We start from the raw sequence: 137,741 nt of genomic DNA on the forward strand, positions 1-137,741 counted from the left end.
GAGAATGAGCTCGCCTGTCAATACGGCGTCTGTGTCATATGAAGCACCTAGGAGGGCTCAGGTTTTGCACAGGGTGACGCCTCTCTGTCCATTCAGTAGTTCTGGCCAAGCCCCTTGAATGACCCTGGTCTATTCAGAGAGTTAGCTGTTGCCCTGCACTTGTTTCGTTGCCATCCCAACATCAGGTGATATTGACCCACCCTCTAGCATGTCACGTAGTAGAACCTCACAGCAGATCTCTGATGAAGCTTCGACCGCCAACCCCCAACAGGCTGCAGTGCAGTCTCCTCCACCGTCACTGGAGGAGCATCTTCATTCAGCTGGTCTGCAGGTCTGCACCCAAACCTGCGTCAACAGCATTAGACCTTGAGCCTGACCGCTGCAACCTTCACTGACTCCATCTTCAGTCTCCCTTGACCTGTGTCATTCCTGAATCAGCTGCAGATCTGTGGCTTTCACGGCTCAAGACTCCCCTTGTATTATACAAACACACACTCTCTCTTTCATATACATTCATGCTCTGGCCACACAAAGCACTAGAAAAGGCCTGCAGGGCACAATCCTGCGGTAACCAGGAGAGAGATGGGCTGCATGGGGCAGGGGAGGGTCTTTTCCCCCTTTAATTTCTATGCTTGTATAAAATTTCACTTTATCTATAACAATAATACTAATACCTAGCGCTTATATAGTGCTTTTCATCTGTAGATCTCAAAGCACTTTATAAAGGAGGTCAGTAGCAGTATCTCCATTTTATTTTACGATCAGAAACAGAGCAGACAAACACGGTGGAAGTGAAAGTCTTACACACAGTCACGTGAGTACGTTTCCCCCTGCCACCAGAGATGGGGAGAGTTTATTCTGAGGGTAATGGATGCTTGTTGAGTTAATAAATAAATGCTCGTTCTTGGGTCAGAAGAACACCGAAAAGAAAGCGGCAGCTTTTAAGACAAAGTGTAGGTCTACAATCCTGGATGGGTTGTAGAATAATTCTCTCCTGCCCTGTTTTATTGTATTAATGCAGAATTCTCACCTCCATCATCAGCCTTATTACCACCAGAGGTGAGCGAAATCCACCCTTCCTGGCTCCTTTTGGAGCTGGAGCTCTGGGTTGTTCCACATCTGGACCCAGATCTGAATTTTGGGTCTGAATTCTGCTCTAGCTACACCCGTACAGTTCCTGATCACTCGCCAAGCTAACCCGTTTTAGGACATGTCTAGATGCAGAGTTGCACCAGTCTAACTAAAGACGTGACTTTTAAAGTGACTTAGTTCAAAGGCTGTGTGGACACTCATTGGGTTTTAACCAGGCTTACTTTGGTTTAGCTTAAATTGATGAGGGTGAGATCAAAATAAGCCACTTTCCAACTGAAATAAGAGTGTCTACACAGCCTTGTGAACCAGCTTCACAGTGCCGGGTTAAAATGACATCTGAAGTTAAGGCACCTTTCTCATGGCTGTGTAGTTTCTTTATGGCTGCTGTACTCCTTCGTGACCCCTAGAGGCCACTCTTTGTTCACTAAGCATGCTGTGCAATGGTGCTGTTGATCTGGTGGGCGAAAGGAAAGAGGTGTGCATGGCGCAGTGTGGGTGCTATGGGGAAGGAAGTTTCATTTGTTAGCTGCAATATTGCTCTTGTCAGAGGTCATAGAGTTAAACACACAAAAGGGCTGGATAATTTTGTGGCCAAGGTTAGCATTTTAGTTCTGTGAGCTCAGCCAGATGGAAACAAACCTCATGCTCCAGGGCACAAGCTGTTTGCTGCTGGGGTCAGGAAGCAATTTCTCCCCAACTGCAGTAACTGGATTGGTGCATTATTTGTTCAGTTTACTTTCCACTGAAACATCAGTTCTTAGTCACTACATGGGCCAGGATCGAAAGGCCAATGACCTTGTCTGATGTGCAGACCCTCAGCTGGTGTAAATCAGCGTAGCTCAGTACAGCTGTGCTGTTTACACCAGTTGAAGGCTGGCCCTAAACTCTGAGGCGTGTGAATGGACTTGAGTGCACAGCCCAGCATCCAGCTGAGCAGCAGAACTCATTTAAATCCTTGAGTTGATGAGCTAACAGGTTCCTAAAGGCCTGCTTCACTGTTTCACTGGAGATGGGTGGCTCCATCTTGCGAGGAGCTGGGACTCTCAGCGGTCAGTGAGGTGATCCTGGGTCACTGTTCAGTCCCTAGCTTATGCTAGATTTCGAGTGAGCTGCGAATTGATTTGAATAGTTTGGAAACTCAACGGAGCAGCAAGCTTCTGCCGGGTGTGCGGGGCTCAGCCCATCCTCTGCAAGTGCAAACACGGTGCCCCAGCCACCTGCCATTTGGTGGGGGCCTCTCCTAACCACACGCCATATGCAGATACCAGGGGGAGCCCCATGATCGGAGGACCTAGGCAGATACAGCTCCTTGTGCACCCAAACCCTCAGCAACTAAACCAGGGGGGGAAATGCTTTTAAAACGTCCATGAGGTAAAGTTGGCTTTGATGAATGGCTTGAGAACATCACACATTTACCCTCCCTCCCACACACACTCCCAGTGTGCTGAGCCCTGGGATGACAGAGCCATTGTTACACTTTGCAACCCGGAAACCCCGCTCTATTTTTGTGGCCTGAGGCCGCTCAAGCGGTGCTGCAGCTTTTCACACGTGCCTGCATGCAGTCGTTACAAAGGAAATGGTATATTTAGGAGGGCGGTGGGTGTCAGCACCATCCTGTTTCAAACTAAAGATGAGCCCATGCTGCAGACGGCTGATGGAAAGCCAGGGCCGAACTGTCCTCACAGTCAGGGGCGTTTGGAGGTGGGTTTTTGTCGGGCCCGCCTGCAAGGCAGGCAGCGTCCCAGTCCACGTTTCTGCAGTCCAGGCTGGGATTTCGGGCTGATTTACATACAAAACGTGTCCTGCTTTAACTAAACCGCCTTGAAAAGCTCTCTTTTGGCCATGGCTGGGTGAGACGGTTGGGCTGGTTTCCCTAAAGGTATGGGGTTTAAACCGATTCGCTGAACTGGGACAGCCCCGGGGTGGACGCGCTTCTTTCACCGAGACGAGTGGCTTGGTTCGGCTTAGCGTACGTCGATTAGGAATCGAACTGAAGCTAAACCACAACAAGTCATTCTTAAAGCAATTTAGTGAGGGACACGCGGGGGTGGAGCTGGATGGAAGCAGCTGAACTAAACGTTAGGCAGGCTGGCCTAACGGATTAAAGCACGGGCCTTGGACATAGGAGCTGGGGAATATTAATGTGGTGCAGGTTGTGTGTAGACAAGCTTTGAATGTTTCCTTAGCCCACCAGTCCAACGTCCCTTTCCCCTCTCATGTGATCTTCAGTCCAAGTTGCTTTCTCAGTGTTCTCTGTTCCAAAGGGCCGGGAGAGGAGCAACAATGTGTTTGTGCCAAGGCCTGGCCGTCACACAAAGGCACAAGTTTAACTAAAGGTGTGATTTTAAACCCATTTAGTTACATGAGTCCAAGCCCTGTGTGGACAGTTCATTTAAGTCTGGCTCGTATTGCGCTAGCTTGCATCAGTAAAGGTACAGGGGCCAGCTTTACACTGATACGTGTGGCCGTAGAAGGGGCTGTCTCTGTTTAACTAGCTCCGTTTTTAAACTGATTTTAAGTAGATTGGTGCAGGGTTATGTGTAGATAAGGTTTTAGCCTCTCTGGCTGGGTCTGCACTGTCACCGTGTCCAGAGGGGATTTATGTGAGGGTGAAATGGGCAACTGAACACTCAGGCCAAATTCATGCCTGCTGTAATTTCCCTGAACTCAGAGTGACCTCACGACATCTCTGGCCCCGTGTGTCTAGAGCAGTGGTTTCCAAACTGGGGTACACAGACTCCTTGGGGTACATGAGCTCTTGCCAGGGGGTATGCGAGAAAAATCCTGTAACGGTGGACAATGCATTTTATTTAGGAAGACTTGGCAATCTAACCATAGGAACAGTACGACCCTATCTCAGATGTGGGGCTATGTGGGAGACAACATTATTTGGAAAGGGGAACGCAGCGTAAAAGTTTGAAACCCCACTCGTCTAGAGGGATTTGATTCAGCTAAAAGAAGATGACGACACACACTCGGCAGTAAGGAAGTTTGTCTTTCATTTTATTAGGTTGAGCTGGCTGCCACTCGGTAGGGATCAGAAAGACCCCAAAGAATTTATATTCACATTAATTTCTCAAAGCATCAGAACTTGTTTTCATGGAATGGGGATCTGTCTTCCAATGGCTAGGCCTGGGGAACTTCAGATTAGTGCAATACATACACAAGCATGCAACAAAATACACCCTTTGCTGCAATCTTGGTCTCTTTTCCTTGGGGAGGCCCATTCTGCACAGGAGCTGCTCAATCAATGGCAAGGCTCCTCGGGTGTTGCGGTGAGACATGCATCTGCCTCTCCAATGTGATCCTAATGGGAATCTCCGTGCGAAGCTGGACTCTGCTGCCGGGATTCCGTCGCAGTTGGTGGAATGAATGGCTCTGATGGGAAACGAGGAAAGAAACCGATGGCGGCGAAGAGAAGGGCGCGGTGGGTGTGTTGCGGGAAGACGTCAACTGGAGCGGTTATGCTAGCTGGGTTCCGCGGATTGGCAGGCTGCAGCGGGGTGCCCAGCAGGAGAGGCTGAGATGGTGGCAGGCAGAAGGCAGCGTTGGCATCTCTCTGAGGAGTGAAGTGCGGGAGCTCATTTTGCTCGGAGGAGGTAAATTGCTGCCAAGGCAAACGCCAGCAAAAGAGAAGCTGGGACGCAGCAGGGTGTGCCCAGGCTATGTTGGGCGTTAACTGGCGAGGTTGTCTGGAAGAACAACCAGAAAGATTATTAGAGTAAGGCAGTGGCTCTGTGTCATTCCCAGGCAGCCCCATGCTGACTAGCTGTGAGGATACTTGGACCTTCCTCATTCAGATCAAGATAGAAATGTGGGATCTGCCATAATGGCGCTAACCAACTGGTCCATATAACCCAGTATCCTGCCTCTGGCCCTGAGCAGTGCCTGACACTTCAGAGGCAGGTACAAAGAACCTTAATGAATGTGAGCAATTGTGCAGTGCTGCGTAGGCAGTGGTGGGAGCTCCTTCCTGACCCCACCGGGCAATCAGCTTACGTCTTGAAGCATGAGGGTCATTTATCCCGATCTCAGCTTGCACATGTTGTTAATGGTCATAACAGGATCTGTCCCATTTTAAAATCCAGCCCCAGGTTGTGACTCTGGGACCCTGCCCAGCCAAGAGGGACGGGAATTTTAAATGTAGCAGAGACATGCAGTTCCCTTGGTGGGGGATGTAGTCTGAGGCTGTGGGCAGAGTACCACCATCCTCAGCTCCCACCCTGCCCTGAGGGACAGTGTTCAAGAATCCTCAGTATCTTCCTCTCCCCATTCTGCTGCTTTACAAACTGTAACCAATCAGTCCTCACCATAGGTACATAAGTGTCATTATCCCTGTATCACAGAGGAGGGAATTAAGGCACATCTCAATGCTACCAAGTGGCTGTGAGGGGCTCAGACACCCCCTCCCCCCATCCTAGCCACCATGTGCTCAGGCTACTAAGCTGTGCTGCCTAGACCCACCCTGCTCTCTTTGCGGCTAGAGTATGTCCCAGCAGAATTCTAGTTGGGCCAGTTTGGCTCGAGAAGGGTCGTCTGTTCCAACCAGCGGAGCAGATATCTTTCTGAGGACCTGCAAGCCTCCCCCACTGTGCAGCCAAGACCTCAAGGCTGTGGTTTCCAGTGCATGCATGACATTGTGTGAACAAAACAATTCCAGCCCTGAAACCAGCTTCCTGTTATGTAGCAGCTCTCCTTTGCAGACCAGTGCACTGACTGAGGAGGAAATCCAGAGAGACAGAGAAGACCGAGCTATAGAAAGGAGAAACAGACGAGACCTGCTGGGTCACTCAGGAGCTTTGCACAATCTACTCAGCGGTGACTCGATTGTAGGAACTTCTGCCACTTCCCTGTCAGACCAGCCCACTCTATGGGAGCCTCACCTGTCTTTTCTGAGCCAGTTTTGCCTTTTGGTTACATTGGTGCAAACCTGGGGCAAGCCAGTGGACATCGTCTCTGGAGCCACTCTAGATTTGCACCAGTGCAACTGGAAAAGAATTTAGTTCTTTCTTCATTTTGTCCAATTATTTTTATTTATGATTTTCTACAGGTTCTTATTCCATGTGTGCCTGAGCGCCTCCCAGCAGTGCAGTAAATGACATGATTACCATCGGTCACGTGTTGTTTGTTCTCATACCTCATCTAGCAAAACACTCTTGGAAAGTGTGTGTGGGGGGGGGTGGATGAGGAACTCATTTATCTGCCACTCAGAGGTCAGTGGGGACTCTGGCAACAGCAGTGGCTGTGGAACTAGACTGTGACACAGGTGGAGACCCAGTGATCATAGAAAAGCGGGGCTGGAAGAACCTTAAGAGGCCATCTAGTCCAGCCTCCCCTAGTCCCACCCCACTGAGACAAGCAGGCTGGGAACACTGAGCTCAGCGGCAGAGAAAAATGGTTGGGGAAAAAATCACAGCGAGCAGAACCTGAGCATTGGGAAAACAATGGAAAAGGAAGGGCCTGCTTTTCCAAAAGAGGAACATCAAACTCTATCAGACTAGGGGCAATTTAGCCAAGGCTCCTGTCTCTAACCCTGGCCAGTCCCAGCTGCTTCAGAGGAAGGTGCAAGGAACCCTGCAGTAGGCAGCTATAGAATGACCTGGCCATAGAGAAAGTTTCTTCTGAACCCCCATTAGTTAATGGTTAACTTATGGCCTGAAGAATGAATTCTGTCTAGCTTAGGTACTCATCTAGTTCCATTACCAGAGTGTTTAACACAGGGGTGGGCAAATTTTTTGGCCGAGGGCCACATCAGGGAATAGAAATTGTATGGCGGGCCATGAATGCTCACAGATTTGGAGTTGGGTGCAGGAGGGGGTGTGGATTCTGGGGTGGGGCTGGGGATGAGGAATTTGGGGTGTAGGAGGGTGCTGTGGGCTGGGACCGAAGGGTTCGGAGGATGGGAGGGAGATCAGGGCTGGGGCAGGGGTGCGGGAAGGGGTGCAGGTTCCGGCTGGGGGTGCGGGCTCTGGGACTGGGCTAGGGATGAGAGGTTTGGGATGCAGGAGGGCGCTATGCGCTGGGATCGAGGGGCTTGGAAATTGGGAGGGGGATCACGGCTGGGGTAGGGGGCTGGGGCATGGGGAGCGGCTCAGGAGGTGCAGGCTCCGAGCAGCACTTACCTCAAGCGGGTCCCGGAAGCAGTGGCATGTGCCTTCTCCAGCTCCCATTTGAGCGCATAGGAGCCGGAGCAGGGCCATGCCGCAGCTTCCGGGAGCCACGTGGTGCAGCCCCCGACCCTGCGCCCTGGCTGGAGTGCTGGAGCAGGGCCTGAGCCACGTGGCTCATGGGCTGCCTTAAAACCGAATCCCGACCGAATCCCGCCCGTGGGCCGTAGTTTGCCCTCCCCTAACCTACACGCATAGACACTAGGGCTCAAAGCCTGTACCCACGGTGAGAACCGGTGAAGTCAGCAGGGCTCTGGGCGGCTGCAGGAAAACTGCAACGTGCGAAAAACTACAGGATTGGGGGGGTCTTAGACGAAATGAGCAGCCGAGCCCGAGTCCTTATAATTATCTTCGATTACTTGCTGTCTACACCTGCAAATACAGGGATCTGCGCTTGCAGCCTATTAATTTATTCAGTTTATCCACCACCTAGTCACCCCAATAGGCACCTCTCAGCATTTTAAACTCATTGTTAAATATCTCACATGGAGCCCTACAGTATTTCATTTGAAATTTCCAATAACTCAAATACCACTGAGAGAATCTCCCACCAAAGAAAATCACCAATTCTTTTATTCAGCCGTAACATGAGCCCCTGCTCTGCAGCCCCTCTGCCTATAACCCCCCAACCTCCTTAGCAGCCTACAAGAAGACATGGGCTTCGCAGCATGCCTGAAAAATTAATAGTTCCAGGCTCTGGGAGGCCACAGTTTAACATAGATACTAGTGATCTGGAGAAGGGATTGAGTAAGGAGGTGGCAAAATTGGTGGGTGACACCAAATTATTTAGGCGAGACTGGCAAAATCTGTGTGGAACTCCAGGGGCACCGAGCCAAGTTACGGGAATGGGCAGCAGGATGGCAGATTACAAATGCGAGGTAGCGCACTTTGAAAGGAACAACTTCAGACACTGGGTTCCACATAACCAGACAGGAAAAAAAACCCGAGCCTTGCTGGGGACAGCTCAACTGAAACAGCTGCTATGCACACACAGCAGCGATCGGCAGGGGAGAAAACAACAAAAATCCAAACAAAGCCCAGGGTGTTTAAAGAATGAAATAGACAGTAACCCTCAAAATGATAACAGACTTGAAATATTCAGTGGAACAGCCTCAGCTGGAGAGCACTCCCGGCATGCAGGGTGGATCACCCTGTCTCTAGAAAGATACGTGAACAGAGTGGGTCTGGAGCCCTCCCTCCATGTGAGGAGAGATTGAAAGGCCTGGGACTGTTTAGTTTACAGATGCAGGGGACCGGCAAAGGGAGAGATTGGGGATCAATATGGGGATAATAGCACCTGCCTCTCTCACAGGGGTGTTGTGAGGATAAATACGTTAAAGATGGTGAGACGCTCAGATGCTACGGTAATGAGGGACAGAGACGTACCAAAGACAGACGATTGTTTGTACCGCACCTAGCACAATGGGCATTGCATGAAGTGCTGTGGTAAGACAAATAATAAATAACATCTGTGGGTGGGGCTGGAGGGAGAGAAATTAAGATATAAACAACATTGGTAAATAAATTGTCTTTTTAAAACTCATGTGATGCTCATATACTATGGGGGTGAGCGTGGTATAAAAACCAGATTGGATTAGATTAAGGTAAACTATAGATTAGAAAGATACAATAAAATAGGATGACAGAGACAAATAGATCCAGATCAGTTGCCCCAGAATCCAGTCCCATTTTGCTGATTAGGGTTCAGCTGACCCAAATGTGGTTTTGGTGGAATTTGGTCTCCACCTGGACCATTTGGGCTGGTCTTACCGTTTTAGTCGAACCGTCACAGATTACAGTCATCAAATTCATCAGGAGAAGAGCAGTGATGAGCAGGACAGTCTTCATGTTAAACCTCTGTGAGTGAGATGCAACTTGTGCAAGGAAGTGTCCTCTTCTGCCCCCACCAGAACAGAAACAGAAGCTTTAATTTTGCCTGTTGAAAAGCAGAGAGCTCTCACCAATCAAATCCCTCCAGCCTCCATGCCACGCCTTACTTGGGGTGCTGGTCAGAGAGGATTTACTGTCACAGTGAAGTAGTCCTAAAAATGTACAACATTCATTCTGATGATGACACCCCCAAGGTCCCCCCCATTCCCAAAAAACCCAGGACAGTAGCATTGATAAAATCACAGCTGCTCAGCATGGGCAATTCATCAACCACCATCAAAACTAGCCTTGGGGTTCATGTACCAGAGGCTCAAACAGACATTGCTAACCTGCACATCTGGATTTGGAGAGGCCAGTGGCAGCTGGTTGGGTTTGTTCCTGGGGAGCGTGGTGATGGTGCTTATCAGGGGGGTGGTTAAGAGGCTTTTGGCATCTGGAGGGCTTGGGTTGACTCTCCTGCCGATATGCCAAACCCTTGAAAAAAACACAGAAATCGGGCTTGTTCTTGGCTTAATTGGCTTGTGAATTGCTTGTTGACTAGTTTTTGGCTTGTAGCTTGTAGCTTCTTTTTTTTGGCAAGCAGGGGCGGGGGGGCAAACAGGGGAAAGTGGGGCAGAGCGTTAGGGGTGCACAGCAGGCCCACCACAGTCCCAGACTTCACGCTGTGGGGATCTAGACACATAGAGTGTTGGGGTTCTTAGAGACTGGATTGTTTTGGCCTTGTTTTGAAATGGGATTAGCTTGATCTTTGCCTTTTATTGTGAAAGTCGGGGGGCTTAGTTATCGTGTTAAAGTTGGCAACTGTGCTCTCTTGATACGGCAAGAAGGAGCAGCAGAGGAGTTTGGCATCTGGGATGGGGGTTCTGCAGGGATCCCAGATCACAGGGCTCTTCAGGCCAGTTTGTCAGTCTTCTCTTTTCCCTACATTCCAAGAAGGGCATGGTCCCCAAAGCACAGGGCCACATGGGGCTGACAACTCAGCCATTATGGCTTGGAGAGGACGGGGGTGAATCTATACTGAAGTGTTGGTTCCCTCACTCTCATGCTCAAGTTTTTCTAGAAACCTCAAAACACTCAAAACTGCCACATATCTCCTAGGCCTCGGGTGACAAAATCATAAATCAGCTCAGGCTCACTGGGATGTTTGCAAACATCAGCCAAACTTTCAGCTAAGCTGGCCTGAATTTCAGGTTTGTTAACTAGCCCTCTTATTTTTCAACCGAAAGGTGGAAAATTCAGATGTAGATAGTGAGCCCACAAAGTTCAGCGGCGCTTTGATCTGGGGTGAAGGACAGTTCAGCCCCATCTCTCTTAAAAACATTTAAAAATATATTTTGAATCTTGCTCACGATTAAAAGCATTTCCTACCTCATGAATTTGGACTGTTGTACTGAGCCACAGATACCACGGGAAGGGGCATCATATCTAGAATGGTGATAGATCAGATTAGACAGAGCATAGTGACATTTCCTTTTAAACTTCAGTAATATCTAGTCAAAGCCGATGACCTTCATCCTGAGTTTACACCAGTTTCACACCGGGGTAACTCCACTGCCTTAAGTGGATTTACTCCCCATTCACACTGGTGTCCGTGAAAGAAGAATTAGGCCCAGCCTAAGGCAGTTTGAAAAAAGTAATTGACCAAAATATTTTTGATAAAATGGACCCATTGGATTTCTTTGTGCGTATGAAATGTATCAGATTCTGGAAAGGGAAAGATTTAACATACAATATTTGAAAGAAACAGAAAATGCTGAAGCTTCTGCTTAGCTGTTTTACATCTTTCTTGCCGGTTTCGGTAAGCAGAAGAGTAGAAATGAAAGTTTGTCGATGGAGGCTAGCAGACCGTGAAAGAAGCGTGTGGTAATTTTCAGCATATATTTCAAATTCAGCAGGCCAGATCCTTAGCTGTTGTCAATTGTTGGCATAGCTTCAATGGAAGATCTTTCTCTAAAAAATACATGAGGGTTCCCCAGAAATGGCATGATTACAACCAAATAGCCATCTTGGATATTTCAAACATTTTGTTTATAGAGTTTTTTCTAATGTTACACAGACAAAACAAGCTGGGTGGTACCAGAGATCAGAGAAGGGACACAGGAAGAAAGAAACAGTCACAAAAAAAGAAGTGAGAGGGGAAAAAAATTATGAAAATACAACTAAAAAGATATCTTCATGACCCTCACGGATCTGTTTATGGGTAAGGGTGGGAGTGCAAATCCATTGACATAAACCTTAAATGATCAGTTCATAAAGTTGAAAACTGTCAGCAGTGTTTTTTTTTTAACAGATTCTAAAAAAGAATAGTATCAGAGGGGTAGCCGTGTTAGTCTGGTTCTGTAAAAGCAGCAAAGAATCCTGTGGCACCTTATAGACTAACAGACGTTTTGCAGCATGAGCTTTCGTGGGTGAATATAAGGTGCCACAGGATTCTTTGCTGCTTTTACAGAACCAGACTAACACGGCTACCCCTCTGATACTTGACACCATGCAAGGCACTGCATTTAGCCGTATGGAGTGGAAATCTTTGTATCCGAAGAAGTGGGTATTCACCCACGAAAGCTCATGCTGCAAAACGTCTGTTAGTCTATAAGGTGCCACAGGATTCTTTGCTGCTTTTAAAAAAGAATAATTTCTTAGTTAAAGCTCATGAGTAAAATCTGACCCTTCTGCTGGTAGATGTGGGGAAATGGAACAATAGCAACAAAAAAGCATTGTTAACCCCTACATTCATAAATCATGAGGCAGGCCACCCAAAATCATGAGACTGACTTAAAAAATCATGGGAGTTTTAGGACAATAAATTTTGCATCCTTTTTATTTGCATTCTGGTTTTGTAGCTTTTTAGGGTTCACCTTTTCTCCACAATCACAAGGTCTGGAATCTCTATATTTTGTTTAAATGAACATTGAGATTCTCATGTAATAACATTACTCCAGGAGCTGAGGCTTTAAAAAAAATACTGAAATTGTGAGACTTCCAAGAACAGTGCAAGAGTTGATAATTCTGAATCTTGTGGCTAAAGCACAGGACCAGACCAGAGGTGATCTGGGTTCTGACGTGCGGCGTGACCTTGGGCAAGTTGCTTTCCCTCTCAGTGCCTCGGTTTCATCATCTGTACAGTGGAGAAAGTATTGCTTCCCTGCCTCAGGGTGGATTGTGAAGATTAACCCACTGACATACTTGAGGCTCAGATACTACGCGGTGAGGGAAAGCCTCTCCACAGAACAGCATGCAGCTGTCCCATGAGCCATCGTGTGGGCACAGGGTGAGTGTAGGGGGTGGGAAGGAACGCCTGGTGGAGCAGTGCATGTCCTGGGCTAGCACATGCTGCAGGCCGCAGCCCATAGGGTGACGAGGGAATAGCCAGGAGCCCGGGGCCGGTTGTGGGGAGTCACAGCAGGCACACAAGTGGGGGTCCTCTCAGGGTTTCCAGGTGGGGACCTGCCACAGTCCTTGGGGATGGGGATCCCTGGGCTTGGCCTCATTAACATGGGGGGTTAATGCCTCGTCCATTCCCCTATAACCCATCAGGGGATCTCTCAGGGGTTGCTCCTTTAAGGGGGGTTAAGCCCCCTAACTCCTCTTCTGTCCCCCGGGGGGGGCATTCCCATTTAGGGGAGTAACCCCCCCAGCCCCACCTCTCTCCTGGGGCGGGAGATCCCTCAGCTATTGCCCTTTAAGGGGGGGGGCCAGCCCCCAGTCCCTGTCTTGTCCCTTTAAGGTTGGGAGGGGTCAATTCCCTGCCTCTCTCCCCACCCCTTGCTCAGACCCACGAGGATGCGGGGGAGGGTGCAGAACCCCGAGCGTTGCATGCTGGGACTCGTAGTCTTTTCAGACGGGGTCGAGCCACGGGACCTTCGCGGAGCCAATCGTCTCGCCCGGTCGTAACCGGGGCAACCGGCACAAACAAGATGGCGTCGCGTGGGTCGAGCCCGACGGGGGGAGGGTGAGTCCGTTGCAAGCCCGAGGCGGCCTCTCCCCCAGGCCGGGCCGGGCCTCGGCCCCTCTCGCCCGTGGGGGCTGGGAGCCTGAGGGGCCCTCCTGAGGCCGGGCTGGGCCCACCACGGCGGCTCCGCGAGGCCCTCAGTGGCGGGGGCGCGACGTCGGGCCGGTTGTGGGGCTGTCGCCTTGCCCAGGGAGGGGCCCACAGCCATTGGGTTGCGTGGTGACGCCTGATGAGGTCACTCGGTGGCACCTTGTGAGGTCACCCTGTTGCACGGCGACGCCTTGTGAGGTCACCCTGTTGCACGGCGACGCTTTTTGATGTCGCTGTGTTTACAGGCCAGCACCGTGTGAGGTCACCCTGTTGCACGGCGATGCCTCCTGAAGTCATCGCATTGCACTGTGGCCGTCTGTGATGTCATTGTGCTTACAGAAGTATGTGTTGTGATGTCATAGCATTGCATGAGGCTGCCTCCTGGCATCATTGCATTGCACTGTGGTGACTGGTGATGTTATCGCGGGGCACAGTGATGCCTCATGACATCACTTTCCGTTATGACATGAGGGTGGCTTGACACGGTGAACCGACTTTTTGAGGCAAAATCAGTATGTCCCTTTGTGCTGCGCTGGTGCAGTGACAGAAGGTCGCGATGCTTGTGTTTGTCCCACCAGAGCAACCCAAGGAAAGCGGCAGCCTTTGCCTGAGGGCTGCACCCAACTGGCATGAAACGGAGCAGATTGTGGTTTTTCACCTGGAGGCCACAGGGCCCACAATGAAATGCTTGACGTCATTTCTGTGGGTTTGTCTAAGCAGCAAAGAAAAACCTGCTGCTGGCCCGTGCCAGCCAGCTTGGGCTTGCAGGGCTGGGGCTTGGGCTGGAGCCTGGGTTGTAGGACCCTGTAGGGTGGGAGGGTCCCCGAGCTTGGCCTCCAGCCTGAGGTCAGAAGTCTACACAGCAACGAAGAAGCCCCGCAGCCCAAGCCTCATGAGCCCGAGTCAACTGGTACAGGCCAGCGGTGGTTTTTTCTATGCTGTATAGACATATCCTATGGGACCCCACAGGCAAAAAAGACTCCAGCATGAAATGCACCTTTGCTCCAAGCAGCATGGCTGGACCTGAATTCTCTGCGAGGCTCCCTGCTCTGTATGAAAGATGAAGGGTCATGCTTTTAACTCCGTGGTCTGCCCTAAGACCAGCCTGCTCTGAGGGAAACCTCTACAATGTGTGATGATAAAATACATCCTGGGGTCGGTCATCTGCTTTTCACAGTGCGCCTCCATCTTGTGTTCCAAGGCATTTCACTCCGTTTCATCCTGCAGCCTGGAATTGTAATGCTGTCTTTGTTCCCTAGGATCTAGAGCTGTCTTAAGGTATAAACCATGAGTTCTCCTCTTTCCTCCCTGGGAAAGCACCGCAGAGTCCCACTGCAGCTCCAGAGGCCAGGGTAAATGAGACATGAGGGCTCTTCCTTGCTTTGTCCTGTTGCCATCCTTGCTTATTGATACCAGCTGCTTCTCCTAACATTATAACCAAGGCATAAATGACAAATGGCTCACAACCAGCAAACTCTCACCCTACACTATATACTTCCCAGCTGTGGGTGCTGCCTGGTGTAAACTGGGAGGGTCCTTCTTTGGTCTTGATTTTTCAAGCTGCTGGGTCCCTTCAGCTCCCCCGGAAGTCAGTAGGATTTAAGGGTGGTCAGAACCACACTCTGGAGTCACTCAGCGCCTTGCAGAACTGGGCCCTAAAATCTAGTATTGTGCCATCCCAAATCCAGCTGTGAGCCACCGTTCCATGGTGGGGCCCTATGTGTATCAGAACAGTCTGTGCAGTTATACTCACAAGAATAACCTTGCTGGGGCTCTTGGTTCTATGGCAGGGGTGGGCAAACTACAGCCCTCGGGCCGGATCTGGCCTGTGGGATTGCCAGGCCTGTGGCCCAGCAGGACTAAGGCAGGCTCCCTGCCTGCCCTGGCCCTGCGCCGCTCCGAGAAGTGGCCAGCACCATGTCCCGGCAGCCCCTAGGAGAACTGGTGAGGTAGAGGGCTCCCCACGTTTCCATTGGCCAGGAATAGAGAACCACAGCCAATGGGAGCTTCGGGGAGGTACCCGCAGGCAAGGTCAGCATGCAGAGCCCTCTGCCCCCCCTCTCCCCCAGGGCCTGCAGGGATGTGGTGCTGGCCGCTTCTGGGAGCGGAGTGGGGCCATGGCAGGCAGGGAGCCTGTCTTAGTCCTGCTGCATGCTGCTGCCATCCTGGAGCCACTCAAGGTAAGCAGTGCCGGGCTGGAGCCTGCACTCAGAACCCCTCCTGCACCCCAACCCTCTGCCCTGAGACCCTTCTAGCACCCTGCACCCGTCCTGCACCCCAACCCCTTGCCCTGAGCCCTCTCCTGCACACTGCACCCCCTCCCACACTCTGCACTCCCTCCTGTACCCCAACCCCCTGCCCCGAGCCCCCTGCCGCACCCCACACCCCTCCTGCACCCCAACCCCCTGCCTTGAGCCCCCTGCCCTGAACCCCCTGCCGCACCCCACACCCCTCCTGCACCCCAACCCCCTGCCTTGAGCCCCCTGCCGCACCCCACACCCCTCCTGCATCCCCAACCCCCTGCCCTGAGCCCCCTCCTGCACCCCAACCCCTGCCCCAGCCCTACATTCATGGCCCTGCTTGCAATTTCCCCACCTAGATGTGGCCCTCGAGCCAAAAAGTTTGCCCACCCCTGTTCTATGGGTTTGCCATGCAAGCTGATCCCCAGCTGGGGCCAGAATATTGTACAATTCCACATAGCTGGGTTGGCCAGGTTTGTTTGTCTTTCTTGTGCTTTCCCCTAGTGTGAAGCAGCTAACACTAGTTGTGGCTTCATGTGATCTTAATTGCTGCTAGGCTGCTCTGAATTTGTTGCTTATGTGTGAGCTCACTCACCACACAAAGCAAGAGGGACCTTGTTTGGTTTGTATCTGTGTGATGAACTGGCCAGAAAGTAGAGGTAGTTGTATTTTAAGAACATTTTTGTTGTAATTTACAAGTCCCTAAAACAAATTACCCAGGCCAGCCAGCAGATAATTAATCTGTCTGCTGTTTGTTTTCTGTATTCCCTATTCTTATGTGTAGGAAAAGGACAGTGCCATTTAAACTGAGTGCCTACAATGGTGAGTAAGGCCTTTCTCTTCCCTTTATGTGTGTTTGCGTTGAAGTGTTACATGCTAGCCATTTTCTTGTCCTTGGTTTCTCTCTCCTTTCCACATGTGTGTCTGATATCAGATTAGTAGGAAGTAGTTTTCCCATCCCCAGGATTCATTAGAACATGTAAATAATTTTAGAGAGTTTAACAGTTCCAAATCAAGCTGGTTCCCTCATTCTTCCATGCTGTCACCTATGCTCAGAAGGCCCTCTCTATCGCAGAGCAAACTGCTTCTTCCAAATCCCTCTTGAAAGTCCCTTCTTCTGTGAGGCTCACAAACACTAATCCTGGACAGTATTATGCTGTCGTCACCTTTTTTCTAAAGCAAACTCAATCCCATCACTCACCTCTCTCACCCCCAGAGAAAGATACTCTAAATTAGCACCATGGTCTCTGTCTCCCAGTACAGTTTTTGTCTGTCTGTTTAAAGTGTAAGCTTCTCAGGGTATGGACTGTACTGTCCTTTGAGTATCGTATTGTGCCGAGCACACTCTTGATGCTTAATAATCATCACTTCAGAAGCCTCTGGGTGGGTGGGATTGTGTCACACCTCTTTCCCCAACCCTCTCCTTCCCTAGGTTTACACCCCAGCATATTCTTCACAAGATTTTGGTGAGGCTTCATCTAAAAAGTGGACCTGGCCCTGCCTCTGATGCTTTTTTGCCTCTTCGATTCACAGAGGATGAAGCTGAGCTGCTGAATGACATCCTGTCTCCTAGAACAAAGTTTCCAGTGCAAGACATTTCCCCTTCCTGCTCAAAAGGAACAGCAACAAAAACAAGTACCCATGGTAATGTCTCTGAAAGGACATGAGCTGCTGAGCCAGACACAGTGCTGGCATCAGGGACTATAACCTTAATGATCCACAGATGGTGCTTGATTAGTGAATCCAGCTACAGAGTCTGGTGCTCATTTCACATCCCTGAACACTTACACAGTGTGCCTGTTGGTGATCCAGGGATGCATACACAGTGTCTGCCGCAAGGTCCATATCTACCCCAGTCACTTCGGCCAGGGACCTGCGGGATTTATACACGGTGCCCTCAGGGCATCCATTCATGCTGTCTGCGATGGCTAATCCAGGATTCCTACACGATGCCTTCCACCCATGTAATATGGCACTGGATGATCATAAGCGTTCCCCTTGGTCAAATTAAGCTTGTCATTCTGAAGGTGCTTTTTTGGGTGATGTGTTGTGCTTGTGCTTATAGGGGCAGCTCCGACTGACATGGAGCTCATGTCCTCCATGATGCAAAAAATTGCTTTGTTGGAACAAAAAGCAAAGAGCCAAGCACAAGAAATCCAGCTGAAGGTAAAAATGCCAGCCTCCTTTGGGCCCTGTCTGCACGGTTCTGGCCACGTTAGCCCGAACCACGATCACACCTAGTTTGGGCTAAAACGGTGTAATTGTTCTTTAGACAAGGCAACTACTAGGCCTGTATCTTACTAATTACAGAGACAACCCACTGTAGAGGCCCAGTTGCTGTTACCACACTGCAGTAAGGGACAGTCCCTGCAGTGCGGAGGCTGCAGTGATCCTAGGGAAAAATGAGCCCTAACACCTAATGCCATTGACTCTTCTGCTTTGGATGTTTCTTTTCTTCTTTCCATTTTGATTGGAAGACCAGAGGTTTCTCTGAAGCGCACACGTGATAGAAATGGGGATGGATAGTACCCTGTCTATAACACCGACACTTTAGGGTAAATAGTGTTCTAGTGGCTAGTAGATCAGGACTCCTGAGTTCTAACCCCAGATTTGCCATGTACTCACCACTGGCTTCACTTTGAGCTGCACCCTCAGGGTGGGTAAGAGAGCATGAACACAACCTGCGTGCGAGCGGAGGAGCTGTCATTATGGGGTCACTACTCCCCATCTCATGCAGGTGGGAAATGGATGGGCAGGCAGGGTGACTTGGTCCTGGCCTACTCCTGGGACTGTGCAGTTATGTCAGGGCCTGTGGTAATGCCACAGTTTAGCCCTATGTGATCTTGGGACAGGTCACACCCTTTCTAGACCTTACTTTGCCCATCCATAAAATGGGTGTAGTTAACCTACCTGGCTTCTGGGAGCAGAGTGACTAAATCAGTTGGTATGTGGAAAGTGCTTTGAGATCCTCAGAGGAACGCAACCAAGTGGAATCATTATTTTGTCTTTTTTTCAGGCTAGAAAGATTGCTGAGCTTGAGAAGCAGGTGCAGATCCTCCAGAAAGGAAAAGGTAAATTGTTCTGTCCTTGGCACCCTTCTGCTTCCTGTGTGTGGCTTACATTCTCTTAGGGTATGTTTACATTACCCATGTTATAGTGCGGCCGCGGCAGCGCTGTGACGTGGGCAGTGTAGTCACATTTTATCATGCGGGAGAGATCTCCCGGCGATTAAAAAATCCCCACCCTGAACGGGGTGGGGGGTAGTTTTTGTTGCCGGGAGTGCAGCTCCTGGTGATAAAGTGCTGTCTATACTGACGCTTTTCAGCGCTAAAACTTTTGTCGCTCAGGGTGGTGTTTTTTCACACCCCTGAATGACTAAAGTTTTAGTGCTGAAAATGGCAGTGTAGACACAGCCTTAAGCTCAGACTGTGCTCTTTTCCAGTACTGGGAGGTGCTGCTGGGGACTTCAGTACAGTCCTTTCCTTGGGAAAGCCCAGTTCCAGTACTCCCCCAAGGACAACTGAATTACACACTCACTGCTTCACTTGCCAGCAGGTTTTCAGTTCATGCATGCACCTGCGGCTGACTTTTAAGCTGCTGGTTTCCGGTGCAGCACTCAAATGCCACACTCTGACCTGCTTTCACTGTGCTAAAGTGTTCCCACAAGACTGAAAACCCAAGCAGAAGATGGCCACATAACCACGTGGTTCTTAGGAGTGGTGAGAAGCAGCAAGTCTGGGAGGAGAGCAATAGTTCCCTCAAGCTGAGCACAGACACACTGGGTGGGATCCACAAAGGTAGGTAGGGACCTACACCCCAAATGAAGGCACCCACATCTGGAGTTTAAGCACCTAAGTCCTGGTTTAGCTCCACTGTAATTCACAAAATTCCTACTTAACCCTGTAGGGGCCTAAACTCACTCGGCACCTAAGTTTTTCAGAGTAGAAGTTCCCTAGGCGTCTGTTTTCCTGCCTATGGCCACGTGCACTGCTGCCTTCCCCCAGTCATTGTGGTGGTTTCTTTACTCAGGGAGTAGGGTGTATCCACCTTGTCAAACCACAGACAGGGTTTATATACCCCATCGTGTGGTGTTCAGTCTATCCAGCACAGCAGAGTAGATCCAAATTCACCAGGTTGCTGACTTTTGAATAGATTCATAGATATGAACTGGGTCAGCCGAGTCACTCTCACTGTATCACTGCAAACAGCACCATTTACACATCAGCCCCTTCTGTGCAGCATAGAAATTGACCAGTGTTGCCCATAAGTAACTGCCAAAGGTGTCTCTTCATGTTCAGCTTCTGTGCCAACTCGAGTGCAGTTATTTGTAGACAGGGTGCTGAGGACTCTTGTGCTCCCTGGCACTGGTTATCTCAGCTCTGGTCTGAAGCTTTTTAGAGCAAAAATAAAACACCTCATGTCTCTATCTTTCCTCTGCAGATTCCCCGGAGTCGAGCAGAATAGAGGAGCTGGAGGTGAAGTGTCTTCAGCTGCAGAATCAGGTCTGGGAAATGGAGGTGAGATTCATGGATGGACCCCCTTGGCCTCACCCTGCCCTCCCCTGGAATTGGCTTCCTGTTCATTCAGTCCATGAATGTTTGGTTCTTACTAAGCTGCCAGTTTCAATATCACTGCCTGTTATCACAGCCTCAGTACAGAAGGAACAGGTTAAATGGCAGATGAGGGACATTCCCTAATCCCCTTCCCACTCCTTTTCCTTTCTCCCCTTTTGAATCTGTTTTGATATATGATGTAACCCTCAATAATAATTAGCAGCTTGCTAATCGTAGCACCGCTCATTCTGAAGAAACCCAGGGAACTGTACATAGATTCTTAGATTGTAAGGCCAGAAGGGACTATTAGATCATCTAGTCTTTCTGACCTTCTGTATACCATCAGCCATTACATTTTACCCAGCTATTCCTGTAAGGAGCTCAATAACTCGTTTGGCTAAAGCATATCTTCCAGAAAGATATCTAGTCTTGATCTGAAGACCTCAAGTGTTGGAGCATCCATCACTCTGTGGAGCACTTCACTCACCTGTGATCTGCAGTCATCTCTAGGGTGGAATACAGTAGCCTTCAAACAGCTCACAGCAACACTACACAAGATTGCAGGACAGGAAGTGAAGAATTATTTATCCAAATTGCACTGTGTGGAACATTCATTAATACTATTACTACCTTGCATTTTAACTCATTTCATCCAAGGATCCCAAAGCTGCTCTATTACTTTCCCCATTTTACAGACAGGAAAGCTGTGTCACAGAGAGGTTAAGTGACCTGCCCAAGCCTAGCATCAGTGGCTCTTGATACATGCTCAGCTGTTTGAGATGGAACCTCAACACTTTCCTCTATAACGCAGAATTGATATGACTGAAACTTTAACCTGGTGATTAGAGCAGGGAACTGGGAGTGGGGGCTTCTGGGTTCTCCTCCCAGTGCTGCCACTAATTTCACTGTGTGGCCTTGAACAAGTTTTCTAACCTCTCTGTTGTTTCTGTTTTCCAGTGTGTAAAATGCGGGTAGTTGTCCTGCCTTAACTCACATTTAGTTGTGGGGCTTAATAAATTAATGTTTGCGATGTACTTTGAGATCCTTGGGAGAAAAGTGCTAAGTAAATATAGCACCTCATTATTATTGACACCTGGCTAGATTGCAGGCATTTTTAATAGCTCTTATACTCAAACACTTAGGCCTCCTCCTCCTTTTGATCTGTATGGCTTTAGTTTTGTTTCAGTCCCTCTGTTTGCTGTTCCAATTAACTGGCTGACTCAGTAGAATTGAAGTCTTTGCAGTGATCAAAGACATGATAGACTGAGTACTGAATGATTGATCACTGTGGATAGGTTCATACAACTTTTGGAGTCCATGACTTGCTACTGTTCCTGCTCAGTGAGTTTTCTCACCCCCGCACCTTGTAACAAGGTCAAACTTGTTCAAGGCAACACACATTTTACAGCTCCAATTCCTGGCCTTTTATAGTCCCGTGCTTCTCAAGCTAGTTCTTCCTCTTCTCCCCTTTCCCCATGCAGCGGTTTCTGAATGATTATGGATTGATCTGGGTTGGAGAGAGGAATGAACAGCTGGAAGAATTGAAATCATTGAAGAAGCAGGAAGATCAGCCATCAAGAGGTCTCTGGAAACCAGGTAAAGCAGCAATGCCCTTTGCTGAGGCAGACAGTCTGCCCCTCAGGGGTTTTTAAAAAAGGCATACTATTCTCCAGATTGGAAAAACAGATAATTAGGGATTTATTAATCAGATTCTTGGCACGATAGGCCTTTGTGACTCCGCTTGAACTGCTCCATCATGCCAGGACTTGTGCAGAAACCTCCTAGCCCGTAGGTCATTTATTCAATTCTTATTATTTACATAACATCTTTCCAGGGTCACACCCAGCTAAGATGCACCTTTCCATCTGAAATGCCTGGTCCAAAAACCTGTTTGATTCACGTGTTTGGCTTTTTAGTTTGTGTTTAGAGGTGAGTTTTTAGTGCCCTTTACATAAACTTGGGAGATAGGCACCTAACACCCTTTGACTTCAGTCACCTAACTGCCCTTTGAAAACCGCCCCTCTGTTATCTGTGGAACAGGCACTGCGTGGGCAGCAGCATGTCAGGCTTACCCCAGGCTGCACTCCCCTCCCAATGTGCTTCAGCTCTGACCTGGAGAGACCTCCCCTAGGGCTAAGAGGGGAGCTTGGTGTCATTGACATGCAGCCCTTGGCCTCTCTGCTGAGACTGTTGAGAAGGGGGCCTGGCCTCCCCAAACAGCCAGGCGTGTCCCCACCCATGCTGTGCTGCCAGGCCCCCTCCTGCCAGTTCCCCATCCCTGTGATGTGGCCCCGGCTCAGATTGGGGCTGGGGCTGTGCCGCCCACACGGTGCTCCGGGGCTGGGGACTGCAGGGGGTGGGGGGGGAAGCTCTGGTGGGGGGGGCAGAAGGGGTGGGGCTAGCCTACCCCAGCTGGCGGTCCACATGCCGCCCATGGAAGGGGGCCTGTTAGGAATGATGGCTTCTGGGATCTGAACCCCCAAATCAACCTCTTTGCTTTAGAGAGAGACAAAAAACTGTAGTGTGGGATTTTCCAAAGCTCATAAGTGTCATAGGTGCACAGGTATTGCAAATCAGTGGGATTGGAAACCCCTATCCTTAAATGATAGAAAATGAAGTGAGGGGGAGGATTTTGTGTGGCCAGAGCACAGTGTGGAAGCAGCTTACAGCAGGGGTGACGATACCCAGTGAAAATTAGTACAGCTTGATGCGGGGATGAAAGGGTCTCATGTTTTACAGATAGCTCTGGATGTGGGTTGGGTATGATAGGTCCTGCAGACTATCAAATGCTAAGATCCTTCCCTGTTATGATTTCCTCATGGTGAACCTGGGGTCTACATCCTAACCCATTTCAGTAGAAAGGAGACTTGCAATGTAACACAAGCGGCACCAGGAACATAGTTTAGTAACTGTGTATATTTTATAAAGCCCATTTCTTTTGGGGAGCTGATGGGCCAGCTGTCAGGGGGAAAATCTTCAGAAGCAGGCCCCATACTTTGAATGTTTGGAGCCTGATTCCAATCTCAGGCATAAAATGGGTGTGAGATCAAAATCTGGCCCTTTCCGTATGTATTAGGTGCATTGATTTGCCCCTATTGCCTGACCCCATCAAAACACACTATTGTTCCCTTCCTCCAGCAGCCAAGTGAGTGGTTTTGTTGGGAGCCGGTTGCATTGTGTTGAATCCTATAGTATTTAGTGATGGCCTCCTGTTAAGTGGTAAGAGAGAATTATGAGAATATACCTGGGACTTGTAGCAGCCTCACCTTCAAAGTGCTGTGAAAAACACCAGCTGATTAATTTTCACCACCCCTTGAAGTAGGAAAGGGAGATGATCTCTGAATAGCAGTGGGCGTAAGGCACAGAGGCTAGCGTGTCAGTTCACTTGGCCTTATTTGCGGATTGATGCCATTTTTATCCTTTGAAGGATGTGTCAAAAGCAGAATTGAAAATAGGAAAGGCCTCATCCCAGTCAACATCTCTGCATGCACTTCCTTTCCTCATATACTTCTCCCACTGTCATCTGCACATCTCTCCTGCTTTACCCCATAAACCTGGCATCCCTTTCTCAAGCACCCAAAAGACCTCCCTCTCGCCAATAATCCACCAGCAGGCAAAGGGGTTGTTTAGAAAGAGCAATCTGCCTGCCTCTGAGGTCAGTCAGTCAGCTGGCGTCCCATCTGTGTTCCCTGCAGGAGCCTGTGCGGAAGTCAACTGCTGGTCTAACCTAGGTTGTAAGCTTTTTGGGACAGGCACCTCACCTCCCTCTTTGTATCGTACAGCACCAAGCAAGGAACGAGGCTAAGGACATTATAACCATCAAAATAATCAGGGCCTCCAAGGAGTGCAGGCATTGTGTGGCATTGGCTGATGATGCAGTTTCATAAGTTGGTAACAAGGGAACTGGTTCTCCACTGTGGTGTTCTATTCCCCTGCGCAGTGTGGAAGTGAAACAGTGCCATTCTGACGTGATAGCATTTCACACTCCCTTCCCTAAGGAGTAAATGCCACAAAGTGAAGGCAGGCCCCAAATGGTAGGGTTTGGGCAGCACCTTTAACGTGCTCATGCAGGGAGACGTGTGGATTCAACCCTCCTGGCTGCAGGCTCCTCCCCCACGGTAACTCTGCTTTCCTTGCTATAGGTGACTCAGCTGTTTCCAAGAACCCGATCGATTTTGATTTAATTTTGGAAAACCTGAAAGATTTAAACATGCTGGCTGGGGAAGGTGTGTCTCAAATTGAGCGCACAGCAGGAGGTGCTAGACTGAGGCAGCCCCAATCGATAGCCCTCACTTTTTATCAGAATGGGATAGTCATGTTCAATGGACCCTTCCGGTCGTACGAGGAGCCGTCCACGCAGGTATGGACCAATTCCTGGAGGAAGTCAAATTATTGCCATCTAACTATTCCCTCAGTAAAGGCCGAGGGTGGGAACGGGGAGAGGCTGAGGCTTGTGGGGTCACTCTAGTCCCATCTGCCCCCCCACAGGGCTTCGTGAGGAATGATGGTTGTTAGAGGATCTCCCCGTCAGAGATCCTGTGGTGCCTTCGTAGGTCTCCAGGTCTGATGCGGGTGGAGTGTATCAGCAGTGAGGTACTATGGAGCCTGAGGCCTGGTTTTTAAGCATTCATGCTTTGTTTCAGCAATGTCTTCAGGATATCATGGATGGCTATTTTCCCTCAGAGCTACAGACGCGCTACCCGGATGGCGTTCCTTTTCAGGTAAGCAATGCAAAGCCCCTGCCGTCTTCCTTTTAGGAGAAATCCCTCTCTCTCCATGCAAACTGCTTCTATCTGATTGTTTGCACCACTCTGCAGGCCTTTCTTGATGCAAAACATAGTTTGATGTTTCTAAACCCAGCCCATGTGCAGCTAGACTTTTGAGGTGGGGCATGCACCTGCAACAGCCGTTACAGGAAATGGCTAGGCCTTTGTGCACTGGGACTGAACCGTTTGTCTGCTTCAGTGAATCTTGGGTTAGAGTGAGACAGTGAGGGCAACATTTCTGCGTCACTAGAAAGCCGTCAAAGGGGGTGTGATGGTTGAACCCCCTGGGGTGTCACTTGATGGGCTGGGTCAGATTATTCTGCCAGCCTGGGACCCTTTTTACCTGGTCTTGCTGAGCTGGCTCCCCAGCCTTTTCCAGCCAAGCGCACAGCCAGGGCCACACCCAGCAGCACAGGGAGACACAGATCTGCTCTGAGAAGGCTCAGCTTAAGGGGCTTGCCACAGCACCCACCTGTCCACCCCCCCTTGGAGTACAACCCCCAAATTATATGACATTCACCTCTTCCCTCAGTGTGGAGGAGGGTGTGTGCAACTTCTCAAACTCCACACACCCCCCTTAGAAATCACATAAACTGGGTTATATTATAAACCAGAAATAAATGTATTAACTATAAAGGGTGTATTTTAAGTAGTTAAGGAGGTAGCAGACAGAACAAGGCAGATTACTAAGAAAATAAAACAGAGCACGCAAACTAAGCTTAATACACTAAAGAAACTGGTTGCATGTAAGTTCTCACCCTAAACGTGGTTCTAATAATCTTCACAGGCCAGATGCCCTTCCAGCCTGGGTCCAGTTCTTTCCCCCAGTTCAATCGTAGTTGTTTCCAGCAGTCATCTTGGGTAGGGTAGCAGGGGAGAACTGAGGACCTGGATTACCTCACCCCCCACCTTTAAATAGGATTTGCCTAAGGACGGAGTCCTTTGTTTCCTTGTTTGACACCCCTCCCCCACCCCCACCCCAGCTCCTCATGGAAAAGTACAGAATTCAAGATGGCTTCCAGTATCAGGTGACATGGTCACATGCCTCTGTTGGGCCCTTGTAGCCATTCTTCACAGACTGACCCACAGGTTCACAGGAAGACTAAACTCTTTTACAGTCCATTGTCCATGTTGATGACCCATCAGCACTGTCTACCTTTTCCATTGTTGTACCTGAAGTGTAGCAGTGGGCGTCACCCGTAGTTGAAATACCGATACGTAGTCAATATTCCTAATTTCAGATACAGAAATGAGGAAGGCATACAAATAGGATAATCGCATTCAGTAAATCATAACCTTTCCAATGATCCCTCACATGAGCCGTCTTGCATAAAGTATATCTCTGTTCTGTCATATTCATATCATAAGCATATTTTCATAAAGAATATGGAATGACACGCCACAGGAGGCAGCTGCAGAGGAAATTATAATCCAGATCTTCAAATATAGGGGCCTGAAATTAGGCACACAAATTCCATGGAGCCGTATGTGCCCCGCCCACCCTTGGAAATCAGGCCACTTCTGTGTAGGTGCCTGACTTTAGGCACTCAATGTGAAAATGTTGGGCCTATCGCTGTGGGGGTTAGCGAGTCATGGGGGAATGGAAGACACCCAGTCAGGACTTAGAGTACATCTGCACTGCAGTAAAACACCCGTGGCTGGTCTGTCCCCGCTCACTCGGGCTCGCAGGCCTCAGGTTATGGTGCAGACGTTCAGGGACCATCCCCCCCTCACAGGGTCCTAGACCCTGGGCCCCAGACCAAGTCCAAACATCTACACAGAGTTTTATAGCCCTGCAGCCTGAGGCCCATGAGCCCACAGGGGTTTCATTGCAGTGTGGACGTACCAAAGTGGCCATGTGCTTCCCTGACAATTGTGTTTTGCTGAGCTGCGTGGGACTGGGGACCGTGGGGGGGCTGATTATGGTGCTTTTGCTTCTTTGGTTTCAGAGAGAGATCTGGTGGTCCCGGCTGCTTGCACATCCCTTCTTCTGTTAGCACAGATCCAGGCAAACCCCTAGGTGTGCCTATCGATTTAAAAAATAATACTTTGCAATTTCACATCACCTCTCATCTGAGGATCAATTTTCATAGATGGGGAAACTGAGGCACAAAGCAGGCTCAAAGCACTGTACTAATGTGTGCAAGGCTGGAGTGATCATCTGTCTTATTTTAGGGTCTGGATGTGACATTGGACTGCTAACTAGAAGGGTTTTCGACTTGAAGGGACACAGGCGTGGGTTTATTTTTCTGGAGGGTCTAAAAGGATCTTCAGACAGCTTCCTTTATCGGGGTTTCTATATTAGAACCCCCCTCAGGAGGAACTTAGCTGTCTCTGTTAGTTGTTTGTTCTTGTTTTGTTCTTGCTGCTTACCCTTTAGTGTGCTGTGGTGCAGTGAGAGCTGGGTCCTGCAGGCAGACAGGCTTGCTAATGGCAGCTAGCCTTAATTTAACAGGTCACTGACAGGAGAGACGTTTTCTTTCGGGAGAGGCAGCTACCAGAGAACTTTCCTGGCCAGGGGCAGGTAGTTGGCCATTCGAGGTCAAGTGAGGTAAAGGAAACCAGTGAGATCCCAGGTGAGTCTTTTGCCATTCCCGCTAATCCCTGGCGGTCCCCTACTTAGCCCCAAAATAGAGCATAAATAAAGCCCCGGTGAAGCCTGGCAACAGTCCTCCAGTTACCAAGGAGTTAATTCTGAGAGTCTCTGAGTTGCCTGGTGACATTTCTGAGATGAGTGTTATGTATGTGCTTCATGTGCTGCTGCAGTAGCTGAGAGCCAGCTGTCACAATAGTCAGTTTCACGGTGATCACAGAAGCAAACAGTCCTGAGACTTGCCATTCATAAAATACCACAGTTTGGGCAGTTTTCCCAGAATGTGCATGAAACCCACCCACTTTCCACATGAAACCCAGAGCTCATTCTCAGCAGAGGTCTTTCCAACATCGCCCACTTGAGACATTCAGAAGAATGGTGTGGGTGACGGCCTTCGCAGACTGGGCCTTCAAACAAACAATCGTTCTACCGCAAGTTACTTATGTAAGTGGACATCTTCCCCCACAAGATGCCAGCCTCATCTTCTCCATCTCCGACATGTCACAACACATCTCCAAGCCATGGGGGAAAGACGCATTATATAGGAACAGCTCACAGGTTCCTTGTTTGCCTTCTGCATTCCAGAAATCTGCTCCAACAGTTGCCAATAATTACTCCCACAGATGGAAAATTAAACTGCTCTGACTAGATCTTGGAAGGTTTGGTCACATATGTTCTGACATGTAGTTGTATAGTGGGAGTAGTCATATATGGTTATGTATGTTCCTGGACAGCCATATATGGCAATATATAATTATCTATGCGTATGCATTTCCTATCAGCAGTTGTATATCACCCTGTTATTTATTAGCTGTGAAGATTTGGATCACATGCCTTATGGGTGGTTCTAATAACCCGTTCCTAAAAGGGAACTGTCCAAAGTCTAATTCTGATGAGCCCAAGGAAGTGGAACATTCTAGTATTTGTATAATTGCTTGGTGTGATGTGATGTGATACATATAGGATTCCGCTTCCCCTCCCTGTCCCTGTCTCTCCTCCCCGCCCTTCACCCTCTCGTGGCAGGTCCCAGGCTCTCACTGGAGCAGTTTCTGAACAAACTTCCTAAATCCTTGATCCGGGAGGGACAAGTGATTGATATCCGAGGGCCAATCAAAGAAACTCTGCAGGTATGACAGAGCCCCTGACCACACTGAGCCTAACAGCTAGGCTATGCTTAAAATTTCGGTCAATCTAACTACATCTCTTAGGGGTGTGAAGAACACCTCTGAGCTCAGTAGTTAAGCTGATCTAACCCCCGGTGCAGACACAGTTTGGTTGATGGAAGAACACACGGCTCAGGAGGGTGGATTACCTACAGTGATGGGAAAAACTCTTTCCGTCGCTGTAGGAAGTGTCTACGCTACGATGCTACAACGGAATAGCTACAGTGCTGTAGTTGAGCTGTTCGTAGTATAGACATTTCCTGAGTCTGCAGTTACACTGGCATGAATCAGCAGTAACTCTGTGGGAGCCAACAACCTTACGTAGGTGCAAATAAAATCAGATTGGGCCCTTTCTCTCCAAAAATCTTCAGCCTCCTGGATTCAGAAAAGACTCCAGCAGAAAGCATTAGATGTGTTTTCACCAGGCCCTTTCACCCCTTTCTGGAACTGTTTCTCCCGGGCGGGGTTGGGGGGAATCATTATTAACCCCTCTGATGATTGAGTAAATATTTAAGTTAAGTTACTGTCTCGGGTGTTAGATCTAGACCTGTCATTTTGCTTGAAAGGGAGCAAGTACTTTCCTCAGATAGGTTTACTTATGATAATTAAACTTTGTGCCCATACAGAACATTTACAAGGAAATAGACCAATCTAGTTTCATTGTCTTAAAACAAACGAATCAATTAATGTGGAAGTCAGTTGTTAGATTAGAAGAAGCCACACCCAACACCAGAACCAGTGTAGGCAGATTATTTTTTTAAATAAATAGTTTAACTAAGTACAAAGTTTAGAAGCCATATTTACCATTTGCTGGAGAAACCTGCCTGCCTGGCACTGTGCCAAGCCGGCTGCAGCCTGCTGGGAGCAGCAGCAGGTGAGAGGTTTTGTGATGCTGTGCGGGAATGAGAGGTAGGATGGAGAAGCCGTTGGCCTGGTAGCTGGTGGGCTCAGGAAGAGGGCTCAGGAGGAGGGTCAGAAAACAGGGGGACTGTCCCCCATGTATTAATCCAGGAAAGCTGGGCAGATAGTATCTGAGGTTTCCCTGTTTGGTTTCAGGGCTCTGATGGGACACGTAGCAATGAAGTGATCCTGGTGGAGACGCCCAGCCTGAAAGCAATGAAGGAGAGGTAAAGGGCAGTGGTCCCTCGGCCAATGCGTGGTCAGTCTCTCCTGTCCGTCCACTAGCCGTCAGAGGCAACCTGCAAAGATTTGTTTAATGGTTTTGCCCATTTTTGCTGCTTTCTGATGGCTAAAGAGGGCCTGGAAAAGGGAGGGTTCATTTGTGTGTGTTAAAGCAAAACCACTAGTGTTTTTCTGCTGGGGTTTTTACCTTAGAAATAGTAGGAAGGCCAGGTTTGATCTTTCCTGGTTTTGGGAGCCCTCTGAGATGTTTATGGTGAGTCCTGACATCTTCAGCAAAGGCTTCCTTTATTCAAAATATTAGCCAGCAGCCCCTGGTATTAAAGGGGTGGTCACAAGAACAAGCAAAACCCAAGGAGTTTGAACCAGCCTCGCTATAAATTCCTCCTTCTCTCAATTTTCACCCTCTGGATGGGAAAGTGCCTCCAGAGAAGAGATGAGCAAATGGGGTCACCATTTCACTAGTTCTCCCGTAGCCAGAGAGTCTTCCAGGCTAGACAAGACCTGAATTTCTAATGTCACCATAAACCAAGCGGAATTTTGTATTTAAAAAAGCAAATAAACAGCCCTACCAGGCAGCCTTGATCCACGATAAGGAACAAAAAAGGGGCACCAGCTTACCTCAAAGTGAAAGAGCAGCCATGCAGGATCAGATAGGCCACAACCTCTTCCTCATGCAAACGGATAGGCGGGTGGGGCTGTCTTTCCACATGCAGCTATTTCAAAGGCAAGTAGCACTTTGTAGGCCATTTTGGCCTATTTGTCCACAATCAGTCAGGGTTCAGGGACCTGCTAAGGGCACATCACACTGCAGAGCTGAAGCTGCACCCCTGTAAGGTCTCCTGTAGAGCCACTCTATGCCGACGGGAGGGAGCTCTCCCGTCGGTATAATGAAACCACCCCCAATGTGCAACGGGAGAGCATCTCCCATCGATGTAGCACTGTCCACACCGGCGCTTCTGTCTGTGAAACTTATGTCGAGTCAGGGGGATGGGTTTTTTCACACCCCAGACTGACAATAGGTTTACCAGCTTGTGTAGACATTTCAGTAGATTTTTAAGAGACCAGCACTTTTCTTTTCTCCTGAGGTCCTGTCCAGTCTAGTACTGACTGATCCATCTCTCTATGAAATTGCTGTTTCTTGTCTAACTGGCTTTTATGGCCTTCAGGTTGAAGGCAGACGAACAGGACCAGCCTCCAGCCCCCAACATCTCCACTCTCCGGATAAAATCTGAGAATGGGGAGCAGACGTACATTGTAAAAATGCTCTTCACAGAGACCATCGGAGACCTGCGCCAGCACCTCGCCCAGAGCAGGTAGATATAGGGAGAGGGAAGAGGGGTTTCTGCGAGCCAGTTCAACTCCTCCACTCCACTGAGTCAGGCCACAGTGAAAACTGGACCAGTGGCATTTCCAAATCCCACTTGATCCCTGGAATTGAGCTGCCTGAAGAATACTCTACAATGTAAGTCCGGCAGGTACAGGATCACAGTGCCTCTGCCTGCCAGGTGCTGAGCCCCCTCAGTATACAGTGATGTTAGTGGGGGGTCGAAGGTGCTTGTCACACTCAGCACCTCCAGAGAGGAATCAGGATCAGGCCCATGGTTTGGGAATTGTGTATAGATTTAAAATCCCACCTCCTGCAGGGAGCTGACATCTCCATAGTCTTCCACATTTCTGGCTCTTCTGTTTCAGTAGTTCCCATCTTCTCCTTACCTCCTGCAGCAGTACCTGGGCATGTCATTGTTTGCCTCTGCTCCGCACACCCACTCCTCAGCACCCCTCACCTTGATTATTGTCACGCCCTTCTCACGATCCACTTCAAAACTGTCCTTGTTCTTAACATCCTGGAAGCAACTCTGGCCTACCAGAGGCACCTTCTCTCTCCTGTCCCTGCTCCCTTCACAGGATGTAGCCCTGCCTGGCCTAAGCTCGGTGTGTGCCTGGTGATCTCACCACTATTGAGTTGTGAGAGCTTTCCCCTCTGGGGCTGCTGCAGTCCGGAACAGCCTTCTACGGGCTGGGCTTTCCAGCTCAGCTGGAAACAGCTCTGTCCCTCTTAAATGCTCTAGCCCTCTGCTCTTGTGTAACTCTGAAACTGGCTGATTTTCAGCAGCTCTGTGGAATCTTTTGGAGCACGGCTCACAGGAAAGATTGTACTGTTCTTTCCTAGGGGTGGAGAACCACAGCCGTATGAGATCATCAGCACCTTTCCCCAGAGAGTGTATGCGGACAACTTCATGACCCTGCAGGAGTGTGGACTGATTCCCAACGCCTCCCTTCTACTGCGGGAAAAGCTCTCTTTGGCCAAGGAGGGACAGGGCCACAGATAGTTTAACAGCTTCAAATGAGCCAGTTGGCCTTGCAACTGCTACTTCACATGTGAAGTAATTTGCTTTCCTCCCCACCCATCCGCTTCTCCATCATGGGCTCTACGATAAGGCACGAGGAAGGAACAGCCTTGCACAATCTGATAAGCTGCAACCTCTCCCTTACTCAAGGGGGAAGGAGGGTGGGGTGGTCTTTCCAGATTCAGTTGAACTGCATTGTTACCTGGGCCTACCACCTCCCGTAGGCAAAGCAAGGGGGAGAAATAGCCCTGGAGATCTCGCCCCTCCCTGCACTGTGATGAGACAAGGCCACACACCCTGCCAGTCTGGATCCTAGCAGCCTACCTGTGTAAATATTACCCTGGGGGACGTGTAGCCAAGCTGGGTTTCTCTCCACCTTTGCTGAAGGTCACATGAGCTTTTTGCTCCTCAGAGGTTGCAGTGAGTTCAGTTCAACACCTGTGTCCTCATCTGCAGGTCCCTTATGTCTACACTGCAATAAAAAAACTGGCACCAGTCTCAGAGCCCACATCAACTGAGTTGGGGTCAGGATGTGGGGCTGCAACTAGCAGCATAGATGATCAAGTGTGGCCTGGAGCTGGGGCACTGAGACCCCCACCCGTTTGTGGGGGTTCCAGAGCCCAGGCTCCAGCCCAAGCCTGAATGTCTACACTGCACTCTTCAGTCAGCTGAGCCAGGCCAGATGGGGCCATACCCTGGTCTTTTATTGCGGAGTAGACAGCCTTCAAGAAGTAAGTGTATATACAGCATAGGTGAAATGCTGTAAGGGCCCTCCCAGCTCGGTTACGGTGCAGTTTCCACATGCATCTGCTCTCTTGGTTAGGGCTAGATTCTGATCTCCCGCTGGTGTACAAATGAGCTGAACTATTAAAGTCCATAGGGTTACGCTGGACTGAGTGGAATCAGGCTCTGAGTCATTTGCAGCACTGAGACGCAGCCAGAGCCACTCCAGCGAGGAGGTGCCAATCCTTACCTATCCTCTACATGAACCACTTCTGCCTTTAAACAGACCCCACGTGTCCAGTGTTAACAGCCTACAAATCTGTATGGCTGAGCCTGATCACCATAGTGCCAACCTCTGCCTTCCCCCCAGTTGTCGGCCCTGTGGCAAACAAGTGCTGTCACATGAGACCTAGCACCCCATTTCTGTCCTGGGTTAGGGCCCAGGTCTCGGGCTTTGTACCCTGTTGTCATTTATCCCCTGGGCAAAGTACTATCCAGTCAGCTGAGGAGCGCTGTTCTTCACGTGGCGTGTCATTTCCATGTGTGCAAAGTACAAGCTGGGAGGGGTGCAGGCCTTGAGAGTTAAGGCCCCAAGCCCCCTTCTGTATCAGCCTAGTTCACTAAAGGACAGAGGACACAATCTCTGGGACTGGTTTACAGGGCTGCCCGGGGAGGGGGGCAAGTGGGGCAGTTTGCCCTGCAGGGGCCCCGTGAGCCCTGGCCCAGCATCCCTTCCCTGGCTAGAGGCGCCTTTTTAATTTTCACTCACCCGGCGGAGGGCTGGGTCTTCGGCACTTTGGCGGCGGGGGGCCCTTCAGTGGCTCCAGGTCTTCAGCAGCATTTTGGCAGTGGATCCTTCAGTGCTGCTGAAGACGCGGAGTGAATGAACGACCTGCCACAGACTTGGGGCACCGCCCGCTGAGTACAAGCGCCGCAGCAGCTGGCGCATTTTTTTATGTCTGCTCGGTTATGCGCACACCCCACCTTTCCCTAATCCATGTTCATATGATAGCCTCACCCCCTCCTGTCCTGGAAAGCCTTCGAACCAGGGTGCTGGAGCAGAGACTGGAGCTGGTGCACAGAGCAGCAGGTTTTTGCCTGGAGCAGAGCCGGAGCACAGCTCCAAAGCCCTGCTTCTGACCATTCAATGTGAGAACATGACAAAGCTGCCGCTGATTTGTGGCTGAAGAAGCTGCACCCTTTGGGCAACTTCCCCTTTTACTAGGCTCTGCTGAGCACGCAGCATTCCCTCGGGTTCAAACACTTCTAAGCTGTGCAGCTCCTCATCCATCAACTTTCAATTGACTGTTTAGGGAAGTGCTAAAGCCTTGGTCAGCCAACAGTGCGCTGGAAAGGTAAAAGGCTGACACCAGAGAATCCTGCATCAAAACGTCTCTTAGCTGCACTCACCCCACCCAGCTCATTTCTTGCATGGTCCTGAACTACAGGAAGTTCAGTGAGAGGATGGAAACAAGTCCTCTCCCCCTTGCACAGATAGGAAGGATCCCCTGTAACTTTTAAGGCCTTTGCTCATCTAATTAGACAAGTGTTTTCCTCACTAGCAGCTTGCCATCCTCCATGCACGTTCTTTAAGCCCGTGCTGGCATTCTAGAGTTCAGATCTTTGTGCCAGGCCAAAGCAATGAGCACAACCTGACTAAGCTGCTCTGAACTGGGACGTCACTCAGAATTGGTAAGTAGGATTATGCCCAATCTAGTATCAAAATAAAGAAACCAATTTAAAAAAAAAAACCACACCAAAGCCAGCAGGAAAGGCTTAGTAACATTTAATAGCATCTCTGAAGACAACAGTGGTTAGAAAGATGCTTTTTGGCAGGAAAACAAAATGCACTTGGTCCAGGTTGCAGAAAGCCAGCTCAAAAAGGAAAGACAGGAAGGCTGGAGCGTCAGACATTCTGGAGCAGCCCCTGAGCCCTCCTAAAGGGAGCGTTCACATCACAGCAGTACAGGAATGTGCTAATGGAACTGTCTGGGTCCCCTAATAGCAGATCTGCCCTCACCACCCACCCCTCAGAGCCTCTTCAAGAGAGCTCTGCACTCTACTGAAGTCGTTTTGTGCATTTCCTCCTCCCTCTCTCTGGCTGATGAAGGAATTCAAACCCTATTCTTGTGCAGTGCTTCTGCATGGAGTTTAAACCACAACCCCCCCTTAGCCGTCAGCATGTCTACAGTCAGAATGAGAGGCAGGAAGCGCAGGCTGCTGTGTTCGCACAGAACCGCACCTGGTGCTAGGACAAGAGAGGAAGCACACAATCCCACACCCTTCCCTTCTACAGCACAAGACTCGTTCAGAGGAGAGGGGCGCAGAAATAGCTAACGGCCTTACTTCAGGTGACTTCCCTTCTACAGAGGCACTGGCAGCTGCATTGGGAGCCAGGCCCGGCAGTGTTCGAAGGACCGTGCAGTGATATCAGAGCTGCTCTGGGGCCCTGTCAGACCATATCGGGGTTAGGCAGGAAGAAATCGCAGGCAGCTGCAAAGAGGAGAGGTTTTTGGTCATGGATTTCCCTGTGGCAGGAGATAGATCATGATGCCGGGATGGCACCGACAGCCTAGGAGTTAAGGTGATCAGAGAGGCAGTTGGTTGGGAATGCAGAGTTCAAGTCCCACATGGGAAAGGAAAGCTCAGGCTAACTTGAGGAACTCCTGCAGGGTTTTCTGTTCCACGGCCTCCACAAACAACTCATAGTCCTGCAGGTAGAAAATGCAACAAAACAAGCTCAGAACAGGGAAGGGAACAAAACCAGGGGCACCCAGCTCAGGCGGGCACCCCTGCTCCGCCACAGCCAGGTGCCGGGAGGGAGAAAGTCACAGCTCAGTTGCTTTTCCCTTCTGGTTCAGGGCAAGCAAGTAGGGTGGGTTCAACTCAGTACCCAACGGAATCAGTTTCACCTCACAAACGCCTATAGAACGTGTTGCGCAATAGCAAATGCATTGGCAGTTATCAGAACTGATGACTGCAGACAACGGTGCAGTGACAGGACCATATGCAGGCTTCCGCAAGGCAATGGTAAGGTTCAGCAGTACCCCCCCCATAACGCCAGGTCCCCTTATGACACCCACACAATGCTGTTTGCTTGTTAGCCTTCTCTCATCTCCATGTGCCCTTTAAACTGGCCTGCAGCGCCATGTCGACATCTCTTCCCAGAGAAAGCCTTTTAAATGCACTTCGTCATTTGCACACCCAGGCTGGGAGATCAAGGTGAATCCCAGGGGGTCTCAAACTGGGGGTCGGGACCCCTCAGGCAGTCTTGAGGTTATTACATGGGGGATCATGAGCTGTCAACTTCCACCCCAAACCCCACTTTGCCTCCAGCATTTATAATGGTGTTAAATATATATAAAAAAGTGTTTTTAATTTATAAGGGGGGGGTCGCACTCAGAGGCTTGCTATGTGACAGGGGTCACCAGTACAAAAGTTTGAGAGACACTGGTCAATACCAACCCCCTGGGTTCTGAGGTCCCTATAGCCCATCTACATGATTCTGAGCCTTACTCCACAGTAATGGTCTCCGTTGAATATCTGGGGTGGAATGGCTTTGGGATTGCCCGACCTGGTCCTCATTTCCTCCCGCAGGGCATTATCCTGGGAGATATCCACCAGTTCATACTTGATATTCTTCCCATCCAGGATCCTGGTCACTTCACTCTGCTGGGACTTGATCTGAATGGAGAAGGCAGGTTACACTTTCCCCTGTGTCTGACAGGCTAAAGGTTTGAAGATTTTTAAGTTTCCAGAAGCACATACACAAACCGGGTGGGTGCAGAATAGTGACTCGGGGCAGGAATTGTGAGAGAGACTGAGTCATGGCTGGATATGGACCACACCCCACAGGAAACAGGGCATCTAGGGAAGAAGTCAGTCACCCCTGGACAGGGATAGCAATGACTGAGCCCTATTGGGAGTGGCAGGGAGGGGAATGAATCCCAGCTGGAGACACCTGGCCCATGGGTTTGGGAGGAGAGAATCACAGCTGGATCAGGTAGAAGGACCCAGCCCCATGGGAAACCACAGCAGAATATGGGAGCGGGACCCGGCCCCATAAGGTGTATAATGGGGTGAGGTGGGGTGCAGCAATCACAGCAGGAGCTGGGAGAGGGACCCGGCCCCATGGGAAGTTTGGGTGTATAATGTGGGGGTGCAGTGATCATAGCAGGGTGTGGGAGGAGTGGGGGTTAGGGTGTATAATAGAGGAGTACAGGGATCACAGCAGGATCTGGGAGGGGGATGCAGGGATCATGGCAGGATCTGGGAGATGGACCCGGCCCCATAGGTAATTAGGGTGTATAATGGGGGGGTTTACAATGGGGGGTGTAGAGCTGGGGTGTGCAATAGGGGGTGCGCAATAGGGGGTGCAGATATCACAGCAGGGTGTGGGGGGTTAGGGTGTGCAATAGGGGGGTGCAGAGTTGGGGTGTACAATGGGAGGGATGCAGATATCACAGTGACATGGGGGTGTAGAGTTGGGGTGTGCAATAGGGGGTGCAGATTTCACAGCAGGGTGGGGGGGCTAGGGGGTGCAATAGGGGGTGCAGAGTTGGGGTGTGCAGTAGGGGGTGCAGATATCACAGCGGGCTGGGGGAGGTTAGGGTGTGCAATGGGGGGTGCAGAGTTGGGGGTCTATGATGAGGGATGTAGATATCACAGCAGGAGAGGTTACAATGGGGGTGTAGCGTTGGGGTGTGCAATAGGGGATGCAGATATCAGCGGGGGGATTAGGGTGTGCAATGGGGGGTGCAGAGTTGGAGTCTATGATGAGGGATGCAGATATCACAGCGGGGTGGGGGGTTACAATGGGGGGGTGTAGCGTTGGGGTGGGCAATGGGGGTGCAGATATCACAGCGGGGTGGGGGGGGTACGGGGGGTGCAATGGGGGGATGCAGATATCACAGCGGGGTGGGGGGGTTACAGGGGGGGGTGTAGCGTTGGGGGGTGCAATGGGGGCGGGAGGAGCGCGAGTCCCGGCCCCCCGGAACAAAAGCCGGAGCGTGTCCGCTCCAGGGGAAGGGGAAGTGGAAGGTGCCGCAGCCCCGCCCCGCGGTGCGAGCCCCTCTGCGGCGGGGCCGGGCAGCCCCGGGGGAGGCGCTGCAGCCGGGCCCCTCCCCGCTCACCTCCCTGGAGCCGGTCACCGAGGTGCTGTAGACTTTGAGGCCGGACATGGTGCTGGACTCGCGGCCGCTCCTTCTCCGCGTCTCCGCTCCGCCGCTGGGAGCTGCCTCCGCCCAGCATGTGACTGCGGGGACCAATGGGGCGGGCGGCGGCGTTTCCCCTCCCTCCTGCCCGGGCCCGGGCCCGATCCGAGCAGCGGGGCCCGGCTCCCCGCCGACGGGCGGCCCCAGCCCTGGCCGCGTGTCCCGGGCGCCGCCCGAGGCGGCCCCTCGCCCCGCTGCCCCGATCCCTGCCCCGCTGCTCGCCCAGGGACAGGAGCCCGCAGAGCGGCGCTGCGCAGAGGCCCGCGCCCCCGAGGCTGCTGTTGGCGGATCCCAGTTCCACAGTCCCGGGCCAAAATCCTCCCCCCGTGTATCCGCGAGAGGGGACGTGTTCAGAAAGGGCATCAGCTGAATGGGCAGGACCGGGCTCCACCTTGACACGACTCGTTCCTTGTGAGCGGGGTTCTGCGTGTGGACGTGGCAAAATAAGCCCTGCCCCCCCCCCCCAGGTGGCACGGCCCTGTGACCGCAAAGAGAACCGGAGTACTCGTGCCCATCACATTTCTGAAGACTCATAGAAAGGAGGGGCTGGCACAGACTTGAAGGGTCATCAAATCCATCCCCCCACCCAAACACACACTGAGACAGGACCGAGCCGACCGTAACCATCCCAGACAGGGGTTTGCCTAACCTGGTCTTAAAAACCTCCAGTGACAGAGATTTCACAACCTCCTGCTAACCAGTACTAGTCCAGTACCTAACTCGCCTTTAGAAAGTATTTTATAATATTTATTCACAAATCATCTCCCTTGCTGCAGATTAAGCTGGTTACTTCTCATCCTTTCAGGGAGAACAGTTGCTCCCCCTCCTCTTTGTAACAGCCCTGAACATATTTGAAGACTTATCAGCTCCCCTCCTTAATCTTCCTTGCTCCTGACTGAACATGCCCGGTTTTTTTAACCTGGCCTCATAGATCAGGTTTTATAAACCTTTTATAACATGTGTTACTCTCCTCTGACCTCTTTCCCATTTGTCCCCATCTTTCTTAAAGTGCAGCACACCTAATTGGACTCAGTACATTAGATGAGGCCTCAGCCACGCCCAGCAGAGAGGAATATTTACCTCCTCTGTCTTACATACAACACACCTGTTAATACACCCCAGAACGATATTTGCCTTTTTTATACCTGCATCATCTTGTTGGCTCATATTAATTTGTGATCAACTATAATCCCAACTCCTTTTCTGCAGTACCACCGGCTAGCCAGTTATTCCCCAGTTTCTAATTGTGCATTTGATTTTTCCTTTGTAAGTAACATCCTTTGCACTTGTCTTTATTGAATTTTATCTTATGAAATCCAGACCAATTCTCCAATCGGTCAAGGTCATTTTGAATGTCCTCTAAAAGTACTTGCAACCTCTCCCAGTTTGGCATCATCTGCAAATGTTATGTATGTACACTCCACTCCATTATCCAAGTCATTAATGAAGCGGACAAGCCTCTGAACCTGAGCTCCCAGGGTGATGTTGCAGCAACAAGGACTAATGTAATCCTAGGGGGTATAAACAAGAAAAATGAATAGGAGGAGGGAGGTAATTTTGCCTCTGTTTAAGGCCCTGGTGAGGTGGATATTGCATCTAGTTCTGGTGTCTATGTTTTAAAAAGGATGTTGAAAAATTGGAGAAGGCACAGAGAAGAGCTACAAAAATTATTCAAAAGACTGACAAAAATGCTGGCCCCATGCGGAGCTGAAGCTGTTTAGCTTATCAGAAAGAACACGGAGGTGTGACTTGATTATGGTGTGCAGATACCTTCAAGGGGAGAAACCAGTGGGTATTTATGAGCTCTTTAAGTTAGCAGAAAAAGGCAGACCAAGAACCAGTGGCTGGAAGCTGAAGCCAGACAAATTCAAATTAAAAAACAAACCAACAGTGCCTAATTTTTTAACAGTGAAGTTGATTAACCCTTGGAACAAACTCCTAAGGGAAGGGGTGGATACTCCTTCTCTTGCTGTCTTCAAATCAAGAGCAGATGCCATTCGAGATGTATTTTAGTCAAACAAGTTGTTGCTGGGCTCAGTACGTGGGTAACTGGATGCAATTCTATAGTGGTATAGAAGAAGTCAGACTACGTGATCCAGTGGTTCCCTCTGAATCTGTGAAACCCTTTTAGTGGCCCAGCTACACATGCACCTTTATCAAGGTTTCCCCCTCCACATGGGAATTCGGCGCAGTAGTTGCTTACGCTAAGATTTACAGACCATAAGAACCTCTGTATGGAGAGAGACAACACCAAATTACATAGCAAGTCGATGCACAGAAGGGAAGTTTCTTCATGACATTCTGCAGAAGCAATACAAATCCTGAGGGTGCTTAAATCTATGTGGCACTAGCGATCAGCACTACGCACAACAGCCCCAAATGCTCAATTCATATTTTTGTTACAATGGTAACTTCTCTTACAATTTCAGAGTCAAAGTGAACCAGGGCAAAGGATCACGTCAACTGAGTACATGGTGACTCTTACTCATCACATGTGTAGCTAAGTCCAAGCACTGAAAGATTCAAAAATTTGACCCTCAGCTATTTCCGTCAGATTTCTGTGCACAAGTAATTTGAAAGAAAACAAGATGCATTTGGGTGGATGCATCTCAAAGTGGTGATCTACATCTTTTCACATACCATTCACTGACTATTCAGCCAACAATTAAATGCCCCTATGCCAGAAAAGTTGCCCTCACTGTAGTCCTTTTCCATGTAACTTGAGTATAGTATTAATATTTAAAATTTCAAATATTGATCAGGTCAATAGAAGTCATCAAAATTATTTGCACAAACAGCTCAGTGGTTTGTGCATTGGCCTGCTAAACCCAGGGTTGTGAGCTCAATCCTTGAGGGGCCACTTAGGACCAAGTACTGATTTTGCCCCAGATCCCTGCTAGTGAAGGCAGGGGCTAGACTCCATGACCTTTCAAGGTCCCTTTCAGTTCTAGGAGATTGGTATCTCTCAAAATTATATATAATAGGTTGTCATTCTACTACAAGGCTGTTGAGATACAACACTGGGAACCATTTTATAGGTGTCCATAACCTTGATCAAACTGCAAAGAATCCTGTGGCACCTTATAGACTAACAGACATTTTGCAGCATGAGCTTTTGTGGGTGAATACCCACTTCTTCGGATTTCACCCACGAAAGCTCATGCTGCAAAACGTCTGATAGTCTATAAGGTGCCACAGGATTCTTTGCTGCTTTTACAGATCCAGACTAACACGGCTACCCCTCTGATACTTGATCAAACTGAGAGCTGGCATTTGGTAATGGAAGCTTGGAAGCAAAAAAAGAAAGGAGAGGGAGATACTGTAGCCACAGGTCAAGTTCTCCAGATTCCACTGAAGTGCCCAAAACCAAGCTGCTGCTGTTTACTACCAAGAAAAACGGGGGTAATATAGGTCAGACCAGAAATAAAAGCTCACAGCTCTGGGAGCGGCCTCTCTTCATCTCAAAACAACTGCCACAGGGCAGTGTCCTTTGGGGGCGAACTGAGACATTGTCACAAGCAGCCAGCCACAACCCAGCTCCTTATCAGAGAACCAAGCCCACTGTGGAAGTGGTCTGAGGGTGCACAAAAAGGAAGCTTTGCATCAGGAAGTGGCACGTCCCAGCTCTTTCAGAACTGTCTGGCCACTGTGTGATCTGAGACTTACTTGGTCACATACAGCCAGTCAAAGCCCAGCTCCCTGATGAAGTAGTTACTAATTGACATTTGTAATCACACTGAAACATTTATTATATTTGTTGAATTTTCATCTCACTCTCAAGTAATTTTAACCTTTGAATAGGGAACTGGGAGCCACAGGGAACCTGGAACAAGGCACCAACTTGTGCCTTGTGCCCAGATCACTCGCTCAGTTAGCACCCACCCTCCCCAAATCCCTATAACCTCCTCTGCTATCAGCCATTCCCAATGCTTGTCAAGGAAAAGTATCCTTGGGAGGCAGAGGCCCCCAGCCACAGCTTTTCTGTTGCAATCACTCAAGCAGGCTCCCTTTAAGTTGTACAGCATTCTGGCCTCATGCCTCGCCCCACATGAAGGCAGTCGGCATCCTGCGAACTATCACAGCAAGCTACTGGCGCACACATCTGAGCACTCAGGGTATGCCATTACCTAGCTCAGAATGCCACAGAAGGGAGGTAGTAAGCACTGCAGTACTTTAACGAAAAATACTAGCCGTTGCAATCAAACTCTGTCTTCCTGGAGGCACGTGATTAAAAGGAAGGCACAGTTCTATGCCCGGTTTGAGCTGCTATTTGGATCTTAAATGCTGCATGGTCAGCTTGTACTTCCCTATACGAACAGAGTAGGAACTTCTAAAAAAAGTCTTCTGCAACATATGTGGATGTGTTAGGTTACTGGTGAGACAGTTGTTCTGCTTTCCATTGCCCTCAGTTTCCTTCACAGCCCTACATCCAAGGTTTTTACTGTAAACAGTAGCTTGAATTTGTAACTCTATGCAGTGAAGAATCCTAGGGCTTGATTCATCATTGAATGGCAGCGAACCTCCCATTGATTTCAGCAGAGCAACTCTAGTTGCAACTGGAGTGACACACAGATGAAGCAGAATATGGGGCTTGATTCCGAAGTCACAGTTTATAGCCGTAATGAAAGTGGTTTCAGTTCAACAAAGCACAAGCGTCACTAGGAACAATGCAGTGTTATGAAATACTATCAAATCCCACCTCCCTCTGCCGCATCCTTGAGAAGGAAAGCCATACACCGAATTGCTCTGCACAACAGGAACAAAGCAGCTTTATTTTATAATCAAAATAGTCAGTACAAACAACTGCGTAAGACAAATATTCAGATAAATATACCTGTGCTTAACTGTACAAGGAAACACCAGGCCCCAGGCAGAAGTCAACTGTTTAAACACGTCCTGCGTAAGCAATGAGACTAACCACGGTACATGGTTATTTTGGATACCTGGGTCTTGGGCACTCTAGCCACCAAAGCTGGTGGATACCTGCTATAACCGAAGTTACTTTAATAACAAGGTGTGCAAAGAACTTTTTTTTTTTTTTAAATACAGACCTTTGTAAAAGGATTAAAATGAAGCTCGTTCTCTCTCTCACAGGCACAGTAATATGCTACCCGAGCGCCATGACACATAGGAGCCTATCACCTCTTTCCCCAAGGACAGAAATGCAGTGCCCTGCTCTGTATCAGCTTAAATACACAAGGGTTTCATTTCTTAACCCTTCTTCATTGCTTAAGACCTAGACTCTGGTTTTGCACCCATCATTCTGTGGGTGCCGCTGGGGACATGTAGCTATCTCCTCTCTTCCTCCCTGCAAGTGTTTTGTGGGTATAAATGGAAAGGTGGGTGAGGTTGCTTTAGAAGTCAGGTGCTAAATGCAGGTTCCCTAGCAGGCTAACAACAGCTCTGGTAAACAACATGGTCACCAAGGTTTCCAGTTACCCAGCAACATTCATGTTTGGTGCTGCTGGCCCTGTTGTGCCCATAGTATTTCTCAATAGTCTGGGCAACTGACTTCAAGGAATTATCTTGGCCCACTGTCTAAGTGACTCAGCAAGGGAGCTGGCTGGAGGCAGCACCTGTGGAGAGATGCCGTGATTATAACAATGATCCATGTTACACCACCAGGCATCACACCAGATGCTCCAGGAAGGACAGAGTAGCTACACGGCAGGGAATATACCAGCTAACAAGCCACCCATCAGCTACTTTCTGATCTTAGCCATGGGTAGCATATTAGCCAGGTGGTTTCCAGAACAAACACTGTGCTGGCCAGATTTCAAAAATAGATTTTATTGGTTTCAATGAAGTCTGACAAAAAAGCACCAGGAACAGCATCTTCACAGAACTGGGGATCAGCACCAAAAGAAGGATGGAAACCTACACCAGCCAAATTTTAACGTGTCAGCAGGGTTTGCATCTGACTGAACTGACTTCTTAGCTTCTGAACCAGCCAGCGGGTTTCATCATTAGCCTCTTGGTGCTTTTCCAACTAAGCAGACGTTTAGAGTCACCCCTAAGGCTGAGAGCTGACAAAAGATAATGGAAAAGAATTTTCATTTGCTTATTTTGACATCACTACACTCACAGGGTGCGGTTGCAGCTCACATACACAAAACCAAGCAAGCTTTAATCTAGTTAGTTCAGGAACTGGAGCAGTAAAGCTGCGACCGTGCAGGCTGCATGTGCACACATGGAATCCTGGGTAATTACTCGCGGCTCGAGCGTACCCTGCTGCAATTTCACCGCTCTGGTCCTGAGCTAGCTTTAATCTAGCGGGTGTGTCTACAGGAGCAGCAATGGCTCCCTGTGACTGCACTGTAGACATATAAGGGCGTCACCACCCTGCAGGACTTTTGGGGAAACCCTGTTCAGATCCCAGACAGCAGCACATTGAGGCTACCCCATGCAATGATGCTGAACGTCGGATTGTCATTTCTCCCACTGAACATCCACAGGGAGGCAGCAAGTGTTTGTGCAAGAACACTGCTGCAGGCCTGCAAAGGCTCTCTGCTGCTTGCAGTGAGCTGTCCTGCCAGGCAGAGTGTACGTATGCCCAAGGCTGCTGCAGGATTGGCTTATGGCTATAAAGGCAGCGAGGAGAAAGCCTAGTTCCCCCACCCGACCAGCAGATGCATGGATGAAGTTAAGTAGGCAGGAAATTTCTCTAGAGGATTAAGGCACTTCAGTAGCAGTCCACATTCAGAGCATCGTTAAAGGGATAAAATCCTAAGGCCTCATCAAGACTAGCATTTTCAGAACCCAGTTTTAGCATCACTTTTTTTTCAGCCTGTTGGCTACTGAAAGACATCAGTTGCCTATACCTGAGCAATGCAGAACTGGTTACCCGAATGACCACACACTATTTATCCGGGCCAGAACCATATACATGGTTGTTGCAGATAAGCCTGTAACACTGTACTTCTAGGTACAATTGAACAGTGCTATGGCATAGCAGCTTGTCTATGAACTCCACAGACTTCCTCTGAACACTTTTGTGCAATCAGTAAGGCCAGAATATTCAGAAGGAATCTGCTTGGATTGTTTATTTACCAGAAAGGACAGAGGCCATGGCATCCGTTTCCTTTTCATGTCAGTCTGAATCCTTGTGTTTCCATGTTCAGTATTTGACATACTTGGAAGATAACTAGTAACTCACCCACCAGATCGAATCAGCGACTGCACCAAATCCAACATATCACCTTCCAAAGGATCCAAGTTGCTGCAAAGTCTGATGAACACCAAAGATCCTAAATAGTTCCGGTTAGGCAATCAGCATCTAAATGACCTTGGCATCAGAATCCCTGACTTCCTCTTGTGGATAAGCACCAGCATCTTGGTACCTTGGAATTGAGATAAGGTGCTTGATAGTTTTTTCCATTACATGGGCTCTAATCTCAGGTTTTCAAGTGTTCATTTCCAGTTGTTCCTATGCTATCCTGGGGAGAGCTTATCCATCACTGCGTGATGCAGTTGTCCCCCATATCCTGTGCATATCTATCAGATATTGCAGTCCGTAAGTCCTCGATGTCTTTGTGAAGCTGTTTCACCTCCATCAGTTTCTTTGCAAACACGTCTGGGTTCAGCAAGTCATCCTTCTCCTTAACTGAAGCTTGCACAGCTGCATAGTTAGAGAATGAAATCACATCAGACACACAGTTCTGAACAGGAGTCAGGCATTAGTGAATACATCACTTTACACCAGACAAATTATCCACAGTACATGGCATTAGTTAACACCCAACAGATACATATAGGGAATTCAAATCTTTAAAGCCTGTGAATCAGAGGTCTGAACAGAATGACAGAGCACAGAGAGGCAGGCTGGCTTTTCAGTGTTCTTAAACCCAGGAGGAGAACATTCTATCTACAGTATAAACCAGATGTCCCCAAACTGTAGGGTGCCCTCTCCCCCGGGGGGCATGGAGAAATGCTCGGGCGGTGTGTGTGTGTGTGTGGGGAGGTTTGGCGGGCTCAGCCTGGGGACGGGGAGAGAGCACCACCCAGCCCTACTCTGCCTTGACCCCTGCCCTAGCCAGAACTCTGCTCCCAGCCCTGTTTCCTGCCCCAGTTCGGGTGGAGAGGGGGAGCGTGACCCTGAAAAAAATGTTTGGGGACCACAGATATAAACAAATTATTCTATTCCACCCAGTGCATGAACCAAAGGCCCCCCCCACTTGGAGATTCCATCACTCCCTTGTGTACTTACAGTGAATGCCCAGGAGCAGGGAAAGGTTGGGATCCTTGCCCTGTGCTCTTTGAGTCACAATGCTGTAGACAGACTGCAAATCCTGTAGGCAGCTGGCCAGTTCACTATGTAACTCATGGGCGAGGTGTGCTGTCCCGGCAGGAAGCGGTTGGTTCATCTCTACCTGCTGGAGGTGCTCCTGTAGGGTCAAATTCTTCTCAATCAGATCCTGGTTCTGCACTGAAAGCTGAACAAACAAAAGTAACGTTAGCTAAGTCCTAACTATGTCAGCTAAGCCATCTGATTCTAATGGCCCCTCAGCGTGGAGCAGGTGTTACAGACCGTTGTTGCATTTATATGTTTGGGTACTGCACAGACACTGCTCTCTGAATCAGGTGGTTTTCTTTTCACAGCATTGGAACTTTGTGTCTTGCCAGCAGGGATATACTTTTAGCAGTGTAGATACGTGGTGGTGGAGACCAGAAGGGTGGGTTTATATTAAGAATCCCTCTGGATTCAAACCCAACTCGAACAGTTTAAAGGTCAAATTTTGGGCCCAAACACCACAAACCCCAGGTTTTTTTTTTAAATCGGAACCAGCTTCTCTCAAAAGGGAAGAATATAAAAATCAACAGGACAGAAAGCGCCTTATCCCACTAGCTCCCTGGCGCCCTCAGTCTGGATAATAATGCAGTGGCTTCCAACGGATGCCTGTGCTCTTTCCCCCTTCTCTTTGCCCAACTTGATGCAGGGTGAATTCTCCTTCAGGAGACACACTCAGTACTTGGGTCACTTTAAGACATCAGCTGGAATTCAACCTAGAATCTTTCACTCAGGGCTTATGAAGCACTGGTATATAGCTGTGGTGAATAAGGCTTCTTTACTGCACCCTGGTGGCCACGTCAGTAACTACAATCACAATCCACACTAAGTTGGGGAGACAAGCTGCTGCATGGGCGCCGGGCACAGCCAGATCTCAGGCATTACAAAAGCAACAACTGGGGTGGAGAGATGGATGAAAAAGAGAACTCGTGGTTCTAAAATAGAGACAAGGGAACCCCTTTCTAGAGCACAGTCAGGGCAGCTAGCAGACTCTGACAAGATGCACTGAAGGAGGAACCAGCAACTGCATGTCCTACAAGACAGTTCATTGTTCATTCAGCTACTGTGTTCATACACAAACTCCAATTCTGACCTCTTTCACGGCCGTGCGTAGCTGCTGCAGTGCGTTTTCTCTTCGCGTCGCCTCCTCCTTCAGAGCCTGACTTGTCCCCTCTTCCTGAGACACCTGTTCTTCCAGGCTCTGGAGCAGACCCAGGGAGAGAAGTTAGTTCAACATATCTTATAATCGATGCTCCAGAGTTCCCAGACCTTCATCATTCACACCTCTCACCTTTATTCGTGAAGATAACTGCTCCATCTTCTTCTGCTGTTTGTCCACAATCTGAAATCAAAAGCAGATGCATTTAAGAGCTGAACATGGCCAAACGTACTCAGTAATACCACTTGGGATTCTTCCTTTGATCGAATAGCTACAAATCAGTTTTTAATCACTTTAAATTACAGCCTGGTTTGTAAAGTGCTTTGAGATTCCCTAGTGGAAGGTGCTAGTAGGAATAGTAATTATGTACTAAGACTGGAGAAGCTGCATTCTTGGGGTTCCCCCTCCCCACCTCCTTCCTTTTCTGGATTCTTCAGTTTCTCGCCGCTTTGATGTTTAAGTGACTACTACAGAATTGGATAGTATTCACACCAAGAATGGCTATCAGACCCCTCCGGGCTTGGCATGCTGAGAACTACTAGCGCATAGCACTTGTAAAGTACATGTTAAACCTGAACCCCTGTTTTAATGCCTGATGTGGAACAGTACAAGGAAGGAGAGAAATCTGAGTTAGCGTGGGGCAGTCTCACCCATGTCTGAGTTGTATATTCAGTTACCTTCCTGAGACAATCACAGTCTTTCTGCAGAGAATCATTTTCTGATTTCTGTTTCTCCACCTCCTGGACAGGTGACCCTCTGCCTGCACTCTTCACACACTGCTGCACCCTATCCTGCAAGCTGAGATAAACAGCTCATCAAATGAACCAGCAAATATAAGAAATTTCAACATAATGTGGCAGTGGTTCTCTTTTAAAAGAGACAATAGGAAAAACTCTGCCACAGAACAGATAGAGACGGGAAAAGCTTTTTCCACTGCCCTGTCAATGTTCCTCCATGTGATCTGAGGTGATTTACTTCTAAGGAATAGAGGGGGGCGATCGGTCTCCATGAGCCAGTCAACCATTGCCCTCTTTGCTGAGGCTGTCACAATGGGATGCTCAATTGTAGCATGTATGATATAGACACATATCCAGTGGGAACTGGTCCGAGTCCACAAGCTGGTTTCACATAGCTCCAGTAGCCTATGATGACCTGGAGCAGAAAGGCGTCATGCATTTCCCTGAGCCATACCTCCATTTTGGAACAGCCACAAGTTATGGTCATTCAATTTTATCTAGAATTTACATTCGAGAACAATATCCAGAGACTCAATACAAGCCCCGTTCAGAACTACGCTGCAGCAGAAAGATGCGCTCTAGCGTATTCCACTTCTCTGGTCTCCGTGCTCAGGATTCTAGAGCTACCGGCCTTTGCTACTAGGCAGAAGTCAGGCTCGCCTTCAGCTTTGGGGCTTTACCTGTGCACAGTGGAAAGCAACTCCAGTTCTTTGCGTTTTTGTGTTTCTAGCTGCATCTCCTGCTCTCTGCAGGCAGCCCGGACATCTCCAAGCTCTCTCTTCAGCACCGTCACGGTTTCCCGCAGAGCAGAACTCTTCAGTTCCGATTCCTTTAACTGGAACAGAGAACACTGCTCAGCACTAACAAGTCTAGAGATCCTTTGCCATGTGCCACATTAGGCCTAGTACTTGACAGGGATTTCTACTATCAACGTGGCAATTTACAGCCATAGCTCAGAACATCTCTCTTTCAGAAGGACAGATTGCAATTCTACTAGCCTAGTGTATGGATAATCGGCAGCAGTAAATCGTGGCATCCAGGCTAATGCCTCAAACTCAGCACTATACAGAGGATGTCATTTTACCTGCTGATTCTGTTTCTGATGATCCTCTAGTGTTGGCAGATCAGCCAGGTAGCGCTCCAGGGTCTCAATTCTCTGCTGTCTCTCCCGGTTTTGCTCAGACTCCTTTTGGCATTTCTTTTTCAGACTGTTAATATGTTTGTCTCTTCCCTTTATCTGCATGAAGAAACATTTGAAGGTTTGATTTGCTTATGTTATAATTACCATGCGTGTGTGTGTGTGTCTCTAGCTTGTCTATCGAAGCATTTTTGCAGCACCCATCACCAAGATATCAAATTGCCACATCACAGCAGCTTTTCTTTTCACTGTTATCTGAAAGTGAACTTCATCCATTGGACGTTATATGCTAGTTATCTGGTCAGCACATGAGCTCCTAAGCCACCCTCTGTAATTGCAGGTTTTTACTGCTGGTAAACCCAAACAAGGAACAGTTTCTGTACTCAAAGAAAGGATGAGCAAATATGCTTGGAATTTAAAAGTTATCAAGTGCCTCACACACACACACACACACACTTACAAGATGCTGCACACAATTAAAAATATAGTTAAAATTCTGAAATATAAAAATAAATTAATGACATCACATTGCTTGGCTTTAGATACACACACACCCATAATTTAACAGCCTTCAGACTCTTAGCAAGTTGCATACAAGGATCTTAGTGTCGCAATGTGTGGGTGCTCCTGTCCTCTGAGCTCTTGTCAAATAATCAGAGGAACCCGAGATGCCACTTTGACTGAACAAACCTCTAACGCAACAACGTAGGAAAGTTTCCCACTTTAGGAAAGCTATTGGGCTCGCCTAAACCCACTCCCCACAAGCTGCAGATTTATGTATCATTTGTTTTTAAACAGGATCACTACATTTACAGGGAACAAGGACGAATAGGGCTGAGAAGAACAAGAGAAGAGGACAAGGCAAGAGTGGACCAGGCAGTTCTACTCAGGGGGTGACATTTATATTCCAGAATGCACAAGAAAAATAAGTAACGGTTTAGCCTCAAAACACAACATTTTATTAATTAAGCCAAGAATCATTCCCCATTGAATAGATCGTTTCAGCGTGTTTAAGTGCCGAGTGTGATCCATGTGACACAAACGTGGATCCATAAGTCAGACTTTACCTAGAGCAGGGGAAGGACTTTTATGCCAAAAGAGGGAGTCCAACCTATTTCTTTACTAACCCTTAAATTCTCCTTCACAATGAAGCCTTAGTTATATTGATTTGCTAATTATAATTAAGAGGGGGTCTAGACAAGTCACTGAGGATACAGTGATACACACTGAAGAAAATTAAGGGGCAAAAGAAAGGTCACTCCAGATGTTTCTTTGCTTCCTTTTGAAAGCAACTTGGGGCTTGGCTACACTTGAGAGTTACAGCGCTGGTGGTGGCTTTACAGCACTGTAACTTACTCCCCGTCCACACTGGCAAGGCACATACAGCGGTGTATCTCCCTGGCTACAGCGCTGGCTGTACTCCACCTCGACAAGAGGAATAAAGAGAACAGCGCTGCTCTTGCAGCGCTGGGGTGCCAGTGTAAACAGTGATTAATCTTACTACGTTGTAACTGACCTCCGGAACCTTCCCATAACGCTTTTAAGATAACACTCTTTGTTTTGTTGTGATGCTCTCTTTGTTTTGTTGTGAACTCGGGGCTCCCGGAGCTGCTTATCTAAAAGACAAACACAGCTCCTGTTTGCTGTGAATGAGGCAGGCAGGGGGATGAATGTCCACAGCTAGTGTTTGCTTGAGGAGAGAAGCAGCCCGGAAGGGGGGAGAGGGAGTCCGTTTTGGAGCAGCTGCTTATCTGGTCTGAAGGCTATTTGCATTTAGTGAATGAGAGAGGGGTGGGGGAAGGGGTCAAAACTTTTAAAATGATTGAAGGTTGGTGCTGTGTATCTTCAAGTCCTTAGAACTTGCAAGGCAGGGAGCTGACACAGTGTCAGCTCCAAAAATCCACTCTCTCTGTCTCCCCAACACTCCCTGTCACACTCCACCCCACCCCCCTCTTTTGAAAAGCACCTTGCAGCCACTTGAACACTGGGATAGCTGCCCATAATGCACCACTTCCAACCGCACTTCATAATGCAACTTCCAGCGCTGGTAGCTGTCAGTGTGGCCACACTGCAGCGCTTTCCCTACACAGCTGTACGAAGACAGCTTTAACTCCCAGCGCTGCACAGCTGCAAGTGTAGCCAAACCCTTGCTCCCAACTACAGCCTGATAGTGGCTGAGGTTTCTCTTTGCTTGGGGGCTGTGAGAGAAGAGAGCGGGCCCAATGGCTCCACACAACAGGTGGTGGTGCCAGGAATGGCTCCTCGGGCCAACGCCAGTCACTGGGCCAACACCCCCCTTGAGGGGAAAAAAAGAAGAAAAAAAGGCATTGCCACAGTTCTAGAGCACCGACAGTCATACCCGCTCTTCTTGTTTCTTCAATTCCTCCACATGCTTCTGCACGGTCTCCTTCAGCGTCTCCCGAATCAGTTTCGCATCCACCTCTGAAGCAGCCAGCTTCTTCTCCAATTCAATCTTTTCCTTACTGAGGGATTCAGTCTTCTCAGTAAACTGTGCTCGCAGGAACGAGTTCTCCCGCTGCAGCTCCTGCCAACAAAGACACCCAGCAACCAGCGTAAGGGTTCCCATTGTCCACTAAACCCCCCCGGTTAAACATAACAGACCCTATGCTCCAGAACAGCGGTTACAACTCTGATGTATTATCCACCCTTCACAGCTCCCAAGGATCTTTACAGCACCTCTTATGCACCTGCAAAATCAGCTCGCACACTGCTTGGCTGGTGCTGTTGGACACCGGCATTAGTAGCATGACCACTGCGGTTTGTTCAGAAATCAAAGGCTCTAAATGTCAAGACCACAGGAAAACCCGGATGAATTGGCACCAGATGACACATCTGGAATGGACTGTTACCTTGCCCACCCCTCCTATGCAGAAATAACCTGCTAACCAAGCACCCTGCAGCAAGTGGGTTTAGCGCATGCTATTTTCAACCGACTTCTTGCTGTTCCTACTTACCTGCATTCTCAACATGCAAATATCTCCATAGGGGGGAGTACAGCTCAGAAGAGCACTGTGAACCTGCAGCTCACTCTCCCGCACTTTCTGCTCCAACTGGGAGATGTGCTGCCTCTGCCTGCAAAAATCAGATCAGACAATACGTCCTTCTCAAACATACCCCATAGGTGTGGCCCTAGCCGAGAGGACAATGCACTCTGCCAGCTATGTAAACCCAGTACAGTCAAAAAACCACACATCTCCTCAGTCAGGGCCCTCCATCATGACAAAAACCACAACCACAGCTTAAAAATAGCCGGCAAAGGAATAGCAATTTTTAAAGACTTGAAAGCGTTTTTGTCAAAAACATGCTTGTTTTTCACATTAAAAATTCGAGTCTTGTCTGCCCTGCAAGTTTCTACGGTGACTGGAGAATTTACTGGTGAAATTGCACACATCAGAAGAGTCAAGCTGAGCAAATGACCTGGGTAGGGATTTTTAGTCCAAATGTTTAAAACTTCATGTGTGTTAGCACCTGACATCAATAGTCAATAAGCACTCTGGAGAAAGGAGAGATGTGTTAAAGACTCACCAGCCCAAAATAAACATCCCTGAGATCCCATAGAGGTCCCTCCAGCAAAACTAGGAAGAGCAGCCTTGGCATTCCAAATGTTTCTCATGTAAACAAACAGGAGAAACACATTTTAACAGCTTTTAGCTCTTCTTTCTCCATCACAAAGCAGGGAAAAAGCACAAACGCAGTTTTAAAAAATCCTTTGCAGATCCTCTAAGTTAGCCACTGCTGCTAAGGAATCACCTGTCTCACTTCCTCACTATTCACTTCCATGGCAAAGTGAAGTGAAATCTCATGGAAGAAAAGGGCATTTCTTCAAATGTTTTCTTACAATTACTATGTTATTTGTTAGTGTCAGTAAAAACCCAGAGGATAACACATTTCTTTTTTTCCCCTTACTGCTCTCTCCTGAAATACCTCCTACCTGTCAATGAGGATCTCTTTTTCCTTAAGTAAATTCTCACTGGTGTTCAGGATACTGACCCATTGGGCTGGATCAGTGGAGTGCAGTGAGGTAGCATACATTGAAGGTTGGTGGCAAGCAGCTCCATTCTGTAACTGGAAAAAAAGAGAGAGAGAGAGAGAGAAGGAAGGAGAGGCTTAGGTTTCACAGAAGGTAATTGCAACATTGCTGGGGCTATTTTGTACCCTGTGTGCTCATCTGGCATGTGAGCACGCAGAAAGTTCATCTAGTACGGAGCTATTTCAGCCTGTGTCTGGGCTCTGGGGACAAGTAATTTTGGCTGAGCTCAGGCAATGAGTTGATTGAATAATTTTAGATCACTGTGCTGTGTCACTGGAAGCCATTAGTTTCTAATATTGCTACCCACCAACTGCTCACTAAACAAATGGCTCCCCTCCAGCGAAAGACTGATATTTTCATAAAAATCTACTTAAAATTGTTCCATAAGTCTAGATATGGAGTGAGGTTAGTCTGCTAGTTGAAATACTGATAACCACCGCCTTCTATCTGCATACGTTTCCCCTGCACTTCCCATCGGAAAGGGTAATCACCACCTGATTTAAACTGTTCTAACGTAACACAGAAATGCTACAGATCACGGCCCACAGGCCGCATCCGGCCTGCTGCTTCATTTCATCCGGCCGGCAGCAAGTCTCTGTGCCGCAGGCCCGAAGCCTTGAGCTGCGGTGCCCCCCTGCAGGGCTGGAGCCACAAGCACTGGCGCACTGGGTTGCCAGAAGTCCAGTCGGCTTCACACAGCTCCCGGCATGTCCCTGTGGTCCCTGGGAGCAGGGACAATCAGGGAAGCTCTGCACGCTGCCACCAGCGCCGGCTCTGCGGCTCCCATTGGCCAGGAACCATGGCCATTGGGAGCTGCAGGGGCGGTGCCTGAGGGCAGCAGGCACCATGCAGAGATCCCTAGCCCCAGCAGGCAAGGAACCTGCCTTAGCCTCACTGCACCACTGACCAGGAGCTGCCTGAGGTAAGCACCGCCTGGCCGGAGTCTGCACCCTGAACCCCCTGCCCCAGGTCGGAACCCCCTCCTGCACCCTAACTTCCTCCCAGACCTGCACCCCAAACCCCTGCCCCAGCCCGTACTCCAAACCTCTTGCCCCCTGCCTGGAGCCCCCTCCTGCACCCTGAACCCCTCCTTTATGGCCCCACCCAGGAACCTAGAGGAAGCCCCGAGCCTCTGTGCCCTCCCCCTCCCCAGGCTGGAGCCTCGAGCGCCGGCTTGTCTACTGCGGGGGGAGCCCCAACCCTCCATATTCCCCAACAGGGCTGGGTGTGGCCCGCCACTGATTTTTTCTGTGGGTCAGTGGCCCCTGATAGAAAAAACGGTTCCCCACTCCTGTGTTACATGATTGCCACATTTCAGTGATGTGAGGAATGACATGTATATAGAGAGAGTTTTGAGATCATTTGTATAAAAATGTGTAATAGAAGCACAAGACTCCCCCGCCGCATTAGTCAGGAATTGTGGTTACATTACATATAACTCCGAGAGAGGTGGAGAGGGAAGGAGAAAGCGATTTCAAAGGGTTTTTTGTAAGTGGATCTTTTTCTACCTGCATCTGTTCTACTTGCAACCGTATGTTGTCCAGCTGCTGCCTCCAAGCACTGAGTTCACAGGCCCTCTGATGTGGATGCAAAGTGCAAGGCTCCTGCCTCCACACCTGAGACTGAGCCGCCATTGGTTTCGAAAAGACGTTATTGGGCTGAAACCCTAATGGCATCAGTCTGCTCCCAGTGGGCCAAGTACCGGTTTGTGGCTCACACGCTTCACTGGCCCCTGTTGCTGGTTTAGTCTCCGGCAGCACTTTGTAAGGCTCCTTTCCTTTGTAAGTGGAAACCAAGCTTGGATCCTGGAACTTGTGGGCCGGGTCAGCGTACAGCGTATCCAGCAAAACAGACTGATTAAGGGTCGGCTCAACGGCAGGCGTGTCAAATTTTCGTGTGTCTTCCGCTCTCAGATGATCAGAAATAGGAAACCAGGACTGCTCAAAACCATTTTCCCCGGAAGTCCCGTAGAGATGCAAGAGATCCACTTGAGAGGATTTCACAGCAGTAAAATCTCCACTTCTTGTCAGCCCTCCATTTTCAGTGGACGGTCTTGGGACGGCTGGTTTGGATGAAACTGGTGCATTCTGCAAAGAGCTTGGCTCACCTGTTGCGTAGAGCATGGAAGGTGAAGTACCCAACGTAGAAGGCATGACATGGGCTGTAGGGATGGTCACTTGGGTTTTGATGGGCTGAAACGAGGAACTGCTACTGGAATTGCAAAATTCTAGAGGAAGAATTTCAGAGAGTTAGAATTAAAGCAACACTTTTCAATTACAAGACAATTGCCACCTTTTCTTATCCTACTAGGAACATTTCCTACGGTCGAGGGGCTGGGGGAGATCATACACAGTAGCAGGACAAGAGCACATTTATTTTTTCCTTTATTAAAAGTTCCAGGAGCCCCATGATATTTATCTGCCAGAGTAAACTGCAAAAGGGCAACAACTACTATCATTCATCCTAGATCATTTTGGCATTAAAATTCTTCAATCAAACCTTATTGATAAATGTATCTGTCTAGACACTTAGAAATAAATCCTGAAATTGAGTAAAAAGGCTGAAACTTACTCAAGAACTGAAAACTGAGACCTTGGTTACATTCTGCTCGTCCTACAGCACAGCGACTCTGCACTGTCACCAAAAGCAATAGGAGCCTTTGCTAAGCCCATGATAAGCTGCAACACACAGCACAGAGCCCTTGACCTTAGAACTCCCCTGGAACATGGCAACAAACCCAGCCGTTCCTAGAACTCAAAGTAATGGCTCTGTCCCACAGTCACAGGAAATGAGACCAAGTGCAGATCCGTCATCTCACGCAGCTACCAAACCTGACTGCATGGAAGTCTGAAGTTATTCTTAGTAACTCTCAGGTTTCAATAGAGCAACAACAGGAGCTCAACTGGGCAAACACTGAAGCACCTTCTTTTCCAATGTGTTGATTTTTCCTCTTCCTCATATATTTGGGCACCAATGTCATGTTTCCTCGGGCTAGCCTGTTTTCTCAATGCATTGGCATAAAGCCCATCCCGATGTGCTATTTCTCCAGCCCAGCTTTGGGACAGCGAGCTCGCATTCCCACATGTTTTTAACATCAGAGTGTTGCTATGAGAAGGAATGAAGTCACAATTTTAAAGTAACTGGAATGAGGACCCTGTCAAATGTCACAAGCTACATAAAAGATGTTAATATGAAGGAACATCATCTCTCAATATTAACAAACGGGGGCAGGGGGGGAATCCCTGCAGTTATCAGCTCCACCTATGACTCCTTCAAAGAGGAAACAGCCCTCCAAATAGACAAGAATACACGTTTCAAACAGACCAAGGAGAGTCAGTGCCGATTTCTTCTCTTAAGTCTCCTAAACTTAGATTGCAGCATCATGGTCAGGAGCTATTGTGTTCTAGCCACTAGCAGTGGACTCCACTGGGAATGAATCAGTCCCTTGAAGTGTGGGAATGGTCACCACAGTCAGTGGCATCTTATAACAGGTGCGCTGATTTTAAAAGTCAAAATATGATTCTACTAACTATCAGTATAGCAAGCTCAATCTGAGCTCTTCGGAGAAGGGACATTGTCTTGCTGTATGTTTGTGGTGTTATCGACAACGCCACCCCACTTTGAGTGCAACTAGAAATTTTCTTGTGCTGAGAAAAACTAGATGGGGAACCTCAAAGTGCAGGCATACAATACTTTGAAAAAATTATTTAAGAGCACCTTGATCTTGATTCTTGTGTTGTTAGAAAATATGGCAAGTTTCAAATGGTACCATACACCTGAGGAAGAATGGGAAAGCGAACAAGGCGTGTTCCTTCTAAAGAGCAATACAAGTAAACCCTCCTTATTTGTGACTGAAAGAAGCTTCGGGTTACCAAGCAGTGTCCTACGCCAGTGGTTCTCTACCTTTCCAGGCTCTTGTACCCCTTCCAGGAGTCTGATTTGTCTCGCATACCCCAAGTTTCACCTCCACTTAAAAAACTACTTGCTAACAAACTCAGACATCAAAATACAAATGTCTCACAGCACACTATTACTGAAAAATTGCTGACTTTCTCATTCTGTCTGTATGACATTTTAATTTGTACTGACTTCACTAGTGCTTTTTATGTAGCCTGTTATAAAACTAGGCAAAGATCTAGACGCGTTGATGTACCTCCTGGAAGAGCTCTGCGTAACCCCGGTTGAGAACCACTGTCCTACGCAAGCCTCACTACTGCCTCAGACCACACACACAAGAGTTTGTCTCATCTAGCACGAGGGAAGATGCAGTTTCCTGTATTGCTGTAGAGTACATTACTTGCATACAATTAAAAAAGCCAACATGATGCTGTGGAAGTGTAGAAGCCTGAATTCAAACAACAGAAGGACAAAAAGTGGATCCACCCATAGTTAAAAGTCAATGACAACAGTTTCTCTCCCCCATTAAAAAGCAGAAACATGATTATTGCCCCATTGATATCAATGTCAGTTCCCCATGCTCTTAAAGTCATGGCCTTCTTGGGAAGCCTTGTGCTGCAAGGAGAACTCCAAGCTAACAATCCCCTAGTTAGGACTGGATGCAATATGAAAAGTGACCACTACACAATCAAAATAGTCAAGTCTAGATATTACTGAGAACTATTACACAAAAATTCCCTTGTTCTGTTTGCAGCTCAAGAGCCAAAATATACCAGTCTCTATCCATTTTAATAAACTGACCATAATTCTTACAAGATACAGGTAAAGACGAATATTGAGGCAATAGTTTTGTCCAGCATATTGTGGAGAGTGAGATCCTCACATGCTTTCTATTGGAAAGTATATTAATATGAAGCAGAGGCTGATGGTCAACAGCTCAAGGTGCTCAGAATCCTTGTGCATCTTCAAGATTATTAATCTACCTCTATCAAAAGAGATTTTAATTGACAAACTTGTAACTACAGTTGAAGCTAGAAATCGTAATGCAGTTTGGCTAATCACCTTTCAAGCTTTAGATAAGATGATGAGTCTCAACCAATTTACATTTGTTTACATTTTAGGTTACAAAACTAACGGCTAAGTGTGAAAGTGTATAATATTCTCACTGCAGAATGTGTCATCTTCCCCTCCATTTCATACGCTAGGGCTGTTTCTGTATCGGGAGGTTCTTGACGCTTGGTTTATGTTGTAAGAAGAACTAGAAAAAATTCTGCAGTGTTACTGTAAGGATCAGACATTCAGACTCACCCTCTGTGCTGTCTGAGCAGGAGGTCCCGATTGCTGTATCCCCACTGTCAGCCATACTTGAACAGTGACCAAAGCGACTCTGGAACCTCACAGACAGAGTTGGGGTTTTCCAGTCGGTCTCCAAAGAACAGCGCTTTTGACCTGTATTAGAGTCTGGAAAAGAGTCACACTGTAGGCATATATATAATTCAGAGCACTACCTATCAGTATTACACCGAGAGAGTGTTCCCCAAAGATCAACCTTTAGATTCTACACTGAGGGGAAAATATCCCCAGCCTGTTCCACCTGCTCAGAGATATTTGCCAGTGAAGGAGACTGAAAGGTAATAAATGAACAAGATGACTTTGCAGCTGATTTCAAAGAAATAAAGTTTCAGATTTATTTATAGGAGACTGCAACGGGAAGAGACTTGTTAAACCCATCCTTATCCTTGCCCCTGCTGGGGTGAACGGAGGAAATATTAGAAATTAATTTTACCAACAAGCCAATTTAATTTATCAAATGGAGTTTGAACTTTTGGTTACAAAATCGTTCTTCCAGTTTAATTTAAATTCATTAATAAAAAAGAAGTGGATCTCTCCAGAATGATCAGCAAGTCAATTGCATGAGAATCAGCATTAAGCTGTATTCACACATTTCCTTACTGTGTGGATATGAATTGTTCTTTGTTTGATTCCTCTGAAATACTGCTGCTTGTGAAATCTCTTTCCTTATGGCAAATCTTCTAGCAATAGGCACAGAGGACCTAAACCAAGCCAGCAAGAGACGAAAGGCCACCACTATAGAAGATAAGAATGCAATGCATATCTCACTGGTATCACTATGCATGTGCTCCCACACTGAAGAGGCGGCAGAGTGACAGTGTTTGCATACAGAAGTACAGAGAAAATACTGGTGATGGTAAAGATGCATTGCAATATTATCATGCTATGAACTCCCCCTTTGCTGGATTTTAAGAGAGGTTGGTGTATGGGTAAGTGACTATCTGTCCCTGGACACTCATGCAATTGTTTTGCAGGCCCAGGATATTAACTGATCAAATAAATGTTTTAAGATTTTATTTTTCATAAAAAGCTTTTGGTAAATAAGCTACCTCCTGGGTTTCATAAGGAATCTCATACCAGGATATGGCAGGAGTATGACTTTTAAGGAAAACAATTCATAATTCAAACCTGTTGGACTGGTCTGCTGGAACCTCAGGTCTGGGCATTTCTCAAGGGTGGCCATCACAGCTATTCCAGTCAACTATAAAATTAAAGAAATAGAACCATATTTTAAACCAGCATAATCCAATCCATTTTTGCCACTGGCCAAGCAAGTATACAAATCCTACACTGATATAAATACTACAGCTACTCTTCGCTAACGGAAACATTTCTCTTTAATAGCATGTTTCACATTTAATTAGCACCTCCTTTCCACTATAGGACAGCAGTTAACACTTCAAGAAGTGCAATTATTCTGGCTTAACACACTTTTCAGAAATGGAAAATGTTCTGGTTTGTAACACTCTTAAAGTGCTAAGCATAAAACCTGGCCACACGTTATACTATCTTGGTTATTTATAGGGCATCAGCCACCATAGTATCTAGGTATTCGTTCTATATCTATAACGATTCAAAATTTCTTTTTACAAACCTCAGCATTTAGCCAGTTCATTTCTGCCCCCCCTGAAGATTACTTTATGCAGCTACACCCAGAAACCTGGTCAGTCATAAGTGATGTTACACCATCAGCTATGATCATTGCTCTATCCAGAGCTTTGGTTGACTTTATTGTATATGAAATCATCTCAAACACATGAATCTCCTGCCCAGAATAGGACTATAATATCTAGCACTTGCAAACTTCTTCATTATCAAATTCAAGCTCTCAGTTCCTTCAACCCTGTGAAATAGTAACTCCCTATTATCCAGTCCTTGCAGGCACTACTTTACTTAAAAGTAAATTTGGCTATCCAAAGTCCTCATGGAAAATATTTCTATTTTGAAAACAAAGAGCTAATGATTTGGCACCAGTCACATGTTGAGACAGTAGGGAATACAATGAGATATGGGGAGAAGAAAAGAAGTGGAGTTCCATTCTGAGCAAAGAGAAACAAAACTTGGTGGTTAACTCAGGTTAATGGATTATGTGTATGGCTCTACCAAATTCAAGGTCCATTCTGGTCAATTTCACAGTCATAGGCTTTGAAAATTAGTCAATTTCATCCTTTCTACAACTGATACTTCCTGTTGTAATCATGAGGATCCTGACCAGAAAGGGGGTCATGGAGGGGTCACAAATCTGTTGAGTGTGAGGGGGTTATGGGGGGAGGGTTTATGGGATTGCTACCCTCACTTCTGCGCTGTCAGCAGCCCCAGAGCTTCCTGCAGCCAGCTCCCAGAGATGGAGGTGGGTCTGATCTCTTCTGTGCTGCTGGGAACACCCCAGCTGGGGGCTCCTAGCTGTAAATTGGGCCGTGCTGGGGAGGGACAAGACTTACTCTTTCCCTGCACAGCTTGGAGGGGGGTGGGTGATCAGACCCCCCTCAGGGAATCTCCCCCAGCTGCAGGGCACTGCTAGCAGCACAGGGGAGATCAGACCTATCTCCACCTCTGGCAATCTCCTGCCGCTGCAGGAAGCCCTGGGGCTGCTACCCAGGCCAGGTACCCAGAAGTGGCTGTGCAAGGGAAGAGTAAGTCCCACCCCTCCCTAGCCTGGAGGGGATTAGTAGCTGGAGACATGGTAAGAGCCCCAGCTGGGGCACCCCAGCCCTGCCCCTCCCCTCCAATTTCACAGAGAGAGTCTGATTTCACATCTGTGACTCGCTTTTTCATGGTCGTGAATTCGGTAGGGCTCCAGTTATGTGTTTTGACTACGGTTGTCGGTTATTTAATGCAGCGGACTGACATCAGGCCAGTCTCTAGCAGCCCTCAGGCCCAGCAGCACCCAGCCCAGGTCCTGCCTCACGCTGAAGCGCGCAGGAGATATGAAGCGATGGAAACAACCTTAAAATCCCTCAGCACGTCTCGCCGCCACCCCGCGCGGCTGCTACGGCTTTCAGCCACCGGCCTGGAGCTGCCAGCCCAGATCTCCCTGCCAGCCCGTGTCACGCATCGGGGCGGGCAGGAACCGGGGTGAGCGGATTCACCCCCGAGCGGGGGGGCAGAGCCGGGACCGGATGGCAGCACCTCGCGCAGGGGGGAGCTGAGGGGCAGGGCTGGGGGGTGCCCCAGGATGAAGGCGCAGGGGTGGCTGGGGACCCCGGGACCTGTGGCGCGTGGGGGGGAGGGAGGGGTCGGGGGGCGATGGGGGGGTCTAGCCGGTGGAGCGGGGCAATGTGGGGGGTTAGTCCCCGGGGAGAGCGGCGGGGATCGGGGCTCCAGCCCCCGGGGGTGTAGCCAGGGGCAGGGTCGGAGCGAGGCGGCGAGGGGAGGGCTCGGGTTGCGCCCCCAGGGGGCGGACCGGCGGGGGGGGAGCGGGCCCCGGGGAGGCCATGCCCGGGCGGACGGGGCGAGGCGGGGGGGTCACGCGGGCCGGGGGAATGTCAGTTACGGGGGTGGGAGGGACACAGAGGGAGTTTACCCGCCCCCTCACCTGGCTCCGCTCCGGCTCTCGAGCTCCCCCCGCCTCACGGTCTCGCGGCGCTGACGCGTCGGCGACCGTTACAGCCGCGCCGGGGGCGTGGGCACCAGGCTAGCTAGCCACGCCCCCCACGCCACGCCGAGCCTATCCGGAGCGTCGGGTCCGCCTCGTGCCCTCCCACCCCCTCGCCATTGGCCCGCAGCGTCCGCTCCCCGCCCAAGATACATGAGCTCCGCCTTCCCGCTGGGGGCGCGGAATAACGGCAGCGCATCAGGGAGAAATGACTGCCACAGCGACCCGTAAGGAAAGGAGGCGGGGCCTACCGCTAGCCCGCCCCTGCCCCTTCTCCTCTCAAACCCCAGGTCCCACCCCTAGCCTCTGCCCCGCCCCCTCAAGAGGCCCCTCCCCCTTGCAGCCCCACGTGGCCTTGCCTGGGGTAGCCCAGGCCCCGCCCTCTAGGCCTGGGGGCCCTGCTCAGCTGCAGGTTTTGCACCCAGTGCTGGAGGCGCCTCAACATCTGTTCCCCGCCCCGCCCCCAATGTAAAACATCTGCACTGCCCAGTCCACATAGCCCAATGCAGGGGCTGGTCCCCCAAAGAACAGCGTCACCTGGTATTGCCCAGTGCCTCCCACCCCAGGGCTTGTCTACACTTGAAACGCTACAGCGGGGCCGCTGCGTGACCCCCACCCACCTCGACAGGAGGGGGTCTCCCAGCCGTCCCCCTGCGAGGCGGTACCTGGGCCAATGGGAGAATTCTTCTGTTGCCCTAGTGCTGGCTACACCCCGGCTCTGCTCAGCTTAACTGCAGCACACAGGCGTGTGGGCGTTTCACACCGCTGAGCGACGTAGCTGGGTCGATCTCACATTTTAGTGTAGACCAGGCCTAGATCTCTACAGATACACTGGAGAGAGCTGCACTGGAGCGATACACTGGAGCCTGATTAGGGCCTCCGGGCACTACCCAGTACAAATAACCAATACCAATAATATGTTATCCTGAGAAAGAAACTGTAACCTCGTTAGTAACCCCATTACTGCAAGCTAGGGGACTGGCATGAGATGAATAGCTGCAGGAACATGCTTCTGTTCCAGAGCCCTGAGGACCGGAGCAGTTTCATAGCTAACAAAATTTATCATAGAAATGTAGGGCTGCAAGGGACCTTTGGAGGTCATCAAGTCCAACCTCCTGCAGTGGGGCAGGACCAAGCCAGCCTAGACCACCCCTGACAGGCAGCTGCACTTCTAGAGCCTGCTTTACCCTTAGCGCTAAGCACCAGATTTTAAAAAGCCATTTAGGCACCTAACTCCCATTGCAGTGTTGTACCAAACAGTAGACCAACCCCTGTATGACAAAATGCTTCAGTGACCTGTCAGCATTCCTTTGGCTTCAACAAAACCACTCCAACCTTGAAGGTAATCATTATATCAACCAGGCAAGGTACTAACAAACTTCAACAGGACTTTATTTTTAAAGTGGAAACCTCTTTACCAAGCTGCTGCTGCACCCTCTGTAACTCTCACTCTGCCTCCTCAACTCCTCTCTCCTGTTTCCTGGCCTTTCAGACTCCCAACAGCCAGTGCTCCGAGTTCTAATAATCACAAGCAACATCTAAACACCACACTGACCATACAAGCTCCCACCTCTGAGAACTTTCAAGAAACAGAAAAGTTGGATAATTTGGCCAGAGGGTCCTTTTTGTAACCTGTGCAGGTGCTGCTGGCTGAAAGGAACTATAGCAGGGCAAAGTATTTCTACCAAGCAAACCTGTACAGGGAGTGGAGGAAAGCTCTAAGCATTTTCAGCTACCAGCTGTGAGAAAGATGCTAAAGTTGTTCTGGAGGTTTAGAGCTACTGTTTATACCACAGAGCACCAGTTTGTCTGTCTGGCGTGGGAGGCGGAGGAGAATGCTGCCCTCTGCTCAGCAGCCTTCCCACACCTGGCAATGTTTGAGAAGTAGAAATAAGGACACTTGGGAAGACCAACATTGGCACCTTGCTCCTTTAAATACATGAGGCTAGAAGAGCAGAGCAGGAGGAAAAGGTCCATAGCAGAGCCAGGCCTGGAACCCACTTGGGCTGATTCAGTTTCTGTTGCACTGGCCCAACTTCTGCCATGGGGGGGGAAATCTACAGTAATGGCCATGACCTCTCTGGAGTTACGCTAGGTTCACGCTGAGGTAGCTGAGGAAGGATGTTAGCCCAGATACAGTGTAAAGTGCAGTGTGTGCAGTACATTGTGTACAGCACAGTGCACAGGATGGAGCCACCCGGCATCTTTAATATGGCACATTTCCGTGGCAATGAGAACCTGGAGCCTGCAGCCGCCAATTCACTGACACCTGCACAGCGATTCTAGTCTCCCCTCCCGTGACGTTCATCAGTCTTCCAGAGCTCCCCTTCCTGTACACTCCCAGCCAACCCGACACACCCAACTCCCCTGTCCCACCACCCAATCTCTCCCAGGTCCCCTTTCCACACACCCCTTCTCCTAGACCCGTCCTCCACTCAGACACGTGCCCTCTTGCATAACGCAAATGCTGGCGTTCATCACCCCTCTCCGTTTCTCTCTCACACCCTTCCCCCACCCCAATCCTCCAACCTCTTTGCCCTTCACGAAGCTATTGGGCCAAGTTCATCCCTGGTACAGTCAGAGGCGGCATGTTGGGGCTGACGCGATCCAAGCAGCATAAACTGAAGTCGCTCTCCGCGCAGTTACCCCGGTGGAGGTCAATAGAGCATTGCTCACTGGGGCCCTTCCTCGTCCATATTAATGATTAGAGCCCTTCGTTATGTCTGGCCACGCACTAGGCCCAGAGCAGAACGAGGGGCAACGTTAATGTGTAACCAGGGGGCGTGGGAATGGGGGGTCACTTAACATTTAATCAACAGACTTGAAATGTTAGGAGGGAAACATGTTCGCGACAGAGGATTTACAAAGTCAAGGTGATGTGGACAGTAGAACCATAACCAACAGCTTCACCTGGGCTCCAGCAGCCTCCAGCCCGGCCCGAGAGCGCCCTGGAGACGAGTGACGACTTTCCCCTTTCCGCTCCGGGCTGGGCACACTCCAGAAAACGCCTTCCCGATTGCACAGCGTCTCTGCCCGACTCTGTATCCCAGCCCGAGGGAGTCCCCTTGAAGAAGCGAAGAGACCAGGGCCCTTTCTCATCAGACCATGGCAACTGGCTCCATGGTGCTTGGACTGGTGGTGGCGCCCATGGGATGGGTCTTGCTGCTGGCAGCCACGGTGACCCCGCAGTGGAGAGAATTCTCCAGGCGGCCCGGCTTCCCGCGGGACGTTTCCTTCAGTGACGGTCTGTGGGAAAGCTGCGTGGAGGTGATCAGCGTGCCGGGCAGCGTGTGCCAAGCCATCCCCCAGGAGACTGCCATCTCCTGGCCCGTGCAGATGCTGAGAGCACTCACTGTCATCTCAGTGCTTACAGGGGTCCTGAGCTACTCTCTAGCCCACGTGGGGGTTCGCTGGTGGACAGACCCGCCCAACCCCAAGCTTACGGGAACTGCTGGACTCCTGCTGGTTCTCTCTGGAGCCATGTATCTATGTGCCACATCCTACATGGCTTACAAAGTCCTAGAGAACATGGCCAACCCTCAGACCCCTGCTGGGGACAAGTTCCAGCTTGGGACCTGTCTCTACCTTGGCTGGAGCGGCGGAGTAGCTGAGATCTTGGCTGGGATCTGCCTGGCCATCAATTTCCAAAGGAAGGAGGAAAGCAGCCCAGGGAATGTGGCTGCTCCTTATGAGGTGGATTACTGAGGAGGGGCTCCCAGGCTAGCGCTGGGAGAGGAAACTGGGGGAGTTGGGGACTCTTCTCTGGGGGATTACAACTGTCTTTTCCTTGTGCACTGAGTCCACGTAGGTCTCCTGCTGTAGCTGCTTGAGCATGACTGTGCCTTTACTTTACTGCGCTAGGATCAAGCTGCGCATCTTCCACCCCACAGGGCTGGCATTGCTGGTAACAGGGATGTACGGGCCGGCCAGGCAGGGAAAAATCACCCGCCCCACACACACACCTGTTTCTCTGGAGCCAGCTAGTCCCTGCATTTTAGAGACAGGCTGCTATTCCGAAACTTAAAATCCAAGAAAAGGAGGCAAAGCTGGACCTGCCATCAACACAGTTTTATTCATGCCCCAAGAAAACCAACCTTGCCTGCTTCAAACAACCCCTGTCTATTCCAGCTAGAAGTGGCCAGATGCAGAGAGATTGAGGATGGAACAGAGGAGTGGTTTGATCATACATAAAAACCTAATCCTCCGCTGTACACAAATCCGGCAGGGGAGAGCGCTTAGAAAAAATTAAAACAGCTTTGACAATAGAAAAATATAACAACGGCTGCTTTCCTTTCCCCGAAGCTCACAAGGGATGGAGGGATTTCCCCCCTCCCACCAGGAACAAGCCCCCAAGCCTGCAGGCTGGCTGAGACTGGAGGTACTGAATTAGAGAGAGGGGGTGGGCAAGGGAATAGCTCCATGCGCTGGTGAGCCGGTTCTGGCTGTCCAGGAAGCTGGGGCAGCAGAACCAAGCAGCGAGGGTGGTAACTTTAGGGCGCAGGCAAGCTCCGGCACCAAAGCCTATTGCAAGCCATAGGAAGACTCTCCCCAAGCTTCGAATTGGTCTCCAGCCCTGGCAGCTGCTGAAGATAATGAGATGATGGAGGCTCAACCTTCTCCTGCTCTAAGCCGCCAAGGAAATGCCCTGCTAACTCACTGCCATTAGCCAGAGGCAGCTTCAGGTTCACGTGTAGGGGGACAGGGTGGGTACATTTCATTCTGGTTCCTATAAGAGTCAGGGTTACCTAGAACGGGCCCTGAACTGATTTGTCAGCAAAGGAAGGGACTTGGGATCAGGCACTTGCATAAACTAAAAATAAAAATGGAAAGTTAAAATGCTAGAAAACAGCTGGATATTTTACTTAAAATGACTGGCAGGGCTGCAGCAAACCAGCTGGTGTCAGCCTGTCCACGCTGCAGCAGGAGTGAGCCGCCCAGCCCACCTCCTCAGACTTGTGCTAATGCTGCAAAAAATAGCTGTGTAGACACTGCGGCTCGGGCTGGTGCTTGGGCTCTGACAACTGGGGGATGAAGGCACGAGAGCCCAAGTCGCAACATTAAAGCAACCTCCACACCGCTAGTTTTAGAGCGGTAGCATGAGCCCTGCTAGCACACGTCTGGGGAGGTTGGCGGGGAGGCTTGCTTTCCAGTGCAGTGTAGACAGGTCCTGGCTGTTTAAACAGAACAAAGCAGAGCTCCCTCAACAGCAACACATCCATCACCTTCGAGGGGAGCTGGCTCAGATCTTTACCCTGGCTAAATGGACTAACAGCCTACATCTGTAACACGGCCTTGCAGCAGAGGATCTCAGAGTTTTGGCCACATGAATTAATGAAACTACACAGCAGCTTTATGAGGCAGATCAGTCTTATCCCCTTTTAAATATAGGGAAACTAAGGCAAATCACCCAAGGTCACACTTGGGAGTTAGCAGCAGAGCAGAGAATGGCACTTAAGAGTCCAACTCTGTCCACTAGCAAATACTGTTACACAGAATTATTTGTACGTATATGAAAACCAGCCTCTCTCTTTATCAAATGAATATCTACCACTGCAAGCAGAGCCAGAGGGGGCCAGGCAGCACTTCTCTGATCCTTCTATCCATAAAAGATCTTCCATCACACGGGCTCTTGGTTCTGATCGGGCTCTGGATGGATGTCAAGTGATGAGAAATGCCAAGGCATCAACATGTTGAATATCCCAATCTCAGAATTATCCCCAGAGAGACCGTTCTGGCCTCACAGCGCTGGGTTCAGTTACTCAGTGAAGTAGATGGATGCATATTCATTAAGCATCACTGGGAAATGGAAACAGCAGTTCTTTTAAAACAAGCAATTCTCTCTAGACCCAACCGAGGCTCCATTCTGAGAATTCCTCCCTCGGTCCTCAGAATTACAAGGCTTTGTCAAAAGTAGTTCCCTGCATAAAAATCCTGCTCTCAGGGGAGAGCCTTAAACGGTGTCCTTAAAACGCATCCCACTCTCCAGTTAAATTGACACACTGCGTGCTGTAAGCGAGCACCATTCCTCCTTGCTCTCAGAGCATCGCGTTTCTTATTGGGACAGAGAGGACAGGAATCTCTCTCCGGAATGAGAGAGGGACGTGTTATTCCCTGCACTGGAGGTTTATGAAAGGAAAGTTATTGCTCAGGATCTGCCCCGTTCCCATGTGTTACGGCGTCGCACCGGCAGCTTCCTGTGGACTGGATTCAGCGCCAAGTTCTGCTTCTAGACCTTCAGCCTGGCTTGGCCTGGCCACCCACCACTGGTGGATTTCCTGGTATAACTCTTGATGCTCTTCTTTCCAGTGTCTGAATTTCTCCGAGGTCAGTTCCGAGTCATTCAGGAGCTGATCGAGGATCTGGAGCTCAGCCACCTTCGCCTGCAAAAGGAAAAGAACATTCCCTGCTGCTCAGTCCTTGTGCATCAGAGGGCATTACACGGCGAGAGGGCTTGAACGTTTCACCTACTTTGAGCGTGCTTTGCAGGGCCCGGACCAGGTGAATTCTCTCGTTGATCTGGGGGTTCTTGTTGCGCTTGATGAAGGATTTGCGGTACTGCTCGTGGGTCAGGAGCTGGCACGTGCCGATGAGAGACACCCCGCCTTGCTTCAGACACTTAATCAGGGACTCCAGTTCTTCGCCAGGGGAGTCTGCATGCGGAGGGGGGACATAACACACAGCAGATAGAGTTAGAGTGGGGCTGGAACAGCCTCTGTGCCAGGGCGATGGGCTTGTGGGGAGTAGGTGGAGCCTGCTGCCAGGATGACCCCAAGCAGATCAGGCCAGTTCAGGAGCCTGGTACTCTGTGGTCAGGAGGGTTATGAAAACTTCCACAGAAGGCGCCAGAGAAATACGACAGGCCCCAGACACAGCGGCTAGCTCACAGAATGGCATGTTAGTGCCACAACAGGAGCTACGGCCCTTTGGGCATTCTAACACCAATCGTACCGGCACACACCAGACCAGATCCCGGGGGGAGGCTGAACAGAAAGGGGATGGGGCGGGTCATAGGAGATTCTTCACAACAAAGGAGAAGCCCTGACACAACCTCCACATCCAATGCCCACCTGCCCCAGAAAGGACCCGCTTGTGTAACACAGCCCAGAGGATTAATTAACTGCTATACCTGGACCAGTCACCAGAGGGCCACACTGAGCACAGGTGATGCTCGGCGGCCCAAATCCAGGCCTGGTCTCAGAACAGCAGCGCCAGCACTTACCCAGGGGCGAGCAGGGCCTGCCACTGCCAGGGACGGGGCTCCCCAGGGGGCCCGTGGGGTCGGGGCTCCCCACTGCAGCACCGGGCTGGGCTCCCTGCAGAGTGGTTAGCAGCTCCCTTCTCTTCGGCAGCTGAGGAAGAACATTTGTTTAGAGACCTCCCCCGACAGCAAGGAATCCCAGCTCCCGAGGAGGCTGCGAAGAGCCACGATCCTCGCGCCCTTTGCCGAGCTGCGTTTGACACCCGCGCCGCAGGACCGCCCGCCAGCATCCGCAAAGGGAGGGCCAAGAGCTGACCCCATGTCCCATCACACAGGGCCAGGGCTCTCCCCAGCTGGGCTGTAGGATCCGCCCTCCTCCCCGATGACACTCACCAGATCAGATCCAGGCCTGGGAGCGTCGTCGTCAGGATCCTCAGCTTCCGTCTCACTGTAGCAGTCTGGCAGGAGAAGCACAGCGGGGACTATCAGCGGGAAAGCCCGGACCTGCCACGGACCTTCGCTCCCGCACAGCACACGTTGCCCTGCTCCAGCTCCTTCCCTCCAAGGATCTCACAGCACTTTAGTGAGAAGAAGGGGCCCAACCTACCAGCTGGGGATGATCCTCACAGAGTGGAGGCAAGGCCTCTTGGTCCCCGAGCTGGTCATCTAACCATTAGGCCTCACTGCATCGCCTCACCCAACCTCGCTCCAGCCCTGCTGCCGCTTGGTGACTGGAGGAGTCATGGCTCAGCAACATCGTCACCCCCTCCCCATCATACAGCGCAGCAAGCTCCTCCCAGGCCAGGAAAGGAGAGACCGGGAGCTGGAACGGAGCCTGGCTCGCCCACATCTTTGGATTCTTGGTCTTGGGGGGGGGGGGTGCCTGCAGTCAGCGCAGAGTGGGACCCTTTTCCTTGACCCCTCTACCCCAGACTCACCACCTTTTTCAGGGGTGTCCCTCATTTAGTCTCAAAGGTCCTATGCTGCACACAAAACTGGGGTCCCCTCGCTTTTGTCAAAAGGCGCGTGTGTCAGCAGTCACTGCGCTGAGGTTACAAAAGTCCCAGTGCCAGCGGGATGGATCCTGCCACATTTCAGGCCTCCCACGTGAATCGCTCGCGTGTGCCCCTCCTTTCAGATCTCGCTCACCGTGCGGTTGGGCCTTCACCAGCTGAACACAGAACTCTGGAGAAGAGACGCTCTGTGCCACTGGGCCCACGCTTCAGACTCCCGAGCCAGAGGCAACTGACTTTCCTCTCTCCCCTAGTGAGGGCTACTGGGCTCCAACATCCAAGAGCTTTGGTTCCCCACCAGTACTTAAAATGTCTATGTGCACCCGTCGGGGGGGGGGCACAGTGGGGGAGGCCACAGACCCAGCCAATTAAAAGGAGAGCAGTGTCCTGAGGGCTGCACTTTAAGCATTGTCTTCCTGAAGCGGCTGCTCCCAGATTACAAGAGACGCCCCCCCCACACACTTTTCAGACCACTTGCAGCACTGGCCCCCCTCCCAGCTAACTATCCCGCCCCCGTTTATGTAGATACGGGAGTGGAGCCCGCTGGAGTCAGGAGGATGCTGGGAGGGGCTCATCCAGTCACCCTGTAGGGACGTGGCACGTAATAACTGGTTTGCAAGGTGCCTGGTTCCTACCTTCTTCTCTGTGCGGGAGCGATTCCTGGGCCAGCTTGTATTTGGTTTTTGCAGCGATCAAACCACTCACCCACCTGGGAAGACAAACAGATCACGTACAGTCGCCAAAGAGATCCCCTCCCAGGTTCCCAGGCACTTCACCTTCCATCACACGAACCACCTCACGCGTGGGGAAAGCCATCTCAGACCAATGCTTTTCGGAATCAGAGATCCAGCCCTCTTCCACAGCCACCTCCCTTCCCGGCAGCCCGAACCCTCGGGGCGGGTTCCACAAATCACAGTCGGCCGGTACGATTCAGTGAAGGCAATTTGGACACAGCCTCCCGTGACCACAGGAACTGTAGATTCAGGCTGGTTCAGCCCCTCCCTAGAATTCTGGAGCTTAACTGCATCCAGGTAATTTAGCGAGCAAGGAGAGGGTTTTGTAGCCGATCACCACAGGGTATTTACTTAGCAATGTCAAATCCTGCTACTTACATGCTCAGATCAGCCAGAGTCTCTGCTGCGAAGATGAAAGGTTTGTACTTCTCATGGCAGAGCTGGAAGACACTGAAAGAAGAACAAGGACGTGGCTAGATTATCCACAAATTCCTCCCATATTAGCAGGCGGCTGTAACTCTTAAGAGTGAAGCTAGTGTCCAATTCTTAGCTCCATTTCCAGCCTCCCCCAGGGCTATCTGGGCTCTGTTGAAACACATGTTCACCCTTAACTTGCAGAGCCTTTTGTTTGGGATTTTTAAATGACCTTCCCCCGACATTAATCAAATTCAAACCCATCCACAATGAGCAGTCTGGAGACAGTCTTTCCCGCTAGGCAGTTCTCTAAATTTCCACCTGGTAGATGGCGCTCCTGCACCACGCCCTACAGCGCCCCCTGCTGGGAGAGGGCTGCTTGTTTCCCCTACAGCCAGGGCTCCTGCACCGTTACTCAGCGCCTCCTGTTGGAGAGGTGGGGACTGGAGCAGCTGGGAGCATCTCCCCACACAGAGCTCCTGCACCGTTGCGTACGGCTAGTCCGCTTGGCGCCAAGCGCTCTGTCGGATGCGCTGCCCTACGGAGAATGCTCCCACGCCATCCCCAGCAGCAAGCAGCTCCTGGGTGCTTCAGGGTCCTCCTCTCCCAGCTTAAAAATTCACCCTCCTCTCCCAAAGCTGAGGTCTCTGCCCAGCATCTCACACACTCACTATTTCTTCTTCTGCTCCCGGGTGCTTTCCAGGTCATAGGTCGACACGTTGATCAGGCCTACGGCTTTCTCATCCTGGGTGGTGAAACAAGGGGCACATCACACACAGGGGGCTTTGGGGCATCACGCGGGACTCTGTGGTCAGGAGAGCCATTGTACCAAGAAGAACAAGGAGTCCAGTGGCACCTTAAAGACTAACAGATTTATTTGGGCATAAGCTTTCGTAGGTAAAAAACCCACTTCTTCAGATGTCTCCATGAAGAAGTGGGTTTTTTACCCATGAAAGTTTATGCCCAAATAAATCTGTTAGTCTTTAAGGTGCCACTGGACTCCTTGTTGTTTTTGTGGATACAGACTAACACGGCTGCCCCGATACTTGTGCCAAGAAGGTAAATCAACAACATGTGGCTTACTCCGGGAACGCCATGCTGTCCTTGGGGACCTCCTTGGGGGGAGGGATAGCTCAGTGGTTTGAGCATTGGCCTGCTAAACCCAGGGTTGAGAGTTCAGTCCTTGAGGGGGCCATTTAGGGGTCTGGAGTTTGTCTTGCTTTGAGCAGGGGGTTGGACTAGATACCTCCTGAGGTCCCTTCCCACCCTGATATTCTCTGATTATAACAATAAATAATAATCCCCAGTTCTTCTCATCTAGCCTTTCTGCACATAGGCCTGAATGCGCTTTACAGAGGAGATCAGGGTCCTTCTTATAAATGGGGTTGGTGGAGTCAGAGGGTGGGGAAAAGCCCACGAAGCAGGTGCAGGATCCACCTTCTTCCAGCTCTCTCTGTGGGGCTGTTACACCCACCCACTCACCCCTCTTACACATCACCCCTGAATTTGGCTCACTGAGTTATCTGAGCGCAGAGGAGTCTCATTTGGGGCCAGGAGAGAAGGGGCAGCGAGGGCCACTGCTAACGGGAGGGAGAGGCACAGAAATCTCTACCCCACCCCCACGCTCTAAACTTCTTAAGCTGACTGCCAATTCCTTCCCTTACCCATCAGTGGCTGGGCTGACCTAGGCCTGGGGAGTCCACTGGGCTCTGAGCACAGCGAAGTCAAACTTGTCTCACTTTACACAGTCCCTGTAGATTTGTCCCAGGATCTCCAGAGTCCAGCAGCCAACACCCCCTTCCCTCCCGCCCTAAGCCCCCTGAGTACACGGCACCTCTGCTGACCCCCCTCCCCCCACCTGCCCCTTTCCACTAATCCCCAGCAGAGCTCGCGGGACGCACTCACACTGGGCTGGTTGTACCAGTAGAGAACGTGGCCCTTCAGCACAAACCAGCAGCGTTTCCATTTCTGGGACATGAATCCCACGTGGTCTTTCTTCTTCAGGAGCCAGCCATCGCAGTCCACCTTGCCCAGCTCCCGACAGGACACCCGCCGGCGGCTCAGCCTGGTAGCCACTCCTGCAAGGATGGAGAAGAGGGGGCAGAGGAGCTCTCTCCAACAGAGGAGCCACCAGCCGCCCATGGATCCTGCCCCAGCCATGCCCTGTCAGCGGGGTCCGGGAGCTGCTTCTCCCCCACCCCCACCCCTCTGTGCCCTCGCACTGCTAGGGGACAGCAGAGACACGGAAGAGCCCTGTAGGCAGTGGGGAAAGTCCCACTCTGTGGTGCATGACAACGGGGAGCCTGGGCCCTGGGTGCCCACACCCGTTAATGCACCAGCCAGTCATCCCCATCTGCCTCTGGTCACAAAGCACATAAGCTTGGTGGTTCTCGGCCTAGCCCCTGGAGGGACCCTCTCCATACCCCACCACCACTATGGACTGCAGCTGCTGGCACCCGGCAGCGAGGAGACGGGGCAGGAGCTGCACTGGCGGGGGAAGGGGCCTGGCTCGGCCCAGTGCTGAGCCCCTCACTTCCGTGGCAGAAGCTCACCAAGGAGCAGAGGAGGGGGGAAGGGGCGGGGGGGGAGAGGAAGGTTCAGAGCAGGTTCTCCCAGCCCCAGGCTCAGAACAGAGACACCCGGATTCGGTTCCACAGCCAAGAGGAGCAGCACCAGACGGAGGGTTGCCTGGGCCGTGCTCTGCTCCCCGGCACGCAGACACCACTTCTGCCGCCCCAAGCACCACGTCAGGCCCTTCCTTCGGGGTCGATGCAGCCTGAGCGCGTTCTGCATCTGGTGCCCACGCGCCACAGAATGCCAGGGAGCCACGTCCCGCAGGACCCCTCTTCCCTCCTGGCTGTGTCGCAAGCAGGGCTGGCCTTAGGGAAATTGCAGCCTGGTGCCCCGTGGGTCTGGTGCCCCCCCATTGCCCTCACGGGCTCCCTGGGATCCCCACACTCCCTTCCCTCCAACCCCTGCACTGTGCCCCCTTCGCCCCTAACACCCCTGCATCCCCCCTCCAGCGCCCCCGGGGGGAAACGGACCTGGATGCACGGAGCAGCTGCATTGCTGCTCACACCAACACACAACTGCGGCTCCGCTGCCCCATGCACCCCTAGGGGGCTGTGCCGGGGGGAGCGACGTCAGGGCTCCCTGCAGCCAGGTCACGTTCCCCACCTGCTCTGGGGAAGGAGAAGGCAGGAGAGCAGCAGCTCCTGAAGCTCACCTCACAGCACAGGCGGGGAAAGTGACCTGGATGCAGGGAGGGAGGGAGAGAGGGTGTGTGTGTGTGTGTGTGTGTCTCTCACATACACACAGTGTGTGTCGGTGCCTGGGGGTGTGTGTGAGAAAGACAGTGTGTGCGCACCTGAGTGAGTATGAGCGCGCTGTCTCTTTAAGAAAGCGCTCCAGCCCGTTCAGACATAGGCAGCTGTCTTGGGACCCAGAGAGGCAGCAGCATGGGCAGATTCCCCCCTGCCCTGTCACCCCCGCCCTGCTGAGACCAGGCGCATGGGCAGGGGGAGGGGGGCACCCCGACATCAGCCTTGCCCCGCACAGCAGACAGGACACTCCCAGTCCCGAGCAGCAGGGGAGCAGGAGAGAGGAGGGGTCCCCTGCTCTGGAGGAGTCACCTGGCTGGTCGTCCAACTGCCCCCCTGCAGCCTGGGTCCCCCGCCCCCTCCAGTTGCGGCTGCTCACCCAATCAGCCCAGCTACGGCAGGTCAGGTGGGACTCAGCAAACCCTGCGCACGGTGCCCTCTTTGGCGGGTTGCCCTGGGCCACCGGCCCGTGGCCAAGTTAATGTGCAACCTAAGAATGCGCCTTGGGCCTGGGGAAAAACAAACCTTTGTGGAAGGGGAGGAAACGCTCTGATCCCCTGGTTAACCTGGAGCTCACGACTGTCAAACCCACAGGGGGACGGGAGGCGGCCACTCACCTTTCTGCCTGGAGCAACTCCTGGTGCCGCTCTGAAAGGGATGAAGAGGACACAGATGCACGTGGTTAGAAAGATCCTGGCCACGCAAGCAACTCACAAGGCTTTTGGGAGGCAGACGATAAAGTGAAGGAGACGCCATTATCTATGGCACTGGCCTGCCAGTGGAGAGCAGACAATGCACTCGCTGGCTGGCCGTGGTATGCGGGAAATGGCTGGGTGATCACCGCTCTCTTGCTTAGAGCACCCGAGGGCTCTAGCTAGTTCAGCATGCAGCTGCTTGCCCACCAGGTGATGTTAACTGCAGGGTAGGGTATACTCCCACTGACTTCACTGGGAGCAGAGTTAGGCCAGCCCTGAGCTTATCATTTGCAAGGATGAAACTGAGGGTCCTGTTAAGTTATTTGCCTCAGACATCCTGCAGCAGTGAGTTCCACAAGTTAACCATACCCAAAGTTAAAGATTTTTTTCCCCCTCTCATCTCAGTTTTACATTTGTTGCCTGTTAAATTTCTAATGGAGTTCCTTCTGGTCTTACAGGGCAGGGGCATTAGGAGCCCATGCAACCTTCTCTACCCCATCCACATTTATATTAGTCTTGTGTGCTGCATTAGAGGCCTCAGCCACCTCAGGCCCAGGGGGTTGTCGCTGTACGGACACACAGGCAGAGACTGGCCTAGGCTCGGTTGCTCTCCTCTCACCCTTTTTGGAAGGGCGGGAGATTCTGGTCCCCGACTTCTGCTGCCAATTCTGTTCTCTGGGGACTCCTTCGATCTGAGGTCCAAGGTGCTGGGTCTGGCTGGAGCGACAGCAACGGGGGAGCTGCACCCTTCAAATCCTGTCCCCAAACCTTGGCTCTCCAACGCAGGGGCTGCTGAAGTGTCTGCAAAGATCAAACCGGTCAGGGGGACGCCAACACCTCTGAGCCACGTGGCGATTTGTATTTCACTTGCACGGAGAGGTCAGGCAGCGGGTTAAAAATTTAGGGCCAGATCCCCCGCTGGCCCCACTCAAGCCTTTACTCTGTAACACGAGCGCCATTCCAGTTGCTCAAGCCCAGAGGTTTGCAAGGGGCCTACCCTTTAAGGCGTGAAGCACAGTATGGTCCATGCTGCATTTTACCCGATCACTGTAGTCTCAACTCACATCCCTCACCCCATGGCCACGCAAAGCAAACAAGCTCGGCGGGGAAGCTGGCCCTCCAGGTCCAATGTTACCACATGCTCTGCATATACCCTACATGGAGCACCTTTGCACACATCACGCAGTGGATAATCTCTCAGGAGATCTCCAAGTGCTCTGGGAACCTTAGTCGATTAAAGTTTCAGAAGAGCCCTGCAAGGAGGGTGCTATCAGCACTGTTTTTCACATGGGGAAACTGAGGTACAGAGCTGTTACGGGACCTGCTTAAAGTCGCACAGTGAGTCAGCAGCCAAGCCAGGAAGAGACGCCGGATACCCAGGCCTCCGTTCTAAGCAGTAGGCAGCACTCTTTAGACCTGCTCTGACTGACTCCAGTCGGCTTGGTCCCTTTCCTGACTTACTTATATTACAGTAGCATGAAGAGGATCAGATTGGGCCTCCCATGTGCACGGCGCTGTACGGGAGGCAGAGTGTCTGGGCAGGAACCAGTTATAACAGGAGTCCCAGTCACAGGCGTTGACATTTTTCCCTGGTGGGTGGCTCCATCCCCGCTCTGCCCTCAGGTCCTGCCTCCTCTCCATCCCTCCCACCCCAACCCAAGGCACCCCCTCCCTCTCCCAGCACCTTCCACCAGCTGCTCCCTGCTCTGCTGGCAGCACTGGGACCCTGCCGAACAGCTGTGGCTGGTGGGTACTGAGCACCCCTTATTTCCCACCCCACCCCACGGGTGCTTGAGCCTCAGAACACCCCCGGAGTCAGCACCTATGGTCCCGGTGTTGCTCTGCACGGGAATCTCAGCCGAGTATCTGCCCACAATCCCGTCCCACTAGCCTGCAACAAGCAGCGCTCACCCCAGCGTGGAAAGCCTTTCAGAGGAGGGCTTGCTGCTTTCCACAGGATGCGGAGGGCATCTGTTCTCTCCTACCTTCAGTGGGGAGTCGCTGTAGGAAGTCCCTGGTCTCCTCTCCGGGGTGGCTTGAGTCGAACGCCTCCTCTTCGCCAGTGGCGAGATCCAGCGCAGAGTCCAGCGCGGCGATCACGCTTCAGGGGAGGAGAAACCATTAACTAGCACTTGACAGCAAACTAACCCTGTAGCAGGTTTGCTATTCAGCAGAATCGCGCCGCCCTGCAAGCCCCAGTGGTGTGTGGGCGGGAGCATTTCATCAGAGTTCAGTTCAGCAAAGAATCGCCTGTCAGTGCTGGTCACGTGGGGCGTTTTTACCTGTGGCACCACACGTGCGATCTAGGAGCTGATTCTGCATCATTTTCCTCTCCCACACAAAATGTTACCTCATGGAAAAGTCAGTGGGGCAAAACAAGTGCGAGGCTACGGATAAAAATTAAATAAGTACTGCCCTGAGCTTCTGTGGTGCTTTTCAGCCAGAGATCTCACAGCACTTCATAAATTATCCCCACCTTCCAGATGGGGAAACTGAGACACAGACTTTTTTAAGTGATTTGTCCAAGGTCCCCCAGCTGGCCAGCAGCCAAGCCAGGAATAAAACTCTAGTCTCCAGAGTTGAAGTCCAGGGCTCTATCCATGAGGCAAACACTGCCTAGCAAGGCCACAACACCATTGTGAGGAAGGGACAGCTCGTCCTCTTTTTCCAGATGGGGAAACTGAGGCATGGAGGCGCTGTGACTTGCCCAGATCGCATAGCAAATTTATGACAGAACTGGGAATGAAACCCAGAGTCCCAACTCCCAGTGTCTGATCCAAAAAAACAGACCACATTTCCTCTCCTCCTCATCCCATCCTTCCCCAAATACAAAGGTTCCCGTTTCCAGAGAGAGGAGGGATGTTTTTAATCTTTTCTACCTCCCCATCCCTCCCACCAGAAGATCCTTAAGGAAACAAATAGTTTTGCTTATAATTAATTCACAACAACATTAAAAATTTCCCTGGCATGTGAGGCTGAAAACAGGAACCTTGCTCTGGTGACCATGATCGTATCAGATCTACCGGCTACCTGAGCAAACCTACAGAAGCAGGGTCTTTGACTTGCACAGCCTACGAATTGGGCGTGTTTAGTCTAGAGAAGTGAAGGCTAATGGGGACATGATAACAGAGTCCAAACACCTGAAAGGTTGTGAGAAAGAGGACCGCGCTCAATTGTTTTCCAAGTCCACTGAGAGTAGGGACAAGAAGTAATTGGCTTTGGTTTGTAGCAGGGGAGATTTTGGTTAGATATTAGGAAAAGTTTTCTAACTTGCAAGATAGTTAAGCACTGGACCAGGTTACCTAGGGAGGTTGTGGAATCCCCATCATCAGAGGCTTTTAAGAACAGGTCAGACAAACACATGTCAAGAATAGTCTAGGTCAGGGGTTCTCCGGACAAATGTTTTGATGGCCTCAGAGTGTGGCCACCAACTCTTTTACTTAATTAGCCTTAGGAAAAACAAATAAATATGCACATAGACACGTCCAAACCATAGTACTTGATTTACTGCTAGCTAGTAAGTCTGTTATAAAAAGTGAAATGAACAAACACACAAGTACACCTCTACCTTGATATAACGTGACCCATAACACAAATTGGGATACAACGCGGTAAGATTTTTTGGCTCCCGAGGACAGCGTTATATCGCTGTAGAGGTGCATCACTTTTCACCGTAGACTTACTCAGTCCTGCCAAACCTGGGGACAAATTAAGCCCATAATGAGGGGTTGGGGGTGGCAGCGGGGGGCTGGGCTCCGGGGCCCTGGAGCCCAAAGCTCCACTGCCAGCGCCTGCCAGCCCACCACCCCAGGGCTGAAGCCCAAAGCCTGAGCCCCACCGCCCCTGGGAAGGTGGGGAACTCACCGGCTGCCTGCTCCTCTGGCGTTGTGCCCCAGGTGTCTCCAGAGGGGGACAGGGCCCAACCCCTGCAGGCGGCCCCAGCAACCAACAACAAGGTGGTGCATCCAGGAGCAACAGGAAGAGGGAGGGGCTGTTACTTCCCCCTCTCCCCCCCCAGGTTGTGGCCACAAGAAAAGCTCCTGGTGGCCACACCTGAGAAACTCTGCTTCTAGGTGTACTTGCTTCTGCCTCAGCACGGGGGGCTGGACTAGACTTCTGAGGTCCCTATCCGCCCCACCTTTCTGTGGGTAACAGACAATGCCTAGTCCCTCCTCCCAACACAGCGGCAAGGGCAGAGCCATGAGAGAGGCCTAGAGAAAGACTAGCAATAGGAAGCCACTTCAGAGTAAGGTTCTGGGCTCTTACCTGGAAGGCAGGGAGACCAAGCTTACTGGAGAGTCGTCGTTTTCCAAGCCAGGAGATTCTGCAGCATCCAAGAAGCTTCCAGGCGCCTATAAAACAGTCAGCGAATTTCCATCCTGCGCACCACTGGAGCTCAAGAGACACACAGCAGAGCAGGGTCACCCTACTACCGTTCTTCTGTGCTGCTGGGACAATGCCTTCAGCACTGAGTCAGACCCGACTCCGGGCACTTCACAAAAGCATTGACACGAGAGAAGGACTGGAATGAAAGAGAAGGCCCAGGAAGGAGCCTCCAGCCAGCACAAGGAGGATTTGGGAGCACACTGGGTGGGGAAGGGAGCTGGTGCCCCCTCCAAAAGACACCGATGCAATTACAGCTAGCCCTGGGGACGAGGCAAAGAGGGCCCTGGGATCCATCTCCGAACGCATGCGCTGAGCCCAGCGCGACTGGGTTCCTAGCCAGTCACTGCCTATTCAGCACAGCAAGTGAAGGTTCAGTTCTCCTGCTGGGGGTATGGGGGTACCGGGTCCTGCTTACCTGATGGCACGGAGACCTGGGGGAACACGGGGACCCCACAGAGGTTAGTGGAATCTTCTTCAGCACCAACGTCACCTGGTTTGGCTTTTCGAGTATTTTCTTCACTAGATTCACTCGAGTCCAACCCACCTGCGCATGGGATTAGCAGATCAGTGCTCATCACCAGCACAGGCTGAATCGCACTCAATGGGTTGTTTGAAACAGGCAACTCCGCAGGTCAGTCTACTCTGTTACATGGGCTCTGTCAGCTGGTAAGGCCATCGGTTTGACCTTGTGTCTGGTAACTATTACTCTGGAGCGCGAGCACCACTAGCCACAGGATTTCAGAAGGGGGATGTTCTCTCCCTAGGCACCCCCTGGTACAATCAATGGTCAGGGTTTAGACCCCTACCTCAATTACAGCTCCATGGTGCGCCACAAACAATGCTACAAACCAGTTAAACACCTGGCCATCAAAGCAGTTTCGTAAGCTAGTCATCCACACCTTTCTCATTTCACTGTCCATTTCTGCAGGACCACCGGCCAGTCAGAGACATTCAGCTAATAGCCTGCAGCCTGCCAGCTGGTCATCCTCCCTGTCAGAGGGTCAGCAGGATACTCACACCTTCTTGTCAATTGTTTGAAATGGGCCATCTTGATTATCACTACAACAATTTTTTTTCTCCTGCTGCTAATAGCCCACCTTAATCAATTAGTCTCATTATAGCTGGTATGGCAACACCCATTTTTTCATGTTCTCTGTGTATATATCTTCCTACTGTATTTTCCACTGCATGCATCCGAGCCCACGAAAGCTTATGCTCAAACAAATTTGTTAGTCTCTAAGGTGCCACAAGCCCTCCTGATCTTTTTGCTGATACAGGCTAACACGGCTGCTACTCTGAAACCTGTCACCATGAAAACTGGCTTTCAATGGAACAATTTTTACACTAAGTATCTGATTTCGGTAGAAATCAGTTTTATTGTTGCTGCAAACCTGAATGCCCACAAAGAGTTCAGGTTTGTTCAAATACTGAAATGTTTAATTTTGGATAGACTTCGTGGTGCCTCATGGGAGTTGTAGTCCAGCTGCTTCATCTCCCTGTTCTCCTCTATAAGCTGGGCTTTCCAGCCAGACTACATATCCCATGCTGCATCACACCCAGGGACGATCATGCACCATCTGCTCTCCCCAAGAGGTGAGGCTGGTGCATCATGGGAGCTATAGTCCAGCCAGGGAGCCCAGTTAGAGGAGAGCGGGAGCACGAGCACCCAAACAACAACTCCCAGGAGGTACCGCAGCACCATTGCTGAACCCAGTTATTTCAGGTTTTGATTTTTTTTGCTGAAAAGTTAAACCTTTCTTCCCACAGGAAAAGACCCACTTTCCGACCAGCTCGAGCAAACAGTCGCCCACCTAACCAGATGCTTCACTGTCAAATGGAGAGAATGATTCTGACCCCACTTGGCTGGGCAGTCGAGATTTATGAAGCTAAATTAACTGATGGTTGTAAGCGCATGGAGAGCTCAGCCAAGTGCTGGGTGTTTGCCTCTCCCAGGACGGAGCCAGAAACCCTCCTTTCCTCCCCCTCTTCTGGTTTCAGTCTGTCGAGCATGTGGCAGAAACACCCGGGTTCCTTACAGCGATTCCTGGGCGTGCCCGTGCGCTTGTGTTTAGAATGGGGTGGGGGGGAGGGGAGAGCCAGGCTTTGGTGGGGTTTGCTTCTCCTCCATGCGGGAGGCGAGTCAGAGAGCAAAGAGGGGACGGAGGAAAGAAAAAGGCGCTAGCACCAGGCTTTCTAATAAAGGAAACTAGCCATGCTAGCATCTGGGTCATACAGACGCCTACAGCCAAGAGGGTCCAGAGCGGTTAAGTGGGAACCGGCCAGTCTTAGTAAACATGAGTAGGGACACGTTCCATTGTCATCCCAGGACCTCGGAGCCCTTTATAAAGGGGGAGCCAGCATAATCCCCTTGTCAGGTCGGGGGGTTCGAGGCCTAAAGTCGAAGTGAGTTTTAGCCTGATCCCTTCGGGGTGGGGGTCACACCTTCTGCTGGGAAAGAGCCTTGCATGTGGGGAGCCCCACCAGACCCAGAGAGAACGAAAGTGACTGGCCAAAGGTGACACAGTGAGTCAGGACTAGAACCCAAAGCCCCCACTCCATGCAGCACCCTCTGCCGAGTATGACGTTCTTCCCCAGGGCAGACCTTACACATCAGCCATGATTGCAGCTACATTCAGAGGCCTCCCTTCCTGGTAGGATTTTGGCTGTCCCAAGAGACCAACATGCTAACGGGAGTGAGGACGGGGCCATACTTACCACCACCTGCCCGTTGACTTGAACAATCTCATCCCCCGGCAGGATCTGGCTGCAGTGGTCAGCTGGACACTAGGACGAGAGGCAAGGAAAAGACCGAAAGGTGTCAGAACCATGCTTGCTGGGAAGCTGAGAAAGGCGGCAGCGCAAGTGGCTTGAGCCTAATCAGCGTTAAGCAGCTCTCAGGCTGATGTAAGTCAGAGGGGCTCAGAAAAGGGGGATTAACCATTAACTTGCAGGCCTGATCTTTTGGGCGATTCCCGCAGGATCACAGGCGTGAGGGCAGGAGATGACTGAACCAAGGCGCCCGCTGAAGCCTTGGCCAAGGTTAGCGTGACACTGGACTCAGTCCAGTCTTGTCCAGTGCAGCCCATGTCCTAGAGCTGATTCAGGAAGAGGGTTTAGCACCTTAACAAGCCCAGGGAGTTCTGATACCCAGACTAGATTTTGCTCATCATGGACCAGTGTAGGAAGGTTTAAGAAGGGGGCTACGTTGGGACACCAGTTCTGAGCCATCTCCCTGCACCTGCAGGCTGGAAAGACCAAATCAGAAGCCATCTTCCCCTCCCCCTCCCCCAAATCTCTCACCTCAGTGGCAGTTCCCGCTATGAAGTGGAGGCAGGAGTTGGTGGATTTGATCTCGATGCCCTGCAGAGAGGGACAGACAGAGTTTGGAAACGTCAAACGGGTCCCCAGCGTGAGCCAGAGGCGAGGATTGCGGCGGAGGAGCGGACTCACCAGACTGTCCTCTGGCTCCGTGGGCACAAGGTCTACGCTCTCCAAGATGGCGGTCCGGTTCAGCAGGGCTGCCGGGCTGCCGCTCGAGATGTTCTCACAGATCCCCGCGAGGTGCCTGCACTGAAAGACAGCAGGAGAGACTCATTCCTCAGGAAACCCGCCAGGTCCTCATGGCTTCTACAGAAGGGCAGTAGCGACCTCAGGCACACCCCAATATGTGTTCTTCTGCACTGAACACACACAGGTACTTACAATCAGCAGGATCCGGTTCTCTCTCTCAGACACTCTGCAGTCCTAGAAGAATGAGAGACACGCGATAATTTAGGCTGATCCAGCTTTACATGCTGTAACTCCCCGAGATGCTTCCTGGCCAGGAGCAGATCATGACAGCCCTGCTTGGGGGCATCATGTGTAACAGCCCCAGGTCTTGCAGTAGTGGTGCTGGTGGCTCCGCTCCCAATGCCCCCGTGCCGCCGGCCTCCAGGTGAGACGCAAGATTGAGGCTCTGCAGTCACGAAAGACTTCTCAGCCCTGGTTTTTAAGAGCAGTAGCAGGATTAACCCCAGCGCCCTGGCCAGCTTCCAGGGCAGGTTGTTACATTCCACCAGCCTCAACTCCTCCAGCTGTCTCCAATGGAGACGCCATTCTTCACTCATTCCCGTCAGCGCCGCCTGGCTCCTCCCAGATAGCGGCTGCATGTTGCAGGGAAGCCTGTGTTTGGGGGAGGGAAGGCCTGGCCGATCACATCTAGGCCTAGAGAGCACACTGGGATCCATGAGGACAGGCGCTGCGGAGAGGCACCACCACCCCTTCCCCTACAGACAGGGGGATTGGCCCCTGCAGGTCGGCTGACGGTGCTCATGCTCCCAGAGACGGGTACTCTGCCAAGAGGTCATTTTAGTCTCTGCCATTTAGCCCAGATGGGGACAAACAGAGCGCAAGCGTCCCAGGCAGCACACGACTCCCCGACAACGTCTGTCTGGGGAGTCACTGGGCGACCGCACTGAGCCCTCACACGACCCTGCACAGCAATGGAGAAAGGATCCGGGAGCAGAGGAGCTGGCAGTGCTCTCGGAGCTACTCCTCGCTCGAAGGACAGAGCTTTGAGAGACTCCTCTTGGCTTCCAGGGGCTTTGGATGAGTCCCCGAGGCCATAATCCAGCCTCTTCTTGTGAATTTCACTAGAAAAATCAGAGTGACTCCGGCAAGAGGAGAAGGCCGGGGGACGGGAGTGGGGAAAACACCCTGGGGATGGGAAATAAGAATGAACTTGTCAACCCAGGCGGCTAGAATGTGGGGCAGCCCCTGGGTTAGGCACAGAGGGGGATCTGTCCACAGGGCCGTTGGTGTTTGGAAGGCTCTGCCCCCTCCCCAAGGGAGAAGAATCCATTGTTGGGATGCGGGACGGGGGCAAAGGGCGAGAGGTGCCTTACTGAGGCCATGCTTGCTCACACACAGAGTTACACCAGCCTCCGGATCTGGGATCAGAAAGGGACCCACCCCCCAGGGCACAATGGCAGGGAGCTCTCTGCTTAGCATGGCAGAGGAAGGGGTGAACCACAGCGAGTTAGCGCAGCCGCGGCGCTGAGCTCCCCTCTGTTGCACGTGCAGGGGCGGCTCTACGTTTTTGGCCACCCCAAGCAGTCATGCCCGGGAGGCGCCCCGGAGCCGCGGGAGCAGCGGACCTCCCGCGGGCATGACTGCGGAGGGTCCGCTGGTCGCGCGGCTCGGCTGGACCTCCGGACGGTTCGCAGGTCCAGCGGCTCCGGTGGAGCTGCCGCAGTCATGCCTGCGGGAGGTCCACTGGAGCCGCGGGACAAGCGCCCCCTCCGCAGTCATGCCTGCGGCAGGTCCGCTCGTCTCGGGGCTCCGGTGGACCTCCCGCAGGCATGACTGTGGCAGGTCCGCCGGCCCAGCCTGCCGCCCCCCCCAGGAAAGGGCCGCCCCACGCGGGTGCTTGCCCCGCTGGGGTCTAGAGCCGGCCCTGTGCACGTGGCACCGGTGGATCCTGGCTCTACTTTTAGGTTATTAGTAGGGTCAGTTTCTTCCTGCCCCACAGCCCTAAACCCACCACCTCTGGCCCCTGCCCCCCCAGACCCTGTCCCCTGGCCCTCCGCCCCCCTCCTGCCCCCGCCCCCCCAGACCCTGTCCCCCGGCCCTCCACCCCCTGCCTGCCCCCGCCCCCCCAGACCCTGTCCCCTGGCCCTCCACCCCCTGCCTGCCCCCGCCCCCCCAGACCCTGTCCCCTGGCCCTCCACCCCCCTCCTGCCCCCGCCCCCCCAGACCCTGTCCCCCTGCCCTCCGCCCCCCTCCTGCCCCGCCCCCCCACACCATGTCCCCCTGCCCTCCGCCCCCCTCCTGCCCCCGCTCCCCCAGACCCTGTCCCCCTGCCCTCCGCCCCCCTCCTGCCCCCGCTCCCCCAGACCCTGGCCCTCCACCCCCCTCCTGCCCCCGCCCCCCCAGACCCTGTCCCCTGGCCCTCCACCCCCCTCCTGCCCCCGCCCCCCCAGACCCTGGCCCTCCACCCCCCCTCCGGCCCCCCCCCCCCAGACCCTGTCCCCTGGCCCTCCACCCCCCTCCTGCCCCCACCCCCCAGACCCGGTCCCCTGGCCCTACGCCCTCCCCAGACCCTGTCCCCTCGCCCCCCACCCCCCCCCGGCCCCCGCCCCCACCGACCCTGTCCCCTGGCCCTCCGCCCCCCTCCTGCCCCTGCCCCCCCAGACCCTGTCCCCTGGCCCTCCACCCCCTCTCCTGCCCCCCCAGACCCTGTCCCCTGGCCCTCCACCCACCCCCCTCATTTACAAGCCATTAAGGATTCCCTGTGTCTCCTTTTCCATCTCTCTCCATGTCACAATCTCCCCTCCCCCACCTCACAGTTACCCTTCCCTTCCAGACCCTGTTTCCAAAGCCGGAGAAGCCTCCCCCAGAGCCCATTCCAGCTGCGCCCTCTCCTGCCGGTGCCCTGGACTCTGCATTCCCTCCTGAGCAGGCCAGGATCTTCAGGGAACGATTAGCTCCCAGTACCTGTGGCTCAGCCGAGCCGCCGCCCCCGAATCTCTGGTTCAGCCCGTTAGGGAGGAGAGAGACTTTCGCTCAGCTGAGTCTCATGGACAACTGAGCTCCCCCCAGCCCGGAACCTGATCCCAAAGGGTGAATCACAGGGTTATATAAAGAACAGTTCCCCACCCCCCCTCTGATGTTGTTTATCTCCTGGTCCCTTCCCTGCTCACACTCTGGTCATTTTCTCTTCCCCTCTTTGCAGCTGACTGAGCTGTGCCAAGCCGAGGGTCCGATCGCGGCTGCACCCACCCATGGCTCTCATCTCCTATTGCCCACTTCCCCCGGGGCAGCACCTCAGAGGCACCGAGCCTTCCCCGGGCAGCTCAGGTACACGTGCCCCTTCGGCCAGCTTTGAATCACTGCCGTAACCTTTCTGTAAAGCGAGGCCGTTCCGGAGATAGATACCGACACGGGCTCAGGTGACCAGAGTGCACACGCCCCAGGCAAAGCGCGGTCTCTCCACTTCCAGACCTCGCTCCAGGAAGCCTTCACAGCGTGCTTGCAACACTAAAACCTACAGTCCCTCCCTGACCCTTCCTTGATGGGCTCCCCATGGACTTGCCCCTAAATTGGGTTCTTGAAGGCAAGACGCATGCCTAGGATTTGAACTGGCAGCACTGGTACCTCTTGCTGGTAACTGTCTACTCGAGCTGGAGAGCCCTGCTGGGGTCCAAGGAGGTGTTACAGGAGTCAGAACACTGGGACTCCAAAGGCATTGCTGGCTAGAAGCCATGCCGAGACCCGAGGCTGCTTTTACCATCTCGCAACCTGCGAATCCAAGATGAAGGAGCACTGCAGAACACTAGCGAACAGAGGACTGGAGGATGAAGGTACTTAACAGCACTCCTTCCCATGACCCAAATACCACCCCTCCGACTCCCCCCCGCCCCGCCAGCAGCGACTTGCTTATAGACATGACTCTAGTGGTTAGAGCAGGAGACTCGGAGCCAGGATTCAGGCATTTTCGCCCTGACACATTGTGCAAGTCAGTGCATCTCTGTGCCTCAATTTCCCCATCTACACGTGTGGGTGACCCTGACTTATTTAATAGAGCTTCATTCGGGTTTGTAAAGCACTTTGAGAACGGTAGGGGAAAGGTGCTATTGAAAGGCAGGGTATGGTTCTCTGTTCCATCATCTGACAGTTTATAATCTCCAGTCAGGTTCCTTCTTTTAAACAGTCTTCCACCAATATCCATTCATCTGACTCAGCTACCTGCTAACCCATCCCTGCCAGAGGTGGCAGTGCCCCACGTCCAATAAAAACACTTTGGAAGGACAAATGGTTTGCCTACAAAATGAACCATATTGCACGGCTCAGAATCATAATGCAGAAGGATATGGTTGGGTTCCCTATAAGTGACAAGCTCCAAATTGGACATTGGGCTGGTCTATCAATACACTCGGCTTTATCCTTGAAAAAATATATACTATATAACCAGTGCAAGGTTCACTTGTCTGTTCAGAAATGGCCCAACGTTTAGATGTATGGACACAATAAGAGCAACAGGAAGGTCTCCAGTACAGATTTAAATTGTAATGAAAACACACATTATTAAACAACATCTGCGGAAGCGTTAGTAACAAAACACTGCAGCAGGGGACTGCCCCAAAATGCAACTGACTTTGAGCAACAGACACGAGCCATTTTCATTCTCGGAGCTGAGGGAGATGCACAAACAATGAGGGACAAATTAAGAGTATGAGAAAGAAAAGCTTTAAAATCCAAGGGGCTAGTAACACCGTTTTAATGCAATGGTTAAATTGACAGCGTCCAGGGTTGCCGAGACTACGAGAAAATGTTTTGAATTGAAATAAGAACAAAGAAATTGATTCCCCAGTCCCGCTAGGAGCTCACACTCTCCTGGGATATGGGGTATTCGTCAGCCAAGGGGGAACATTCTGGAGAGGGGAGATCCTGATGAAGTTTTGGGAAACATCTCACTGATCGTTCGGTAGTGAGAAAAACGTGTGTGCGGCATGTGGGTGTCAGTCAGTCCTTACATTGTGCCCATCACCATGGTATCTGGACAGCCCTCCTTTTCTGCCCCTCCTTCTCTCACTTCCTAGGTCATGAGACACCCCGGCATGACACAAGTACTGACGAGACGTCGCCCTTATCCACAGGCCCCCCGCACATCTCAGGGGGTAACACGCAAACACGCCAACCCTGCCACAGTCTGGCTTTGGTTTCTTGGGATTTTTAAAACCCTCGTTACTGACCTGCTGCAGGATCTGGGCCAGCTCTCCGCAGAGTGAGACAATGTCCCGGCTGGCTGGGTAATCATTCAGGTGAGAGAAGAGATACCTGTGAAGTGCGGGAGTGAGACAGTCGTCAGGTCAAAGGAAGGCGGGAAAGGAGAGGGCCCAACGAGCCTCAAGTTAATTGAGGCACCGTCCTCCCCTTGGGCCAGGGCCTTAACACAAGCGAGGAATCTTCCAGGGTTTTATGGTGCTTTCTGAAGGGGCCCCAGCTGGCGATAGGCCCCAGCCGGCGATAGGACACAGAGCTCTTCGCCTGCAGCGGGCAGCTGCCGGGCGCTCAGTGGCCTGCGTGGAACAAGGTGGGAGTCTCGATCTTGTCCACACCCCACAGAGCCACCTCAGCAAAGGAGTGAGCAGGCTGTGGGGACGGAACTCCCCTCTGGCCGCAACAGGGGGTCCCCTCCAGGGCAGAGGCACATGGGCAGGGGATCCTTGTCCAGCCACTGCCCATGCTGTGCCCGTTCTCTGCACAGAAGGCTCCGGGCTGGCATGCTGCTGTTTTCACCATCACCAAGAACAGTGTGGTCACAGCACCGCCCTCCCGTCCCCAGTCACTGAGTGGAGCCTCGTCCTCTGGGCTAACAGACCATCCTCCTCTGGCCAGGGAGACACTGGCTGCCTTGCAGCCAGTCCTGACAGCACTGGGCCGGCGTCTCTTTCCGCCTCTGCAAAGATTGTGTGTGCAAACCCCACAGACACAGAAGGCCTGTAGCTTGCGTCCTGTGCCGTTCAGCGACCCCCTTTCTTATCATGTGGGATCCCTCCTTACGTGGCCCTGGCCTTCCAGCCTCCCCATGGGCTTTCCCTGGCCTCTGCAGACTGGTGGAGCAAGTACCTGTTGAGCCAGGAGAAGAGCCCCTTGGCCGCCGTGATCAGCTCAGCGATGCAGGCCAGGAGGTCCGGGGAGGGCGTCTCGATGGCCTCTCCATCATACACGGTCACCTTCCTGCGGCTCAGGATGAGGGTCTGGGTGGTCTGAGTGACTTGCTGCAGCTTCTCTGTCAGCGTCCCCAGGCTGGTGGTATCCAGCTCGTAGTTCTGGGAGAACAATCCAAACTAACTCAGCAGAGGAGAGAGGCGCCAGCCCTGGAGCAGCTCAGAACGAAGGCTGAGGGTGGCAGACATCCCACAACTCTGCACTGCTCCCTGAAACTGCTGGGTGGGGGGGGGCAGGATCCCCGACCCACCCATCCCCTGGATCCCAGAGCTCCCTCCATCTGGGAGGTCAGACACCAGGAGGGAACCCTCACACCATCGCTCGCCGCAGGCGGTGCTGGAGATTGGGAGAGGGCCTCGCCCCAGCCTCACAGCCACCCACTCACCAGCGCACACAGCTGCTCCACAGCTTCCAGAATGAGCTCCTGATGGCCAACACGCCGCAGCCCCAGTTCCTCCAAGCGCCGATAGGACAGCTGCAGCAAATCGTTCCCGGTCAGCGACCACGTCTCAAAGGGATACTGCTGCAGCGCCTTGTCCAGGCCTGAAAGGGGCAAACGCAGCTGCTCCCAGATCGCCCATGTCCAGACCTCAGCCTGGAATCCCCCTCTGCTGACAGCTCTGCCAGGCCTTCCTGTCCTCTTGCCTTCACCAGGGCTCAAGCCCTGAAGCATGAGTTTTAACAGCCCTCCCAGAATAGCATTAACTCATCTAACTCCAGACATTCTTGTTATCCACCAAATGGATCCAAACCCCTTTGGAGTCTTGCTGAGGTTTTGGCCTCAGACGCATCCTGTGGCAATGAGTTCCACTGTCGAGCTACGTGCTGTGTGAAAAAATAGTTCCTTGCATAGGTTTCAAGTTTGTCCCCTTCCTGTTTCACTGATTGGCCCCTTGTCCGGAGACTGGGAGAACAGAGCCTCTGATCTACCTTCTTCCCCATCCCACCTAGTGTGTAACACCAGTTACCTTCCCTGGCTGCCAGATCTGCTTCCTCCCTACTGGCGAGTCCCCATGGGGCTGCCTATCCACCCCCACCAGTATGTGCACCTCCCTGCATTGGGCTGTATATCCTCCCCCAGGAATGTCTCTCCTCCCCCAGGGCAGGGATCCGGGCCGGGCCCAGCCATGCCAGCATGCGTCTAACCCGCCTCTGCCAGAGCCCCCAGGTTTCAGGCGCTCCTGCTCCCAGCAGCCCTTGCACAGCTCCTCCTGCCAGCGCAGACTCTGCCCTGGGAGCGGGCTGCCCCCCTGCCCGCCCTCGGGGCTGGAGTGCACCCCCTGGCCATGGGGCTGGAACTAGGGGTGCTCCCACACCCCCTGGCCATGGGGCTGGAACTAGGGGTGCTCCCACACCCCCTGGCCACGGGGCTGGAACTAGGGGTGCTCCCACACCCCCTGGCCATGGGGCTGGAACTAGGGGTGCTCCCACACCCCCTGGCTTGAAGCGGTTTCCATCATACACGGGGTTTACGTTCCAGTCTGGTTCAACGGCTCTCAGCACCCCCCACCCCCCAAACTCTGCCAGCCCTGGAGCCACCACCCCGCCCCACTCACCTCTCAGCCACTGCACCACCTGCCCAGGGCTCCAGGCGCCGATGGGCTCCATGCCCAGCTCTGTTCCCGGAACGTCTGTCCAGGGGCAGGACTCCCGGACACACCTGAGCTGAGGCAGCCCCAGCAGGTAACTCCCAGCCGGCTCTGGGGTTGGTGCAGCTGCCTGTCGCTCAGCAGGGAGAGGCCCGCCCCCTCTGGAGGACCCTTCTCCCCTCCCCACGGGGAATTCCAAGCCCTTAGCAACCCAGCTCAGAGCTCTGCCCAACCTCCACCCCCCCGCCCCCACTGATTCAACAGGCTTATTACACACCCCGTCCCCCCAGGCTGTCTCCTGACTCTCTTAAAGGCACAGACCCACAGGAGGTTGTTTACCTCGGCCCTGGCCAATGAGGGAGTGTTCCCTAGTGGGCAGCGGGCAGGACTGGGTACTAGGAGCTCCAAATTCCACCAGATTCCGCATCTGATCACGGGCGAGTCGCTAACACAACACCTGCTATCTCGGCTGACCGGCCTGGCACGGAAAGGAGGACTCGCGGAGCTAAAAGCAGGAGCGGCTACAACTTGAGCTAAAGAAGCAAGGTCCCCGAGCAGGGGTTGTCACAGGTAGCCTCTGCAGCTCCGGCACCTGTAAGACCAGTGACATTCTGTGCCTCAGTTTCCCCACCTGTAAAATGAGAATAGGTACGGCTGGCCTACCAGCTCATCGCAGGGGGAGTTTAAGTCTGTAAAGTGGTTTGAGATCCTTACATGGAATGTGTTGTAAAAATACAAAGTTTTATTACTAACAGAGCGTGGCTAAACATCGCATCCTCACTCTAAATAGTAAAGCAAACACCGTCCTTGCTGACTGCATATCATCCGGGAGCGTGTCCTACTGGGTCATGCAGAGGCTGGCAAACAGAAACTCCTGGATTCCATACCCAGCCACTGTCTCAGTGCGTGACCATGGGCATGTCATTTAGCCTCAGTTTCCCTCTCTCTAAAATGGATTCACCTTGGTAAATACTTGGAGAGCACAGAATCTTAGAAATGTAGGACTGGAAGGGTCCTCAACTGGTCATCTTGTCCTATCCCCTGCACTGAAGCAGGACTAAGTATCACCTAGACCAGTGGTTCTTAACCTTTACTGCAGCCTGCACCCCTTTGGTTCTCAAAATATGTTCTCGCACCCCTTAAACCTAGATATATTGTTAGTATATTATAGTAATTGTTAAAACATGTATAATGGTAATAAATACATAGGTTTGATGAAACAAAGTAGTTGTACTTACGTGCCTGTGCTTCATTTGTGTTTTCGATGATTTACCTTCCAAAAAAGAATCTGGCATGTTTCGCCCCCCCCAGAAAGGGCATCTTGCAGCCCCAAGGGTATGTGCACCCCAGGTTAAGAACCACTGACCTAGGCCATCCCTGACAGGTATTTGTCTAACCCAGTGAGGCTCGCAAGCTGCAAGTGGCTCTATAATGTGTCTCCTGCGGCTCTTTGCAGCACATGATATTAAAACACCGTGTGATTTAATTAGCAACAAAGAGACCTGTGGCACCTTATAGACTAACAGACGTATTGGAGCCTGAGCTTTCGTGGGTGAATACCCACTTTGTCAACCAATCTAAGTTCTTAACCAATCAGAATGCTTTTACTATGTTATTAACCAATTGTAGTTGCTAAAATAATACTATTGGGTCAGTCATTTTGCTGTGAGAATCATATACGTATAAATAGTAAATGAAACAATGAATTCACACTACTGTGGCTCTGAGGTCTGATTAGCACTGGTCTAACCTGTTCTTAAAAACCTCCAGTGACGGACATTCCACAACCTCCCTAGCTAATCTGTGCCAGTGCTTAACTACCCTCTCAGTTAAGATGTTTTTCCTAATGTCCAACCTAAACCTCCCTTGCTGTAATTTAAGCCCATTATTTCTTGGCCTGTCCTCAGTAGATAAGGAGAAAAATTCATCACCCTCCTCTTTATAACAATCTTTTACATACATGGTGACTGTTATCATGTCCTCCCTCAGTCTTCTCTTCTCCAGACTAAACCATGTTGTCAATATTTCCACGGAGATCATGTTTTCTAGACCTTTCACAATTTTTGTTGCTCTCCTCTGCACTTTCTCCAATTTGTGCAGTGTGGTGCCCAGACCAGGACACCGTACTCCAGTTGAGGCCTTATCAGCATGGCGTAGAGCGGAAGCATTACTTCTCGTATCTTGCTTACAACACTCCTGCTCATACAGCCCAGAATGATGTTTGCTTTTTTTGCAACAGTGTTGACTCATATTTAGTTTGTGATCCACTATAATCTCCAGCTCCTTTTCTGCAGTACTCCTCCCTAGACAGTCATTTCCCATTTTGTATTTATGCAATTGATTATGCCAGGGGTCCTCAACGCGGTGTCCGTGGGTGCCACGGTGCCCGCAGGGGCATCTAAATGCGCCCGCGTCCTGGCTGGCAGTCGAGCATCCGTCGAAATGCCGTGAAAATTTGGCCGCATTTCGGCGGCGACGCCTCAGGATGACGCTGCTTGCTGCTGACAAGCGACGTCATCCAGAGGCGTCGCCACTGAAATGCCACTGAAATTTGGTGGCATTTCGGCGGATTCTCGACCACCGCCACGGTCCTTCGTCTGGCGCCCGCCAGACAAAAAGGGTTGGGGACCACTGGATTACGCCGTCCCAAGTGTAGTACTTTGCATTTGTCCTTATTGAATTTCAGCCTGTTTATTTCAGACTATTTCGTCAAGATCATCAAAACACCTGTCACAAGAGTTAGCAGTGCACATCCCAGATCGAAGCAGCGTCAGTGTCCTTGTTTTCAGATCCTGTTGCATTATTGCACGTCAAGGGGGTGTAGTTAATATCCACAGATTAGTCAGCACAGCACAGACATCAGTCAGGGTGTCATTTATTATCTGTTTACCTTAGGGTTTTATACTGTTGCCCAGCATCATAGTATCTGAGCTTCTTCCATGTAAAGTCAATAGCAACAGCAAACTTCATGGAGTCTTTAGCGTTTCTCCCTCTTTGGGGTCTCAACTCTGCTTGGTTTGGTTTTTTGGGGGGAGTTGGTAGGTGATCAGGACCAAAAGTGTCACTTATGGTTGAATTGCAAGTGTCACTTATGGCTGAATGACTTTCCCAAAAAGCAAGGCTTCCCAACACTTCCTAAATATATATCCTTACAGATGGTCAGATTCCGGGTTCATCTGATCGCCTCTGGAAGGCTGCACCCGAGCCGGATCCCCTCTCACTAACAACCCCAGGAATGGCCTCACGTTGTTGCACACACCCTCACTACAGATCTTCAGAAGCTGGTGAGGTCTCCAGAAAAAACTGTCCTCAGTCTGTTCTCAGACTCTAGTATCTTGGAGCCTCATAAATAGCGCTGGAATCCAAGTCGCTACATACGGCTTCTCCTTCGTTCCAACGGTGGGCACAGTGACATGCACAGTCCAGCTCTCCAGCACCTCTGGTGGGGAAGCAAATAAGCGTTTCACAGATGAGCGTCTGTCACCTTGTATATAAATCCTCTCCGTTTAGTGTTAAGTGCTTTCTAGTGTACGGTTTTTTGCACCAGTGTAGCTATGCCAGTGCAAAGCCTCAGAGGAGATGGGCCACGCGCAAGCCCCACTTTATACCAATGCTACACTTCTACACCGGGGGGGGGGGTTGTTTTACTTGATCTCTGAAACAAACCAGCCCATGCGCCACGCATGGCTAGGGTCAGCCCTCCGTGGAGTTTGCAGCCCTTGCTTGTGCATTGCCGCATTTCGATCAGGTTCGCGAAGGGGGCCCAGACCTTCCCCGTCAGCACAGTCCTGCTCCCAGGCAAAGCTGCTCTCATGTCACTGCGGCCAGCCATGCAACAGGCTTCCCCTTCCCCACCTGGGCACAACTCCGGTACCCTCCCCTTTCTCTTCTCAATGTAATTACCCAGGTAACAAGGTCCCGGTCTCATGACATCCCCTTCTCCCTAGAGTCAGCCATGCAACTAGGGTGACCAGACAGGAAATGTGAAAAATCGGGACGGGGGTGGGGGTAATAGGAGTGTATATAAGAAAAAGACCCAAAAATCGGGACATCTGGTCACCCTACATGCAACGGATTACATCCCCCCTCCCAGTACTGCTCTCCCCTCCCTTCCCCACGATGGGAACAGCAGGCGAGAAGTGTCTCACGTCAGGCATCCAAAATCAGAGGCCACTTCAGAGAACTTAGGCCCAAATCTTCCCGGCACAAAAGAAACTCGTCACTCAATGGACAAAAGGCCAATGAAATTCTGCCTCTAACGCAAAGCTGCCGTGAGGTGGCTGGTGAGGAGAGCAGGTTTAAGTTGGACAATCCCAAGGACGACCCAGACCCAAGGATTCTTGCTCAGACTTAGCGTGACCGCTCCGGATTCCCCTTGGCGGGAGACAGCTCTGACAGGCCTGGCTTGCAGACTCTTTGCTCACACTTCTAGATCAAACCCTTGATTCTGAAGGAAACAAATATAACCTGTTTGCTGCTATTCCCTGCCCAGGAGCAAGAGGGGGCCCCTGCAAGGATCCTGGGGCCGGTGCATTTTAAAATATAAGGTTATCTAAAACCAAAAACATCAGTGAGGAAAGGGGAGGTAGCCTGGTGTAGTGGTTAGGGCACTAGGACTGGTCAACCAGGAGATACGGCGTCTGTTCCTGGCACCAATATGAATTTGGCCAACTCACCCCTCTGTGCCTCAGTTTCCCCATCTATACAACAGGGATAACGATACTTGCCCACCTCACGCGGCATTGCGAGGAGATGTTTGTAACTGCTTGAAAAGTGTTTTGCAACCCTAGTGAAGCATGACAGCGGAGGACAAAGTAAATGTTAAATCCCCTCTCTAGCTGAAGCATTGGGAAAGACCTGAATCATTTCTGGGGCCATTGTTCGGTTCTGTGGAAACAGCGCCCCCCGGAGTCCAATTCTCCTAATTGCATTGGGAGTTCCAATTGAAGGGCTGCAACATGGAGCTGAGCAGTGACGCTTGGTCCAGCCTCCCCTCCGCTGCACAGGTTCGAAGGGCTGGCGTGTTACCGCTTTCCTAGTACCCTGGACGCTGCGCATTCCTCCCCCTCCACCCTCCTCAGCAGTGCACGTAGCCGCCACCTGTATCACCCCTCCCCAGATCCTCACTGGGTTCTTTGTTCTACAGCCCCCTCGGAGGCAGGATTTCCGCTGAGGAAAGAGGCCTGATGTGAGCATAGGACTGGGTGCCAGGGATGCTAATCCCTGCTCTGACAATGATTTCCTCTTTGACCTTGGGAAAATCACTCACCCGCTCCGTGCCTCAGTTTCCCCCTCTATAAATAGAGATAATACTTGCCTATTTCCCAGGCGTGCAGGCTTCATCCGTGTTAGGCCTGGCTGTGCCAGCCAGTGACAGTCCCTAGCTCACGTCTGCAAAATACTCAACTCTGTTCTCCAGCTCCTCCCCCACCCCCACAGTACAAGAACACCCCCATCTCATCAAGCCCTCTCCCACTTGCACACGCCCTCCCGGTGAGTTCCCTGCCCCCAGGAGTGCCTCACCCCCCACCCACTCACTCTGCTCTTCGCCCTGGCGGTCTCCAGATCTCTTAGTTACACGGGGGGGGGGGGGGGGGAGCTTTTCCCCTTAGCAGAGCCACAGCCCCGTTCAGGGCTCTGCAGGCCAGCCCGGGAGTCCCACGGAGGAAGGCAGAGTTGACCACTTTTTCTGTTCTTTTACCCTTCGGAAAACATTGCTGCTCTGCTGAACGAAGGGGCAGGTCAGCTTGCAAGATGCGCCAACAGAGACGCACCTGACCCTGCAAAGCCTCTCCCAGGCAAGTCGACCTGCCTCACCTGAGCAGGCGCCACTGAAGTCAGCTCAGCTCCCCAGAGGTTTTGCAGGATCCGGCTGTTGCAGCCAGCGCCAGTCGCCGACTGGATCCAGGCTGGAAGAGCCACATGACTCCTCTAGGAATTCATCTACAGACCCCTTGAGCAGTATCTTCCCTCCTGTGCGGTCGGTGGTGCTGCAGGTACTGGTCACCCTGCAGGGCAGAGCACAGACTGTTTGTAGCAGGCACGTGGGGCGAGATCTGCAGGGGGAGGAGGAGAGGTTTGTTTGTAGTCAGGTGAGGAACGGAGGAGGGGGTGAAATCACCATAAATACCCTCTTGTGGTGGGGGTTCCTCATGGGTAGAGGGCACCAGTTCCCCAGAGCAGAAGGACGGTCTTGTAGGTAAGGCCCTGGGCTGGGATTCCGGTTCCCAGCTCTGCCACAGACTCCCCTGCATGGCCTTGTCACCTCCTCCCTCCATGTCTCCAGGTTCCCCACCTGTCAAATAGGACTCACAACACTTTCGTCTGCCCTTTGTCTATTTCAGTGGCAAGCTCTTCAGCACAGGACTGTCTCTTCCTCTGGGTCACAGCACAAACAAGCCCTGATCTTGGCCGAGGCTGCTAGGCTCCATTAATCCAAACCATGGCAAAGGGAGCCCATTTCACAGATGCTTTAGAACTGCGGCTCTTAGTCCCAGATTGTTAGCACCTAAATACCTTTAATAATCTAGCTCCATAGGAACTAGCCCTGGGACAGAAACCCCCCGACAGCCCATCGCTACAGGGCATCACGCCCTAGGAGCCTCCTGAGGACGTGCCGACAGGCGATTTGCTTTCAGCCGCTTTAGCTGGCACATTCCTTGCCTCGTTATGGGGAGACACCCACATTTCTCGCCATGCTGACTCCAGCAGGGAGCTTTACCCCACCCACGCCACTGCAGGCTGGGAGCCCTGTCTGAGAACTGGCCTAAAGCAATTGTTCTGGGCTCAGGTTTTGCATCCGTAGGTGCTTTATTCTGCTTTTGCAAATACAAAGGGAGGATCAGACAGGGACAGAAGGGGCTGGGTGTCTGGCTGATTGTCCAGCTCCACACTCCAGTATCTGCAGGGGCGTTTTCCAAACCTTTCTAATCAGAGAGGAGGCTTTGGCTGTATTCTTTAGGTTGCTCTTCAGAGTAGCAGCAGCTAAAGCTTTAGCCTGGGACCCCAGAGAGGTGAGTTCTATGCTGAGCTCTGCTGCTGGGTGAGTTTGGGCATCTTTCTGTTTCCTCCATCTGTAAAATGGGGCTAATTACACTAACGTCCTTTGATGAGAAGTACTAGATTTTATCATAAGAAGTTCCCCTCAAGGGAAGGTGATGCTGGTGGAAGGTGCAGTACGGACAGAGACGGGTGGCTGATATTGCCTATGCTTGATCACACTTATCAGCATAGCTCTGTCAGCCGGGGGAGTGAAAACCCAGACTCCTGACCAATGTAGCTAAAACCCCCCAGTGTAGACACTGCTATGTCAATGGAAGAGGGCTTTTGGCGCCATAACTAAGGGCTTTCGGGGAGGTGGTGATCCTACACCAGCAAAAGCCTCCTTCTGCCAGTGCAGGCTGAGTCTATGCTATGCTAGGGGGCTCTGCCGGCAGACATAGCCTATGGACACCGGCACTACCAGCTTCTCCCACCTGCCCTGTGGAGGGCCTTGGGCCTGGCTCAGGAGCGTCCCCCTCACGCGGTGAGAGGGGAGTTCAGTCAGTCCTTGGCCTTTCTGCTGCCCGGACCCACAGGCAGCCGCTAGCGCCAGGTGTGGTTGTGATCGTTGTGACGCAGACACCTACGGAGCTCTCTCTGCGAGGAAGGCTCACGGCTCTCCCATGCGTGCTCTGCAGATCGAGTGACTCGCCCCCGGTCACACACGAAGTCTGTCTGAGCCCCGTCTGGTGTCCAGTCCATTAGAGCACACTTCCTTCCACCCACCCCGGCTCCTACCGTGCTCCTCACCCTTTCCCAGAGCCCTGGGAGCTGTCTGATGGTCTCCTTCATGCCCCATGTTCTCTCAGTGCTGGGGTGCTCACTGCTCCTCTCTCGGAAGCCATCCCCCCATTGGAAGGACGCAGCTGTCATGGGATGGACGAGGAATTCAGTCTTCAGCTGCTTCCCTCTTCGCTGACAAAGGGGAATTCATTCTTGATGCTCATCCAGTTCTGGACACGCACCTCCCACCCCAGCACATCACCAATGAGCTCTCACCTTGACCTGGAGGCTCCAGCCTCTCCTGGGCCTGGAGTGGAAGATGATCTCTCCACGTTCCTTCAATCCGGGGCTTCCATACACAGCTCCTCCTGCCCTGCCACAATCGTCTGCCCCTCCTTCCCAGGGAGCAAGGCCGGATTATCAGCATCTGCCACCGGGCTTCTGGATTTCCCGGGCAGACTCAGATTAAGGCAGCTGCTGTCATGAATTTGACCCCAGTCTACTGCTGGGATTGTTTTCATGAGATAATCTCCAGCTGGCTAAACTGATCAGGAATGCAGCAGGGGGTTGGGGCGGGGCGGAAAGCGAGTTTCAGCTTTGGTGGCGTGATTAGAAAGATTCCATGTACTGGGGCCTGGACAGGCATATCCCACCCCAACAGCTCACCATAAGGTTCAGACTCCATGCCAGATCCCTGCTCCCAGCCCAGTGCTTTAACCACAGCTCCAGTCCATCCTGCATGTCACACCTGCCTTTCCCACAAGGCAGCTGGATCCCAGCCACATGAGGGCGCTCCCTGTTGGTACGTGTAAGATGTTTCCATCCTCACCTCTCCAGATCCGTAACCTTCGAGCGAAGCCCTCCGGCCGTTCTCTTGTGCCCAGCGTGATTCTTTGCTTCCCTCCTGTTTGGCACCTCGGTTCCTCTTTCGCAGGCACTGGAGGAGACTGCAGAATGATATATACAGTATGACACACTCTCTTGCCCGGCAGATGCCTCTCCCTCTCAGCATCTCTCTCTCATGCGCTCGGCGAAGCAGCGGGCGCTGATCTCTTGTGACAGCTGCTCCCAGGGCTGGCTGTGGTTGGGATCGTCATCAAGGCGGGTATGTGTGTGTGTGTGTAATATTTAAAAGCGCCACAACACAGCTGCCTGGCAGTCTTATTGCCTGGCACTCAGGGACTGGAGTCTAACACAGGTAAGTGATCAACCATGAAAGCATTGCGAGGAAATTGTTTCTATTGGGGGAAGGACAGGCTGGGGTCCGGGAACTGGTTCAGAGCGAAGGGGAATTTAGACAGGGATTCCCCTCCCAAAATCGGGTGTGGAAAACACATGCTCTTCTCACCCCCAGCCTGGGGAAAAGCCATTAGCTGCAGCTTGAGGTATAAGTGCCAGTGCTGGGGACTGGGAAGAAGCATTTAAGGGGAAACACTAATTTCGTGGTTCTAATCCCGGCCTAACGGTGGCGCGCTCAGCCATTGGGCTGGGGGGGAACATTGGTTTGGAGCAGGTTGGGGGAGGGAAGGGGGCAGGCTGTTTCCCAGTGATTTCCGTGGGCCAAAGAACACGTCTTTACGGCTGTTCATCTGGATGGAGACTGTTCTCTGCTACCCGGTTCCTGAACAGCCTCCCTGATCTTCAGCTTTGCCCATCTTCCTCCTACAGCCGGAGGCGGTCAAGGGAAGTCTGTGAAGCTGCCTGACTACAAGCAGAAGGCAGCACCTGACATCCACCCCTCCTCCTTCTGGGAGCTATGATCATCCGCCTCAGGCACTTAACCCCAGGGTACTTCCGCTTGCTCCAGGTAACACCCACCTCCTGCTCAGTAGGGCTGTTGGTTTGCTTGGATGCTCCAGCCAGTCCATGATCCTTTATCAATGTCTCTGTTCCCCCTATTCCCCACTGATCTTCCTGGGATCCAGTTCCAGGGCCTGAACCCTCTCTTGTCCAGCAAGCAGAGCAATCCCGGGGCCTGGGGCGCTTTGTATTGTAGCTCTGATAGGGTCGATCCCTTTGCTTCTCTCCTCCTGTCTTGGTGTTTTAGACACGAAGCCGAGAGTTAGCTCTCATCGAGTGCACCAGTCCTCCCCGTCCTGCCCAGGATCAGCATCTGGCATTTCCGTAGCCTGTAGCTCAGTGCTTAGACAAATCCCCGGAGCCTCTTCTCGGGAAGAGGGAGGCAGCTGATTGCCACACAGTGGAAATTTTAATCAAGGAGGGTGGAGCAACTCCCCACTCTTCTGAACAGAGCCTGGGGAGTGTTCATGTCCACACGGAATAGCCAGGGCTTGACGGGCCCACACCCACTAAGCTGCCTCCAACTCCTCTGAGTGAGTTGAGCCTGCTGTGATTTGTGCCTGTGGGTCCATTTTAAACATCTCAGCCCTGCTGTTTAGGCTGCTAAGCCATCCCCAGCCCCCAGCTTATAGCTCTGCGAACAGTACTTACAGGTACGGGGCTCACCGCTGTGCCGAGGCAGCTTGGGCTCAATCACCCAGACTCAGTGGCAATCGCTGCCCAGTCGGGGCAAATCGAAATGTGAGATGTTCCCCAGACCCTTAGGGGGCTGCCCTGCCCCTGTCTCATCAGCTCATCCTGAGCCAGGTCTGGCAATAGGCAGGCTGTCCACGCTGGCTCGATGTGTGCCAGGCACGCTCTGTGCCACCTGAGCAGTGATGCCCTACATAGGGCACTTTGTGTAGACACATGTGAGCGGAGAGCGAACGTCCCTGCACCACTGATCATGCACCACCACGCAGGGGAGGGAATTGCTCAGTGGCTGGGATGAGGCCAGTTTGCCGATTCCTCCCAAGCACGCAGCCTTATGCAGACAGGCAGGCACGGCACCGCCACTGTCTTGCCCTGGTTAGTCACTGCTCCAACGAGAGAAGACAACTCAGAGCAGCTCAAGAAACGCGGGCTAGTGGTTAGAGCAGGGGACTGGGAGTCAGCATTCCTGGGCTCCATTCCCGTTTCTGCCAGCGACTAGCTGTAGGATGCAGTGACAGTCTCACTCACTCTGTACGGATGGAGCTAATAGCTCAGAGTGGGGTTGCAGCTGAACTTTCTGCTTTGGAGAAGCAACGCTGCCGACGGTGACCTAGTGGGATTAGGGGCAGCGCTGAGCTCTAACTGCACCTGCTGTACATGGGTACATTGTGTATGGTGGCAAGCCCTGCCTTGGGAGGCTCCGAGCATGCGTGGGGAGGAAAGTGGCAATCACCCACCAGGTGTATGCAGGGTTCAGATTGCTAGCTTCAGGCTAGGAGCGCTGCTGCTTTGCTCACAGGAGCGAATGGAGGGGTGTTTGCCTAAATGGCTCCACGTAAGGGGTGGCACTGAGCATTTCAGCTGGTAAAGTGCAGGGTAACGCCTCCCCCACAGGGCATTATTATGGCTTCACTGGCAGTACCTGCAGAGCAGCTGGTTATCGTTCCCATCATCCCCCATTTGAAAGGGACAGAACCACTCCCGTGAAAACTGTTGTAGGCTGCGTCTGTCTGTTCTCCTCCACCTTGCCACTGACACTGCACCACAGAAAGTGGCTCTTTTGGAAGAGCTGGTTGTCAAAATGGGCAGGTTGCGTTTCAGACCCAGACTCTGCTCTCGGGGCCATATGCCTCGATGTGTTCAGCAACAGGGTTCACTCCGCAGAGTTGAAGAATTTATAGCCAGCCCCTTGGTCAGAAGTGACAGCACCTGCCGCTCACACACTAAATCCAGTCATTCAGGGAGCCAGGCACCGAGAACGCTTTCTAAGATTTCCTGGGGTGGCTGTAAATGGCCATAACTGGGTGCTAACCAGGAATGGTCAGCTGGTGTTCCCTGCTGTCTGAATACCAGGAAAGGTGTCCCCTATGGCAGGCCCCTAGCTAAAGGAGAGCATGCACGGCAGATATAACTGGAGCCACTTTTAACTGGCACAGATCATGAATAGACTCCTGCCATCCATTCAAGTTCACAACCCACAGGGGTTGATGGGAGACCAGCTTCCCTTGTCCTTCAAGCACTGAGACGATCAAGTTCCTCTCCCCTCAATCTGCCGCGCCTGTTCTGAAAAGCTGCCTTTTCTCCTCTCATAGATGCAGCTGGCTGGGGGGCTGGAGTCCGAACCTAAAGACCGTCTGGTGAATCACTTGGCTCTATTCCTGGCTATCATGGGGCTAAGTCTGTCCTACTACAGCGTCCGCCAAATGACCGACCCGGTTAAAACCCCACCAGAAGAGTGAGGCTCAGCCATGTGGATGGAGTGCGCTAGATCTAAGGAGATGCCAGCAGCTCTGAGGTGGTGGTGGGGACTAGGTCTTGGGCTCTGGCATTTACTCTGAGACATCATGCTCCAGTCCTGCTCTCATACTAGGGTCAGCTACATCCTCCTTCCTTGGTCTGTAGTGGAAGGTTAGTCACAGGCTTCCCTCACGCTGCTCTCCTGGACCCAGGCTAGAAGGGTAGCTAGAAGCACCTCCCAACTTGCTTTGTGCTGGCTTGAAAGGGAGCACTCGGTACATGCTCTCTGGCCCGTCCCGCTTTTCCTAGCCTCACTGTTGTTGCTGTCCAGAGTCCTTGAGTAGCTGAAGCAAACACCTGTCACACCCCTTCCAGAGTTTCTCATGGAGTTACACCAGTTTGGGCCAACGGATTTTATTGCGAAGTCCTACCCCGTTCACTGACCAGCCTAGCAGCTGCCCATGCTCCGCCCTTCCCTAAGCCACTAAATGAAAGGCTAGACCGTCTCCCTGCGGCTCTACCAGAGCTCATGACAGAAGGCTGGGGAACCTACTTCCACACGGGAGGCCAGATTCTAAACTTCAGGGGGAGGTGTCCCACTTTACACAGAAGTGAGATCCCGACTTGGGCCCCGTGGGAGACAGAAGACAAGACTCATTCCCACAGGTTGGACAGATATATATAAAGTAGGAACTGAGGCTGAAAGGGTAGAAGGCGTCCTCCCAGGCCAGGGGTAGAATCCACCTTGGCAGCTTACCAGTCACGCTGGCTTATGAGACTTCCAGCAAGAAGTTCCCAGACAGCAATTTCCACCTCACTGGCTGCACTTGTGCATCCCTCTCTAAACCAATGCGATGGGGTATGACAGGCGGAATGCGCTGCATTGACAGCGAGAGAGACTGTTACACATGGTTGACTGGGCCCTTTTATCATCTCCTCCCCCCGCCCAGCTCAGCCAGGAGCAGTGCATCATAGGATAGCAAAACAAGCTGGAACAAGGTCATTGCCGATTGCTGTTATATAACAGTGCACACAATGAGATGGCTGGGACCTAAATCATGCTGTTAAACTACAGATTAGAAAGGGGGATTTTCAAGAAGTCCAGACTGGCCGACATTAACTACTTAATTGCAGCAATTGCGTGAGGACACTTTCATGGAGCGATTAGTACATGTCGTCTCCTTCCCCCCGCCCCCCGGGACAGGTACACTTCACCTTCTCAGACAGCATCAGGCTAATCTTCACACCCATCACCTCTCTGAAAACTTCTCCAGCTGCTGCCCGCCTGCTAGGTTTAAGCTGCTAACAGGGAAAGCTAGATGTTAACACAAGACATTTCTAAATTTTGGATCATCTGTCTCACCCTCCCTTATGCCTGGGGAGGAGAGAATGGAGGAAATAATTTTGTTTGTGTCAAATAAATCCCTTTATATTAAGTGACCAGCCTTGTCTAATCCTTTTGCCAGCCCACCTCCATGTGACCAGTAGAGTATACATGGTCGGGTGATAAAAATGTTACAAAGACGTGGGGCGGGATCCCCACCCTTGGGGGGGAGGGAAGAACTGAAGATGTTTAATCTCCACTGACGCACTGCAGTGGCCGGCATTAGCTGAACTTGCTTTGCAGGGATATACAGCAGACAGTGGCATTCCCCACATTCCATCCTGCAGATCCAGCGATTATCCTAACACAGGCTGTGTGTTTTCTAGAAAGCGCCTCCCTGTTTGACGGGCTCAGTAAAAATGCAACACAGATGCTCAAGCCAAGTAACCAGCTATGCTGTGGCAGCATATTGGCATGTGCCAGCCAATATTATCCTACATCTGGTGGAACAGGGCTGAATTTGTTAGTCTCCTACTTGTAAAGTGGGTCAGCGTGGACTCTGCCTACCCTCTCTATGAGCAGCGTGTCCCTTCTCTTAGGCAACTGATCTCACCCAAAACAGCTCCCTGGCTGGAAGATCTTCCACAATCAAACGACTGTCAGTGGGTTCTAAACAGTTTCATATCCAATTTGTATCCATCCCTAGCAATGTGACGAGGTTAGGATCAGCTGGGTTGGGGCTTTCAGCAGACTCCTCTTGATAGAAGTGAAGCAGCTTAGTAAGTCATCCTCCCATATCAGGGAAGAGTTAACTAGCCGCACGAAGAGGGCAGAAAGGAAATTGTTTGAGATGTTAGAACATCTGCCAAAGGAAATTAAGAATAAATATAGTGGGAATTTGGCAGTGACCAAGCTGGAGGCTGCTCAGACCTCTTTTCTAGGAGCCCCAAAAACAAGGCTAGGCTACTTCAACCAACTAAATTCAAACAGTCGTAATGAACGATCAAGCTGGTGGGATTAGCCCCAGTCCAGGTAGCTGGTTGGTGAAAGGGCTGTTTTTGCTAACAATTCAGCTCATCTTGTTTTCCAAACGGAGTCCCTACAACTCAATCTGAATCAAGAATATCAGGATTGGAAGGGATCTCAGGAGGTCATCTAGTCCAACCCCCTGCTCAAAGCAGGACCCATCCCCTGACAGATTTTTGCCCCAGATCCCTAAATGGCCCCCTCAAGGATTGAGCTCACAACCCTGGGTTTAGCAAACCACTGAGCTATCCCTCCCCCGCTGGATCCAGATCAAACTGGCAAGGAATGTTCTACGGCTCATTCAGCAGCTGCCAGCTTGTTTATTAAAATAGTTTGATGGGTGATTACAGAGGCCACACTCTGAGCCAAGAGCTGCATCCACTGCTTAAAATACCAACACAAAGAGAAAAGGCTGTAACAATCAGGTCAATATCACAGCAGGACATCGCTCATCTTTTCCCTGGACCTCTGGCTGCACTGTATGTCCATGTTGCCAATGAGAACATAACGCACAATATCTGCCAAAGCAAGAGGGTCCAAAGGTCTCCACTGGCCAGTGCTCTTGCTGAAGAATTAATGAGAACAGCTGAGAGTTTTTATGCCTTGTTGCAGGGGGAGTGTTTTTAATGACACTTGCTGAACTCAGAAAAGAAGCTGCCACAAAGTGGGGCTTTAATCAAGGGCACTTTCTAATGGATCAGAGAACAATCTCTCAGCCTCCCTATTCAGCCAGATTCCTCCATCTCCAGCGGTTGAGTCTGTACTTCTATCTTCTTTGGAGGAATGTAGGATCCCATCCCAGCTGCTCTCTCTGCCTCCTCCTGGGTATAAGGCTCCTCACTCAGCTGCTTCAGTCTACAAGAGGAAGAAGAAACCCAAGAGAGGCACATGGGTTGCGATCTTTAATGTTCCCCCTGTAAGTTGAGCACTTTAAAAACCTATCACAAACCCACACCAGCTAGATCCACATTTGACATTGCCAGGTACATCCAGACTAAGTCTCAGATGCTCAAATTTCAGAGTGGAATTGAACAGCAGTGGAAAAGTTATCAGTGCTGCACCATCTGTTCTGTGACTAAATGGACACTTTCTGCCACCAGCTGAATTAAACTATCTTTAAAAGACTCAAGGAGCCATAAAGACGGATGGGGTGGGAAGAAGAGGTGGAAAAATAGATTTTTCAAGTAACTTTTTGAAGGGAAAAGGGAGTGGGGGTTCCTTATTCATAAGAACCCCAAATAAATCAGATTTTTTTTCATACTAATAGGCTTCTATGAAAAATATGCCCTCATAACAGAATTTACATTACCTTCTTTTGTGAACTTTAGATTTGAAATGTTCCTTCATGCTATTCAAATCTACAAAGTATCGCCTGTCGGGAGAGAAGAAAGAAGTTGAAAACAATCCTGCCCTTTCCATGGAAGAGTTCAGAACTAAACAGGAGGCTTTGGAGACTCTGTCTGAAGACAGAGTTGAAGGCCATTATTGACCAAACACTGTTTCTATCAGAAGGTGGGGAAAGGGGCCTGATGAAGTAAAGGATTTGGTCCCGGCCCCGCTGTACAAACACGGGGGAAGGCAGGCAGGCTCGGGCGCCTTTTCCCAGTTAGCCCAGGGGACTGGGCCCTCTGATTTCAGGGCAGGGCCTGGGAACACTCCCCTCACCCCGCGCAGGCCGTGCCCGCTGTGGTGAATGCACTGCAGCTGGGCTCCCCTGGAGGGGCCATTGGGACGCCCCCAGCCGCCCCCCCCCCGCACTCTCACGCACGCGCAGTGCAGGCAGTAGTGCTGCGCGCTCCCGGGCATGTCGGGGTCCGGCTCCTGGTGCAGCAGCCGGGCCGCGTTGTCCGGCCGCAGGTCCCCGTGGATCTGGTCCAGGTCCCGGCGCCGCCGCTTCGCTTTCCACTGGCGGGCCAGGGAGCGCGCCTTGTGCGAGCCCGTCTGACGGGAGCTCCGCGGCGCCATGGGGAGCCCGAAAGAGACTGGGAGAGAAAACGGAACTGCCTCGTCCCCTACTTCCGCTTCCGGCCGGCGCCGGCTTGTGACCTCATCACAGAGCGACCCCCTCCTGTCTGGGGAGCGAGCCCAGTGCGCATGCGGGAAATTCACAGGGCCAGAGTGGGAGCTGAGCTCAGGGCAGACAGAGGCAAGGGACCATCCGTGTCCATCCTGCCTAATAGCCATTGCTGGACCTGTCCTCCATGAGCCCTGTTCTAGTCCTGACCTTCACAACATGCTCTGGCAAGGAGTTCCACAGGTTGCCTGTGCATTGTGCAAGAAATACTTCCTTTTCTTTGTTTTAAACCTGCTGCCTATTAAATTCATTTGGTGACCTGTAGTTCTTGTGTTATGAGAAGGAGTAAATAACACTTCCTTAGCTACTTTCTCCACACCAGTCATGATTTTATAGACCTCGTCATATCCCGCCTTAGCCATCTCTTTTCCAAGCTGAAAAGTCCCAGTTTTATGAATCTCTCTTCATACAGAAGCTGTTCCATACCCCTAATCATTTTTGTTGCACTTTTCTGAACCTTGTCCAATTTCAATATATCTTTTTTGAGATGGGCTGACCACATCTGCACACAGTATTCAAGGTGTGGGCATACCAGGGATTTATACAGAGGCAACATGATATTTTTTGTCCTATTATCTATCCCTTTCTTAATTATTCCCAGCATTCTGTTCACTTTTTTGAGTGCTGCTGCACACTGAGTGGATGTTTTCACAGAACTATCCACAATGACTCCAAGATCTCTCTCTTGAGTGGTAACAGCTAATTTAGACCCCATAATTGTATATGTATAGTTGGGATTATGCTTTCCAATGTGCATTACTTTGCATTTATCACCATTAAATTTCATCTGCTATTTTGTTGCCCAGTTGCCCAGTCAACCTCCTCTGATTGGCTGCTTTTTCCTTTTCTGCCAATCAGAGCTGCTGTGGGAAGCAGGCTCTGCTCTCCCCCCCACCCCAGCAGGCCCCATTCTTACAGGAGGCAGGTAGGAGAAGACAGAGTTTGGTGGCTTGCGGCAGTTTTGTGCTTCCCTGTCCTCTACTCCTGTGACAAGGAGAGGGCTCTTGTGCCTTCTCCTCTCCCTCCTGCATCCCCTCTCCCTGGTCTGTGTGAGGGGGGTGAACTGCAGGAGGAGCAAAGGTGAGCCAAGGTTGTCCCACCTCCAGCCCTTTTGACATCTACTGGCACTGTGTTTAAACACGGCAGCGAAGAAAAGGAAAGTCGACACCGAGAACCGTTCGTTTAAAGCAAAGTGGACTGACGCTTACTGTTTTATTTTGCCACAACGTCCAAAGGGTCAACCAGTATGGTAAATTTGTACAGAAACTGTTAAATGTGGGACCTCAAATGGCACTACGAAATGAAGCACATGGATTTGGCACTCAAGTTTCCACTGGGCTCCCAATTAAGATCAGACAAGCTCGCTTCATTGAAGGATACATATTTTCTGAGCACAAATATTATTTCAAAGGCTACTTGTGCTCAGGAAAAGGCAACTGAAGCATCACTGAGATATGTGTAGATAACGGCAAAACACAGGAAACTTTTGCAGATGCAGACCTTATTAAGCAGTGCATGGTTACTGCAGCTGAAATCCGTTTTGCGGAGAAGAAAGACATTGTTGACGCCTTCAGACAACTGCCACTTTCAGACACAACAGCTATTAGACATACTGAGATGATGGCACAAGACATTTTCAAGCAATTGTGTATGAAACTGAAAATAGGAAAATTTTCCATGGCAGTTGAAGTGTCCCATGATATCAGGGACACAGCACAGCTAGCACTGTATGTCCGATTTTTTATGGAGAGAAATTTGGGGAGGAGTTGTTGTCCTTTATACCACATAACAGTTGCACGCCCGGAAAAGATTTAATTCTGTTCAAACTGTTTTGTCTAATAAAGATCTTGACGTAACTCAGATTGTGTCAATTGCAACAGATGGCGCTCCTGCCATGGTCGGCACTCACAGAGGGCTTGTGAAATACCTGCAAGATCTGAACCCCAATTTGATTTCCTATCACTGAGTAATTCACCAAACAGAACTTTGTGCGAAGCTTAGCGATGAGGATGCAAATGTATTGTCAATGGTGATTAAACTTGTCGGCTTCCTTTGCTCCAAGTCATCACTGCAGCACAGACAGTTCAAAAGCTTTCTTTCAGAAGTATCTGCTGATTACAATGACCTGTTGGTTCATAATGACATCCGCTGGCTGAGCAGAAGGCAAGTACTCAGAAGGCTATGGGAAATTTGAGTTCATGTGGAAGAATATGTACATAACATTCCACAGAAAAAGACAGAAAGAGCTATATGCATTTTTGAGGGATGCCGCAAGCATGAGCATCCTTGTTGATTTGACAGCCCACTTAAATGATTTCAACTTAAAGCTACCAGGGCAAAATCACAACATAGTGGATCTCCACAGCAGTGTCACCTCATTTCAAAACAAACGGAGTCTCTTCAAAAGTGATTTGGAAACTGGGGAGATGCGGCATTTCCCAATGCTGCTAAGCTGCCAGGACACTGCAGACATGACTCAGATGGTATCATCTCTGGACAGACTTCCTCAAAACTTCCCACAGAGGGTCCCAGAATTTGAAAGCATTAAAGACACCTTCCTGTTTGTAAGGAACCCATTTGTGGTACAAGCCAATGGCACTTGGTGTGATCAAGCAAAAGCATCCTTTCCAGATGTTGAAAAAGCAAAACTATAGCTGAAGCTTACTGATTTACAAGCGAATGAAGTGCTTAGGGTGCAGCATGCTGAAACTACAGCTGAAACTTTCTGGACAACTCTTGTGCTGGACTCCATGTATCCACACTTACGGAAGGCGGCATTTAACATTTTGACTATGTTTGGCTTGACCTACGTGTGTGAATCAGCATTCTCAACAATGAACAAGATTAAATCCCATATTGCTCTGTTCTGACTGATAATCATCTATGCAATCGCCTTCATCTTGCATTGACTGAACTCACTCCAAACGTCAAGGTCCTTGTCCAGCAAAGGACCTATCACTTTTCCCGCCAATGACGATTAGTATAATTATACATTATTCACGCATATTTTATTTAAATTTGAACTGCTGTATAAAATTACATTTTCAATAGTAATACTACAGTTTTAACAGGTATTTCACAGTAATTATTCATGAGTCTTTTTTAATACATGTGTAAGTGGGTACTTATGTAGAAAGACTTGAATCATAAAAGATAAAGAGTTCATGTGTACTAAGTGTTATTTTCTTTCATACTCTGATACTTATTAAATAAACCACAAAAGTTCTGAATATGTTTTTCTATCTCTATATACACATATATGCCTACAATAATCTTATTTGACAAAACACATTCAAAACTTAAAAACAATTGTCTGAAAGTGTTTTAATGCTAATATTTGCATCTATTTGACCTTTTCTCTATGTACTTTCTCAAAGTCTCAGATGTAATTTATTACATCTTTCTTGGAGGTTATTTTTAGGTTATACAGTGGTTTGAGTTTATTTTTCATTTAATGCACTAAAAATATAAGCAATAGGCCCTTGGGTATATTACGTAGAATTGTATGTGTTCGTTGAACAGTGGCACTTGGTGTGAAAAATGTTTCTCTGGAGTCCGGAGCTTGACTGTACCTTGACCAAGAAATGTGGACCGTGGCAAAAATAATTGACTACCCCTAGTCTAAACACTAAGCACATTGTTATAACTCTGATACCTATTTTAACAGTAGTAACGCACAGGTGAGCCAGACGAATTCCAGCTATGTATTTGTCAGTGTCCAGGAGAGGCACGATTATCTGTTCTGTTCATTCCCTCTGAAGCATTGGCCACTGTCGGAAGACAGGGTACTGGGCTAGATGGACCTTTGGTCTGACCCAGTCTGGCCGTTCTTATGTTCTAATGTACTTCACTTTCTGCTTGAAACCATGATGGGCCCTGCCCCTTGCTGTGTATAAACAGCTGTAGCCTCCCACCCCAGAGGTGGGCATGCCTGCATGGTGGATGAATGATCTCTAGAAATAAACTCTTTAAGGCAGCTTGGCTGAATGAAAAGTGATACAGACATGTGCAGTTAGTAGTAGTATTGCACCTTATATTGAATGATCTGAAAGCCCTAAAAGAAAACATTGGGAGAGCTAAACACACTCAGTGAGTCTGACTTTGGCTTTCCATTTCGGTGAAATCAAAAGCAGGCTTTCGTGGGATGGAGCCATCACCGGGTCCTGTCTGACGTGTTTAAACCATTTGGCAGGAAATAACAAACTGTTGTATGTATCAAGCAGGCAAGGTACTAACAAGCTTCAACAGGACTTTATTTTTACAGTGGAAACCTCTTTACCAAGCTGCTGCTGCACCCTCTGTAACTCTCACTCAGCCTCCTCAACTCCTCCCCCGTCCTTCCTGTTTCCTGGCCTTGCAGACTCCCAACAGCCAGTGCGCCGGGTTCTAATCATTACAAGCAACATCTAAACACCACACAAACCTAGAAATGTGGTTGTGGATTTCGATTTTCTGAGGTAATAGTGTTTGATTGGGGTGTGTAAATTCCCCAGCAGCGTCTGCAACCTTCTACTTCCCCCGCAAGGGGAGAATCTGACACTGACTAGAGAACCAGTGATCCAGCCTGTTCTGCTCTCTCTGCCCAAGCAAAGTGAGGGTCAGAAGGCAAACAGCACAAAAGGTGACAGGGTTTTAACCTGAGGGTGACCTTTGGAACGGGGAGGTGCATGGCTGGCGCTTTGGGTGAGGTCACCACTGCACTGAGCTGGGGGGGTTCTCAGCATGACTAAACGCCACTGGAGGTGAGTGTCTTATTGGCATGAAGTGTAGCAACTACGGAGTCGTGCATTTTGGATACACCTGTCAACCCACAACAAAGGAGTGGCTGTCAGTCAGCTAGCCACCCGTGATCACATTACCTCTCTGCTTAGGAATCAATAATACCTACGGGCACGTAGCGATGGCAGACAGACCTCTGTCATTCACAGTGCAGCTCAGGTAGGGTGGCAGAACAAAAGACATCCCCATACCAGACATCAGGGTCTTGCCACTCCGGACCACCAGTGGCCGTCTGCCTCCATGTCCCTTCATCTCATGTGTGGCAGCAGGCAAAAAGCCCCTTCCTCATAGACTGCAGCTAGCTGCTCTGCTGCTACTCCAGCTTTGAGTTCTCCTCCCTCGTTGGCAATTTGCATAGACTCAGCTCCAAAAAGCTTTTGGTCTCTGAGCAGAAACTAAATCCGCAAGTGAGAAGAGGTGGGTTTGCAGGGCCGGCGACTCCTAAGGAATAATTTAGCTGCCGGACGCTATTTTCAGCTGGTTGCTGAGATACTGTGTTCCAGGCGCCCCTTCTCCGAGGGGATCAGTTACAGGCCACAGACAATGAAGTGTAACGCAAGAGCTCAGCCAAGCTGGGATGACACTGTCTGCAGGCCCCGGGAGGGGCTGGGGGCTGGGCAAGCACCTCACCCTGGGAGCTGCAAGACTCTCCAGGGGCAGGGGAACAGACAGTAGGCAAGAGACAGACCTTTGTTGCAAAGGGACATAGATGCTGACTGGCCAGGCATAGACTCAGGGAGTGGGATGGAGACGGTAGCTGTGGCCCAGGAGAGAGCCCCCTTTGGGAACAAGACAGAGGGGATGCATGAGGGGCTAGAGAGAACCTTCTCTTGGGGGCCAGATATGGGGGGAGCTGAAGGACAGGGGACAGCCCCTCCAGGATCAGGCGGCTAGAACTCCCCGCAGGCCCACTGGCCCTGTGTCTAGGAGCCCATTGGCATTCTGGGTCAGACCCGGATCAGGTTCCTCTTTGTGGTCTGAACTGCATATTGAAGGAGGCCCCTGCAATTTTAATGAAGACACCAGATCCCAGCAAGCCCCCGCCGGTGCCAGGTACGAGTTTGCAGCACTCTTCAGCATCCCGCCAAGTCCCCGATTCCTCACAGAGCCCTCGGAGCCGCCGGGGGTAGCTGTGCAATGGCCCCCCACCCCTGCCCTAGGCACGCGGGGCACAGGAGCTGAGCCAGAGGCTGCCAGGCACCACCCAGACAGAACCGCCTGCGCCACAAGGAGCCTGCTTGTCCGGGCCTCTCCTGCTACCGGCTGCCACTGGGCCTCAGGGCCAACCTCCCGGCTGCCACCATGACTCAGGGATTCTGGAAAGTCTACAAGTCCAAAGTGCTGCAGAGTCTGGGCAGCGAGGTGCAGGAGGAGGAGTTCAAGGATGAGGTAGGGACAGCCCTGGCAGGGGCCTCCGGTCTCTATCGCTGGCCATAGGGGCAGGCAACAGGGGTTCCCAGCTTTTCTTCCCTGAGCCCCCGGGATCCCCGCACAACCCCCAGCTCCATGCACCCTGGTACCCTGCCCCCCAGGATCCCTGCCCAGCTGCTGGCTTCACCCACTCTGGTACCCTGAGCCCCTGGGATCATAGAATCTCAGGGTTGGAAGGGACCTCAGGAGGTCATCTAGTCCATCCCCCTGCTCAAAGCAGGGGATCCCCACACAGCCCCTGGCTCCACCCTCTCTGGTACCCTGCGCCCCTGGGATCCCCACACAGTCCCCAGCTCCACCCGCTCTGGTACCCTGCGCCCCTGGGATCCCCACACAGCCCCTGGCTCCATCCACTCTGGTATCTGAGCCTCCGGGATCCCCGCCAAGCCCCTGGCTCCACCTGCTCTGGTACCCTGCCGCCCCCAGGATCCTCTCACAATCCCCAGCTCCACCTGTTCTGGTACCCTGCCACCCCCGGGATCCCCACACAGCCCCTGGCTCCATCCACTCTGGTACCCTGAGCCCCCAGGATCCCTGCCCAGCCCTCGGCTCCACCCGCTCTGGTACCCTGCACCCCTGGGATCCCCACCCAGCCCTCGGCTCCACCCGCTCTGGCACCCTGCACCCCTGGGATCCCCACACAGCCCCTGGCTCCATCCACTCTGGTACCCTGAGCCCCCGGGATCCCTGCCAGCCCCTGGATCCACCCGCTCTGGTACCCTGCCTCCCCCGGGGTCCCCACACAGCCCCCGGCTCCATCCGCTCTGGTACCCTGAGCCCCCAGGATCCCCACACAGTCCCCGGCTCCACCTGCTCTGGTACCCTGCACCCCTGGGATCCCCACCCAGCCCCTGGCTCCACCTGCTCTGGTACCCTGAGCCCCTGGGAGCCCCACCCAGCTCCCAGCTTCACACTCTCAATCTCTTTGGCACCAGCCTCTCCCAAGCCACCTTGGGGTTTATTCATCGATTCCCAGTCTCAGAGAGTCACGGCGCTCAGCATGGCCACTGCTGCTGCCATGTCTAGTCGTTGAGGTCCCTCTTGCTGCAGTCACAGCCAGTACAGCAGCCACCACGCTACCTGCTGCTGCTTCTCCTTGGGCTGTTCCTCCCTCTGCTGCTGCTGTTGCAGCCTGTGGCAGTCAGTCACTCTCTGGCGCCCGGCGTTTGTGCCCCGGCAGCCGCCAGCCACTTCAGACGCTCTGCTTGGCTTGCCCGCCCTGCCCTGGTTTTTGGCAGGGCTGCTGGGATCTGAGTTCTGGGCGCTGACGAATCATTCAATTAAAAAGAAAAATCAGATCCGAGCAATTTGGAGAGTCTCGGGGTGGGGCAAAAACGATGGGGTTTGTTTGTGTCCTTCAGTGCAGCAAAATACAAACCCAGCCCTGGCCCCTGTGAACTCAGCACTGCTTGCTACGGAGCAGGGAGAAGGACCAGGGGTGGAGGGGTCGGTGCTATACAGCTGTGAAATGAGGGAAACCCATTTCTAGGAGTCGCTGAGCTTGGAAAAGAGACGATTCTTTTAGCATGGCAGAAGGGGCATGGAGAGACCTCGCCTGGTCACTTTTTCTTCAGTGTGGCCAAATGGTGGGATTTTTGGTGTTTTCCTTAAAGCCCCAGCTCCTGGAGTCAGGTGATAACACGAGACTCTCTGCTCCCATCTAGTCACATAGGGTGGTTTGAAGCAGGCCTGGATCAGCCAATATGCACTCGCCCAAGGCCCCCATCTCAGAGAGGCCCCCCAACCACTGGAAAAAACATTGGTTATAGTAGAAGTGGGCGAGGATCGAGCGCCACCCACTCAGGTTTGGCCCAGCCCCCCCGACAGAACCTGCAGCCCTAGGCAGCTGCCTTGTTTGCCCACAGCTAGTCTCTAACTAACTGAACTGTCTAGATGATGGCAGGTGGGGAGACCCCATTTCCATAGTGCGCAGGGCCCCTGAATTCTTTAATCCCGCCCTGGCTTGAGGGCTTGACCTGATTCTTTGCAGAAGGTGAGCTGCAGGAGGGAGCTTCTGTTCACTACGGAATAGACAGGAGATGCCACAACACCGAGCCTGGGTCAAACTCTAGGACAAGAAGCTCCACGAGGACCAGGGCCAAACGACTGAGGAATTCTGCATGGGGAATAGTTAGTGCATGGACCAGACCGAGTCCAGAGGCAGCAGCTAGAGGAGGAGGAGGAAAAAATGATTGGTGGGGAGGGGAGTCTAGGGGGTGAGAAATCCTGTTGCTAACTCCTCTCACCCAGGGACAGGGCCGGCCGGTCTTTCCAGGTGCTGCCCCATGGCCAGGGCCAGCTCCAGAGCCCAGCGGGGCAAGCACCTGCCTGGGGCGGCCCTTTCCCGGGGGGGCGGCAGGCTGGGCCGGCGGACCTGCCGCAGTCATGCCTGCGGGAGGTCCACCGGAGCCCCGGGAGCAGCGGACCTGCCGCAGGCATGACTGCGGAGGGGACGCTCGGCCGGCGGCTCCAGTGGACCTCCCGCAGGCATGACTGCGGACGGTTCGCTGGTCCCGCGGCTCGGCTGGACCTCCCGCGGGCATGACTGCGGCAGCTCAACCGGAGCCGCCGGACCTGCGAACCGTCCGCAGCTGCGGGAGGTCCAGCCGAGCCGCGCGACCAGTGGACCCTCTGCAGTCATGCCCGCGGGAGGTCCGCTGCTCCCGCGGCTCCGGGGCGCCTCCCGGGCATGACTGCTTGGGGCGGCCAAAAACCTAGAGCCGCCCCTGCCCATGGCTGATGCTGTGAGTTTGTTTCAGGGGGATAACCCCGAGCTGGTGGAAACCGCAGATGCCCCGGTTCTGATGGAGGAGGGATTGAACCCCATCTCCCAGCTGGCACGAAGGGTAAGGCCTCTCCTCTTAGGCGCTCCACCTGCCTCCCAGAGCGGCCGGCTCTCTCTTAGCATCAGACCTCTGGCCCCAGTCACCACACCCCAGCCGAACCGGCCTGGGGCTTCTCCGCTCACTGGGATTGGTTTCAGGAGTCTCTGTAGGTTCCAATCTGCCCTGGAGTTTTGCCTGGCTTTCTGTCGCCCCCTCGGTGCCACCACGTCGTAGGGCTGCCAACTCTGACTGAAGCTATTCCGGGAGATTTCCCCCCCACCAACACGACGTAATGTCATTTTTTTTAACATATCCCATTAAACTCTCCTGGATGGCTTTCACTAGTCACCGGGAGATCGATGCCGATGCCGGGAGACTCCCGGCCAATCCTGGAGGGATCTGTGGCAGCCCTGCACTGAAGCACGGTTTGCCTTGCTGCAGCATGTAACAGGGGCTGTGTCTTCACCGCAGAGCCCGCCCGGAGCCAAGGGCAGGTGGGCCCCACTGCAGTGGAACGAGGCAAGGCCAAACCCTGGGCGTGGGGGCTCACCTCACCACAGTGTGGTACAAACAGCCTGGGCCCCATCTCGGCTAGGAGAGCTCCGCGCTGGGAGGCAGGCAGCGGAGCTGTCGCCCGGCCGAGAGGGCGGTGCTCCGAGGGGAAAGCCGGATGCGGGATTAAACGCACAAGAACGTGTTGCGGGAAAGCAGGGGAATCAAACCAGGCAATTATAAGGAGGCCGCAAGCCCTCTGGCCCTAAGGGCTCCCCCGTCTGCAGGTTTCTTTAATGAATGTGAATTAGCAGAGACAGGTGTGTTTGATTTGACCATAGCCTGATCTTTCTTACACGTGTCCTTAAAGAAACAGACCCGCTCGAAAGGTAGACAGCAAAGCGCTGGTGCTAGTGCAGAGCCCGAGCTAAGGCGAAGCCGTCGCAGATAATAGAAAGGGACAGCAGATCTACAACCACGAGTGGGAAAAAAAGTCACTTGAGTGCCCAGCTCCCCCTCAGGGGCATGGTGCCTGTCTGCTGGAGACCCTGATCACTGCCAGGCATGGGGGCTGCTTCCACCCAGCCCGTTGTCGGATCACAGCCTCAGGGGGCTCTGAGAGCACCGAGCGCTCTAGAAATTAGGTGCTGTGTTGTGGCCCTGGGTGCCCAGCTGTATCCAGGCACCCGTTACACTGGCTGTATCTTCCCTCCAGAGTCAGCCATCCCCTCCCTGGCCCAGCCGCATTGGCTCTGATCAGTCTCCAGCCAGCCCGGCTCGAGCTGCTCAAACCTTCGCCCCTTTGCCACCCTGATGGGCAGAACTCCCCGTGGGAGGCCTTCTTGCTGCAGTGGGTGGCAGGTGGAGGGGGTGGTTGAGTCTCGTGGGGGACAGGCAGTGTGTGCATGGAACCCAGTCATATGCCGTCATAATGTCTGTGCTGTCCTTCTAGTACCAAGGTGGCCCAGTCCTGGACCCGGGCCCCATGGCGCCAGGTGCTGTACAAACAGACCAGAAGGCTGGTTCCTGCCCCAAAGAGCCTACACCCAGCCTAACAAAGACGAAGGGCAAACGCCCCCTCGCCTGTGGGCTCCCGGGGTCTCTGCCAGCTGTTCCTCACCTGCACAATGGCCAGTGAGGTCACTCAAAGGGGCGCATGGAAGACAAGGGGGCAGTGGGCATGCAAGGGCTGAGCGGGGCAGAGACCCCCCTTCTGAATCTGGTGTCCGTCCCCTGCCTAACCTGGGACGAGGGGCTGGAGTGGAGACTAGCACTGCTCTTTTGGGGGTGGGCAGGGGGATGCTGAGGGGGACAGAGAAGGAGGGTGATGCTTTGTGGGGTGTGTCCTTGAGGCTAGTCTGGGTGCGGAGGAGGAGACGGCAGCGGAAATACATTCCTGCTGCGTCAGTCCCATAGAGCAAAGCTCTGGGGCCCGTCGACGTTCCCAGGGCCCCACGTGAGCTCGGCCAAACCACACTAGCTCCACACCTGCCTGGACCTGGGCAGCTTCACTGACCAGGGGTTTCCCTCCCTCTGCTCTGCAGGTCCAGGGGGCTGGCGCCAGAGGCTGGAGGAGCATGTCGTCTCTGTTCAGCAGGGAGGATGAGCACAAGCTGCTGACCCCCGAGCCCTGCGCTGACCAGTAAGACTGACGCTCGTGTCTGGGTTGTAGCCTCTCCGTTGGGCTCCCGTCCTCCTAGCCATGGCCCAGCTTATGGTAGGGCCGAGGGTCTGCCACAGGCCTGAGGACCAGGCCGAGGGGTGGCTTTGGGGTGAGACTGCAGGCAGCAAGGTACAAGCGTATCTGGGTTTCACCCCCCCAGAGCAAGGATGTATGTACGGCCCTGTGACTCCTGAGCTCTCAGCCAGGCAAGGGGGCCTCTCAAGTCCAGGATCACAATGACCCTGTTGTCATTGACCTGGATTCCAGTGAGGGCTTAGGACTAAACTCATCCCTGCTGTACATGGACCCCACTGCCATCCAGTGAGAGCTACACCTGCTTAGCCCGTGGCTGAGTCTGAACCCGAAACTGTGTCCTACAACAGCCCCCTCGGCTATCTTCCCGCCCCTGCTTCTACTAGCCAGGGGACATGATGCAGGGGCCACTCAGATGGCCGCCGGTGAAGGCTGAGGGCAAGAGAACCACACCCTGCTGCTATCTTGTCCTGGCATGTCCATGTGGAAGTCTGTCCAGGTGGTTCCAGTGCTGGATGCGAAGTGTTTAGATCTAGAAGCATGTCCTGGCCCAGGAGCCGGCGTAGGAGGAGAGAGAAGAAATGACCTGGAGCTCCACCAGGTGCCTTAGTAACACTGTAGAAGTGACCCAGTTCCCATGTGCTCCTTAGCCTGTGTGGAGACCGTTCCAGCCTCCTGCTGGGGCGGCCTCGGTTCGGTCCCAAGAGCCGGCTGCTTTGCAATAAGAAGCTGCCTGTCCCACCCCAGGGGGCTCTACGTGCAGATCCTCTCAGGCCAGGAGAGTTCAAAGCCCCCCGTTCCGAGCATCCCCCAGTCACGTAGGCAGGGTGACCCTTGAGCCCAGCAGCCAGCTGTTCATCGCTGTGCCCACACGGCTTCAGCTGTGACTATAAAACCCAGAGCCGGGCTGGTGCCTGTGTTCTGGCCCTGTGCCTAGGAACGGGGGCTGGCGTTCGGGTAGCCCCCGTGCCTTAACGAGAAGCCACGCCCTTCCCAACCAGGCTGGTTCAGTCACATCGGCTGAAGGGAAGCCTGTGGCTCAGGGATTCTTATTAAACTCCAGTCACGTCTGTGCGAATCAGCCTCTCTCTCGCTTGCGCTCCAGCAGCCTGCCAGACACCAGGACTCGGCCTCCTGTCTCTGCCACGCCCTGGATCATTTTGTGGGCCTGTCTGTGCCTCTCCTACACAAGCTCAGTCTCTTCCCTGTACGTTGCAATACTGCCCGACTTCCTCTTGCTGCTCCTCTCTCTCTTTCTCTCCTTGACGCTCTCCCCTGCAGCCTGCTGCGTCTGTTCTTCCTCTCCTGCGTGTGTCCGGCTCTTTATGCTCAGACGCTCCCCGCCCCCTAATCTCCCCATCTCTTGCTTCCAGCCCCCTGGCCCCAAAGCCAGCAGAGTCGGCCCCTGCCGGGAAGACGACGTCAGGGTTCTGGGATGTCTTTGCCACCAAGTGGCAGCAGGCCTCTGCGCTGGACAAGAAGACGGCCCAGCCTGGGTTCAGCGAGCCAGCGGCCGAGTTCAGCGGGGCGCCGGGGGAGCCCCCGGGAGAGGAGCCCGCCTATTCCAACAACGGCAGCGACCTCCGGGAGCCAGAAGAGGGCGCCTTCAAGTGGGGCTTCCTGGTCAGCAAACTGGCTGAGATAAGGAATAAAAACGCCCCCAAGGGTAACTAGAGCGGAAGGACCTTTCCCGTCAGCCTCAGCACAGGGCCCCTCGCTCACCCGAGAGGAGAACACCCAGCATTTTAACCCTTTCCCTCACTGCAAAGGAGCCAGCAGCACCGTCAGCCTAGAACACCCACACGTGGCTGCAGTATCCCGCCCGCCACCCCAGGGTCTGTCCCTGTGCGCTATGGGGCTGGACTGTTCAGCGGCTGATACCCTCTCCCTCTGGGGATCCCTCCCAGCCTGCCCTGGGGTGGAGAGACTAGAGCGTCTCACCGGCTCTCCCGCTCTCCAAGTTCTGTGGTTCACACGGGGACGTTGGTCGCCCTGGGCTTTGCTCACCGGGATACCAGCTGGGCCGGAGAACATGCCTGGGCACGGGGAATCCAGCGCTCTGATGCCGAAGGAGCAGGGTTAGCCTGTCCTACAGCCTCGCTCCCCTCGCCTTGGGCCAACAGCGGCACTTGGGTTGGGAGTGCAGAGCTCGGGGTAGCTCGTACCACGGGGGCATCTTGGGGACACGGTGGAGGTCCAGCCAGCACCCATCATGCCCAGAAGAATCAAGTAGGTAACACATTGAAACTCAGCTGAAAACACCCCCCTGGATGACCCTGGTGCAGCGCTGGCCTCTTTGCATGGTATGGATGAGGTCCCCACTGCTGGGAAGCCCTTGTCAGAGCGAGGTCTCTACTAAGCTCCCCCCTTGTGTTCTGTACCATTTGCACTGTCAGGGAGGGATTCTGGGACCACGCCCGTGTGTGACGCATCTCCCAGGGCTAAGCACTCCCTACCCGTACTGTACAACATGCTCGCAGCCTAGTGGTTAGAGCAGGACCTGGGCTGCCAGGTTCTTGTCCCTGCTCTGCTATTGACTTGAATTGCGTGACTGTGGACAAGTCCCGTAAGCTCTTTGCACAACATTTGAAATGTGAGCAAGAGACTATCTATCTGCTACCTCCCAGGCATGGGGTGAGGTGACTGGGCTGGGCCTGTCCCATGGACGGAGCAAGTCATGTACCTAGAGCGCTTTGTGATCCTTGCATGGCTGCAGTGGAGGAAGCCCAGAGTCTGAGGAGCTGCGTTTCTGTGTCCTGGGATTTCCCAAACCTGGCAAGCCAAGACTTTCAGAAATGAGCAGAGGCTGTGGGTGCTGTGCCTGGGAGCTCTTAAAGGGGCCCGGTTTGTTGAAAGAGCAGAGCACCCACCTTGGAAAAGCCAGACCCTCTTTAAAGGTGGCTTCGGTTGGATACCTGAAAATGAAGAACCAAAGATCACTAGGTGCTTTAAAACGCTTGGCCGTGGTGGCTTCCATCCTAACTCGTGTAACCAGGGCGGCCGGGCTTTCAGACACGTTCTTTGGCCAAAGCCTGGATAAGAAGGAGCAGGTTCTTCGTGCCTCTGGGTTAGTGTTTGGCCAGGAACTCACCCTCCAGCAGGCAGAGTTCTGGAATTAGATGTTCATGGTGGCTTGTGAATTACTGACCCACAGATCCTTGTAAGGCCTGGATCACCCAGCCACAGGGAACCGACCCAGCCAAGCTTCCCTGCATGAAACTCTGTTTCTGTGTCTCAGACCCACCATCGCACATGGACGGGGGCTACAGTTTGATTGGTCGGGGTATTTGCAGAGCGCACGTGAGTGAGGTGTTTTCCTGCCGCTGTGCCTGTTTAACACTGACGGTGTCATTTGCAGTGAGTTTCAGCTGATCTTTATCATATGTAGAAGTGTATAAAGTAAAGATCCCTTCCCTCAACCCCCTTTTCCACAAGCCGAGGACACCGCTCGGCCTGGGATCCTTTCTTTGTGGCATCTCTCCGGCGCTCAGAGTCAAGCTAGGGGGCTGCACTGCAAAGGACAGTCACACTTTTGCAACCGGCAAGGTCTTCACATTTTTACTCAGTATGTTTGCAGAGTAGCTGAGCCCAGGGGGCCAGCATTTAGCAACCAGGCCAAATGCCCCCTTGCTCTACTGAACAGTCTAGTGGAAAAACACCCTGGAAAACAAGGCAACCTGGGCCAGATCCTCAGCTTGTGGAGACTGGCATACCACTAGATCCACCCCCCGAGTCCAAGTGAGAGGAGTTTAGCATTCTCCGCTTAGTCCCTAGGGGATAAGCTGCTGCATGCAATACAGCGTCAATGGAAACTGGCACTGAGCTGACCTGGGAGTGACTTACCTGGGAGCCTGGCAGAGGGAGAACGTTCACCACATCAAGGGCCTGTAGATACCCAACCTTGGAGTCCACGTTGGCCGTGTAAAGCCACCCATCTCAGAGGGGATTAGCAGTGAGATAGTCCATCTCCCGCAGCTCAGAACTGATCACCTAACGGGGCAGGCTCAACCCGCCCATGCCGCCCCCTCTCCTGAGCTAGTTTCCAAAGGGGGAACCCAAGAAAGAGAGAGACCAGCATAGCAGGCCAACACCCTGCGAGGCACTCGCCCACCAGGTTCTCTCAGTCTTTGGTCTGGCGTCAGGGAGCTGGCTACCGAGAGAAATTTAAGACAGATTCAGTTCCTGCCTGGGCTGCATCGCAGCCTTTCAAAGATCTCTACAGTGGTGCACAGGCCAAACAAGCCCTGCTCCTCCTGGGGAAGAGTTCACCTTCCCTGCACCCAGAGATGATTCAGAACCGTTGACAGCAGAGGGGGGTGGGGCACACAATGTAAAGGTTCAGGTGGTTTGCAGCGGAGTTCAGGGCAGAGCATATAAAACCTGGCAGAAATTGTGTGTGGGGGGGGGCACATAACCCCCACGTGCCCCCTGCAGCACTTCTGTCTGCGTCTGACACTGAGATGTAAGTATTTCTTTTTCTTTCTACACAAAGAGCAAGGCTTACACAGCACATGAGGAAGATCATATGGCCAGGGAAAGCCACCTCACCCATCAGAGCCTCTCCGGCTTTCATTCTTCTCACGTCTGTTTTTCCTATGCATTAAAAAAAAGGGGGGAGGGGAAGAGATAAAGACCAGGCAGGAGCTGGGATCTCTGGGGGCTGGAGCAGGAGTGGCTTTAATGTAGCACGGGGCCTTGTTAACCTTTTTGCTAGTCCTGGGACATGGTGGGAACCCTCGATCCCGGGGGTGCCCCACCTCTGCAATTTCAGGTTCACAGGACGTGGGATCCCACCCAAACTCCTGGCATGAGAGATGGCCAGTGAGGTTCTACAAAAGCACCTCCATCCCCTCCGTATTGCTCCATCTCCACTTACAGAGCCCAGACCCAGCAAGGCCCTTGCCTCGCTTCTCAACTCCCACTGCTGGCACCAGCGCAGGGGGGATAGATTCCACATGAATCCTGCAGCCTAGACATTAGCTCCGGGCCCAATTTTACATTCCTCACCCCCGCCCCCCCCATCTTTAATTTCTCGTTAACCGTATAATGCCTCCCCCAACCTCCCTCCTCCCCCAGTTCTGCGAAAAAGAAACAGCAACAGTAAACTTTTATTAAAGTCACCCTGACATGGTTGTTGTTCCTAGAGAAGCCACTAGGTGTCAGTAATCTACAGCATGAGAAAAGCACCCTGAAAAGAACAGATCGAACTCCTCAGTTTTCATTCATAGAGAGTAAGGCCCGAGAGGACCATTGTGGTTCCCCAGCCAGACCGGCCTAGCCCCGCTCCAAGGAGGTCTCGGTAAGCGTAAAGGGCTCTGTAGCTAGAACGCCAGGTACGAGCACCAGGGTTCAGAAGTTCCAGCTGATTAACTTGAAGCATCATCTGATCCTCTTGGCTGCAGCAGCGAGGATGTAACTTTCTGAAGGAGAGCGGTGGGCAGCTCAAAGATCTCAGATTCAGGGCTGCCAGGCAGCTCCCAAACACGAAGCAGAAAGGTGTTAGAATAGACAGTGACTGTCCCCGATGGTTTTCAGGGTGGAGAGAATGGGCTCCGCAGAGGGCCCCCTACACTAGTGAGATCCTGATTTTTAATCAGTACATCCAGGTGTTATTTGCTAACAGTGCGTGCCATGCAGCAGAGGCTGTAAGAAAGGACAGCTCAAGCCATACACAGATTAATTGCTGTGACTCTGGTGCAGTGCTGGGCCCCAGCACCACAGGCATCGAGCCATGTCCCCTAGCAGTTGGCAGGACTCCCGTACCGTGGGTCACATGCTAACTGGGAGCAGGAAGCACAGTGCAAAGCCAGAAACGTGGATGGCCTCCCAACCTGGCAGCTAGTTGTGGCAATGTTTAGGATAAACATGGGCTGCTATGAACCATACCGAGGTCCAACAAACTCATAACTTAAGACACAGAACAGGCTTGGAACTGTTCCAGTTCTCAGTCAGTCACAAGAGGGGTTCCTTTCAACCCACCACCCTAGGAGCAGGGGCTCCATCTTGGTTCTCCACCTCTTTCCACTCAGGGCACTGCTTGCCTGTTAACTGCCCACACCCAAGGGGCTCCCCTTCCATGGCCCACCAGAGAGAACCACTCTCCCGTTAGCCATTCCTCCCGGCCGGTTACAGGCCTTTCCACTACAGCCAGCGGTGGGGTTGGCTGGGAGAGTCCTAGCGGCATGAGCCCCCCGCCCTTGCGTTCTAAGTCAAGCAGAAGGTGTGACCCCAAGAGGCAGCTGGGAGGCAGCTGCCACGGCCCAGGTGGAGGGCGGGGGATGAGCAGAGGACATGAAAGGAGTCGGTCGGTTCAGCGCTCCCCTGAGATAACCTGACTCCTCTTCCCCTGCAGATTAAAGGGAGCCATTTATCACAGCAGAGCTTCTGGAGCCCAGCGGGCGCCAGAGCCCTCCTGCACCTGGAGGAGGAGGGCACAGGTCATGGGGGTGATCGGGGCTCCTGAAAGGATGAGTAAATCATCCCTCAGAGCGTTCTCAGGCAGGTTCCTGTCAGGCTGGAATCTGCACAGGCTGGGAAGGATCCTGGGAGCTCAGCTCCGCCCTGCGGGGGCTGGGAGGGGGAACCAAGGCTAGGGATGGGGGTCAGTAGAAGTTGCGGAAGGCAAGGCTGCTGTTGGGGGGGTGGGGGAAGGGGCCTCAGGAGGGCAGAGCCTGTTGGCATCTTCCCACAGCCCCCAGGAGGGAACTGGCCCACCAGCCCCGGACAAGCAGATTCTCCAGAATGATGCTGAACTCTGCCGCCGGGAGAGGGGTGGGAGAACTGGTGATGCTCTGTACCCCAGCCTGAGCACGGCCGTGATCCCAGCATGCCCCACTGCCATCCAGGCACTTCCCCTCCGTCGGCTCTAGCGGGAAGAGGAGAGTCAATGGCTCAGAGCCCTCCTCAGTTCACTCGGCCACGCGGCTCCCACCTGGAGCGCAGGGGGGAGTCCAGAGAAAAGCAGACAGGACGCAGCTCTGACGTATCCTCGCCGTCGGGCAGAGATCACACGCGGCAGGATTGAAAACACGGCCGGCTTTATTCAGAACTTTTCAGATCCAGCCAAAATGAAACCATTTCTCTTGAAAAAAAAAGAAAGTTTGGCAGCATGGGGGGCTCCCGGGGCTGGCACAGCCAGGTCCCACGGCTGCCCAGACCGCTGGATCCCGTTCTCACTGTGCAGCCATACACCTAAACACCCCCCAGCCTGCTAGCGTCACGCCAGCACCTCTGGTCACTCCTGGATCCCTCAGCGAGGGAGGAGCCCATGCAGCCAGAGGGTCCTTTTCTGCCCTTCCGACCTCATCCACTGCAGAGCTGGCTGCATCAGTGAAGGGGCCAGGCCGAGAGCGTAGCAGCAGAGAAAGGGTTAAAGGGCCAGTCAAAGGGGACGCAGGGAGTGGCCAGTTTGTCTCCCCCTTCCAGTCCCATTGCTCCCACACTCAGGTGCCAGCACCAGTCCCAAGGGGGAGCTGAAGCAGGGGGGCAGCCCGGGGGGGCTGCTCCAAGGCCCCTCCCCCAGCACAATTCCTTCCCCAGGCACATTTTAAAATATCATTCAAAAGAGGAAAGTCTCTGTTGAGCACACGGGCCCTGAGAGGTGAATGTCACCCCCACCCCCGCAGGATTAGGCCATGCGGTGCTGGAAGCACCTGCCCCCCCGCCCCATTTACATAACAGTCCCCAGCTGGCAGCCCCAGTGCGGAAAGGTGCTTGTGGGTAGCTGCACATACCCAGGGCAGGAGCCAGCTCAGGGCACCTTCACCCCCACCAGCATCTGTTTCACCTGGGGCCGAACGATCTGCCCGGTTCATGCCCCAGGCCGCATGAGAGCGACGGGGGGGGGGGGGGGTTGCCATTGCCTTCGCTGGAGGCAGGACTGGCGGCGTGACCAGTGCCGGGAAGGGCCCGGAGCTGGAGCGGAGGTCGCCTGTCCCCAGCCCTTGAGACGGGACGGGGCCTCTGTAGGCCGGCCCAGACCCTTCCCTCAGACCGTGGACTCCCTGGCCATCGCCCAGGCTCTCTGGCAGCCATAGAGCCACTTGATCACCCGGGCGTTGCGCTCGATAATGGAGACGGTCGAGCAGCGCCGAGCGCCTGGCTCCTCCGCGTCGGGCCCCGCTGCGCAGCCGCCGGAGTGGGCCGGCCCGCTGCGCTCCGAGCCGGCCGAGCCCGCGCTCCCCAGGAGCAAGGAGGAGCTCGTGTCCCAGCCGGCCGGCCTGAACCTCTCCCTGCCCAGCACCTCCACCAGGTCCCGGTCCAAGCCGCAGTAGTTGAAAAACCTCTCCTTCTCGGAGAGGGGCAGGGAGCAGCCTCGGCCCAGCTCCCTCTTGGCCTCCTTCCGGCCTGGCCCCGACTCGGGGCTGGGCAGGGGCGTCTGGCTGCTGCGTGGAGGCTGCGCCACAGGGCTCGCGTTCAGGCTGAAGATGCCGCCCCCTGGGCCCTGCGTTCTAGCAGCCTCCTTCTCCACCGGCACCCACACCATGGGGGTCTCGTCTCTCTCCGGCCCCTGCCGCCCGTCGCCCAGGCCCCTGGAGGAGGGGGAGCTGGGGAGTTTGTCTCTCAGAGGCCCCTGGAAGAGCCGCCTGACCAGGCCGGAGCCCTTGGCGTTCTCCGTGTTGACGGCCGTGCAGTCCCGTTTCTGCCGGTAGATGATGAGCGAGTCGGGCCTCAGCAGGCGTTTGCTGCTGCTGCCCCTGCGCACCACGGGGGACTGGGGGGAAGGCAGCAGCTTCCTGGGGCTGTTCTGCTTGGGGCTGTCTCGGCCCAGCTCTGAGCTCTGACAGATCTCATGACACTGGTGGAGAGTCAGGCGCCTCCTGCTGCGAGGGGAAGGCCGCGGGGGGCAGCTACGCAGCACCGGCTCCTGCCGGCTGTTGATCACTTGCTGGGTTTTGACGTACTTGGCTTTGTCGGCTTCCAGCCTCTCCACGGCACTCGGGGTGCGGCCCCCGCTCCCCACCTCCATCTGCCTGCGGAGATACTCCGGGCCCCGGTTCAGCAGCCCCAGGGGGGATGTGCTACTTGCAGGAGACACAGGCCTCATGGTCTTGTGCATGTGCACCTCGGCTCTCAGGAACAGGGCACAGCGACCTGCAATGGGGGTCCCCTCAGGGGAACCATAGCGCGAAAGCCCCGAACCCCAAATCCACACGTCTAAAGCCAGCCCCTCGAGTGGGCCACAGGTCGCCGATGTGGCTCTTCACCCAGAACCCGGAGCCTGTATCCAGACAGGACAGCAAGAGAGCCCCTCTGGCACCAGCTTCCGTATCCGCAAGGAGCCCCAGAAACCAGCTCTCTGCTCCTTGCCCCACCGCAGGAGCCAGTCCTCAGAGGCCGTGGGGAAGGTGCACTCAGCTCCTGGAAGGAGAGGAGGGAAGTGGTTAATAATAGGAAAGTTGTTGCCACCACCACCGGCAAAGGGCCCTGCATGGGTAACGGGCAGCTGCCATCCATCCCCAGGCTGGGGAAGGACCTGGTCCCACCGCAGGGGAATGGGGACGAGGATAATGTAGCACCCAAGTGTCCCCCAGGAGAAGGACCATTTTGAGCAGGAACCATCATCTCAAGGGGAAGCCGGTCTCCAGCTGGGTCATTCACACACACCCCATCTCCCCCTCCCTGGCACTGTGGGCACAGAGAGGTGCCCCACTCCCCACCAGTGTAATATGGCACCCAGGCTACAGGCCCCTGTGACGGAGCGATTCTGGCGGGACCCAACTGAAAGTGCCAAATCAGGACCAATTGCTCAAACAGGGCAGTCACAGCCCTAGGCTGGGGTTTTTCCACCTCTAAGGCCAACCAAACCAGCCAGACAAAAAGGACTTTGGTCTCACCCCACTGGCTAACCACAAGTCACACAAGCAATTTCCTTAGACACTCCAGTCTCCCAGCATCACCACCAGTGCACTCGTCCTGGGGATGAATGGTTATGAAAACCAACACCCCAATAAAAGAAAACGGTTCCCTCGATCCCAAAGGACCAAGCCCCAGACCCAGCTCAATATACACATCAGATCTTACCCACAAATCACGCTGTTGCCAATCCTTTAGAATCTAAAATCTAAAGGTTTATTTACAAAGGGAAAAAGGTGGAAATGAGAGGTAGAATTGGTTAAATGGAATTAATTACATACAGTAATGGCAAAGTTCTTAGTTCAGGCTTGCAGCAGTGCTGGAGTAAACTGCAGGTTCAAATTGAGTCTCTGGAATGCATCCCCCACTGGGATGGGTCATCAGTCCTTTGTTCAGAGCTTCAGTTTGTAGCACAGTCCTTCCAGAGGTCAGAAGCAGGATTGAAGACCAGATGGAGATGAGGCATTAGCCATATATAGACTTTTCCAGGTGTAAGAATCCCTTTGTCTTCACTGTGGAAATTTACAGCAAAATGGAGCCTGGAGTCACATGGGCCAGTCCCTGCATACTTTGCTGAGTCACAAGGCGTGTCTGCCTTCTCTCCATGGGTCCATTGTGTAGCCGATGGCCCTTAATGGGCCATCAAGCCAGCTATGCAGGGCTGACATCAGCTTGTCTGGGACACTTCCCAGAGGCAGAGCATAAAACAAAATATAGACATTACAGAGCCAATACTTATAACTTCAACTACAAAATGATACACAGACATACAGACAGCATAATCATAACCAGCAACCCAGAACCTGGTCTTAGACACCTTATATGACCCCCTTTACTTAGGATTTGGTGCCACTACAGGACCTTGGTTGCAACCCATGTTCTATATGGTCCCCATTTATATCAATAACGTCACAGCCCCCACCCCCCCTCCAGCTCCACTCTGCCTGCGGCCCAGCTGCTGCACGTGGCTATGGAGGAGGCCGTCAAGAGGGGCCCGTACCCAGCTCAGCTGCATCAGCCGGAGATGGAGCAAAGCAGGACCCTTCGGATGAGGCCCCACAGTCAGAGAGAGCGAGGACGGGGCAGCCCAGAGCTGCTGCCTGCTGTGTCGCTCTATAGGAGATGGATCAAGGATTCAGGAGCAAGAAAAAAAACACGAGTCTGTTCAAGCCCCACCTCCCCCACAAGATGGGATTCCCCCCCCCCATGTTGGGGGTAGATGAGGGTTCTGGTTTGAGCCTCTCCCCCTCACCATGGCAGAGATGGGCACCCAGACAGCCCAGAGCCCAAGGCGACGGGGGTAGGGGGATGGAGGAGAGGGAGAGGAGGAGAACGCACAGGCGAAGGGACAACCCAGAGCTGAGGAGAGGGGGCAGTCGGGAGCAGGGAAGGAGCTTGATTTTCTCGTCCAGTAAAGAGGCCAGGCTAGATGCCCTTGTGAGCCACCCATGCCCGTGGCTGCGTTCAAGGCGCCAGGAGGAAACCTAACTACCGCATCGGGCCGCAACTGACACACTGACGAGAGGGAGGGGGGCACCGTGGAGGAACGGGGCAGCCGGCCGGGGCTGCAGTCTCAGGGAGGGTTTTGATGCCACCTCTAGATGCGGCGTGCGGTTCAGAGTGGCGTGGGTCGGGCTGCTGAGGGGCACGGGGATTTTTCAGATGGGAGCGAGGTCCCCCTCTCCCCGCAGTGACAGCCCCTGATCCTCTGAAGCATGGCAGCAGACAGGCTGCTGGAAAAGGAGAAGTCGCGGGCTGATCTCTGCTGGGATGCCAGTGCCACCATGCTTCAGGCCGAGTAGGAGCCAAGGAGGGCACATGGCCCAGCTCCCCAGCTGGCTGGCTAGCTCAGAAGCACAGCAAAGAGACTGGGAGAGGGGCCTTTTTCTAGACAGCAGCAGGCCTCTAGGTGGGACTAATCGCTGCAGGAAAAGGAAAGCACTGAACAGCCTGTGAAGTCGCCTGGGTTATTGCAGAGCTTCCAAGAGCAACTTAAACAGGAAAAAATACCGGAGCCAGCAGCCTTATCTTCATGTGCCCAACGGTAGCAGAACAAAGACAATCCGGCCCTCAAGTGCCGCAGAGCCACCCATGCTTCCCGGCAGCCCCCAGCACTGCTGGTGCTACCTTCGGGAGCCAGGTTGGAGCAGCTGGGAGGGGAGGAACCAGACGGCAGGAGGTGGAAAAGCCACAAGGGCGTTTCTGGCTCCACTCGCCTTCCGTGTGGCTCAGAATAATCACAGCGTCTGAGCGGCCCCGGGTTGGGACGGGCTCCCTTCTGGGTTTCCCTTTTCAGAAAGGAAAACAAGAAAAAGGCTTTTTTTAAATCCATCCAAGTCTCAGCCAACTGACACACTGACTCCACAGTGGCTGTTGAGGGCTAGAGTCCCCACGGAGGCAATATGGCCCTGCGGCTCGAGCACCGGACCGGGAGTCAGGAGACATGGGTTCTACTCCCAGCTCTCACCTGCTGGGTAACCTTGGGCATGTCACTTCCCCCGTGTCTCTGTGCCTCAGTTTCCCCATGCGGCTCGACTGTTTAGAGTGTCAGCTCTTTGGGGCAGGGATTGGCTCTGACCAGGTGTGTGCGCAAAGCCTCCAGGTGCTACTGTAATAGAAACAAGCACCTGTCTAGTTGCCCAGGAGAAAGGGTCCCAGAACCAAAGAGCCTCATCCTGGAACAGGTGGGCCAATCCCAGAACCATTAAACGTTGCCGGCTCAGCTCCCAACCACCTCATTCACCCCGAACAAGCCAGCAACCAACAGGGCTTGGAAAGGGCAAAATTCCCCCCGGCTTTGCCCCATGACTAATTCCTAGGAGACCCTAAATTAACAGCCAGAGGTCACTGCTGGCATCGTGACCACCCAAGAGCCTTTATTAGCCTACGGGGAATATCGGCTCTTATTCACCTCCCGACTGACCATCCATCCAAGGACTGGGACAAAGCAATGTCTGAGCCTAAGGGGCTGGCTAATGCGGGGCCAGGGTGGGACCAGGGCAGTAAATCTGGTGCTGAAGTTGACAGCAGCTAGTGCAGGGGGCCTGGAGTCACATGCAGAAGCTGTAAATGCCCCAAGCAGATGGTTTCCTTTAACAGAAGAGACACAAATGGTGCTGAAGAGCCCGAGTCCAGCAGTGACTGCTAATGGTTAACCAGCCTGCCTGCCCCAGGCAGGCACCATTCTCTGCCCACTGCTGGAGAAAAGCCCGTCTACACTGTGAGCTGGATTCCCGCCCTGCACAATTCCCCTCCAGCCTGCCAGGGAACACGCAGGACAACCCCCCAGGTAACTTGTCACAGGAACACTTCGCCCTTCTCAGCCGAGGATCTCCAAGCACATGACAAACGAGAACAAAATAAACTTTTCAACATCCCCCGGAGGCACGTCGGTCTCATTCCCATTTTACAGGCAGGAAAATGGAGGCATGAAGCAGTTCAGCAAGTTGCCCGAGATCCCGCAGGAAGTCTATGGCAGAGCCAGATCTCCCTGGAGCCAAACTAACAGAGACCTCTGAGACGAGAAGCAAGCGTCTGGACTGAGAAAGAGGCAACAGCTGGAGTTTGATACTGTGGTAAGGAAGGGATCAGCATCCACCCACCCAAACCCACCACCAGCTGAGCCCTGGTTCCTTCTGCCTTTCCTGCCATTTAATCCCACCACACACCTCTGACCTGCACGGTCACGGAAAAGACCCCACGTGCTGGAGATCAGTAAGACTTTCACATGGAGACTTCATTGCACCCAGGGAGAGGCTGCTCAGGGTCTGGCATACCCAGTTCGGTCACACAAAGAGGGGTTGCACGATATAAAGGCACGGATTCCCTGCCGCCTTCCCAGGGGGCATTTCTGATGGAAAGGTTCACTGCCTCCATCAGTCCTGAGTGCAGGAATTTCAACTCCAGCTCTCAGGGCAGAGATCAAGTCAGCAGGGGAGCTAACAGACCAGCTCCTGAGCGGTTATTAGAGCCACTGGGGAAATCGAATTTCCAGCCTGCAGGAAATCCCGCTTTCCACATTTGCTTTCACCCCAAAGGAGGAGGAAAAGTCAAAACAGGGATTATTTTCATGAAGCAAAAAGTTGGAAAGTTGAGAAACTGGGAGAGGAAACGTGTTCTATCAAAGTGAAACACTCGTTCAAACTGTTTCCTTTCGCGTTTTCCCAATTAAAACAAACAAACAAAAAATCAACATTTTTGGTTCCCTTGTGCTGTTCTAGCTGCCTGCATCCATCTATCGTCTCTGGTCATATCCTTAGATTGTCAGCTCTTGGGGACAGGGACTGTCTCTTTGTCCTATATTTGTACAGCCCCTAGCACAATGGGCCCTGGTGCATTGACCAAGCCTCTCACATGCTATCGCAAGACAAATAAATAAAAAAAAATTTTCCCCGGGGAAATTTAATTCCAGCGCAACCTCATATTTTGCCAGGAAAGTTTTCTACCAGCTCTCCCCAATATGCTCCAGATAGAAGCGCCACAGCAGATCTGAATCAAAATGCAATTGTTCCTACCACTGCAACAACACTTTGCTTGGATACAGCACCTTGTGGGTATCCTTAAAGCATTTTACGCACATGGATTAAGCCACACAACAGTCTTGTATGTAAAGACAGGTAAGGATCACTGCACCCACTGTGGAACACAGCAAGTCTTGACCAGCACACAGCAACACTACACCAACGGCTGGTGTAGGAAAAGAAGAAGAATCCTGCGCAGGTGGAACTGCCAGGGCAGAGAGAGAGAGTTCCAGAGTTGGAAGACGGTTAGGACACCAAAGACCAGATTTTCAGCAGAGTTTCGCTTGTGGATGACTGAATGCCCTTGAAAAACTGGCCATAAACAGGAGCTGAGCACTTGAAAACCGTACACACACGTGCCACATGAGTTGGGACAGCAGCAGCCAGGGCGCGAGATGCCTCACTGCCAGACACCAGAGGGGAAAACATGCATCTGAAAAGATCACCCCATGCACTGCTCACCAAGGGAAGACTGACTGTAAAGGCTGCAGGAAGGGTCCCCCCCGGGGGCTTCCTCCTTTGAATCCTAACACAGCACTGAAGCCAGACCAAAGTTTCTCCAGCTGGGAGCTTAGATCCCATCCCATGTTATCCCAGGGCCACTAGGATGCAAGGAGGGGGAAAAAAAACCTGCTATAAAAAGCCCAAAGAGCTGAACTTCTGCCTCCCAAACATAGCACTATAAATAAGCAGTTCCAGGGCAGACACTCACCCGCCTCCCTGGCACGTGCCCGGCAGAGACAGCTCAGACACGGGGCAGCCAGATCTCAGCTCCCAAAAGCAACCAGCACAGGCCTCCAGCCCCCTCAGGACCAGAGCTGGACGCCCGAAGGTGGCACCCGCTCGCTAGGGCTGCAGAGAGCGAACAGGGCTCCCGTTGGAGCCCACAGCAGGGCATGGCCTGCCCCAAGGGACAAGACACTACACCCTGCCCACAGAGCCTGGCACCGTTAGTACCTCCCAGGGCCGGTGTTAGAGTGGCTGGAGCCTAGGGCAGGAAACCGAAGCCTGAGCCCCGCCATGAGGGGCTAAAGCCGAAGCCTGATCAGCTCAGCTTCATGGCCCCCCCGTGGCACAGGCCCCAGGAAATTGCCCTGCTTGCTACCCCCTAATGCCGGCCCCGGGACCACCCCAGCCTTGCAGCGGCAGTTCTGCTGAGCCGAGCAGTGGGGCTGCAGGGCAGGGCAGGGCCGGGGGCTCCAGCACAGAGCGGCGGGGCAGAGGGGGCACTCACCCAGCCCGGCTAGGGCATCTCCAGGCAAGCACCAGCTGGTCCTGCCCTGCCAAGAGCTCCCAGGGAACTGAGCTCAGCCAGGGCAGGCAGCGGCTGCTGGATATACATCCCCTCCCTGTGCATTAACCCCTTCCCTCCCGCTCGCCCCCAGGTCGTTAACCCCCCCTCCCCTCCAGCCTGCATTAACCCCTTCCCTCCTGCTCACACCAGCCTGCATTAACCTCTCCCCTCCCGCTCACCCCCAGGCCGTTAACCCCTCCCCTCCCCTCCAGCCTGCATTAACCCCTTCCCTCCTGCTCACACCAGCCTGGATTAACCCCTCCCCTCCCGCTCGCCCCCAGGCCGTTAACCCCTCCCTTCCCCGCCAGCCTGCATTAACCCCTTCCCTCCTGACCCCACCCAGCCTGCATTAACCCCTTCCCTCCTGCTCACACCAAGCACATTAACCCCTTCTCTCGTGCTTCCCTCTCTCCCCAAAATTTTTCTGCAATGACCCCCCCCCGGTGCTAACTCTGCTTACCCTCCTCCTCCCTGCTTTACCATACATACCTCACCCTCTTCTTTCCTGATGAGACAACCCTCCACTCCCCTGCTGCCACCCCCCATCTCTGTCTCCAGCATACTGCAGGGGGCTGCATGCCCACATAGCCAGGGAGGATCCATTTGTGAGCACAGTTGATCTCCTGGCAAGTTTCAACTGAGGCCCTGGCGTTGCCCTGTTTGCATGCTGCCCGGAGCGGCACAGGCTGTCTGACTCCGACATTCACAGGAAACCTCGGGCCTTTTAAGTGGCTGCAGAGGAAGGCTGGAACACAGAAGAGCTGCGTTCTGTGCCAAGCTCTGCTGCAGATGCCCGAGTGAGCCTGGGCAAGTCACATCATCTCTCTGAGCCTCATTTTCCCCTATCTATAAAATGGGGGCAAGGATCCTTCATGTCTTGTCCATGACGACGGCGCTATTCAGGGCACGACTCTTCCCAGATGTATGTGCAGCAGCGAGCACAACGTATGACAAGCCGCCACTACTACTAATCTGAGCTGCGGCCTGCGCGTGCGACTCTACCACCAATGGTCACATCCAAATACCGCACTGAGGCCATCGCTGTTTAAACAGTGCTCAGGGCCGGATTTTACCCACCCAATTCCCCCGGCTGTTCCAAACAAGCCCCCCTGTCATTAACCCCCAAATTCGCCAAGGGTTTTCAGCCCCTAATTCCCATCACAACGATGGAAGCGAGGATCTGGCCCTAAGTCCTGGAGTCTGTGTCCCACTTTCCTCCCTCCCGGCTGTCCTCCCCTGTAGCTCAAGCTCCACCCTCACACCATTCTGCCTGCTCAGTGTGTCTGTGCTGTGACAGCTTGATCTGCCCTTTGGGGCAGTCGAGTGTGGGGGGAGGTTGCACCAACGGAGGGGGTGTCGCTGTCTGTGCTGGGACTGGGAGATAACCCTCAGCCCCTTGCAGCAAACAGCCGCTTCTCTCTCGGCCCTCTCCCTGCCAGCCCCACATCTGGAATGAGACAGTGATACGGGCTGGGCAGCTGTTTCTCATTTTACACCTCATTACTCAGAGGCCTGGGGTCCAGCCGGCAGCAGGAACTCGACTGCAATTCACCTTCCCCGGGCGGGGAGCCCTGCTGAGCGCTGATGGGCTGACACCCGGCTCTGTCTGACTGGACCTTGGGACTGGCAGGTACCAGGCAGGGACCGCAAGGAGGATAGCGGTGGGAGTTCCCAGAACTTCTCTGCATCTGCTGCGTTTACTCCCTGGCCCAGATCCATCCCCAACACACATTGCAGTGAAGCAACACCAGAGGGGAATTAGGCCCATTAACACCCACAAGCCCTGATCCTCTGTTACTTCCCCTCTCGCTGTCCCTTAGCGAGGATGGGTCCTGCTGTTCCTACAACGGTTCTAGACACGAGACTCGGAACCAGCCGAGGGAAAGCACAAGTCCTGCTGGTGCAGTTCCCTGGCAGCGAAAGGGTTAAGAGCTGGCCAGTGGAAGGTTTGTGCCTTTAGTCTTTCCTGGGGAGTTTATAAGTTGCAGGAAGGTGGAGTGAGCGCCAGGGGTTATTTTTACATCTGCCCTTTGACCTGCCTGAGGGCTGTTCATTCTGCAGGGAAAGGCCCCCCCACTGCCCCCCAGCACTGAGGCAGGGAGACCGACCAGATCTGTAAACAACACGCCACTCTCGCTTCTCGGGGCAGCCGGCGGGGGGGCTGCAGGCGGAGCTGAAGCAGACACAGGGCAGCTGGTTCCTTCTGCTCTCAGCTCATTCAGACTTGAAACCAGGCTCAGTTCTCCACGCTCCAGCCCGGTTTTGAGAGGCAGGACCATAGACACGAGAGATGGAAAAGCGCGATTAGGCACCGAATCCATGGACAGATCACACACCCCCACCCAGCTCGCCGTCCCTCCCAGGGGATGCGTTAGGTCCTGTCCTTTTCAGGGCTGCAGCTTGGCTCTGTCACAGCTGCTTATAACACTCCGGTCCCATGGAAACCAGCGCATTGGGGGCACTATTACATTCCATCCTACCCCTGCAGCACCCCAGCTCTTACTGCGGAGATGGCTCTTCCCTGACTTAGACGCTCAATTTACCGTCCGTTTACAATCAAAGCTGGGGTTGGTTTAGAACAGAAGTTGCAACAGTGTTTTTACACTTACACACTTTTTGGTGATTGGCTCCCACTCGTACAAGTCCTGGACTCAGCAGGCCACTGGTAACACCCAGGGCCGACGAGAGTGGGGGGAAGCCAGTAAACGTTACCGGGGCCTGGCGGTCCGGAAGGGGGCCTGGGACCCGGCTTCGTCGGCCCTGTTTAGCCGGTCCACCCTTGCTGGGGGGCCCGAACCCGCCCTCGGCGGCCCTGGCAACACCTACAGAGCAGGCACGCTGTTGCAGCAGGTCGATACGCGGTGCGACTCCAGCCCGTGGTGACTGCAGCCCGCAGCTTCCGCGAAGCGCGATTGCTGGAAGCGATGGCGCCAAAGGAAGCGTGACTTGAAGGAAAGTGGAAAGGGAAATCCACCTGGGGCTCCAGCCCAGACTGGTTTGTTTATACCACAGATGAAACAGAGTCCAAGGCTCAACAATCACCTTTCTCCAGCAGAGTCAGTTCCTTCCTGCCTCGTCATCAGTCCCCACACTCCCGGGGGGAGCCAATGCCAGGAACACGGATCAGCCCAGCTCCCCCTTGCCTAGCCAGAGGCACTGCCAGCAGCCAGCATCGGCCCAGTACCATAGCATCATCCCATTGTCATCTTCTGCTCCCCCTGCCT

At 52.4% G+C, this 137,741-nt stretch overlaps 8 protein-coding genes and 1 long non-coding RNA gene across 37 annotated transcripts; 3 read left to right on the top strand and 6 right to left on the bottom strand.

The window, feature by feature from the left end:
• Positions 1-4,074: 4,074 nt before the first annotated feature.
• LOC123355533 lies at positions 4,075-13,363 on the bottom strand. Of its 14 annotated transcripts, none has more exons than XR_006575130.1 (6): positions 12,926-13,297; positions 10,879-11,099; positions 10,518-10,574; positions 9,479-9,623; positions 9,030-9,195; positions 4,075-4,784 (listed from the first exon to the last, which is right to left on the bottom strand). It is a non-coding gene; the product is annotated as an uncharacterized LOC123355533 (long non-coding RNA). The 14 variants fall into 14 exon arrangements; XR_006575128.1 differs by having other exon boundaries at positions 10,929-11,099; positions 12,926-13,296; XR_006575129.1 differs by having other exon boundaries at positions 10,929-11,099; positions 12,909-13,296.
• On the top strand, positions 12,996-35,219 carry UBXN11 (UBX domain protein 11). 10 transcript variants are annotated; one of them, XM_044998109.1, is made up of 15 exons: positions 12,996-13,098; positions 14,448-14,540; positions 16,213-16,250; positions 16,962-17,072; positions 17,494-17,594; positions 18,445-18,499; positions 19,869-19,945; positions 21,463-21,577; positions 24,124-24,341; positions 24,625-24,702; positions 27,203-27,323; positions 28,364-28,467; positions 29,560-29,630; positions 30,813-30,959; positions 31,817-35,219. In XM_044998109.1, exons 2-15 carry the CDS (start codon positions 14,476-14,478, stop codon positions 31,974-31,976), a joined length of 1,461 nt encoding a protein of 486 aa, XP_044854044.1. In that variant the 5' UTR covers positions 12,996-13,098; positions 14,448-14,475; the 3' UTR covers positions 31,977-35,219. The 10 variants fall into 10 exon arrangements, with proteins under 10 accessions (XP_044854044.1, XP_044854047.1, XP_044854045.1 ...); XM_044998110.1 differs by lacking the exon at positions 12,996-13,098 and adding an exon at positions 13,117-13,332; XM_044998111.1 differs by lacking the exon at positions 12,996-13,098 and adding an exon at positions 13,511-13,529.
• Positions 34,488-38,007, bottom strand: SH3BGRL3 (SH3 domain binding glutamate rich protein like 3). Its single transcript, XM_044998121.1, has 3 exons — positions 37,850-38,007; positions 36,234-36,401; positions 34,488-35,428 (listed from the first exon to the last, which is right to left on the bottom strand). The coding sequence occupies exons 1-3, from the start codon at positions 37,895-37,897 to the stop codon at positions 35,363-35,365; spliced, it is 282 nt and encodes a 93-aa protein (XP_044854056.1). The 5' UTR covers positions 37,898-38,007; the 3' UTR covers positions 34,488-35,362.
• A 4,664-nt stretch (positions 38,008-42,671) lies between these two features.
• On the bottom strand, positions 42,672-62,173 carry CEP85 (centrosomal protein 85). 6 transcript variants are annotated; one of them, XM_044998105.1, is made up of 14 exons: positions 62,088-62,173; positions 59,681-59,753; positions 58,508-58,648; positions 54,811-55,529; positions 53,204-53,337; positions 52,227-52,344; positions 51,611-51,796; positions 49,198-49,350; positions 48,794-48,948; positions 48,054-48,174; positions 47,509-47,559; positions 47,311-47,418; positions 46,137-46,362; positions 42,672-45,548 (listed from the first exon to the last, which is right to left on the bottom strand). In XM_044998105.1, the coding sequence occupies exons 2-14, from the start codon at positions 59,733-59,735 to the stop codon at positions 45,385-45,387; spliced, it is 2,331 nt and encodes a 776-aa protein (XP_044854040.1). In that variant the 5' UTR covers positions 59,736-59,753; positions 62,088-62,173; the 3' UTR covers positions 42,672-45,384. The 6 variants fall into 6 exon arrangements, with proteins under 6 accessions (XP_044854040.1, XP_044854037.1, XP_044854041.1 ...); XM_044998102.1 differs by having other exon boundaries at positions 58,508-58,660; positions 62,088-62,166; XM_044998106.1 differs by lacking the exon at positions 62,088-62,173 and adding an exon at positions 61,504-61,745.
• Positions 62,174-63,459: 1,286 nt separating this feature from the next.
• LOC123355397 (claudin-1-like) lies at positions 63,460-65,920 on the top strand. Its single transcript, XM_044997830.1, has 2 exons — positions 63,460-63,489; positions 64,967-65,920. The coding sequence occupies exon 2, from the start codon at positions 65,253-65,255 to the stop codon at positions 65,850-65,852; it is 600 nt and encodes a 199-aa protein (XP_044853765.1). The 5' UTR covers positions 63,460-63,489; positions 64,967-65,252; the 3' UTR covers positions 65,853-65,920.
• Positions 65,921-66,093: 173 nt separating this feature from the next.
• Positions 66,094-91,309, bottom strand: CNKSR1 (connector enhancer of kinase suppressor of Ras 1). The gene is made up of 21 exons (XM_044997829.1): positions 91,175-91,309; positions 90,004-90,161; positions 89,517-89,719; positions 88,640-88,724; positions 83,610-83,651; positions 83,358-83,477; positions 83,208-83,267; positions 82,623-82,691; positions 80,323-80,451; positions 79,788-79,873; positions 77,507-77,622; positions 76,141-76,322; positions 75,444-75,474; positions 73,412-73,584; positions 72,178-72,251; positions 71,471-71,542; positions 70,994-71,067; positions 69,739-69,803; positions 69,367-69,496; positions 68,616-68,797; positions 66,094-68,527 (listed from the first exon to the last, which is right to left on the bottom strand). The coding sequence occupies exons 1-21, from the start codon at positions 91,224-91,226 to the stop codon at positions 68,318-68,320; spliced, it is 2,313 nt and encodes a 770-aa protein (XP_044853764.1). The 5' UTR covers positions 91,227-91,309; the 3' UTR covers positions 66,094-68,317.
• A 14,539-nt stretch (positions 91,310-105,848) lies between these two features.
• Positions 105,849-107,583, bottom strand: ZNF593 (zinc finger protein 593). The gene is made up of 3 exons (XM_044997860.1): positions 107,320-107,583; positions 106,861-106,923; positions 105,849-106,406 (listed from the first exon to the last, which is right to left on the bottom strand). The coding sequence occupies exons 1-3, from the start codon at positions 107,514-107,516 to the stop codon at positions 106,277-106,279; spliced, it is 390 nt and encodes a 129-aa protein (XP_044853795.1). The 5' UTR covers positions 107,517-107,583; the 3' UTR covers positions 105,849-106,276.
• Positions 107,584-113,706: 6,123 nt separating this feature from the next.
• C23H1orf232 (chromosome 23 C1orf232 homolog) lies at positions 113,707-120,726 on the top strand. The gene is made up of 4 exons (XM_044998209.1): positions 113,707-113,793; positions 116,595-116,681; positions 118,697-118,794; positions 120,222-120,726. Exons 1-4 carry the CDS (start codon positions 113,707-113,709, stop codon positions 120,520-120,522), a joined length of 573 nt encoding a protein of 190 aa, XP_044854144.1. The 3' UTR covers positions 120,523-120,726.
• Positions 120,727-126,054: 5,328 nt separating this feature from the next.
• FAM110D (family with sequence similarity 110 member D) lies at positions 126,055-134,515 on the bottom strand. 2 transcript variants are annotated; one of them, XM_044998005.1, is made up of 2 exons: positions 134,458-134,515; positions 126,055-128,208 (listed from the first exon to the last, which is right to left on the bottom strand). In XM_044998005.1, the coding sequence occupies exon 2, from the start codon at positions 127,904-127,906 to the stop codon at positions 126,836-126,838; it is 1,071 nt and encodes a 356-aa protein (XP_044853940.1). In that variant the 5' UTR covers positions 127,907-128,208; positions 134,458-134,515; the 3' UTR covers positions 126,055-126,835. The 2 variants fall into 2 exon arrangements, with proteins under 2 accessions (XP_044853940.1, XP_044853941.1); XM_044998006.1 differs by lacking the exon at positions 134,458-134,515 and adding an exon at positions 133,936-133,970.
• Between the last annotated feature and the right edge of the window lie 3,226 nt (positions 134,516-137,741).

This window comes from Mauremys mutica, chromosome 23, assembly GCF_020497125.1.
Source record: "Mauremys mutica isolate MM-2020 ecotype Southern chromosome 23, ASM2049712v1, whole genome shotgun sequence".
Classification (NCBI taxonomy): Eukaryota; Metazoa; Chordata; order Testudines; family Geoemydidae; genus Mauremys; species Mauremys mutica.

Coding starts and splice junctions, on each gene's coding strand:
- UBXN11 (XM_044998109.1), top strand. CDS start 14,476: ATGAGTTCTCCTCTTTCCTCCCTGGGAAAGCACCGCAGAGTCCCACTG. Junction 29,631..30,812: donor CTGAAAGCAATGAAGGAGAG/GTAAAGGGCAGT, acceptor TATGGCCTTCAG/GTTGAAGGCAGACGAACAGG. Junction 30,960..31,816: donor CAGCACCTCGCCCAGAGCAG/GTAGATATAGGG, acceptor GTTCTTTCCTAG/GGGTGGAGAACCACAGCCGT.
- SH3BGRL3 (XM_044998121.1), bottom strand. CDS start 37,897: ATGTCCGGCCTCAAAGTCTACAGCACCTCGGTGACCGGCTCCAGGGAG. Junction 36,402..37,849: donor CGGTGACCGGCTCCAGGGAG/GTGAGCGGGGAG, acceptor TTCTCCATTCAG/ATCAAGTCCCAGCAGAGTGA. Junction 35,429..36,233: donor ACGGAGACCATTACTGTGGA/GTAAGGCTCAGA, acceptor TTCTACCTGCAG/GACTATGAGTTGTTTGTGGA.
- CEP85 (XM_044998102.1), bottom strand. CDS start 59,735: ATGGCCACCCTTGAGAAATGCCCAGACCTGAGGTTCCAGCAGACCAGT. Junction 47,560..48,053: donor ACTGTGATTGTCTCAGGAAG/GTAACTGAATAT, acceptor TTTTGATTTCAG/ATTGTGGACAAACAGCAGAA. Junction 45,549..46,136: donor CCTGCTCCTGGGCATTCACT/GTAAGTACACAA, acceptor CTAACTATGCAG/CTGTGCAAGCTTCAGTTAAG.
- LOC123355397 (XM_044997830.1), top strand. CDS start 65,253: ATGGCAACTGGCTCCATGGTGCTTGGACTGGTGGTGGCGCCCATGGGA.
- CNKSR1 (XM_044997829.1), bottom strand. CDS start 91,226: ATGGAGCCCATCGGCGCCTGGAGCCCTGGGCAGGTGGTGCAGTGGCTG. Junction 83,478..83,609: donor AGAACCGGATCCTGCTGATT/GTAAGTACCTGT, acceptor GCTGTCTTTCAG/TGCAGGCACCTCGCGGGGAT. Junction 77,623..79,787: donor TTGGTCTCCCTGCCTTCCAG/GTAAGAGCCCAG, acceptor CCTCCCCTGAAG/CGTGATCGCCGCGCTGGACT.
- ZNF593 (XM_044997860.1), bottom strand. CDS start 107,516: ATGGCGCCGCGGAGCTCCCGTCAGACGGGCTCGCACAAGGCGCGCTCC. Junction 106,924..107,319: donor CACTACTGCCTGCACTGCGC/GTGCGTGAGAGT, acceptor CTCTCCCGACAG/GCGATACTTTGTAGATTTGA. Junction 106,407..106,860: donor TCTAAAGTTCACAAAAGAAG/GTAATGTAAATT, acceptor TTCCTCTTGTAG/ACTGAAGCAGCTGAGTGAGG.
- C23H1orf232 (XM_044998209.1), top strand. CDS start 113,707: ATGACTCAGGGATTCTGGAAAGTCTACAAGTCCAAAGTGCTGCAGAGT. Junction 116,682..118,696: donor TCTCCCAGCTGGCACGAAGG/GTAAGGCCTCTC, acceptor TCTGCTCTGCAG/GTCCAGGGGGCTGGCGCCAG. Junction 118,795..120,221: donor CCCGAGCCCTGCGCTGACCA/GTAAGACTGACG, acceptor TCTTGCTTCCAG/CCCCCTGGCCCCAAAGCCAG.
- FAM110D (XM_044998005.1), bottom strand. CDS start 127,906: ATGCACAAGACCATGAGGCCTGTGTCTCCTGCAAGTAGCACATCCCCC.